The sequence below is a fragment of the Sapajus apella genome, unplaced genomic scaffold (assembly GCF_009761245.1).
Source record: "Sapajus apella isolate SASKATOON/1434 unplaced genomic scaffold, GSC_monkey_1.0 scaffold3, whole genome shotgun sequence".
In the NCBI taxonomy this organism is placed as follows: Eukaryota; Metazoa; Chordata; class Mammalia; order Primates; family Cebidae; genus Sapajus; species Sapajus apella.
The window spans coordinates 25,518,024-25,640,205 of record NW_022436943.1 but is presented as its reverse complement, the minus strand read 5'-3'; the positions used below and the strand labels follow the sequence as shown (position 1 = coordinate 25,640,205).

Genomic DNA, 122,182 nt, shown 5'->3' with positions numbered 1-122,182 from the left:
AAAAAAAAAAAAAAAAAAAAAAAAAGCTGTCTAAAGTACTGCTTCCAGATAATCAGCAAATGTAATCATGGTTAGAATCACCATAGCTCTTGATCAGCTATTGAAAGTTTGCTGCCATTGCCTGTAAATCGAGAGAGCGAGCGAGACCTAGAGAGGGAGAGACAGCAAAGAACTGTAACCGTTCACCAAAGTATTAGCAACTCCATACTATATATTGTTAGCAGTAAGACTAAACCCCTCAGGGAGGCCTGGCCAGCAGTTATTATTATTATCATTATTTAGGCTGTGTCACTCTGTCGCCAGGCCCGAGTGCAGTGGCGCGATCTTGGCTCACTGCAACATCTACCTCCTGGGCTCTAACGATTCTCCCACCTCCCGAGTAGCTGAGACTACAGGCGCGGGCCACCATGCTCCGCTAATTTTTTATTTTATTTGTAGAGACTGGGGTCTCGCTATGTTACTCTGGCTGGTCTGGAAATCCTGGGCTCCAGTGATCCTCGGGCCTTGGGCTCCCAAAGTGCTGAGATTACAGGCGTGAGCCACCGCGCCAGGCCGAGCCAGCAATTTTTTTTTTTTAGACTTTGTCTCGCTCTGTTGCCAGGCTGGAGTGCAGTGGCACAATCCCAGCTCACTGCAACCTCTGCCTCCTGGGTTCAAGCGATTCTCCTGCCTCAGCTTCCCGAGTCGCTAGGATTACAGGCGCGCGCCATCCCGCCCAGCTAATTTTTGTATTTTTTAGTAGAGACGGGGTTTCACCGCGTTGGGCAGGATGGTCTTGATCGCTTAACCTTGTGATCCGCCCGCCTCAGCCTCCCAAAGTGCTGGCATTACATGCGTGAGCCACCGCGCCCGGCCCTAGCCAGCAATTTTTAATGGGGCTCAGGCTTGAATCTTGAGTTCACTAAAACTCCCCAGCTTGGGAAAACACCCGGGGTTCCCGTGAGTGAGGTAAAGGGCCGCTGGTGAGAGAACAAAGGCTGCGCGTCCGCGTTCGGAGCCGCTGGGCAGCCGGCCTCGCTGGGGACCAGGGCTGCGGTGTCCCGGGTGGCGGGGCTCCTGGACTGTGACCCGGCCGCCGCGGCCCCGCGCTCCTCCCCCGAGCCAGCGCCTCAGCCGGTGCCCAGGAGGGCGCCGCGGTGACTGGCGCAACAGCCAGGGAGGCGCGGGAAAAGGGGCGCGGGGCCTGAGGCCCGGCTGCCGCCCAAGTGGGTGAGCGAGCGAGCGGCTTGTGAAACACGCCGCGGCCCGGTCACCAGCCAGGACAGGGATCACGCGGCTCCCGGTGCCAGGTGAAGAAGCCGCCGACAGAGTGCGACAGAGAGGAGGGGCGCCCGGGGACAGAGGGCGACGTTCCCCGAAGTTCACGTCCACCAGGGTCAGCCCTCGCGCTTATGTAATAAGGACGCGCTGCCATTGGCTCGCGCGGCGGGCCAGAGCGCAGGCGTGCAAGCGGGGTGGGGGCGGGGAGGAGGCAGCCGCAAGAAGGCAAGTGGGCGGGGCTACGAGGAGCGGGCGGGGCGGGGGCGCCTGGGACTTCGGCGCGGCGTGCGCGGGCACGAGGCGTAGTGGCCTCCCCTAAGGCTGAGGCGGCGGCGGGTGTGCGAGGCGCGGGCTGTTGTGCTCCCGGCTCTCCTCTTTCCCCACCTCGGCGGGTGGAGGAGGCCCAAGCGGTACTGGGTGCGCTCCCCCTTCCTCTCTCTCCGGCGTTCTCCCCCTGCCCTCTCGCGCTGCGCTGTCTCTCCGACGCAAGACTGTCCCGGCCCGGGTGAGCGGCAGCGGGGGCGGCGCTGACGCCTCGGGACGCCCGGGAAACGGGGCGGGGGCCTACCGGCGGGGGGCAGTGGGGACCGTGGGACTCGCCGCGGGTCGCGAGGGGTCGCGGGGAGCGGCGGGGCCCGGCCCGGCGCGGGCCACTGGAAGGAGGGTGAACTCGGGCGCCTGCCAGGCCCTGCAGGTGGCCGGGTGGCAGCCCAGCCGCGAGAGCGGAGTGGTAACCTTATCCCCGGCAACAGCCGCCGGTCGGCTGCCGGAGGCCGGCGCTCCTGGTGGCCGCAGGGTCCGGGTTTCGGGCAGTCTTAGCCTCCGGGAGGGCAGTCTTGGCCTCAGACCAGGGTCCTTGAGGACTGGCTAGGTGGGGGCTGCCTGGCCTTTGGTGGCAGGGAGGAGGAGGGGGTCTCCGAGGCGGGAGAGGTCGGTTTGGGAAGGAAGGTGCGCCAGGCTGCGGCTGGGGTCGGAGAAGTGTTGGGTGAAGGAGACCTCACTCTGGGTACGTTCCTCCTCTCCTCTCCTTTCCCAAAACGATGGAGTTGAAAGCTAGGGTCAGTCTGTGGAGCGCTGCCTGGGCCTCTTCCTTTCAGATGGTTATGGAGAATGTGCCTACTTCCTGGACCCAAAATCCTTTTCTTCTCTTACTCATTTGTGTTGGTTTTAAAGGAGCTTTGGGGCAGTGCTTACTTGTTGCCTCCTACGAGAGCGCCTCGTTTTAGAACTCGTTCCTTCTACTACTTCCTTCTTTGCAGCCCCTCGGAAAACCACACGAAGAGTTGCATTAAAAACCAGCATGTAGGTGTTTGTAAATGACGTTTTCTCTCCAGTTTGTCGCATTTAATCAAGGAACGGTTGTGGCTGCTTACGATTTTGTAGAAAATGCTGTTGGCTTGAGAGCAAACCTTAAGTTGAGCTGTCCAAAAGCAGGTGGTTGGTTCGTTTCAGTTTCTGCTTTCAGAAAGGAAATCGATGTGGCGTGTTGTCAGAAGTTAGGGGCCTATCTCATGCATTTAACCTATTTGATTCAATTTCCTTTCTGTGGTGTTTTCTGTCTTCAGAATAAGAACAAGCAACTACTGTCTTTATTAAGTCTCTTCGGGCTTTTTTATTGCTGTTTGGTGACAATGGAAAATGGGTTAACTCTATTGTGTAATGTTATATTTTAGTGAAAGTCCTAAGTGCAAAAGTTAAAAATAATTTTGTGTATCTAGTGACATTGCTTTGTACGAGTCACTACATGGAACTATTACAGTAGCTAGTAACTTGTAGAGAGCAAAGAAACTTCTGAAATTAGTGGCTTAATATTTGAAGATTTTTTTTTTAAGCGTAAAACTAGAATTCCCACAAAATCAGTGTATCAGCATACATAAAATACATTGTGTCTAAGAGTTAAGATGAGTGACAGGACTGACTACTTTGTTACAAGGTCCTAATAGTAAGACACTGAGACAGAAAAAGTGTTATAAAACATTGGTATATTATACAAATTATACAAAAGTATCCAAACCTCTTCCATGGGAATAGGTTTGTAAGCTTGCAGTAACATCGGACTTAAACATACATTTAAAAAAAAAAAAATGTGCCATTTGGCTTAGAATTAAAGATTTGTTTGTTTGTTTGTTTTTGAGACGGAGTTTCGCTCTTGTTGCCCAAGCTGGAGTGCAGTAGCTCGATCTCGGCTCACTGCAACCTCCGCCTCCCAGGTTCAAGTGATTCTCCTGCCTCAAGCCTCCCAAGTAGCTGGAATTACAGATGCATGCCACCACCCCTGGCTAATTTTAGTAGAAACGGGGTTTCACCATGTTAGCCAAGCTGGTCTTGAACTCCTCACCTCAGGTGATCCGCCTGCCTTAGCCTCCCATAGTGCTGGGATTATAGGCTCAAGCCACCCCGCCCTTACTTTTGTTTGTTTGTTTAAGCAAAAATGGAAGCTTAGTCTTCAAGGACTGATACAGCTAGCAATATTTACCATTGTTTGGTGGGAATGGGGTTCTCATATTAGGCTAGCATGCTAACATTTTCATTTTTTGTGTTAGGCTAGTATGTAGTATGCTAGCTTAATATAAAAACTCCATGTTTTGTCAGTTGATTCAGCCAACTATCCTGAAAAGCATTGATCCTCTTTTATATTTTAGCTGACTTTCAGTTAGTTTTTTTGCTAGTGGGAATTTCTCCAATCAGTGTATTTTTTCAGTTTCCTTTTTTGGGGAATAGGAGCTCAATAATTTTTATGAAATGCTTTGACTTCATATCTATTAACTAATTACGGTTCCAATCAGAAAAAGCTTCACCCTTCCCTGGTGAAGTTAATATAAATCCATTGTATGTTCCTGTCCTGCAATAATTTACATTTAGTTACAGTGCTAGTCAAAACTATATATATATATATATATATATATATATATATATATATGAATTCTTCTTAGGATCCAATTTTGATATATTTAAAAAGCAATTGAGACTAATGAAAGACTCCTTATGAACAGGTTTAACTTGTGTGGTCTAATAAAAGCCTTTAAATGGAAAAGTAAAAGTAACTTTTTTTTCAGCGACATGATTTTTTTTTAATCCATTTGGGTTCACTTCAGATCATCAGTAATAAAAAGTGGTATCTTTTAGCTTTGTAAAAGAACCCTCTTAACCACGTTCATTTCCTCAACTTGGAACTACTAGAGAGTAAAGAAACTTCTGGAATTAGTAACTTGGTAATAATCTTATTTTATAATTTGTGCAGCAGTCCAGCAAGACCAATGTTTTAAAAAAAATAACAGTAATTTTATGAAAACTAAGTATTTAAGAGAACAGTGTCCACCTGTTTCGGTGGTCTCCTTTAGAAGGATTAGCTGTCAGCTCTTCCTTAAAGTTACAAGAACCACAATTGCAAGTCACCGTGAATACTGGGAAGGGAAATTGCCTTTGTTCAGTGATCAAATAAATGATGGGGGGTGGCTAATCTTTTTAAGTAAATTTTTGAAGATTGCATACAGTAAAGTGCATAAATCTTAAGTGTATAGTTCAATGAATTTTTGCAAGTAAACACACTTGATTCAAGGTAGAGAACATTTTCAGAAGCCCGTAAGTCCTCTTCTTGCACTGCCTTCCCAGTCATTAACCGTAACCCCCAAGGTGACTCCTTTCACTATAGATTCGCTTTGCCTGTTTTGAACTTTAAATAATGTATATTCTCCACAACTGGCTTCTTTCCTTTAACATTGAGATACAACCAAGTTGTTACTTGTAACAATTTTTTAAATGCTGCGTAGTTTTCCCGTTGTATAAATACTATAAACATACGTATACAAGCTGTGCATCCATTTTACTGTTGATAGGCATTCAGATTGTTTCCAGTTTTGGAATAGGCACTCTGAACATTTTGTACATGTCTTGGGTACATAACATTTGCATTTCTATTGGATATATACCAAGAGTGGAATTGCTGGCTCATAGAATAAACAACTACCAACTAGCTTTCCACAGAGTTGTGCCAGTAGATACATTTGTAGTATTTGTATGTAGGAATTTTAATACCTACACATTTTTATTTGCCAGATATTTCTATAAAACTTAAGGCTTCAATTCTAAGAATGTTCTTATGCTTAGATTACTCTGTATTAGAGTAAATAAGCCACTCTAATGCGTTACCTTCTGTTTTTAGATATGGCTCGTGGACAGCAGAAGATTCAGTCTCAGCAGAAAAATGCCAAAAAGCAAGCTGGACAAAAGAAGAAACAAGGACATGACCAAAAGGCTGCTGCCAAAGCTGCCTTAATATATACCTGCACTGTCTGTAGGGTAAGGGGAATTGAAAGATACAGCTCTTCCATGGGCAGTTCTTTCATTATAAATTGGTTTGTGTAGATTAACATTTTGAAACCATGGCAAAATAGATGCTTTACTTGAAATAGTAGGTTCAAAAGCTGATTGTTTTAGGTATCTATCTCATTCATCCTTTCAACAAATATGTTTTGAATGGCTCCTGTGGCCAGACAAAATTAGGTGCTGGGGAAAAGGAGTGAACCAAACAAAATCGCTTTACTCATATAGAATAAAGATGTCTTTATAAGGGCATATGATACACTTCACTAGCATATCATATAGCTCTAAACTACATTCTTAGAGCTATATGATATGCTGGTAAATATACCACTGGTAATATCATTGGCTTTTTTTTTCCTTCTTCACTAAATCCATAATTAGGAGGTCTATAAAACCATATAGAGTATATTCATGTTGAGAGCTTTTCCTAGAATTCATGTGTTTTATTAGATTTGAAAAACAATAATTACAACAACTACTTTTGAGTGTTTACCATATGCCAGACATAGATCCAGGTTTTTACGTTGTATTCACCCATTTAATCCACGTAACAGCCCTATGAAATAAAGTACTTTTATTATTCTCATTTTACAGAAGAGTAAACTGAGTCATGGAAATTAAACAATTTGTGTGGGGTCACCCCACTGGTTAGTAGAAGAGCTGGAATCTAAAGTTAGGCAGTTCAGCTCCGGAGTCCACCCTCTGGACCACTACTGTACTGCCCTTCAAAGAAATACTTCTGAAATTCCAAATCAGAGCCTCTTTCCTGTTTGTTTAAGCTCATTACCCTTGAAGTTAGTGAATGGCAGTGCCAAAGGAAACCATAGTGAGGTTAGTTACCTACATATACACTCAAAATAATGAAATTGAACAGCTTCTGATTGTTTGGAAAGAGGCAGGGTGCACAGTTTAATCAATTAGTAATGAAATACCTTAACCTAAAAGTGCTAGAGTAATTTGCATATTTAAAAACTCAAACCCACAGACTTTTATTTCATATTTTGTTAATTGAATGGGTTAAAAATAAATAATTGAAGGTTCTTGTCAAGAAAAGTCAGTATAGTATAGTATTTGAGAGGTCACATACCTAGTACTAAGTTAAAATAAGGTCTTGGGCAATTTAAACTGGGTTTTAGTTTTCTTATCACATGAAATGAAGATGCTAGAAAGAGCTACAGATTGCTTTGAAGGTTCTGTGGGAATTTAGGTAACATGCTTAACATAATAAGCATTCAGTAAATGTTACCTGTTGTTTGCTGTTAATCAGATAAGCAGAATACATTCTGTGTGACCTACCTTTCTTTATATGTGAAATGTGGGAATGTTAGGAATTTCTTTACCACAAAATCCCTCTTCATATGCCAGCCACTGAGTTGTAGGAATTTAAAGATGTTTTGTGATAATTGTGTATCATGAGAAGGTTCAGGATTCTAAAATGTAACACATTTTTGTTTCATAAATAAAGTCTAGCTCTCTTTTGCACAATTTTTTTGTTAGACGCAAATGCCAGACCCTAAGACCTTCAAGCAGCACTTTGAGAGCAAGCATCCTAAGACTCCACTTCCTCCAGAATTAGCTGATGTTCAGGCATAAGGTTGTTTACAGGTAGGTAACCTCTTTTTTATTGGTTTGTTAATATCAAGGTTGTAAAAAGACCAAAACTGTCTTCTCAGATTGTGAAATTAATTTCTGCCTTCTGAGACTTTATTGCTTTCACCTTTTAATGTGTAACTTAAAAGTCCCTTTTCCTCAGACTATTTCCTTTCAATGCCTTTGAAACATCCAAATTTTTACTACTGTAGCCAAAAATGGGGAGATGAGTACATGCTGGCCAACTCTGGTCCAAGAATGAAAGAAACTTATCAGTTTAAAGGAAATAGTGATTACAAAGATATTTGAGAGTTTTCCTCTCAGAAACAGTGTACACCAATGTTCCTGAGCACCTTTTTACAGTTATTTTACTTACAATAATTAGCAGATGTTCTTCTTTTTTCCCCCCAACCCATCCCCTTAGCAGAGTTTATGAGCATTAAAATATAGGGCAAAATGTAGATATGTGCTATGTAAATTTGTTTATAAATTTGTTGTTTGAAAGTCATCACTTTGCACATTACATTTGGTTGGAATTTTTCTCCCTAAAGAATGGAGTTAGTGGTGGGTGTGTTGTGTGTTTGAGAATTATTTCTGATACTATCTTCATAGTGTTTTTTCTTAGTTATTTGAAATGCAGATTAAGTTGCATTTGTGTAATGGTAACATTCATTGAAAATTTTGCTTATGTTTTATAGGTGAATTCATGACACCTTTGAGTCTTCTACTGTCTCAGACCTTAGGTAACATACCTGCAGCTGCTTTTCTAACAAACTGTTGATCAGCAAAAATAAAGGGGCTACAGAAAACACTCATTTTTATGCTGTTCCCTTTTGGGCTTCATGCAAAGACAATTCTGTGTAAATGTACAGTTGACTCTGATTTGGAAATCTGAAAATCAGTCCATCCTTGTTATAAAAAATTTTTTTACAATTGTAATTATATTGATGTTCATATTGTGTAAAATAACTCATTTAATAAAGTAGTACTTTGATTTACAACATCACAGGATAAATGGTTTTAGAAATTCTGTTCTAACTTTCCACATTATTTGCCTTATAAAAATCTAATGAATTCATCAGCTAGAATTGCAAGTGCAGTTCTTATATCCCTCTCTCAGCTCCGTGACAGGTTCCTTAGTTAAATTAGAGCACTCATTCATTAAACTTATACATACGATTTTATTGGCAGCTGATGACCTAGGTGAAAAATGACTTATCTGCTGCCTTAGTATATTGCAGTTATATATCATTGTCCCCCTCTGATTATTTCCTGTGTTTGAGTTAGAATATATATGTGTGTTTTTTGTTTTGTTGGTTTTTTTTGTTTTTTTTTGTTTTTTTTTTTTTTTTTTTTGAGATGGAGTTTCGCTCTTTCACCAGGCTGGAGTGCAGTGTTGCAATCTCGGCTCGCTGCAACCTCCGCTTCCCAGGTTCAAGTGATTTTCCTGCCTCAGCCTCCCCAGTCACTGGGACTACAGGCATGCGCTACCATGCACAGCTAATTTTTGTATTTTTAGTAGGAATGGGGTTTCACCATGTTGGTCAGGTTGGTCTCGATCTCTTGACTTCATGATCCACCTGCCTCGGCCTCCCAAAGTCCTGGGATTACAGGCATGAGCCACCACACCCAGCCGAGTTGGAATATTTTAAATTGCAGTATGACCTGGCTCTAACTACCAGTCAGGTGTTCCCTGTAGATAACCGATAAATTCCCAAAAGCAGTTGGATTGTCAGTGAGCCCTTCTGAAAGATTAGGTTCTGATGTGTATGCCATAATGAAATAATCATTAAGCCTATTGTTTAATGCAAAATATGGAACAAATGTGAACTGGTAAAGATCTGTTTTGATACTAGATTCTTTGAAAATTCTTGAAGTTCTTTAATTTGAAACTGAAACATAATTTTGGAGGTTTTTTGGAAGTTATTATTTAGCCATTTATACAAACGGATTTTGCATTAACAGGAAGACTGGAATGACTTGTGGCTGGAGGAATTCCTAGAACCCCCTGCCTCCTTTCTTTTCTAAGTGAGTTGATTTTAGGAGTTTGCTTTGTGCTGTTTCCTAAAATCAGGACTGGTGTACAGTATGGCTTCCGTCTGAACTTGAAAAGCATTAAAATGGGTCAATATTCACATTCTTTTAGATCTCAGGATGGGGAAATGGGTTTGTTCAGGTGGATATGGTAAATCCTACCCAATTAAGGAAGGATAATTTTAGAGTTCTTGTAATTTGCTTGTGTCAGCTCTTAACTTATAAAACTACTGTAACTCAGTTTAAATTTTTAAATTAACATGATAGGAAGAACACCAAAATATTTCCCGGTAACTGCGTAGAGCCACATACCTGATCCTGTGGATTAGAGAATGCATTCCCTCTTCTACTGTAACTTGTCATTGCTTTAAATCTGCATATTTTGCCCACCTTGTTTGTCTTCCCTGTAAGTTTAAGATATTTCCAAGGAAAAGCTTCAGTGCTATAGTTAGCAACTCCTATTCTTATGCCCTTACTTTAAAATAGTCCTTTTATTTTGTGTATTTAATTTTCTTTCAAATTTAATATCTGTTGCTTCCTAATATGTTGATTACCAGAACATTAGAATTTTACCTAATTTCTTATGGGTATTGCAGAAGTTCTGGCTAAATCACAACTTAAAACTTTTTTAAAGTGCTTTGAGCATATGTATGTTTATGTTTAGTGACAAATCATATAAAACCATTCACAAGCTTTGATTTAAATTTTTTTTCGTTTGTTTCACTGACTGTAATTCAGGATGAAAATTCTTTTGTTCTTATATTTAACCCTTTTTATAAGCAGCTGAAGACACCATATTTAACACTGTATCTCAGTGATAGGGAAATAGCTGCATTGATTTTACATGAGCATTAATCCTTATACTTCATGAGGGGATTATTAGTACAATCCCCATTTTACTGTGTTTGAGTTAAAACAAACCATCCCTGTAATTTAATTTGAGGATTCTTTAACAGATTACAGCAAAGTTCATTATAAAACTATTATGGTGTCTTCAAAGACTTGATAAAATACACTGACAGAGAATTGGTCCATTTGTATGCTGTATTTCTATTACTTGCCAAAAGGAATGGGGTTAAGATTAAACTTGTTTCCATTCTCTTCATATGGATATACATCCCCATGTTTAACACACTAGGGGCTCAGTTGTGTGCTGTAATGTCATATTAAAGAAGATATTAAAGAAATCTAAACTAGTCTAATTTCTTCTACATTTTTAAGAGTTTTTTATATTCCCACTTTATTTTTTCTTTTTGAACTTAGAGTTGGCTCTTAAGTGTAGCTTGGTAGATCTGAGGGTAGCAAGAGATTTCTTTCATTTCTCATTGTTTTCCCTGCAGTCCTTGCCTTTTCAAGGTTGACTTGGGTGGAAAAAACTTGTCATTTTGAAACCTTACTATATAGAACAAGTGTGAATTGTTGGAAGAGGGGAAATGATTGGCTCTTAATATAAAAATAAAATTATGAAAGATACTTAGGTCAGTTAATTGAATTAGATGGATAAGTTCTTGATGATATTGTAAGATTTGAAGTAATACTTTTAATTTTATGTTAAAGAGTCTATATAGGTAATTAATGACATCATAATTCAAACCTGAGATGTGGCGTAAGATGAAATTTGTCAACATTACTATTTTAACCTAAGAAAAACCATGTTTTTAATTTTCATTAATACATGTGATGTGGCCAGGTGCAGTGGCCCATGTCTGTAATCACAGCACTTTGGGAGGCTGAGGTGGATGGATCACTTGAGGTCAGGAGTTTGAGACCAGCCTGGCCAACATGAGGAGACCACGTCTCTACTAAAAATACAAAAATTAGCTGGTTGTGATAACATACACTTGTAATCCCAGCTACTCAGGAGGCTGAGGCAAGAGAATGGCTTGAACCTGGGAGGCGGAGGTTGCAATGAGCCCAGATCTTACCACTGCTGTACTCCAGCCTGGGCAACAGAGCGGACTCTGCCTTAAAAAAAAAATACACACACACACACACACACACGTAATATACTGTACCTACTTTAAAATGTGGTTAATGGCCTTTTTCTATAACAGTGATCAAATACAGTCCAAACTATAACTAAAATACTATATTTAAACTACTCAGTCTGAATTAATTTATTTGTGCTAGATTTCTGGTTTTTTTGGAAAGTGGTTTAGTTTGGTCAGAGTACTTGTTTGGTCATGTACCTTTTAACAGTATATGGCAATGAAGATCAACACCAGGGAGTTGTGTTTGCTATAACTTTATATTTTGAAATAGTTTAAGCTACCTTAATTTTATTTATTGTAAAAGTTTCAGAAAAATCTTAAGAACTTTCAGTGTGTAGGTTTAATGAAAACATCTGTCTACTTAACAAAATAGACTTTTTAAAATAAAAGTTTATTCTGTCATTTTTAATTATAGATTACCACATTAAATTGAAAATATTTTTTTTAATGTTCTTTTGATAAGTTGTTTTACTGAGTTATCCTTTTTTTTTTTTTTTTTTTTTTTTTTGAATAGCCATTTTTTAGCTTCTATTCTTTTTATACTTTATGGCTCCAAATTTAAAATCCGCATATTCAGAGACAGACTTTGGTCACTTTCTTTATATTCACATATACTATATATGAAGTAATTGTTATTTCTACCATTAACTAATATTATTTGAGGGTTTTTGGGAGGAAGAATATCTTTATCTCAGATCTTTGGGGGATGAACTCTTTGAGAAGTCACTAAGGTATTTATTGAAAATCATATATGTGAAGTTGCATTATAAGCCGTAAAGCATTATATAAAAACAATGTATTATATAAAGAAATATAGCAAGTTCCCTAATCTTTGGAAATTCGGATGCATTCTGGTGATAATACATATTTTTATTTACATAATTTTAGGCTATATGGCTAAGTGCTTGGTGTGTTTTATAGACAATAACTTAGTGAGGTATATGTATATGTGTGCATTTATGTGTATATGAGATGGCTTGTGGGTTAAAGAGGGCAGTCTGTGCCTGGAGTATGAGGAGTCAGCGGAGCCAGGAGTAGGAAGGAATAGGGAAATCAAGGTGTGGGTGGCTGAGTGAGCAAAAGTACATATAACGTTTCTTTGAGAGAAAGTGAGTAGGCCAGCTCGAGCACAAGGCTTGTGAATGAGAATCTTTGATCCCATGGAATAGAGTGGGGAGAATCATTAGAATGGGACGAGACTGTGCAATGCATGCACACTGCAGAAAATTGTTCAAATTACTCCTGACACCGGGGACTCTTTTCAGGGTTTGGATGCAGGAGAGTGATGTGGTGCAAGTATGTCAGGAAAACTTGTATTACATTTATTAATGCAATACCGTGTTGGTACTGGTTTGATAGAGATCTTTTTAGAACCTCTTGTATGTTTTATTTAACAGTTTACTGTCCATAATTTAACTTTTGGTTATTCTAGGTTATTATGAATGTAGATTAATGGGCAAGAATTTTGCTATGCTCTAATGCAATGATACTACTGAGGCCCAAAAAGCTGTATTTAGGGATGTTTGTCCCTGTACTAAATAACCCCAGACCACAGTGTGACTACACATGACATTTTTGTCTTCTACTTCATTATAAAAGTAATATATTTTGAAATATATCTCATATATAAAAATTTGAAGAATATGGTAAAGTTGAATTTTAAAAATGTACCAGTATAAAACATTTTGGAATAGTATCCATGTCTGTCTCTTCCTCCCTCTCCCTCTCTCTCTCATTCTTACCACATAGATTTTTTTTTTAAGTTAATGCACATTTTTGAATTTTTGTAGTCACTTTTTGGATATTATGTTTTTGTATTTTGCTATTTCATTTAACAACAGGTGGGTTTTTCATGTTATAAACTATACAAAGTAGAATTTTTGTGACTACATGATGATCCATTGGGTAGATTTACCCATAGCTTTTTAACCATTTTCCTGTTGTTGGACATTTAGGTTTTCTCTAATTTGTGCAGAAGGCTTTATTTCTGCAGTTAAAATTATACATCATAAAACTCTAAAGCTCTTCTGAAAAGTGTATAATACTTTATTAAAATAGTGAATAAGAGAGAACCAGAGTTGCAGACTGCAAATAGTATGTAGGACCAGACAATACTTGATGAACAATGTTTTGTGTGTTACTGCATTACCTGTGTTTGAATACTAGCCCTTTTTCCTGAATTTGGTAGGTTAACCATTGCATATTTCCTTGATTTCTGGTGGAGCAGGAATATTTTAACTACATTTGTTAGCCAGATATGGTTTCTATTTTGTGAATTATCCATTGCCCATTTATTTGTTGGGATCTTCTGACTATACTTAATCTGCTGTACACAGTAAACCTGGAAGAACCAAAAGTTGCCAGGGAACACAAGATAACAATAGTTATGAAACTAGTAACTTATTTTATGCAGAGAACAAAAGTGTAGGCTCTGTCTGCACCACTTGCTGGAAACTTTAACTGTCAAAGTATAAATCCAGTTTGCATTTAAGGCATATTTTTATTGAAGACTAGTGAAATGTTTTTGGTTTGTTGTTTGTTGTTTTGTTTTGTTTTGTTTTGAGACGGAGTCTCACTCTGTCACCCAGGGTAGAGTATAGAGTCTCACCCAGTCACCCAGGTTAGAGTGCAGTGGCACGATCTCGGCTCACTGCAGCCTCCACCTCCCAGGTTCAAGTGATTCTCCCCCCTCAGCCTCCTGAGTAGCTGGGACTACAGACACATGCCAGCATGCCCGGCTAATTTTTGGGTTTTTTGTTTTGTTTTGTTTTGTTTTGTTTTGTTTTTAACTAGGGACAGGGTTTCACCATGTTGGCTAGGCTGGTCTCGAACTCCTGACATCAGGTGATCCACCTGCCTTGGCCTCCCAAAGTGCTGGGATTACAGACCTGAGTCACTGCACCAGGCCGTGAGATATGTTTTTTATTGTTACCTGACTGCTATTAAGAAACGGTATTTTCATTAGATTGTCAGTTGAGTAAGTTACAGTAACAAAATAACCTTTTATGTTTGGGATCTATATTAGGTGCTATTATTTAATATTTATGTATGTGGATTTTGTTAGTAACAAAATAGATTTTATTTAAACCTTGGTTTGAATAGCCAGGAACATTTCTGATAGCAAGAGAGTTTCTTACTTAGGATGGAAAATAGCCAAACATAAGAATTTAAAGCTGTAGTTGAATGACCCAGTGAGAAAAATGGTAAACACCTAAGTTCAAATCTGACTCTGCTTTTTCCTTGCTCATTTTGGACAGTTTGCCTCGCCTTTCTGAGCTGTAGTATCTTCAGTCACCTTATAAAATGCAGAAACTAATACCTACTTCAAATGACTGTTTTAGGTTAACAAGCAAATGAAATAATAAATATAAGCTCCTGTGCAGTCCTAAGTGCTCAATAACTGTTAGCATTCTTCCCACTGTCTTCCTTTCCCTCCTCCCTCTAATGAAACTAACACAATGTGTCTTTACACATATTCGTCTCACCTTTGCCCATTTCTGCTTGTGCTTTTTCTTAGGACTCAAATGCTTTTTCCTCACCCAACCCCAGTCTTCTGCCATGGAAATGCTACTCATTCTTCAGGGCTTCACTCGAATGCTGATTTTTTTTTTTTTTTTTTTTTTTTTTCATGAACCTCAGCACTTAGAAAAATGTACTAATGTGGGAAAAAGGAATATACAGTAATAAATGTGAAAGAAGACTACAAACTATAAAAAATAGTGTCAGGAGACTAAATTTTAGAAGGGCAAAAAGTTCCTGAAAAGTAGTAAAGGAAATGTATTTACTTGTTTTCATTTAAGCATTAGTAACAAGGAATGAGCGTTAGTACTGCCTAAGCAACTCCTATTTATTTGCCGTGTAATTTGTAAAACTCTCATTGCGAAAATGAACCCAGTATGATGAAATACTAAGAGGACATATGATTTCACTGGGTTTTTACTTGGCTTTGATGAATTACAACTCAGAAGGCTATAGGAATTTGCAGAATTTGACATTAAGTCTGAACCACTTTCAATGTAGGAAAGTGATAAAGACAGGAAGCTGTCCAGAAGACAGAGGATAAGTAATTTGTGTCTTGATTTTCTAAAAAGCACAAAAGAAAATATTGAAGAAAATGCAAAATTGTAAATTTGTTCTTGGTCTCGAGGTAAATAAGTATGTTATCTTTTTACTGTGAACCTCCTTTTTCCTCAGTTAGGCCTTGGACAAATTTCATGTGTAGTTTTATTTCTAGTTTTTTCCCCCATCACATTTGTTTTCTTTGTGACAAGAGAAATTCTTCTAAAACACTTCAAGTCACAACCCCCTCTGAAACACGTAGGTGCTCTCCCTGGCCCACCAGATGAACATATACTCCTGGGTTGTGATTGACAGGTCCTCCACAGTCTGACCCCAGCATGTACTTCCAGCCAGCCCCTTCTGCCATAGTTGTTCCCATGCTCTTGGTGAGTGAAATACTTGCTGTTCCTTGAGTAACTCTCACTGTGCGTTTCTTGCCTCTGCACAATCTTTCTGCATCTTAACTGGGGTGCCCTCCTTTTCCTCTTCCATTCTTATTGTGCCCTCTCTCTACTGCTGTCCAATCTGATAGGATCACTCCTTTTAACCCTCAAAGTCACTGGGCGTGACCTTTCATCTTTTCATCAGTATACAGTTCTTTACTATCCTTGGGAACAAGAGTAGTCTTATTTTTGTGTCTACTTGAAATGTTTATGACAGCATGAAACTATTATCTTTCAATATAGCATTCACTAAATTGCAACACACTATTTTTATTGCTTTATAGATTACTTTTAAATAAACTTTTTTGGATTTACTCTTTTAGATTACTAAAGCTATTAAGAAGAGGGTTCATACAGGTATTGCTGTATATGTAGAAACCTTTATAGTTTAGAAAGTATTTTTTTTGAATTGCATATAAAAATATACTTGAGGAAATCAAGGGACAGCTTGATGATACATCTCAATTTGAGCAAGGCAGAGTAGTTTATGGTAATTTTGATAGCAAGACTGTCTACAGGCAATAGTACATTTGAGTGGACTTAAACTGTGTTTGAATTTCTGCACTCATATCTTGGCTGCTTTAAGAGTGTGTATAATATTTGTGTTACCTGTTTACAGATAACACAACATACGGGGGGAAAGGTAATACAGAATCACAGTTCAGAAAGATTTCAGGCTGAAAGGCTAAGGTAAAACCAAGAAGCAGTTTAAATGCAATAAATGTTAAATCCATTTGGAATTTATAAAAATTACATTTTACAAGTACAAAATATGGGCAACAGTCTATCTTGGCATTTTTTCAGGGTAAGAGCCAATGCATTAGTTTAGTCTTATTATAAGTCAAGTATGACTTCTTCGTTTTAAAATATAGGAATGCAATCTCAGTTTCGGAGAACACATGTTAATCACATATTTTTATTTGTTGAGAGCCAGTTTTCTTGTGAAGTTCATGTTTTATTCTGGATGTCTTTGTCTTTGCTGTTTATAAGTGAAACATTGTCTAGGTTCTACACAATGCTGGGAGGAGGTCAGGGATGGTGAGTTGACTGTAAACCATGTTTACTAGGGAGACATTGAAAAGTTGCTGTGCTGTCTTGTTCTGAGAGCAGATCTGAAGGCAATGGATGGAAGTTATCTCACTGTAAGAAACCTCATTACAACATCTAGATCTCTCCAGTATCATAATGGCTTGTCTTACGGCAGGAGCACCCCTTCCATAAAATTCTTAGTCAAGGGATTATCTGATTATGTCTGGGACAGGGCAGCAGGGTTTTCTAGCATTTGATAGAGATCAGGTAGACAGGCTCTGAGATCCTTCTCATTCAGCAGTCCTCTTGCATTGAGTAATGCAATGCTGGGAGCCCATAAGATAGTTATGTACTATGAGCATGTTTTGTCAAATGGGAAAAGCTACTCTTATATTGACTTATTTGAACATACAAACTGCTTGATCTTTACTTGTCCTTATCTTTCTCAGATGCTTATAAATTTAAATGGAGAGAATATTGAGTCAGAATAGGTGTCAGGTTATCTTCATCACACTTGGATTTGAGATACACTTCTGACTGTAGAGCATGTTTGTATTCAATGTTTTAATAGGCTCCTAGATGTCAACCTTAGTTTAGAAATACTTCTTTTTATCACCTGGCAAGTGGTGTTTCAATATTATTACTGTAGGTCAGGATCATTCTTCATCAGTGGACTCTAAACTTAAATCGTAAAGTTCTATCAGTTAAAAAATCTTGACTATACTGTCAATGTAATTATCCATAAATTATATGCACATACTTCCATTGTAATTATAAGGCATTCACAGAATGAGATGAAAAACATTCTAATACTTTCTTTTTGCATCTCAGTAGATCAACTTACATCACCACCTGGGACACATACCTCACTTTCAGCCATTGCCGTTTGACATAGAACTTGTCACAAAAACCTAGATTTTAAGCTAAAGGGTTTTTAGCAGCTCACAGATACATAGCTCTTTATAAGTCAATGAAAGCAAATGAAATGCAGTAAGGGTCCGTGCTGTGTAAAAAAATGTTCTGCAAAGCATGTGAAAGTGTATCCTTGAAAAAGTACACTGGTAAAGGGCACATGGCAACATTTTTTGAACACTTAGCATATATAGTTTGGAATATGATACCTGAGACTAGAGAAGTCAGGACTGGAGAGATTTGTATAAAGGTGAAGTCTTAGGAACATACCTTTAGGGCTGTATGTAGTGAAAAGAATAAATTAAAGTTAAAATGTTGGAAAGCCCTCACTTTTAGGGGATAAGTAGAGAAGGAGCTAGAAGTAGCAGAAAGCACAGTCAGAAGGGGTAGGAGGAGCATCAGGGTCATATAGGTTCTCAGATATGAGAAGAGTGGGTTTGAGGCTGGGTTGTCAGGATCATAAACTACCATCCGTTCATTGAGTGCCTGCTTTGTACCAGTGTGTGGATTAAATACATTCTCAACAGTGGTAGTCAGCATCCCAAATGCGTCCATGAGGTTAAGGGAATATGGTTTTGGGAAAACAGGAGTGGAAGCTGAGGGGCAAGGAAAGAGCAGATTCAGACCCCTGACTTGAATTAAGTAGTGTCACACAGGGAGTGTCCTCACATATGGGATCAACACTTCCGAGAGGCCTAAAGCACTGCTTACCAATTAAACCTATTGTGTAGCAGACTTGCTCACACCTTAAAATGTACTGTGATGGTATTAATTTTTTTAAGCACAGTAAACTCAATTTATATTTAAAACATTGACATGGATATTTGAAAATGATTATACCACATTTATATATAACAACCTATGATCTTCAGTGTTGTAACCTAAGTAATTATACTTTACACATAAATTTATATATAATCGTACCTTGCTTAACCATGGGATACATTCTGAAAAATCCATTTTTTTTTTTTTTTTTTGAGACAGAGTTTCACTCATTACCCAGACTGGAGTGCAATGGCACGATCTCAGCTCACCGCAACCTCTGCCTCCTGGGTTCAGGCAATTCTCCTGCCTCAGCCTCCTGAGTAGCTGGGATTACAGGCACGTGCCACCATGCCCAGCTAATTTTTTTGTATTTTTAGTAGAGACGGCGGAGTTTCACCATGTTGACCAGGATGGTCTCGATCTCTTGACCTCGTGATCCACCTGCCTCAGCCTCCCAAAGTGCTGGGATTACAGACGTGAGCCACCGCGCCCAGCATTGAAAAATCCATTTTTAGGCAGTTTTGTCATTTTATGGACATCCTAGAATATCTTACACAAACTTAGATGGTATAGCCTACTAGAGACCTAAGCTATATTTCTCTTAAGCCACAAACCTGTATAGAGTGTTATTGTACTGAACGTTGTAGGTAATGGTAACACAATGCTAAGTATTTTTGTATCTAAACCTAAAGATACAGTAAAAATATAGTGTAGGCCAGGTGTGGTGGCTCATGCCTGTAATAACAGCACTTTGGGAGGCCAAGGCAGGCAGATCACTTGAGGTCAGGGGCTCAAGACCTGCCTGGTTAACATGGCGAAACCCTGTCTCTACTAAAAATACAAAAAAAATTAGCCAGGCATGGTGGGGGGTGCCTGTAGACCCAGCTACTCGGGAGGCTGAACCAGGCGAGTCTCTTGAACCCAGGAGTCAGAGGTTGCAGTGAGCCAAGATCACACCACTGCACTCCAGCCTGGGTGGCAGAGTGGGACTCCATCTCAAACAAACAAACAAAAAAAATACAGTGTAAAAAATATAAAATGTTATACCTATATTGGACATTTAACATGAATGAAGCTTGCAGAACTGGGAAGTTGCTGTGGATGAGTCAGTGAGTGGTGAGTGAATGTGAAGGACTGGGACATTCCTGTATACCACTGTAAACTTTATAAACACTGTGCACTTCGTCTACAGATATTTTTCTTTAATAGTAAATTGACCTTAGCTTACTGTAACTGTTTTTTTATTTGTGTAAGTTGTTTTTTTTTGGTTGGTTGGTTGGTTTTTTTTGTTTTGAGACGGAGTCTCACTCTGTTGCTCAGGCTGGAATACAGTGATATGATCTCAACTCACTGTAACCTCCGTCTCCCAGGTTCAAGTGATTCTCCTGCCTCAGCATCTCCAGTAGCTGGGATTGCAGGTGCCCACCACCGTGCCTGGCTAATTTTAGTTTTAGTAGAGATGGGGTTTCACCATGTTAGGCAGGTTGGTCTTCAACTCCTGACTTCAGTGATCAACTGCCTTGGCCTTCCAAAGTGGTGTGAGCTACCACACCCAGTCTTAACTTTTTTACTTAATAAACTTTTTACTTTTTGACCCTTGTAATAAAACACACACATATTGTACAGACAGCTATACAAAAATATTTATTTATATTCTTATTCTGTACGCTTTTTTCTATTCTTCAAGTTTCTTATTTTACTTTTTAAACTTTTTTGTTAAAACTAAGGCACAAGCACACACATCAGCATAGGCCCACACAGAGTCAGGGATCATCAGTATCACTGTCTTCTACCACCACATCGTGTCCCACTGGAGGGACTCCAGGGGCAGTAACACTTGGAGCTGTCATCTATGATCATTGAAGCCTTCTTTTGGAATACATTCTAAAGAACCTCCCTGAGGCTGTTTTGCAGTTAACATTTTTTTAAATAAGGAGATGAGTATACTCTAATGAATAGTATAGTAAGGACATTAACCAGTAACACAATTATTATCAAGTATTACATAGTGTATATAGTTGCGTGTGCTGTGCTTTTATGACTGGCAGCAGAGTAGATTTGTTTATACCAACATCACCACAAACACTAGTAACAGATTGCACTACGTATTACAAAGGCTACAATGTCACTAGATGATGGGAATTTTTCAGCACCATTATAATCTTGTGGGACTACCATTGTATGTATATGTAGTCTATCATTGGCCAAAATATCGTTATGCAGTTTATGACTAATTATATATAAAATCTGATTTTATATATAAATTATATAAAATGCACATAAACATGAAATAATTGTTTAAAAACAATTTATAAAATTATAAAATAAAGTTATAAATTATGTTTATGTAAATGCACTAGACTTTATTGGTAGCATGAAAATAGAACTCAACTTGAGCCATTCATACTCACTGTTGGTTGAATGGAAAATAATACTGACCTTGTGATAACCTTTCTGATCAATAGTTTAAACCCTGAGATCCATATTATTCTTAAATGTGATTGTAGTTATTTTCTTGAGAAAATTCCTAGACATTAAATGTCTGGGCTAAAAGTATGCACAAAAGCTTCTACGCTGGTGTCCTTGATGTAGATTGGAAGACCAGGTGTCCGTGGGAAAGGTTTTTGTATGGAGAAGTGATAGAGGAGTCATTCAGAAGCTCTCCTCAGTTTGTCAGCGAGTGACTAAAGTCTCCAAGGCCTAGGTTTCTTAGCTTTAAAGCAGTATCTTCTCCCATCTCACAGCACTGTGAGGAGGATTTTTTTTTAATTTTGGAAAAGTGCTTTTGTAAAATCCCCTTTATACACACACACACACACACACACACACACACACACACACACACACCACACACACTTTAAGTTCTGAGATACATGTGTAGAATGTGCAGGTTTGTTACATAGGTATCACATGCCATGATGGTTTGCTGCACCCATCAACCCATCATCTACATTAGGTATCTCTACTAATGCTATCCCTCCCTAACCCCCTACCTCCCAACAGGCCCCGGTGTGTGATGTTCCCCTTCCTGTGTCCATGTGTTCTCATTGTTCCACACCTATTTATGAGTGAGAACATGCAGTGTTTGGTTTTCTGTTCTTGTATCAGTTTGCTGAGAATGATGGTTTCCAGCTTCATCCACGTCCCTGCAAAGGACATGAACTCATCCTTTTATATGACTGCATAGTATTCCATGGTGTATATGTGCCACATTTTCTTTTATTATTGTTATTATTTTTAAATTTATTTATTTAACTTTAGGTGCATACTATATCTGGCATTTCTCCCCATGTTATCCCTCCCAACCCTACCCTCCCTCCCTAACCCCCACTGTCTCTCCCCTACCCCCTACAACTGCCCTTAGTGTGTGATGCTCCTCTCCCTGAGTCCATGTGTGCTCATTGTTCAACACCCACCTATGAGGGAGAACATGCAGTATTTGGCTTTCTGTTCTTGTGTCAGTTTGCTGAGAATGATGGTTTCCAGATTCATCCAAGTCCCTACAAAGGACACAAACTTATCATTTTTTATGGCTGCATAGTATTCCATGGTGTATATGTACCACATTTTCTTTGTCTAGTCTATCATTGATGGGCATTTGGGTTGGTTCCAGGTCTTTGCTATTATAAACAGTTTCACTATGAACATACGTGTGCATGTGTCTTTATAATAGAATGGTTTATAGTTCTTTGGGTATATGCCCAGTAATGGGATTGCTGGGTCAAATGAAATTTCTATTTCTAGATCCTTGAGAAATCGCCACACTGTCTTCTACAGTGGTTGAACTAATTTACACTCTCATCAACTGTGTAAGAGTGTTCCTATTTCCCCACATCCTCCCCAGCATCTATTGTCTCCAGATTTTTTAATGATTGCCATTCTAACTGGTGTGAGATGGTATCTCAATGTGGTTTTGATTTGCATTTCTCTAATGACCAATGATGATGAGCATTTTTTCATATGTTTGTTGGCCTCATATATGTCTTCTTTTGAAAAGTGTCTGTTCATATCCTTCGTCCACTTTTGAATGGAGTTGTTTTTTTCTTGTATATCTGTTTTAGTTCTTTGTAGATTCTGGTTATTAGCCCTTTGTCAGATGGGTAGATTGCAAAAATTTTTTCCCATTCTGTTGGTTGCCAATTCGCTCTAATGATGGTTTCTTTTGCTGTACAGAAGCTCTGAATTTTAATTACATCCCATTTGTCTATCTTGGCTTTTATTGCCATGCTTTTGGTGTTTTAGTTATGAAGTCCTTGCCTATGCCTACGTCCTTGATGGTTTTGCCTACGTTTTCTCCTAGTGTTTTTATGGTGTTAGGTTTTATGTTTAAATCTTTAATCCATCTGGAGTTAATTTTAGTGTTAGGTGACAGGTAGGGGTCCAGTTTCTGCTTTCTGCACATTGCTAGCCAGTTTCCCCAACACCATTTATTAAACATGGAGTTCTTTCCCCATTGCTTGTTTTTGCCGGGTTTGTCAAAGATGAGATGGTTGTAGATGTGTGGTGTTTCTTCTGTGGCCTCTGTTCTGTTCCATTGGTCTATGTCTCTGTTTTGGTGCCAGTACCATGCTGTTTTGATTACTGTTGCCTTGTAGTATAGTTTGAAGTCCGGCAGTGTGATGCCTCCGGCTTTGTTCTTTTTGCTGAGGATTGTCTAGGCTATGTGGGCTCTCTTGTGATTCCATCTGAAGTTTAAAGTGGTTTTTTCCAGTTCTGTGAAGAAGGTCATTGGTAGCTTGATGGGGATAGTGTTTAATTTATATGCCACATTTTCTTTATCTAGTCTATCGTTGATTGGCATTTGGGTTGGTTCCAAGTCTTTGCTATTGTGAGCAGTGCTGCAATAAATATATGTGTGCATGTATCTTTATAGTAGGAATGATTTATAATTCTTTGGGTATATACCCAGTAATAGGATGGCAGAGTTAAATGATATTTCTGGTTCTAGATCCTTGAGGAATTGCCACACTGTCTTCCACAATGTTTGAACTAATTTATACTCCCACCAACAGTGTGAAAGCATTCCTATTTTTCCACATCCTCTCTAGCATCTGTTGTTTCCTGACTTTTTAATGATCACCATTCTAGCTGGCGTGAGATGCTATTGCATTGTGGTTTTGATTTGCATTTCTCTAATGACCAGTGATGATGAGCTTTTTCATATGTTTGTTGGCCACATAAATGTCTTCTTTTGAGAAGTGTCTGTTCATATCCCTCACCCACTTTTTGATGGAGTTGTTTTTTTGCTTGTAAATTTGTTTAAGCTCTTTGTAGATTCTGGATATTAGCCCTTTGTCAGATGAATAGATGGCAGAAATTTCTCCCATTCTATATAGGCTGGCTTTTCACTCTGATGATAGTTTCTTTTGCTGTGCAGAAGCTCTTTAGTTGAATTAGATCCCATTTGTCAATTTTGCAATTTTGGCTTTTGTTGCCATTGCTTTCCTTTTTCTTTTCTTTTCTTTTTTTTTTTCTTTTTTAAATACAGTCTTGCTCTTGTCACCAGGCTAGAGTGCAGTGGCATGATCTCAGCTCACTGCAGCCTCCACCTCTCGGGTTCAAGTGATTCTCCTGCTTCAGCCTCCCAAGTAGCTGTGACTACAGGCATGTGCCATAACGCCCAGCTAATTTTTGTATTTTTAGGAGAGACGGGGTTTCACCATGTTGGCCAGGATGTTCTTAATCTCTTGACCTCATGAGCCACCCACCTCGGCCTCCCAAAGTGCTGGGATAACAGGCGTGAGTCACAGCACCCAGCTGCTTTTTTTTTTTTTATGAAATGTAAAATACAATTCTGCTCTGTGATTTATATTTCCACCCTATTTATTTTATTGACTTTTCATTAGTCTCTCAAAGATGATACTCTGTTTTTCTTTATTAAAAGAAATGTTTAGGCCAGGCATAGTGGCTCATGCCTATAATCCCAGCACTTTGGGAGGCTAAGACCAACGGATGGCTTGAGGTTACGAGTTCGAGACCAGTTTGGCCAACCCAGCGAAACCCAGTCTCTACTAAAAAGACAAAAATTAGCCAGGCCTCATGGTGCAGACCTGTAATCCTAGCCATTCAGGAGGCCGAGGCAGGAGAATCTCTTGAACCCGGGAGATGGAGGTTGTAGTGAGCCGAGATTATACCACTGTACTCCAGCCTGGGCAACAAAATGAGACTCCATCACTCTGTCAAAAAAAAAAAAAAAATGGTAGGAGGAATGATTGTGTTCTGTTGTTGGAAAAAAAGCCAAATGGAGTAAGAGTTTAGAGCATGACTTTGAATGAGACCTGTATTTCGGTTTCAGTCCTACCCCTTCCCTGTATGGCCTTAAGGCAAGTCACTCTACCTGTCCAAATTTGTTTCATCATTTGTAAAGTAAGGGTGGTAGTAATAGTTAACTCTCTCTTAAATGTGGTAAAAACATTAAGTGCTTAGAGCAGGGTCCCCTCCCCCCACCTCACTGGTCCTTGGCCTGTTAGGAACCAGGCTGCACAGCAGGAGGTGAGGGTGGGCAGGCGAGCAAGTGAAGATTCATCTGTATTTACAGATACTCCCCCTCACTCGCATCACTGCCTGAGCGCCACCTCCTGTCAGATCAGTGGCGGCATTAGACTCTCATAGGAGCGCGAACCCTATTGTGAACTGTGCATGCGAGGGATCTGGGCTGCACACTCCTTATAAGAATCTAATGCCTAATGATCTGTCATTGTCTCCCATCACCCTCAGGTGGGACTGTCTAGTTGCAGGAAAACAAGCTCAGGGCTCCCACTGATTCTATTAATACATTATGGTGAGTTGTATAATTATTTCATTATATATTACAATGTAATAATATAAGGTGCACAATAAATGTAATGTGCCTGAATCATACTGAAACCACACACCCCCAAACCTGTCCATGGAAAAATTGTTTTCCACAAATCTCATCCCTGTTGCCAAAAAGATTGGGGACCAAAAAGAGTATTCAATTAATGTTAGCCAAACAGTAAGCAAGTGAATTTTCTGACCCTGGCAGATATGCTGCTTGAATATTTGCTGTCTGAATTATTGGAGAGTACCAAGTGACCTTGGAAAAGTCACTTGATCTTTCTGAGTTCCAGTAAAATGAAGATAGTACACACCTCCCAGCGTTGTTTTGAGGCTAAAGTGAGATAATATGAAAGCATCTATATGACAATTTGCTCAACAAATAATTACAGAGTACATTCCGTGGGTTATAACAGTGAACAAAATAGATGATGGTTTTGGTATTCATGGCACTTATGCAGAACAGGAATAAATACTGATTTTCAGTCAGAGAAGCGGGGAAGTACCACATCACACAAGTTACAAAATTAGAATGCAGTTTCCCCTCTGATGAAGAGAGAAGGTTTTATTCTCCACAAAATTAATGACACTTTCTAGTCACCAGCAGCTACAAGATTATGTCACTAGTACCAAGACAACTGGTAGCGGTTGATGACTGGCTATTTATATGCCTGAGTATGAACTTAAAGCTGTCTTTCTGGAGCATGGGCCCAAGAATTGCCAGAATGTGCTGTGTGTCCTTGGTTACCCATTCTGCTGACTCCGGTAGGAACACATGTTAAATGACTTCTGGAATGTATTTCTAGTGATCAGACCCCTGAGTGATAACCTAAAGGCTCTGGGGCACAGGTGGTTTTTTGGTTTGTTTTTTTGTTTTTTCTGTTTAATCCAGTTGAAGGTCATGTCTGGAAGAGGTATGGGAAATGAGCAGATGGTTTTATACATACTATCAAATAAAAGTTAGCTTTTCTGGACCATGTTTTATGGTACTGATATTTCAAGGTTCAGAAGCGCCCCTGGGAAGCTGTTGCCTCAGCTGGATTAGAAGTCTAGTAGATTAGGGGATACTTTGGAAAGATAAAGGCGGAGGCGGCAGGAGTAGTCCAGGACAGGCTTCACACCCTAATGCAGGTCTCGTACCTGTGAGGGGAGAAAGGGAGAAGGAAGGAGGAGCTGGGTAGGAAATGCCTCCGATTGCGGCACAGTTCTGAGAAAGCCAGTGACCAGCCCATGGTGCCCTCAGGCAAAAGTTGCCCAAGAGAAGGATCCCTTGCAGGGCTGGGATGGGCCACTACTATACCCCCAGTGCTAGGTCAGTAGCTGGGGAGAGGGCAGGGCCCTGGACAGGGTGTGGCTCAGCATAAAGACAGTGGTAGGTCTGAAGGGGCCAGCCTCCCACAGCTGGCCGTCACATGGAGAGAGAGCTAAATAGCATACTGAGAGCTGCAGACCCCAATTTGAATATCATTTTTGGGAACTGTGGCATATGAAGGTAGATCCTTAGGAATCCAATGTGCAAAAAACCCATATCTAGATATTCATTCAGTACTGATCACCTAGGTGCCAGGTACTAGGGATGCAACCCTGAACATGATAGAAGGGGTCCTGCCTCGTGCAGTGTATAGTCTGCAAAGGCCGACACAGGGCACCATGGAAAAGCCCAGCAGGTGTATCCTCCTCTACACAGGTGGTTATCACATTCCTCTTATGAGGACAGGTATGCTTAGCTCTGCAGGCTTAGGAAAGCAGGTACAGAGCCCTTGAGGTAGGAAAGAGGGCCCAAGTGCCAGAGTGAAGGGAAAACTCCAGGGGACCAGATGGCATGGGATCAGGTTTAGAGCAGAGCAGGAGCCAAATTCGGCAAGGCTTCGTCAGTTATGGTGAGGATTTTGGACTCTATTTAAATGTGACGGGAAGAGCGGAAAATGTCCTGAGCAAGAGCGCAGCGTGATCAGATTTACGTTCTGTGAAGAGCAGGCTCCCTGCTGTGTGAGGATCATTTGGAAGGTAGCATGTGGTGTGCGTGGTGGTAGGAGACAGATGAGGAGTCATCTGTAATCACAGTAATCCAAGTGGAAGATGTTGAAAACTTGGAGCCTGCTGATGGCTTCTGTGTATGGGATGAAAGAAAAAGAGGAATCAAAGATGCCTCTCAGGTCTCTGTTCTAATCAGCTGGGTAGATAGGCCATATACTGAGATGATAGAGAACATGGGAGAAGGAACAGATCTGAGAGGAATGCGCTAGGAAATTAAGAACTCAGTTTTGGATATAAGTTTGGGATGGCCATTGGCCAAATGGCAGTGTCAGGTACTCGTACTTGAAGCACATATGTCCAGAAGCATATGTGATTCTGGGAGGGAGGTTGGGCTAGGGATAATAAATTCCAGAGTTGTCAACATGTAGAAAGTATTTAAAGTTTTAGGGTTGTGATCACTTGGGAAAGGATTATAGATAGAAAACTGAGGGCTCAATACCAAACCCTGAGGAGCCCCTGCATTGAGAGGTTAAGTAGAGGAATAGGAGGCAAGAAAGGAGAGAAGCAGCAGGGGAAGGGTGTTTCTGGGGGAGCACTCAGTTAAATGACCTTGAGGGGAGGGCAAGCGAGAGTTTTGTTGTGAAAAGCAACTGAGAGATGATTAATCACTAGAGGCAGAAGTGATCGCTGGAAGGGAATCCTACGTTTTCTCTTTTTTTTTTTTTTCTTTTTTGAGATGGAGTTTCTCTGTTGTTGCTCAGGCTGGAGTACAATGACGTGATCTCTGCTCACCGCAACTGACACCTCCTGGGTTCAAGCCATTCTGCCTCAGCCTCCCAAGTAGCTGGGATTACAGGTGTGCTCCACCATGCCTGGCTAATTTTCTATTTCTAATAGAGATGGGGTTCCTCCATGTTGGTCAGGCTGGTCTCAAACTCCTGACCCAGGTGATCTGCCCTCCTCAGCCTCCCAAAGTGCTGGGATTATAGGCAGAGATTTGTTTAAGAAAGAAGTTGTTGTAAAAAGAACATTTGGACTAATAATTTTCATCCTCTTTGCCAGGATTAGACTCAAAAAAAAGGAAGAACAAAAGCTATTCCCAGCCATGGGAATGGAGAAGGCCCAGGTTAGCAGGGCCTCCTTCTCAGTCAGGACGTTGAGTGACTGGGAGACAGGTTTTCTATCAGCATGTGGAAACCCTTGGAGGTTGGACCTGGGTGGTGTCACTTAGACATCTTCTGACCTAGATAGGAGGTAATGAATCCAAAGAATGCTGAATGATAACAGCCTTTGAGGAGTTCAATAAAAAAACCATTACAGTAGGAGGCAGAGGACTTCTGTCCCCTCAGTTAATGATGGCCACAGCTACAGGGAGGACAAGGTCAGCAGTTAGGGCTCAGGGACATTAAGACCAATGCTGAAACAAGTAACAATGTCTGTTTCTGGGTTATAGCCACACCATTTACTGCCAATTAAGGCATCCTGACTGTGGGGCAGAAAGGATAACTGGGTATTAGGAGCACAAAATGTCAGGAGCCAAAAATAAACTATTGTCATTTCTTTTGCAAGGGTTTCCCAAACTCTTGATTGCCTCTTGCAAGCAGATGACCTGGGAGCAAATGTCATGGCAGAATGATGGACTCCTAGCAAGGGCCAAAGCTTGCCCTGTGAAGACTGGAAAGAATATATGCTTGCCAGAGATTCGGTAACCTCACCAAGAAGACCTTAAACTGCAATTTAAGAGGGTGGAAAAAATGCTCAGGTGAAACTGTAAACCCTGTTACTTGTAAGAAAACCTGTGACACAAAGCAATTGGAGAATCTCTTAATTTGCATGCAAAAATAACAGGAGGAAAAAGTAAGGAATGTTATATCTGATTTCAAGTGTGAATATGAAGCAAAGGAACTTGAGATGTTAATACCTGGAAGAAATCAGGATTTCCTAGATACCCCTGAAGCACAGGGCTCAGGACTAGAATGTGGAAGGCCTGAGAGAAAGGATAGCAGAGGAGCAGTGTATGTCCAAAATATTTGAAAGTACACAGAACCAGAAGCCTGCATGAAGAAGCGTGGTGGAGAATATTTGTGTGGAGATGAGAGAGACTCAGGTGATTCTATCATGGGAGCAGTTTAAAACCAGGAACCACAAGCCACTACCATCCGTAGGCCATGTTTCCTAACCCCAGTCTCAAACTAAGACAGGCAAGATGTAGTAAAAATGTTTTTCAGCTCCCTAGGCCTTTATTAGAATGTTCAGTCTGGTCAGAAAGTGCATTTGGCAAATTGTTGACTTGACAATTTCATATCTGAGAAACTGAATGAAAAAAAATGAGAGTCTACTATCTAATTCTCACCAAGAAGGAAAATTGTATCATTGTAGAGTTTACAATTACATGTAAAAGATATATTGTGACTAGTAAAAACGTGGTGTGAAAACTCAGAAAAGAGCCAAAGCTATACCCAGATTCTAGCAGGGAGACCCTGGGTAATCAGGCAACACACTCCAAGGTAGAATGGAGTCAGGCACCGGGGTCCAGGAGACTTAACTTTAGTGAGATAGATTGTGCAAAGTTGAGAAAATTATAGGTATGATTCCATGGCCAGAAACTAGAGGGAATATGGTGTAAGAGGAATGGAGCCGTAAAAAACAGTTCTGTCACACCATCACTTATAATCATTGTGAGAAAGAAGTAGCTCAGGTACCTCGCAAGGCCTGGAATTGCATTGAGCTCTCCGACAGACGAGAGGCACTCACAGGGTACCTGAACAGCACCAGCTGCTAGGAATTGGATGGAAGGCCAACTCCTGAAAAGCTGAGGCTTTCAAATGTGTAATGGTCAATATAAGGAGAAGTTATATTTGGAGATTAAAAATTTTAAAGGGAGTAATGTAAAGACAACAGCTGACAAGAAATGAACAGAACACTGCAGTTGGGAGGGATTGGTAAAGAAAGACCCCAGAAATGCTGGGAACATCAGAAAAGACAGCTTTGTCAGCATCTGTTTTTCTGACCCAGAATAAGATATTCCTTTTAGATCTGCTGGTCAAGATATAGACCTGAACTCTAAGCCAGCCCTGGTCTGTGAGGTTATTGCCCATTCAAGCCCAAGACTGAAAAGCTTTACTTACAGTATTTCAGATCTTGCTCAAGGTGTAGTCCTCCATGCTTTTCAAGGCTGTGTGTCCCATTGGGTAAGGCTGTGGTCTTCAGAGTGAGACAGCAGCATTAGAACTGCTTGGCCCGCCTGCCTGTTACAAATGTAGGTGCTGGTACCTCTCCCATTACCTACATCCCAAGCAATTTAGAACCTTCAGGAGGGCAGGAAGGGAGCTTCAGAAATCAGCATTTTCAATATATTCTTCAAGTGATTCTATCCAAAATTAGAATTTTAGAACCACTGAGCTAAGTCAAATAACACCTCTTGTTGCTCAGAGCTTCCATGAGTATATGGGCTTACAGCCTGAAAATCCCTTTTTATCAAAGCTTTGCTGCAATGTAACTCATGGGACAACAGACAAGATTTCCTATGGAAGTCAGGCCTTTAAAAAAAGAAAGGTTATACTTTTCTAATGGTTAGATTTGCAGTAATTCTCAACCCTGCATGTTAAAATCTCCTGGAGAACTTTTAAAAACACACATGCCCATGCCCCACCCCAGACCAATTAAATCAGGAACTCTGGAGTGGGGATGGGCATGATTGTTTGCTTGTTTGTTTGTTTTTGTCTTGTTGTAAGCTTTCCATGTGGTTCTGATGTGTGGCCCGGGTTGAGAACTACTGCTGTTTAAACTTTAGAAAAATAACACTTTAAAAAAGGCTCTATTCCATGTGATACATCTTATCCTTTCACATCAACAAATAACTCCTACTTTCTATTTCTTCTTCATGAAAGGTGGTGTTCTCATTTCTCAAAATTAGAAAGGATGAAACAAACATGGTTAAAAGAGAACACAAAAATGTGTGTCTAAGCCCTAAAAATTTGCTTTTGGGGCACTGAAAAGATAGGCAGATAAAGTTGCATAGCCATAAGTCCTTAAAACTTATGATAAATGAGAGTGGCCAAAAGACAGGAATCAAGGAAATGTCAACCCAGTTGTCCAAAAGGTGACTCACGGACACTACCAGCTAATAAAATTGAATGTTTCCTGGGAAAAATTACACAATGATTATTTTAAAAGGTAATTTGTGAGATTTAAAAAGGAATCAGGAAAAGTAGACTGTGCCTGTTCGGGTACATTGAGGGGTGCTGGCAATGGAGTTTAACCCTACATGTGACAAAATCACTGCGAATATCCTCACATTATATGATGGATATGATGGAGAAATGTAGACTGCGTGGTTACTCAGTTTAGATGAATATACAGTTGCTTGAGCATCCACATTTAAACCTCATTGATAATGGAATGATGTTTAACCTGGAGAGAGAGATCTCTGGTCCTCTTTCTTGTTCTGATATTTTTTGAGACCTATAGTTGTGAACCTCTTTGTCCTGGAAGTGAATTTTAATCTAAAGAATTTCATCCAAAGTGATGTTATACTCCAGCTTAGGAATGTACATGCACATATACACACACAGGAGACTTCGGAAATAAAACTTGATTTCTCAGTGTAAGCTCCATCAAGTTCAAGGCACTTTTGTGAGCAATGATACTGGCCATCATTTAGTCCATCCCTAAAGAACTGAGGGACCTGGGAATTTAACCGAGTCAATGCTGCCTTTTTGTTTTTTTTGTTTTTTTTTGTTTTTTCATTATTAACTGAGGAAAGAAACAAAAAGAAGTCAGAAGGAGCCAAATCAGGACTGTAAGGAGGATGTCTAACATCAGAACTCTCATAAAATTGCTCTTGTTTGATGAGAGGAATGAACAGGAGCATTGTCATGGTGGAGGAGGATCTCAGGTGAAGGTTTCCTGGGTGTTTTTCTGCTAAATCTTTGGCTAACGTTTTCAAAACACTCTCCTAATAAGCATATGTTAACATTTGTTGGCCCTACAGAAAGTCAACAAGTAAAATGCTTTGATCATCCCCAAAACTGTTGCCATGATCTTTGCTCTTGACTAGTATACTTTTGCTTTGACTAGAGCACTTAATGCCTCTTGGCAGCCATGGCTTTGATTGTGCTTTGTCTTCAGGATTGTACTGGTAAAGCCATATTTCATCTCTTGTTACTTTAAAGAAATGCTTCAGGATCTTGATGTTACTTGTTTCCAGTTTTCATTGAAAACTCTGTTTTTGTCTGCAGATGATCTGGGAGTAATGGTTTTTGCATACATTGAGTAAAAGATTTGCTCAACTTTGATTTTTTCAGTCAGAATTGTGTGAGCTGAATCAATTGAGTTGTCTGTGGTGCTATTGTTTCTGCTGTTAATTGTCAATCCTCTTCAACTAGGGCACGAACAAGATTAATTTTTTCTTCACAAATTGATGTGGATGGTTTGCCACTATGGGCTTCATCTTCAACATCATTTCATTGCTTCTTAAAACAAGTTATCCATTTGTAAACTGCTGATTTCTTTGGGGCATTTTACTCCTAAAGTTTTCATAAGCATCAGTGATTTCACCATTCTTTTACTCAAGTGTCAACATAAATTTGATACATTTGTTTTTGCTTCAATTTTAGCAAAATTCATTTGCTCTCATAGGGGCTCTTTTCAAGCTGATGTGTTATCCTTCTGAGAGCCTCACACTAGATCCTATTCAGACATGTTATAACAAGTTAGTATGAGTTTGTTTGGCAAAAAAAAAAAAATTGAAACACATGCATAGTTTTCTCATGTTTTCCATGTACTTTTGAAAACATCATGAGATATACACACACAAGCCCAACATAGAGTCTTCCACCTTATTCTTTTCTACACCTTCTTTATCTCCCCATAATTCCATAAAATAGTGTATAACAGACTTGGCTTTGGCATATTGGACTCTTAGCCCAACTTAGTTGTTTTTCAGCTTTAACTTTGGTGACTCATTTGTGCTCAGTTCTGATTCAGACAATGGAAAACTATTTTAGCAAGAGCTGAACTGATTTTTATTCCCCTGTTGATGTCCAAAGCTCAGTCCACCATCATGCACTGTGCATTCACATTCTCTTTTGCTGGCCAAATTCACCAACGAACATTGAATTGACTAAACATGTACTAAGTGCATTCTGCAGATGCAACTGAAGACTAAATTTTGGAGATCTTATCTTCCCAAAGAATCCCCTATTAAAAAAAAAAAAAAAAAAGAAAAAAAATTTCTTTTTCTACTAAGTAGCCCAGTTTTCCAATCACATGAATATTCTGGAGTATTTTTGGAGAGAACCAGATTTATTGAAGAGTTGTTGAGTCCTTTAAAATGTGTTTTTTTTTACCCCAGATATAGACAAAGTTAAATTTATTCTCTGAATATAATCATCAGAGTAAGAAGGTAAGAGTCAAGAAGATAACATTTGTTGGACTATGGGTTCAGCTGTGTGCAACAGAGACCTAAAGTATCAACCCCTTAAGCAATATTGAGGTTTATTTCTATTCCATGACAATGTGTGAGTTTGCAGCCAAAGACTAGTATGGTGGGTCCATGGTGTCAAGGACCCAGGTATCTCCCGTCTAGCTTCATTATCTCTAGGGATGGCCATCATCATCAGCATGGTCTAGACAGGAAAGAGGAGGATAGGGATACTCTCTCCCCAGAGGTTGCACCCAGCACTTCCCCTTATATACACATACATACACACACTCCGGCTGCAAAGAAGGCTGAGAAATGTCTTTATTTTGTGCAATCAGTAAAAACCGAGATTCTGTCAAGAGAGAAAGAGGACAGACATTGAAGAAAAACAAATAGACTTTCCAACATATTGCTGAAAATTTTTAAATTTCAGGAGGGACCATAGTGGGCCAGGCAGAGAAGAATCATTATCTCACCCAAAGAATGACATTGGGCTTCAAGCATCTAAGCCACTATCAAAAAGGTTGGTGTTCTTGCAGGTTTTTCTTTAGAGGGCATCTGTCAAGCTGAGAGAACACTTCTCTAGGTGGCCTTGAGCCGGCATTACTGACCCACTCAATCAGAGCTGTCCTGCAGCCTCGTTAGCACATCATAAGAACCCAGAGTGGAATTCTGGGCTGGAAGAGCTGGACAGAAAGTGGAGGGAGAAGGTCCTCCCAGCGGCAAAGCTAATTAAAAGCAGAAACCTGTTTTCCACATGCACCTCCTCAATATGCACACATGCTGCTTTCTTGTCATTACATGCCTCACTTGTCACCAAAGCATTTTCAATCAATTCCTGGGTGTTGTTCTTATATCTTTAGATTTAGCACATTCTTTCTTTAGTGCTCCTCCCTTTTATTCCTCCAGCTGCTTAGCACAATTTTCTTCAGCATTTAAACAAACCCACATACATTCCCCTCCCCCTACTTTTCTTTTTTAAATAAAGCAAATGCTGCTTTCTTTTAACCAAAATAAAAGAGCCATAGACAATTCCATCTTTTAGGTCCACATGGCAGATCTCAAGTCAAGCATTCGTTTTCTACCTGTGTGGAACTTTAATTAGTTTAAGTGGGAGGTCTGTGCCAAGAAACAGGCACCACATCACAGTTGGAATCTGCAGAGCAGATTTTTTCTCTTAATAATGCTCTTTCAAACTGAATCCCGCTTGCAGTTTTGATACCGAAAACATGTGTATTAAACAGCTACGAGTCATTTCCGGGTCGTTCGCATTAACCATGAGCTTTCCTGACAGCCTTGACCCATAACAGCAGACCTCTGTGTTTGAAGTGCCGTATGATTTACAGAGCATTGCACATGCATTGTCTCCTGTCAGCTGCACACTTAGCCTGCTAGGAAATAATATCACCCCCATTTTGGTGATGAAAAAATTGAGGCCTGGAATGGTTAAGTGACAGAGAATGAACTAAAACTGGGTCCAATCTGTCTGTGTTGCTAATGTAAGATGTTAAAGAACTGTCTTCGGTTAAAAGAGAATGAGTATCTATTTTTAACAATGTGCTAAATGTTCTTTTCTTCTTTCCATAGTCCAAGATTGTCCCAAACTTTGATTTGATATAATTATTTTCCATAATCCTCTAAGTCAGGCTTTGAAATTCTTCTCTGCCTCTGGGTCTTGGTTTGCTTTGAGGTAAGGATGGCCAGCATGGATCTTTCTTATATAATCTCTAGGTCTTATATTTTAGTTCCCTACCTGAAAATGTGTGATGCCACTTTGAATCTACGACAGTAAAGGAAAACAATTTCTCATATATGCTATTTAAGAGTTAGATATTTAAGATCAAAGGAACTATATGTAAATATCACTTATCCAGAACTTTTCTGTATATTGCATTTCTCATGGAAATGCTGGATTTTTTTTTTTTTTCTTCTTGAGACAGAGTCTTACTCTGTCTCCAGGCTGGAGTGCCATGGTGAAATCTCTGCTCACTGCAACCAACGCCTCCTGGGTTCAAGCGATTCTCCTGCCTCAGCCCCCTGAGTAGCTCAGGTTGTAGGCACATGCCACCACACCTGGCTAATTTTTGTATTTTTAGTAGAGATGGGGTTTCACCATGTTGGTCAGGATGGTCTTGATCACCTGACCTCATTATCCACCCACCTTGGCCTCCCAAAGTGCTGGGATTACAGGTGTGAGCCACTGCGCCCCGCCAATGCTGGATGTTTTTAAGCGACATTATCTGTTATAAAACAATTTGAGAAAAAGGAAAAAAATTTCACAAAGATAACAAGAACTGTGTGCGTGTGTGTGTGAAGTAGCCAGTTTTCACAAAAAGTGCTGTTAGCAGTTTATAAGACTGCTAGAAAATGTATTTTATATTAAAAATCACTAAGAGCACAGTCATTGTTTTAAAGATGCTTTAGAATGGGAATAAAAGTTCAATCTTTTTAACGTGTCAGCATGTATCGGGTGTGCTCTTTTAAAGAAAAATTTCAAGTATTATAAAATATAAGAAACTTTAAAACTGTGTCATTTATAATGTAAAATTAATTCAGTGGCTGACTCATAGCTCCCACATTCATCTTCAGTTCTCTTTAGCTCATATGGTTTTCTTTAAAAATTAGTGATATCAGCTAAATGGAACTGTTTTCCCCTCCTATCCACAGAGAAAGTGCTTTTGTGAACATGTCAGTCCTGTTCCATCATTACATGCCATCATGCAATGCCACAGAAGCAGGCTGGCCGTGCATACTTGATAACCAGTATTAAGTACAGATTCGAGAGCAAAGTCCAAGGAGATGATACTGTATTTCCATCTATTTGTTTTATGCACATAAGCCACCTTTTTAGAACCAAGGAATTTTCTATCTAGACAAGATCTTGGAAGTCTTCCAATGTAGCCTCTTTATTTTGCACATGTGGAAACTGAGGCACAAAGAGGTTCAGCAACTTGTTCTGTAAAAGCCCGGCAGATGTAGGAAGCTAGCTCTCTGATCTTTCCGGAGATCTTCTCAACTCAATTCTGCAAACAATTGAGGCTTTCCCAGGCTAAGCAGTTACCAAAGAGGTATTTCATCTGTTTGTTCTGAAAATGCAGCTGCTCTCTAGATTTATGTGTGCTCTGATAAGAGATATTTTGTCTAACAATAAAAATCATTCCCTTTGATGAATATTGTTTTTGCTTTGTGTTCTAAGAATGATATTTCATGTCTGTTTCATAGTAGCATTGTCCTCACTAAGCAAATTCTACTACCAGTTTCTGTTCCAGACCAAAGGAGTTGAAGCTTCTAACTCAGCCATTCAGGGCCCTGTCTAAAGAATCAGAGTCATAGGTGGCGGTCTTTGTCAAGCATATCCCTTGGTGGAGGGCAGACAGGGGGAGGCATGACTGGAGGGGCTTTAGTGATGGTGCCCTCACCTACATCCCTTCGTCACACTCCTTAAATGCCTCAATGCTGCATAAAGTCTTTGGCCCTTCCTCTCAGGCCTTGTACATCATAAAATGGTATCACAGTGGGGAAGATGTTGAGGACATCGTGAGAACCAGGAGCAGGCAGAGCCTGAACTGGGGCCCTGAAGGAAGTGGGAGAGTACAGAATACAGCTTTCTGGAAAGAGAGGAGAGGCTGAAGGCACAGCTAGGGAATACGCATGCAGTTCCTGGGCCTTGAGAGGGCCAGACTCGTGCCCATGGAAGCTGTGTGGCAGGCAGCGAAGAACACAGGCTCTGGAGGCAGGTCCCCTAAGTTCACTCTAGCTGTATGACCTTGGCCAAGGTTGTTAGCCTTTCTGTGGCTCAGTTTCCCCATATTCAAAACAAGTGTAAGAATAGTATCTATCTGCAGGCATTATCTGGAGGATAAAGTGAGTGGATATATCTGAGACAGAGGCTGTCAGCAATCCTGCACTACCCTCTTCCTTCTTTTCTGTAATAATAGACTCCCAGTTTTCAGCTGTGCACATGGCTGCCCAGGATAAAGACTTGACTTCCCAGACTCCCTTGCAACTATGTGTGGTTGTATAACTGTGCCTGGCCAATGAATTATAAGCAGATGCTATCTGACAACTACCTGGGAAGGGCAGCTGGCATGTACTTTTTTCTTTTCTTTTTCTTTTTCTTTTTCTTTTCTTTTGTTTTTTTTTTTTTTTTTTTGAGACAGTCTTGCTCTGTCACCCAGTCTGGATTGCAGTGGCACAATCTCAGTTCACTGCAACCTCTGCCTCCTCTGTTCAAGCAATTCTCTTGCCTCAGTCTCCTGAGTAGCTGGGCTTCCATGCATGTGCCACCACAACCTGCTAATTTTTATATTTTCAGTAGAGAGAGTTTTGCCATCTTGGCCAGGCTGGTTTCGAACTCCTGACCTCAAGTCAGTACTCCCAAAGTACTGGGATTACAGGCCAGAGCCACTGCCAGTCTGGCATATACTCTACTCCTTTTTTTTTTTTATACCTTGTAGTCTGCTGCCTGGAATGTGGATGTGATGTCTGATGTTCTAGTTGCTTTTTTGGACTTTAGGGATGAGGACAACATCCTAAGAATGAGGAACTGTGTCCCTTAAGACTTAATGAGCAAAGCCACTATACCAGTCCTTGGCTACTTATTTCCGTACTTTTACATGAAAGAGAGAGAAAATAGCTATCTTATTCAAGCCACTGTTATTTGGGGTCCTTATTACTCATGATTGAACTTAACCTATACAATATGCAGAACACTTAAAGTGATGTCTGACACACAATAAACAATTCTGTAAATGTTGGATAAGTTTTGTTATTCTGTGTCAAATAATGGATAAGGTGAGCCAAGCACAGTGGCTCTCGCCTGTAATCCCAGCACTTTGGGAGGCTGAGGCGGGCAGATCACAAGGTCAGGAGTTCAAGCTCAGCCTGGCCAATATGGTGAAACGCTGTCTCTACTAAAAAATAAAAAAATTAGCCAGGTGTGGTGACATGTGCCTGTAGTCCCAGTTACTCAGGAGGCTGAGGCAGGAGAATCACTTGAACCCGGGAAGTGGAGGTTGCAGTGATTGTGCCACTGCTCTCCAGCCTGGGCAACAGAGTTAGACTCCATCTCAAAAAAAAAAAAAAAAAAAAATGGATGAGGTGAAGCCAAATTATAGAAGGGCTTGCAAATCAAGGAGAAAAGTTTGACCTTGATGCAAGGCAAAGCTTCTGTTACTTCTAAAATATGATTTGAGAAGAAATAAAATGACCCATAATCACTAGAACCATCCCAAAAAGATAAAAGGCAAGAGCTATAGAAAGCAGGGGAAATAATTTTACCAGGCCCTAGGCTAAGAATTGTTATTAAAATTATGCATAAAATATAGCTCTGAATTGCTTGGCTTCTTTGGCTCTAAAAAGATGGAAGCATTTTCAGTCTTTGAAGCAGAAGTTTCCTGTTGTGTAAGGACTTCGTAAGGTAGTTCATGCTACACTTCTGTGTAGGAAAGATTGGATGGGGAAGCAATAAGACTTCATTAAGGAAGCTATTGTAAGAACCCAAGTATGAAGTGATGAAGGGTGATGACAGTGGGATGGAAATCAGGGAACAGACATGGAAGAAATTCACAGGAGCTTCAGAGGACCTGACGAGGAATAGCGATGGGGATAAAGGAAATGCAAATGTAAAAAATGATTACAGTTTCACATCTGAGCAATTATTGTAGTCAGATATCTGCTACTATAATGCTATGTAACAAACAATCACATAATCTCAGTACATTAATAAATATTTATTGCTTATGTGTGTGCAGGTTGGCTGTGACTCTCTTGGGTGGCTGGGACCAGATAGACTTGACTCCAGGCTGCTTGTTGTGTTTAGTTTATTCCAAGTGTAGCCTCATTCTGGGACCAGAGGCTCTTCGGGTAGATTGATCTTGTGGCAGATGGCAGAAGTGCAAGAGGCAAAGCCAAGCCCCAAAAGCACATTAAAGCCTCTACTCACATCACATCCACTAATGTTTCTATGAGCCGAAGTGAGTTACATGGTTTGAGAATATAGGGATGAACAAAATCAGTTGCTCCTGTACTCTTAGTAATCAACACAGAAGACTTCTGTGACCTCTGGTCACCAAGAAAGTATGAGGGGATTTCTCCCCACCAGCAACCAATGACTCAGTTCAATTCAGTTCTGATCCTGTCTACAGGGAGATAGCATCAGACCCCACAGGGTGAGGGCTCAGCCTCACAAGACTGCCCCATGTTTCAGACACCAGTCGAGAGCCATAGGTTGTCTCCTATACTTCTGTCCAATTGGCTATAAATTGGGGCTTCCATGACCCCCTCCTTGCGCTTGATTAATTTGTTAGTATTGCTCACAGAACTTGGGAAAAAAATCTTGTAGTTACTGGTGTAAACCAAAAATAAAATTTGAAGGTGCTCAACCATCTGAATGGGCCTCCTCCTCTAGGCCACAGCACTCCAAATTTAACCTGAAAAACTGGTTCAAGCCATGACTGGAGTAGGGGGTCAGACATGCCTCATTATGACCTCCTCCCTATTGGAATTCAGGGAAAGCCGACCAGCACTGACATCAACACAGACCTTAAATCTGATAAGAAACATTTACAGTCTATTCTTCTCTCCTCAAAGCCTGCTATCTGGTGGCTTCATCTCCATGATAAAACTTTAGTCTCCATGACCTCTCATCTTAACCCAGATATTCCTTTTTATTGATAATAACTCTTTCAGCCAATTGCCAATCAGAAAAATTTTAAATCTGCCTATAACCTCGAACCCCACCTCCTTTGAGTTTTCTCACCTTCCTGGAGCGGACCAATATGTATCTTAAATGTATTTGTCTGATGTTTCATGTCTTCCTGAAATGCATAAAATTAAGCTGCACCCTGACCACTTTGGACACATGGGTTCTCAGGGTCTCCAGAGGGCTGTGTCACAGGCCATTGGTCGCTGATATTTGGCTCAGAATAAATCTATTCAAATATTTCACAGAATTTGACTCTTTTTGTCAACACAGGTTTATTATAAGGATATTACAAAAGACACAGATGAGCAGTCAGATGGAAGTGATACAAAAGCAAGCACGTGGGAAGCAGTATGGAACTTCCGTGCCCTCTCCGGGTATACCACCCTCCACGAACCTCCATGGGTTCAGGTATCTGGAAGCTACCCAGAAACCCTGTCCTGGCCAGGTGTAGTGGCTCACACCTGTAATCTCAGCACTTTGGGAATTCCAGGCGGGCGGATCACCTGAGGTCAGGAGTTTGAGACTAGCCTGGCCAACATGGCGAAACGCTGTCTCTTCTAAAAATACAAAAATTAACTGGGTGTGGTGGCATGAATCTATAATCCCAGCTATTCAGGACCTGTGACAGGAGAATCGCTTGAACCCAGGAGGCAGAGGTTTCAGTAAGCCAAGATTGTGCCACTGCACTCCAGCTTGGGTGATACAGCAAGACTCCATCTCAAAAAAAAAAAAAGAAACCCTGTCCTAGGGGGTTGTTGCAGAGGCTTTATTACATAGGCACGATTCATTGGCTATTGGCGATCAACTTAACCTTCAGCTCCTCTCCCCTCCCAGGATCTGCCTTCCCAAAGTATTGGGATTACAGGCGTGAGCCCCTGTGGCCGGCCAGGAATATATTCTCATACTCTAACATAAGAGCAGTTATTGTCCTTTTAATACTAATTTCTGATACTTTTTTTTCCCTGAATTTTGGGGTGGGAAGGAGATTTTTAATTTGAATACAAAAAGAACAAACACAATTTGTCCTCTTTTTCTTCACTTAGATATTGTTATTGTTTTGCATTTGACCTGTCTAGAAACTAGATCACACATGAAGTAGCACAAGAAATCTACCAGTTTACATACTTCCAAAATTCTCATCAGCCCCCTCCCACCCCCAACACTTAGTCATGATGCATCTGACAGCAGGCAAAATTCCAACCTGGGAAAGAGTACTCTGTGTGGTTGGGGTTATCTTTGCCATTCAAGTACTGATTCACTCAGACCACATGGTAGCAGGTTTTGGATGGAAGCCTTCTGCATCTGGCTAATCCTGGCTGGAGTTACTAACATAAGGCCTCCCTCGACCCAGCCTCCCCCCAGGACTATCTTGTCTCTTTCATCTCTACTTTAAAACTGCCCAGAACCCTTCCCTCTAATTCCTCCCCTCCTGCCTCATGTGCTGGTTGCCACTTCATACAGCCTAGCTTCCGTCTTTCTTTGGTGAAATGGCCCCATGAGTCATCAACAATCTACTTTTCAAGTCCAAAGTTCAGCCTCTACTTTAGCCTCTCAGCTGTGTGTAACATCTTCAAGTATTCATTCCTGAAACTCACTTTCTTGGTTTCTAGGAAATCCTGCTCTCCTGGTTCTCCATGGCCTGTCTGGCCATTTAATTTCCTGTTTCTCCTTTTTTCTTCCCCTCCAGCCTTTACTTGTTCTCCTGGACGCCACCCTCTGTCCACTGCTATTTTCTCTCTTGGTGGTCTGATGCTTTCCTAGTTTCAGTCATGATTCATATGCTGATAACTCCAGCCCAGACCTTTCCTCTCTAATTCGTACTTCCTGGAGCTGCTGGTCATCACATGGATGTCACATGAGCCTGAAACTCATCAGCTCCAGAAATGAACTCTTCATCTGTCCATTAGGAGTCTTTGGTGGCAAGCAACAGGAACTGATCCCAAGTAGCTCATTAATTGGAAGGATTGCAGGGTGGTTCCTAGAATCATGGGGATCACTGAATAACCTGGTGACTGTTGGGTGAGAACCAGGTCACTGTATAGATTTAAGCTCCCAGAGTGAATTTGACAGGCCTGGCGCGGATCATGGCCCCACTTCTCTTGGGGTTCCTTATCAGAGTAAAGTGGAGACAGAAGTGCAAAAGGTCCCAGACAGACAAAAGCAACCACACCTCCCAAATCTGCTTTTTCTTCTACATTCTCCAACTCAGTTGGTGGCTCTGCCATCCATCTATCTATCCATCCATCCATCAGCCCTAGCACCTATACTGGGGTTGGGTGGGGAGTGTTATTCTCTTCCTTTCATATCCCAAAGCCAATCAGTCATTAAGTGCTGAGATTTTACCCCTTAAAATATTTCTTCAAACAGTTGCCTCCTCCCTATCACTTGGACTCGTGACCTTGTTGGGACTTTCATGTCACCTGCCTTGATGACTATTAAGCCTCCCCAAAAGTCGGGAGTCTTGTCTACTTTAAATTTGTCCTTCACATAATAGCTGGAGGGATCCATCTAAAACCCAAATCTGAACATGTCTCTCCCCTGCGTAAACTCATCACTGCAGTCCAAGTTTCTCGATACAAGGACAAATTCTGCCAGGGTCCAGCCCCGACCTGCAACTCACAGTCACACTCCCTCCTCCGCTGGTTGTTTTGCAGCTACGTTCTTTGCGGTGGGATCCCCTCAGCCCAAGAGCCCCCGTGCCTACCATCCTATCCCCAATCTGGCTGTTTCTAACTCACCTTTCAAACTCAGTGGATACCTCACCTCCCCCAGGGAAAAGATGGCTCAGCATCCTGTTTCACTGTGTCTTTCCTCCTGGAACTCTGTGAGAGAATGGGGCCACATCTATATGATTCATTGCCAAATTCTTTGCACTTGGCAGATGCTTAATATATTTTTTGGGATAAAAAAATAACTTCTATGTATGCTTACTTGACCCTACATTTGCACCTTCAATGAACTTAATGAAATTTTTTCTCTTTTTCCCATTATACAAATCACCGACTTCAATTTATTGAATATACATTGTTTCCCTTTTTTTTTTTTTTTGAATATACTTTTTTTCCTTTTTTTTTTTTTTTTTTTTTTTTTTGAGATAGAGTCTCGCTTTGTCGCCAGGCTGGAGTACAGTGGCATCATCTCAGCTCACTGCAACTTCTGCCTCCCGGGTTCAAGCGATTCTCCTGCCTCAGTCTCCCAAGTAGCTGGGACTACAGGCATCTCCCACCACACCCGACTAATTTTTGTATTTTTAGTAGAGACAGGGTTTCGCTACGTTGGCCAGAATGGCCTCAATCTCCTGAGCTCGTGATCTGCCCACCTCAGCCTCCCAAAGTGCTGGGATTACAGGCGTGAGCCACTGCGCCCAGCCCACGTTGTTTCCCTTTGCAAAGCAGCCAAAGCTGGAGAGACAACGGAGGTGGGGCTACTGGACAAACCACTCTGCCAAGCAGAGTATTTGCTGGCCACACTGTAACCCTGCAGAGGGCATTTGCAAATGCACTGGGAAAGGGGGCTAATCCCACTTCCATGTGCTAGTTACATGGAGCACCTGCCTTACACGTATTCACTCCTTTCATTGTCACAATTGTCCTAGGAAGCAGGTCCTTCATCCTACTGTATCAGGCAGGGTCCCAGCAGGTGGCAGATGAGCACACTTCATCTAGGTAATGGAGGAGAGTTTAGTAAGGGGACATTTATGAAAGTATAAGCAAGGTAAGAAACTTTGCAAGGGATAGCATGATGCCCCAGGGCTAGCAACAGCTGGAAGTTTTCACTGAAGGGCAGCCAACCTCAGCCACCCAGGATGAGGGAGCCAGGAGAATAATGCCCTGGCCTCACTTTTCTCCTGGCAAGGCTCCCCATCACCCAAATGCAGCCAGAAAACAAAGGGCAAGGAGGCCCATTGATGTGATCCAGGCAGTGAGCCCACCAGGCCATAAAAGGACAAGAAGAGTTTAGAGTGACTCTGGAAGGGCACATGTGACCAGTACAGTGAGATTAGACAGTTCAAGGGGATGGAACCTGGGTGGCCCAGCGTTTCAAAGGTGCTGACTCTGCTTCTCTGCCTCGACAGTGTTGTCACAAGACTCCGTTTTTCTGGCTTTGCACACTCACTAGCAGTACTTCTGTTCTCACCATCGAAACCAGGCCAGACACAACATTCTTGGCTGAACTAGAGGTTCTCCATGAAGACCCTAAAAGACAGTCATTTTAGCATGGGACCCCGCTATCAGTGACCCCGAAATAAGGAAGCAAGGCAGCCTCCTCTTTACAAACATAAATACACGCACGCACGCACGCACGCGCCATGTTGCTCTATGAGCTCCCGGGAAACCACCTGGTAACTGCCCTCCAACAGCACAGGGAATGTTTCCGATGAAACGGCCCCAGCACAGTGTTCCGGCAGCACGTTAACAGCCGAGACTCGGGAATCAGACTATCCAGGAGCTGGATCCTCATTCCATCACTGGAGTCTCATCTGCAAAATGCAAATCAACAACACCCAGGGAAGTGTTGTGACGATGAACTGAAATACACAATTTTTAGCTATCATTAAATGTTAGCTAAAAATCACATAGCGGTAACTTCTGTAGGTTGGCACTACCATGACTTTTTTACCCAATTACTTATTCGTTCTGACTTTTTGAATTCTTTAGAAATGGATACTTCCACAACTAAAAGAAAGATTATACTTTGTAGTGATTATAATTTTGAAGTACTATCCTTTTTAATTTATATTTTGAAGTACTTTTTCCATATTATCAAATATGATTATCAAAACCTGGTGAGAACGGCTACCCAAAAATCATCCTGCCTATTTTAAAGATGGAGAAACTGACAGCCAAACAGACTAAGTGACTTGTTCAAGGTCACACAGACGGCATATGGCTGAATCAGGAATGGCATTCTCCTAAAAGGCAGCACCTGACTGGCCTGTCTCTGTAAAGGCAGATTGACGGGTGGCTTGGAGGGCCTGCTGTGCGTGCTCAGACATTATCCCACAGCAGTCATTTGTCTGCTGGCTGCTGGATCACTTAACGACGGGTGTTTCGCCAAATTATAATTATGCCCTTCGCTTGCAACAAAGAATATCTGAACCACTTCCTCTAGCACTGCCTGAGAGCAGGAGAGTGGCGGTGCCCACAGTTGGGTGGGCGTTGCACCCCCGCTCACTGCTGTTCAGTCTTCCCAGCGCAGACCACTTCTCTGCGGCTTCTCATGGCAGACAGCAGTATGTGAACCCCAGTGGCTGGTGCTTTCTCTTGTGGTCAGAAAGCAGAACTTGCCACCAGGTTTAAGTTACTAGAGGTGGAGGTTTTTACAATCAAAAAGCCCATCTTTGAAAGCACAGAAAGCACATTAGCATCCTCTCCTTTGGAGAGAGCTATTTTTGTCTTTCATCTTCAGAGACTGTGCTCCGAAATAGGGAGACAAGTAGCAGAAGAAGAACAAAAACATCCACAATGTCTCCAGCTCAGAAGAGAGCAAATCACTGCCATTTTCTCAACAACAACAATTGCCACAGCAGTAAGGAGAACAGACTGAGTTAGAGGCAAGCTGCCCTGGGTAAAACACAACACCGATCTCTTTCCGTGGGGTTTCTCTCCATATACTTCGTGAAACAAGGTTTGTTGCCATGGTTACTAGCAAATCACATGATAGCCTGGCTACCTAAAAGTGTGGGAGAACAGCCCAGATCAGACTGTGATGGGGGTAGGGGATGCCTTCCTTCCCAGCTCGGCTGGTTTTCCCTAGCAGACTTGGATGACCTCAGAGGTCTTCCTCATTTCTGACCGCCCACACTTGGGATTAAGAGCCAGCCATTCTTTGGGCACCAAGAGATTTTTTTCATAATGAGATCAACAGTTTTCTTCAAGGGCCTCTCCCTCTGGTTCCAGGAGCCCCTCTCCCACTTCCCAGCCCCTTCCTTCCCTGGCCTCTCTGCCACACATGGGTGCTGTAATTCAATCGCTGGATTGAGTGGGAGGGGGTGGAGCGTGCAGCCTACACCACTTGAATAAGCTCTTTTCTAAAATCAAGGATGGCATGAGTCAGGGAATTTTGAAGCTGTGATACAATCAGGACACTGGTGCCTCACGGGGGAGAAGGGAGGGAGGATGGACTCGCCCAAATCCTAAAGAGACCAGGCAGGGTCTGGTTTCTCAGGTTCAGCCTGGATGGGGATCGGCAGACCCTTCTCCTCAGAGTGATGGAACTGAGTTCATCCTGACAATCTCTGTCTGAGGTGGTGTGACGGATATGACCTCACGGGCACTGCCTTCCAGGGAAGAAAAAGGTGAGGCCTGGGGAAAGCTTTCAGACAACCCAGCTCTCTGCCTCTTCCCCCTCCCTCACCCCTTCCCTGCAGAGCCCCGAAGAGCTAGCAGAGTCATGTGCCCGGAGAAGTGGGTTTGTGAGTGGGTGCACCTTAGCAGCAGCAGCACAGGCTGGAAGTGCACATCTGTTTTTCTGACAATTACAGATTGCCCACTTCTTTAAATTCAGATTGTATCTTATCTTTTCAATTCCTTCAGAATTTCTTGTCTTCTTCCCAGCAAAAGCAAGGTCTGTATGACAGAAAAAGAGTAAGCAAGAGGCAAGGACTGAGGGTGATTCTGCCCTGGCTGTGCTAGGTGACTCAGAGAACTTCCTTCAGGGCTCCTTCCTCAAAGAGCAAAGTGTATTCAGAGGAGGGGAGATGCACAGCCACAAATGTCACTAGCCCTATTGGGCACCACAGACCATAGGCTGAGGAGACCGAGGTCTCTAAAATGGGCAGGGAGAGGCAGGAATGCAGTCTTGACTCAAGAGATGTGAGACTCTATCCAGTGTGGTACCAAAAATATTAGAACTCCCAAAGTTATCAAACATAACTTTATAGTTATTGTATCTCTTTTTTATATCAATTTTAGTACGTGCATTGTAATCATATCAGATAAGATTAGACTTGGCTGTGATTAAAAGAAAGGAATGTTCAAAACGACAACATTTTAAACAAGAGAGAAGTTCCTTTCTCTCGAATATAAATGAAGTCTGGCAAAGTGTGGTGGTTCACACCTATAATCCCAGCACTTTGGGAGGCCAAGGTGGGTGGATCACCTGAAGTTGGGAGTTCGAGACCAGTCTGACCAACATGGAGGAACCCTATCTCTACTAAAAATACCAAACTAGCCAGGTTTGATGGTATATGCCTGTAATTCCAGCTAGTCGGGAGGCTAAGGCAGGAGAATTGCTTGAACCCAGGAGGCAGAGACTACAGTGAGCTGAGATTGTGCCATTGCACTCCAGCCTGGGCAACAAGAGTGAAACTCTGTCTCAAAAATAATAATAATAAAATAAAATAAATGGAGTCTGGTGGTATGCTGCCCAGAGCTAGCAAAGTGTCTTCTCTGGTTGCATCAAGATGTTCAACATGTGGCTTCCACTTCATTATCGAAGGTTGTTGTTCATGGTCCAGCCATCACATCCACATTCTAGGCAGCAGGAAGGAAAAAAGGAGGGAAGAACTGCATGCTCTCCCATTAAGCACACTTCCTGGAAATGCACCCCCCCCCTTCTGAATTTCATTGGATAAAACTGAGTCACATGACCACACCTAGCTGCAAGGGGTCCTGGGAAATGTAGTCTATTCTAGGATACCATGTGCCCATTAGGGAATGCTATACTAAGGGAGTAGGAAAGGATGGACCTCTGGGCACAACGGTAGTCTGTAGCACACAGATATATTAGTAGAATAGCACATGTGCATACTTACAAAGAAATAAATGTGCTTATTGGAGGCATAGTCAAAACTGGGGAGTTTGAAGACAGCTGCTATGGATCATATGCTCTGGAAGTACATATAATTGATTGAGAGAAGAAATATGAGTTGTGTTTTGTTTTTTTGTTTTTGATTTTGATTTTTAAGGTGGAATTTTGCTCTTGTCGCCCAGGCTGTAGTGCAATGGCATGATTTCGGCTCACTGTATCCTCTGCCTCATGGGTTCAAGCAATTCTTCTGCCTCAGCCTCCCAAGTAGCTGGGATTACAGGCACCTGCCACCATGCCCAGCTAATTTTTGTGTTATTAGTAGAGACAGGGTTTCACCATGTTGGCCAGACTGGTCTCAAGCTCCTGACCACAGATGATCCACCTGCCTTGGCCTCCCAAGTGCTAAGATCACAGGTGTGAGCCACCACGCCTGGCCTTATTGATTTTTTTTTAACTACTTTACAGTCATTCATCCTCCTCCTGGTCAAACAGTACAGAGAATTTTCTGTAGGGACTCATCCCTCCCTCACTCTCAGCTACACAGTTGTGGGGGGCAGGCTGCATGGGAGCTTCTAGTAGTCTTAGTGAACAACTTCTCCTGTCCCACCACTGGGATTGGTGCAGGTCACTGAGAGACAGCACGGGACTTTCATTTGACTCTTAGAGGGGAGATGCTGGACATAAAGCTGAGAGCACATCAAAGAGGAAGCTGCCCAAACCCTCTTACAACCACAGTGGAAGAGCCTGTCTGAGGGTGCAGAGGAGATTCTCATTCAGCTGATGAGGGAGCCACACTGAGAGAGGCCCAGGTCCTGGAGATGGCATTTAAGCATCTGTGTCAAGCTGCATCTGAACACAGCATGAATCATAATGAGGAGTCATCTTGGACCATCAGATGGGTTCAGCTCCCTAGAACAGGCAGAGCAATGAAGTGGACAGAGCCTAGCATTGCATGACTTCCTGGAGCAGAGCCACAGTACCTAGCTGGAGGGCTGCATGAGAGAGAAATCGATTTTCATCGTGGTGAAGTCCTACCTATTTAAGGGTCTTTGTCTTAGCAGCCAGCCTACAACCTAACCAGGACACAAGTAGTAATGATCTCATTAATTACCCAATGCCTGGAGAGTGAGCACAGGACAAGACTGACTCAGGATCCCAGGCTGCTGACCGCCATGTTCAGCATGACTCAGGGGTCCCTGGGTGGAGTTCCTTTCCCACATGCTGGATGGAGTCACAGCCCTTCATTTCGTCTTTGTAGCTAAGCACTTTTGGAACTATACCCCTGTGCACTGCCCAGGTCTGGTCTGGGGCTTTGTTCTCGATACATGTTAACTGAATAAATGAATAATAAATGGTCTTTCTGAGTTTCAGAATATCTAGCAGTCTAGTGGAGGATAAAATGAGATCATGTTTGAGAAGATGCTTTAGAAACTACAATATGTACATTTTGGTTGTAGTTATCCTCATTAAGAAATTCTCTAAATTTAGGGCAAGAATATGAATATGGCTGTGCTATGAATATATCTATATATTCACACACACACACACACACACACACACACACACACACACACACACACATGAATTCTGTCCTCGAGAGTATATCCCTATAGTCTGGTTCTGTGTTTTGGTGCCTTTTTCTATGAGACAGTCCTCCCAATCACACCACTCTTAGAGTTAAAGGACAGTTAGGGGCCATCCAGATACCACGCCCAGTGCCCCCTACCCACACCCCAGACAGAATTCCCCTTCATGATATTCCCACTAAGTGGTCAGTTGGTCAGTGGCCCTCCTAACAACTAGGCACTGAGATCCAAATGTGACTCAACAGTGTAGGATGGTCAGAGTCCCATGCCGCTCATTAGATACACGTGTGTTCTCCTCCCTGTCTCTAAACACAGACTCCTTTCCCAACAGCCCAGAATTCTCCTTCAAGGTCAGGTTCAAAGTCACCAGCTCTGCAGAAGTCCTCCCAGTCTGGCAGGGGCAGCTAGGTGGTCCCTTTTTTTTGTTGCTATGTCACTTTGTATTTAACTCTATTATAAGGTGGGTCAATTTTCTACTTCCAACCACTACCTCGACCTTTCAGAAGTGAGAGTTTCAAGGGCAGAGACTGCATCTTACTTATTAAATTCTCCAGCACCTACTTCAGTGCCTGGCATTTGTTGATAATTTAATGAAGCTTGTTGAATGGATGAGTGAGTATAACACAGGAGCAGAACAGAGGGGTGTTGAGCCTTTGGTCTCTGGCATGAGACAAGCTTGGGCCCAAATCCCATTATTGAATTACATTCATTCATGCATGCACTCATTCATTCATTCAAATATTTTATTGAATTCCTGTTATATTCCAGACACCCTGCTAGACACCAACATAGGACAAACAGGAGGGACAAGGTCCCTGTCCTCACCAAGCTTATGTCTGAATAGTAGAGACTGAAAATAAGCAAGTGAATAAGTAAATAAATACCTTGGCTCATGCCATAATCCCAACACCTTGGGAGGCTAAGGTGGGAAAATTGGAGCTCACGAGTTTGAGACCAGCCTGGGAAATACAGTAAAACCTTGTCTCTATAATTTTTTTCTTTTAAATTAGCAGAGCATGATGGCTTGTACCCGTGGTCCTAGCTACTCGGGATGCTGAGGTGGGAGGACTGCTTCAGCCCCAGAGTTCAAGGCTACAGTGACCTGTGGTCATGCCATTGCATTCCAGCCTGGGCAACAGAGAAAGACCCCATCTCTTTAAAAAAGTTTAAAAAAAAAAAAAAAGATATCTGCAGATTCTAATATGTCCTATGAAGGAAATGGACACGGGTGAGTGTTTTTACCAGGGCCCTGGGGTCAGTAGTGGGTGGCTAGATAGGTGGGCAGGGAAAGCCTCGCCGATGACCTTGAACTGAGTCCTGAAGAATGAGAATGAGCCAGGCTTTTAAGGAACAGAAGGAACAGGGACAAACAGAAATGCAGGTGCTTCTCTTTCCAAGGCTTAGTTTCTTCATCTATAAATAGAAATAATAACAGCACCCACCTCACAGTTTGTTGTGAAGTTTAAATGCTTTGAAACACTTAGCATAGCTCTGGCACATAGAAAGCGCTTCATATATATTAGCTCTTATAATCAATGACAGGGTCATGCTGGAGAAAGGAAATGAGGGCGAAGCCACGGCAGCCCTCTGTAATGACCCCTTCCTTCTCCAAGCTGTCCTAAGCTATCTGTTAAATAATCCACTGGAGAAGGTTCCTAGGCACCAGCCTCAATCTCTCCCATCTAAGGTCTCTAGAATCTTTTCTGAATAAGTGTAAATACCTTGTAAGATTTAGCACATCAAGTCAGGCACGGTGACACACACCTGTAGTTCCAGCTACTCGGCAGCTGAGGCGAGAGGATCGCTTGAGCCCAGGAGGTGAAGGCTGCAGTAAGGTATGATTGCACCACTGTACTCCAACCTGGGTGACAGTGAGACCCTGTTAAGTAAAGAAATATTGAGTAAATCCAATGGGATAATGCGATGGAAAGCCTTATACAACAATAATTGCTACTCTTGTTGTTTCTTCATGGTCTCCGGACACCTCACATGCTGCCCGTTCTAGCCAGCATGCTGCCCAGTTTGCCAAAGACCTTCTTAAAACAAAGCCCCTAAAACTGAAAGTGGAATTTAAGCAGACTCTGGCAGAGCGGGGACTGTGCCTGAGGCCCACTGACCCAACACAGCCTAACAACTGGGTCATAAGTTAGCAACATAAGCAAGAGTAAAATCCAAGCCTGCTGCCTTCCCATCCTGGGCCATACTGGCCAACCAGGTGCATTGACAGCACCTAATGTCAGGCAGTGAGATGAGGTCTGCCTGGTACTCCTGAGCGCAAGGCAGCCTTCAAGGAATTGCAAAGCACTCACAGTCATGTTTTATCTACTGGGCAGATGGGAGGGTCTTGCATTTGTAACAGGAACAAACAAAAAGATTCTAACTGTCTCAGAGGCAAAAGCTTTTCCACAGTTCAAAGTCCTCTGAACCTGTGGTTTCTCTGATAAGGGATATGTGTGTGTCTGTATATGCGCATGTACACATGCACACATGCGTGTATTCAAGACAGGAAAAACAGCACTGCCTTCATCCTCTCTGCCACTGACTCTTGCAGATATGATGATTTTATGCGTTCATGTTAAGTCTGGCCTTAAATGGCAACATAAGCAGAGAAATGCCAAGGGGAGTGGTGGAACACACAAGGGCATAATTACAGTGAGCCTTGTCCAGCTAACACACCAATAATTTGCCTCACAGAATGATTCAGCAATAACCCTGCCAGAGTTCCCAAAGAAACCCCGTATCTGGGATGACGTAATGTCTCTCCACCTCTGATACCGCCTCTCTCCACACCCACCGCCACACGCTCACCATCTCGTCTCGAGAGCCACAATTCCATCTGTGAACCTTCATTTGCCATCTGCATTGTGACAAATATGTATCTTATTATTCAAATTGTATTACAATGTACGATGTTGTTAATCTAGCCCTATACGCTTGATAATTCAATGGAAAAATTAAAACCTGGAAAAAATGTTAACCTCTGGTGGGTTATACAGGAGCAAAAAGCATGAGCTATGTCTGCAGAAAGCCTTTAGTATCTCAAATTGGGTATTTGGTCCCTGCATCCCATGAATATTCATACTTTGAGGAAAGTGATTGATTTCATTTATCACTGGAAGTGGAGGTGACTGTCTAGACTTGCTACGTGAGAAGCATTGCAGAGAAAGGGACCCTGGCCCTCCTGAGATGCACCTTGTGCGTGGCTGAAAGATAATTTTGCTGGCCTATCCCAGATCCAGATCCATCAATTTCCCTTTCTCCCTGACCAGTGGAACCAGAGAGATGCTCATGGAAAATGCTTTTATCTTGATCGAAACTAATTTTGCTTTAGACTAATTGTGATTTGCCACTCCTGCTAGGTATGTAATTCATTTGATTTCACTTTGTTTCAAAGAGCAATATAGAAGATCTGGGGGTAGGGAGAGTTCTAGGAAAGATTTTATTTTGCTGATACATAGAGACCCAAAGATATATAGCTTCCTTTTTCTATGGATGTTGTTATGATGCAAGAAAGTCCTACAGCCCATTTTGCAAACGAGAGGGGAGGTTGCTGGAAAGACGACAGAGATGGCAAAAATCTGGGTCCTTGAGGCTGTTGCTAAATCGTTAATAGGACAAATGAGGTAGATCTAAGAAAAAAAATTGCTAATAAACCAAACATAGAGCTGCCTTATCTATCTCCAGACTTTGCATTATGTAAGATAATATATTCTTTGTTATTTAAGCTGGTTGGATCAAGGCTTTCTGTTATATAAAAGCTGAAAACATCACTACTACTTGAGGCAGTGACTTTCAAGCTTTTTGATCATAAACCAAAGAGGGAACTATGTTTATGTGTAATACATTCTAAAATGTTCTATTCTATTCTATTTCATTTTTTAAAATTCAGGTCACAGCCCACTAACGTGATTTCAAAGCTCACTAATGGGTCATGACCCACATTTCAGGGAACATTAAAGTCGTAAGGTATATAAGCTACCGTGATATAATAGAAAGCATAATGTGGCGTCATCAAAGACACATCAATGAAGTGCTGTCATAGGAAGGAATCATCGCTTTGAGTTGGGGGAAACAGGGAAGGTTTTAAGGAGGTGCTGGACCTTGAAGAGGAGTTCCATTTCCAGCAAGAGGAGTGGGTAGAGAATTGGGGAGTGGGGGGATTTGGTTAGGAAATGACAGGAGCAAAGACAAGGTGGTAAGAAATACAGATATGTTACCCACCAGGGGTGAACCTGGCCAAAGGCAGTATATGGTTTGGAGTGTAGTGAGAAGAAAGGCATGATTTGGGTTAGGTAACGTGCAGCCTTGAATGCTTGGCAAATGGGAGGCCCTACGAAGGCTGTGCAAGGCTCTGTCTGAGAGAATCTAAAGTGGCAGCAGCTGCAAGCTGGGCTGAGCCCACGTCACATCAATAGCTGAAACTGGCAGAGCTTACTTAAGGCCAGAGGCAAATAAGAAAGGCCTGTGCTCTTGAAGGTCCACTTCTGCCATGTCACCTCCTTCTCCCTGCAATCCCTGCAAACCCATTCTCTGCAAGGGTGGGGCTCTTGATCAGTGAACTGCTCTCCTGTGATGAACAAAGAGTAAGCTGGTCTTTCTAAAAATCTTGCCTGGCAGCCCACAATGTAAACTAATGTTGCTGATGTGATTCTTCTAAATGACAGCATCAGAGAGTGGGCAAGATTGGGCGATTTTCCATCTCAGAAGGCCCACAACCCCCAGCTTCTTCTCATTGTTCATCTTCTTGCTCCCACCTGCCTGCCTGCCAATGTGTTCACATTTTGTTAGATACAGCCCCCAAAGGTGGGCTGAGCCTTGCTACTTGACACCTCTAATAAGAAAAATTTAGTGGAGGAGGATTTGAAATTGCTGGTTACATTGGGTGTTTGTGCTATCTGTGGATTTTAATTACCCATGTCATCCCTTCCCTAATCTCTCCCTGAAAAGCAAGAGTTGACTCTCATGATGGAAATTAATCGGAACTAATCTGCAGCTTCTCTTTTACTATAACCCACAGACCTAAGGGGTAGGAAAATCAGAGCAGAATTTTCCTGGGAATCCACATACTGAAGAATAGAACCAGATTTTAATAACTTTAAAATGGCGCCAAGCTTACGCTTGCCATCTCCCTTCAAATACGTGAGTTCGTGACTATTTAAGACTGAATAATCAGATCTCTGGAATACTGTTTCTATCCTGACAGTTGATACTCTTTGTGGTTTGGGCAGAGGCCCCTACATTTCTGGCCCACTGGCTCCATATGGAAAATTACAACTAAGACCTACCCCTTGGGAATGCAAAGTAAGTTGACTGCTTGGGGTGGGTGGGCATATCGATGATGAAAAGCACCAGCTAGCTACATGTGACCCCCAAGCATATGGAATCAAGTGATGAGTTAGGATAATTACTGTTGATTCTTCTTCAAGGGGCTTTATTTGGATTTTTATTTTAGAAACTTTCAGTGTCCCAATATTAGAACCTAAGATTGGAGTTAACAAGCTAAATAAAAATAAGTGAAGGAAAGAGCAGACAGGTAGGTGTTATCCTCTCAACACATCCAAAGACACCATCGCCGTCTCTTGCCAGTGCTGCTTCTGCTCTGACGCTTCCCTTCTGAGTGCATGGTGCCACATTTCCCCAGGCACCTGGAATCTTGGTGCCATCTCCAGTGTTCCTGCTGCGTGTCACCCACATGAAGCCAACTGCCAGATCCTTTAAAATCCCTTGCTCTGTTTCTACTCTTTTTTGTTGTTGATTTTTTTTAAATTTATTATTCTACTTTAAGTTCTGGGGTACATGTGCTGAATGTGCAGATGTGTTACATAGATATACATGTGCCACGGTGGTTTGCTACATCCATCACCCCATCGTCTACATTAGGTATTTCTCCTAATGCTATCCCTTCCCTTATCCCCTCACCCCTGCTAAACCTCCCCTGACCCCCAACCCCTGACAGGCCCCAGTGTGTGATGTTCCCCTCCCTGTGTCCATGTGTTCTCATTGGCACATGGACACCCAAGTGAATTCAACATCCACTTATGAGTGAGAACATGTGGTGTTTGGTTTTCTGTTCTTGTGTCAGTTTGCTGAGAATGCTGGTTTCCAGCTTTATCCATGTCCCTGCAAAGGACATGATCTTGTCCTTTTTTTTTTCTTTTTTTAAGACAGGCTTTCACCATGTTGGTCAGACTGGTCTTGAACTCCCAACCCCAGGTGATCAGCCAACCTTGGCCTCCAAAGTGCTTGGATTACAGGCATGAGCCACAACGCCTGGCCCATGAACTCATCTTTTTTATGGCTGCATAGTATATGTGCCACATTTTCTTTATCCAGTCTGTCATTGATGGGCATTTGGGTTGGTTCCAAGTCTTTGCTATTGTGAACAGTGCTGCAATAAACATACATGTGTCTTTATAACAGAATGATTTATAATTCTTTGGATATATACCCAGTAACGGGATTGCTGGGTCAAATGGAATTTCTATTTCTAGATCCTTGAGAAATTGCCACACTGTCTTCCACAATGGGTGAACTAATTTACACTCCCACCAACAGTGTAAAAGTGTTCCTATTTCTCTACATCCTCTCCAGCATCTGTTATCTCTTGATTTTAATGATCGCCATTTTAACTGGCATGACATGGTATCTCAGTGTGGTTTCGATTTGCATTTCTCTAATGACCAGTAATTGTGAGCTGTTTTTCATATGTTTGTTGGCTGCATAAATGTCTTTTTTGAGAAATTTCTGTTCATATCCTTAGTTCTTAATTCAACTTCTCAGTGCATCTCCACTGGCCTCCTGGGATAGCTTCCTTGACTGGCCCTACTGCTTCTCCCTGTCTTCCCATCTCAGTTCACCCCTTACTTGGCTACAGGAGTAATTTCCTAAATCACAGCTTTCAACAAGTCACTCACCCTTGCGCTAAATTCCTTAGGGGTTCCCCCATCTAAAGGTTCATAGGTTCAAAGTCTAAACATATGAACATGTTATCAAGACCCTTCAATCCTGTCAGCCCTTCAACCTATCATCCCAAGTGTTTTCTCCCTTGACATCTGGTTCATAGCCCAGAGTATAGGGCATGGAGCATGGAACTTGTACTTAATCTGGAGCATGGAATTCCCTGGAGCCTGAAACACCCACTAGACAATAAGTTTCATGAAGATAGGGTGAGGTGTTTACTACTGGTGTCTACCATAGGACCTGGCAAATAATTTGGACTCAATACTAGTTGGAAGGCCGGGCGTGGTGGTTCACACCCATAATCCCAGTACTTTAGGAGGCCAAGCCAGGAAGGTCACTGGACGCCAGGAGTTCAAGAGCCACCTGGTCAATGTAGCGAGACTCTAACTCTACAAAATAAAATAAAATAACTAGCTGGGTGTGGAGGCGTATGCCTGTAGTCTCAGCTACTCAGGAGGCTGAGGTGGGAGGATGGGTTGAGCCCAGGAGTTTTCAAAACTGCAGTGAGCTATGATCATGCCACTGCACCCTAGCCTGGCTGACAGAGTGAGACTTTCAAAACATATATATATTTTATATATATACATATAATATATATATTATATGTAATATATATATTAGTTGGATGAATCAATGAATGAATAAATATATAATAAGTCAGGGATTCTGATTTCAAATTGTATCTTCTTATCAGTTCCTAGTATAATCTTTGTCAACTTTCTACTAAAATACCAATTTAGAGCGTACAAAGAATAAAAGCATGTAACCCCACCAGAAGTTAAAACAATTCAAAAATGCACTGCCCAAATATGGAAGAAATGTAGACAAATTCTAAGTTCTATAAGGAAAACTTCAGAATCAAACACAGAAAGAGTACATGTTCCATCCCCTCAAAAGAAGAGTCCTGTAATGCAGAAGGAGGACATTTTCTTTCTCTCTAGATTTTTTTTTTTTTTTTTTACCTCTGGTTTAGAAGCCCAGGGTCTGGATCAACCAAAAAGAATTTGGAATCCATCCCTCAATTGCTTGTGTTCTGTGTTTCAAAGCAGCACTCCATTCTCCTCTTCTTGACCTTACCAACAATTCCTCTTTTTTTGCATTTATTTAGAAATTGCACATCACCATTTAACAAATAAATTCTAAGAAAACAAAAGTGCAGAAAGTTCAGTACATATGTGCATGGTGGTGGGCGTGGTCAGGCATAGGCTGGCGACAGGGCAATTGTGTGTGTGTGTGTGTGTGTGCATGTGTGTGTGTGTGTGTGTGTGTGTGCATATACATTTTAGTAATTCAGAATGTCAACTAGACAGATATTAGTTGTAGGAGAAGATACTGCCTCAATCCTAGAAAGCTACATAAAAGGAATATGTGCTCTATAGACACTGGAATTTGTACCAACCTCTGTATACGATGCTGTCTTCCAGTTGTGTATCAAAGAATGAGATTCCATAAACGTCTAAATGGAAAGTGAGTGGAGTCAAGAGAAAGCCACACTGTGTCTTTTGGCAACCAGTAGATCTGAACAGATTTCCCTTCTTGCAGGATAAGTTCTGCAGTACTGCAGATTAGAGAAAATAGAATGTCATTCAGAAGTCTAGAGGAAGGTCCTGTTTCTGAAAGTGATGGACTCCAAGAATCAGAAGATAATTCTAAAAAACTGCTTTGCATCTTTGTTAGGACATAAGAAGACATGGCTTTTATGAAGTAGAAGCGAAAAATTATGAAGAAAGAGCAGGTAGCACTGGAAGGAGAGCAGAAAGAAATACAGAACTAGTGTGAGGAATGCAAGCACACATGGGGATGTGGTGAAAACAAGGCCAGCAGTGGTCATAGAACACTTAAAGTTACAGAAGCTGCCAAGAAAACAGCAAAGGTGGCTGGGCGCGGTGGCTCGCGCCTGGAATCCCAGCCCTTTGGGAGGCCAAAGCAGGCAGATCAGAAGGCCAGGAGTTCAAGACCATCCTGGCCAATATGGTAAAACCCCGTCTCTACTAAAAATACAAAAATTAGCCAATCATGGTGGCAAATGCCTGTAATCCCAGCCACTCAGGAGGCTGAGGGAGGAGAATCATTTGAACCTCGAAGGCAAAGGTTGCAGTGAGCCAAGATCATGCCATTGCACCCTAGCCTGGGCAACAGAGCAAGACTTCATCTCAAAAAAAAGAGTAAAGGCAATTGGAACAGATACAAACCAAAGATGTCATTTTTCATCATTTCAAGGCTCAGGTTACCAGGTTCCCATATCCATGAAGCTTCGCCTGAACACTATTTGTTCAGTAACGGAGTGAGAGCCTACTGTGTAACAGACTCTGTGTTGTGGACCAAGATAAAATGGTGATCTCTCTCCTGTGGTCCTTCTACACCCAGTCCCCAACTCTACCATGGCACCTACAACATTCTGCTGTTTGTAACCATTAGCATATCTGCCCTGCAACAGAAATGTGGGGTCCTAGAGGACAGGATGGTAATTTGCCCATCTCTATATTCTTAGAATATAATACAAAAAAAAAGTTTCTTGAATGAATAATGATGCGCATGAATGAAGTGCAGCACCAGATTGACCAACAGCTAGTTCTCCTACGATTTCTTTGACAACAACAGTTTACAATCAATTCTTCTAGGACCATCTGGTGTTGATTCTCTGACCACACCTCCTGAGGCCTCATTAGAGTACAGAGTCCACTGCTCTTGCAGTTGTGTAATTATCCAGTATTTCCTTTTCACGTTTCTATTTCCTTGTGGATATTTATTCAAAAACAATTTCTAATAACTTTCTTTAATAACTTTTTCCTAATTTTAAAAGCAATGCAAGCCCGTTTGTACACAGAAAAGCATAAAGCAAACTCACACTTATAAGAGGTATTTACTGAGGTCCACCCAGTCCTTCAGAGCAGGGCTGTTTTCATCATAGCCAGGCCCATCCAGAGCACTTGGAGCAGCTCAGCATACGGTAGGCGCTCAGTAATGAGTATTGGTCAGATGAATGTTCGTGAGCAGGTACCTGGTCTCCATAGCCTCAGCTGCTTGCTGGGTAAGGGGAGGAGCTTCCCTGGTACCTCCAAGACCCCTGAGCTCCTGGGCATGCCCTGGTGGCCGCCACTGCCCTGGGAATTAGTGCCATCTCTGTCTCCCGGTGCTGCGGGACCCTCTGGGCCCTGTGGCTACCAGGCATTTCTTCCACATTTGGGGTCTCAGGCTCTGGGGCTTATTGGGGCCACAGACTTGTTTCTAAGCTTAAGACGCCTGGTTTTCTGGCATTCTCCATGCAGTGAAGCTGCACCATGCTCCCTTCGGGACTGGACAGGAAATTGCCCCCTGTCTTTTGTAAGAAGAGTGTAAAGCTGGTGGTCTGACCTACTAAAGACCTGGTATTGGTGGAAGTTCTTTACGTCTTTAATATTTTGGTACTTGCTTTAACTGTTCCCCTACTGACGGCTTAGCCTGAAGACTTCATTCCTCTCCATCTTTACGATGCAAAAGAGAAAAGTTGAGGAAGGAGCCTGACATGGTTTGGATGTTTGTCCCCTCCAAATCTCATGTTGGAATGTGAACTCCAGTGTTGGAGGTGGGCCTAGCAGGCGTTAGTGTTAGTGTTAGGGTCATGGGGGTGTAACCCTTAAGAATGTTTTAGTGCTGTGCTCGCGATGATGAGTGAGCACTCACACTGAGTTCACACGAGATCTGGCTATTTAACAAGAGCCTGGCACCTCCTCCCTCTCTTGCTTTCAGTCTCTCCATGTAATACGCTGGCTCCCCTTCACCTTCTGCTATGATTGGAAACTTCCTGAGGCCTCACCGGAAGCAGTGCTGGGCCTATGCTTCATCCACAGTCTGCAGAACCACGAGCCGAATAAGCTGCCTTTCTTTCTAAATTACCTAGTCTCAGTTACTCTTTTAAAGCAGTGTACATGGACTAACACAGGGCCTAACCAGGAAAGCCTGCCCACAGCCCTTGTACCTCTGCAGTGAATAGAGGAGCCCCACCTGGGTGCACCCCCAGGGGTGGGGCTGAGGGGAATCAAGTCTGAGTAGGAAGGAGCTTCTGTGTGGGTGGCTCCCTCTTCCACCCGCAGGGAGGAGCGGGGAGATGGCCGAGGCCAAGATTGCATCCTGTGACTTAGAGAGGACAAAAGCACTCAGAGCCTGTACATCTTCCAGAAGCCCTCACCCACCGCAGGGAGAGGCTCTCAGGGTGCGCGGTAGCTGTCTCCAGGCCTCCCAGGCCAGCCCTCAGGTAGTACAGATCCCCTTTAACTGGCTCGGCACAGTGAGTGTTTGAATGACATTTCATGTTCTTTTCAGAGGTTGCACAGCCAGGAGAAGTTTGAAAGCCCCTATTATCCAGGAAAGCCAACAGTTACCCAGAAAGGGCCTCTTCAGGAGGCAGCACCTGGAGGTAGTCTTTTCCCCTTCAGCTTTGCAAGTCCCAGAATTCCCCTGTGTCAGGATACCCAGAATAGGTCAGTTCTGAGCTACTGACTTAACCAGATCCATAGGGAATAATGCGTTGATCAGAGCACCAGTACATGTGATCACAACTGAGAATGCCCCTTCCGGGGACCTGAACACTAGTGACTAGCATTGGAAGCCACCTGGCTAATTCTTCCTAGTATCAAAGTAGCCAGGGCGCGGTGGCTCACGCCTACAACCCCAGCACTTTGGGAGGCCAAGGTGGGCGGATCACTTGAGGTCAGGAGTTTGAGACCAGCCTGACCAACATGGTGAAACCCCATCTCTACGAAAAATGCAAATAATTAGCTGGGCATGGTGGTGCATGTCTGTAGTCCCAGCTACTCAGGAGGCTGAGGCAGGAGAATCGTTTGAACCCAGGAGACAGGGGTTGCAGTGAGCTGAGATGACACCACTGTTCTCCAGCCTGGGCAACAGAGCAAGACTCTGTCTCAAAAAAAAAAAAAAAATGTGTAGCCAGAATGCCACATTAGTAATCACAAGACTATTTCATGGAGCGGTAATCAAAAGCAAGGAAGTGGCCAGGCACAGTGGCTCACGGCCATCTGTAATCCCAGCACTTTGGCAGGCCAAGGTAGGTGGATCACGAGGTCAAGAGATCAAGACCATCCTGACCAACATGGTGAAACTCCGTCTCTATTAAAAATACAAAAATTAGCTGGGTGTGCTGGCACGCACCTGTAGTCCCAGCTATTCGGGAGGATGAGGCAGGAGAATCACTTGAACCCGGGAGGTGGAGGTTGCAGTGAACCGAGATTGTGCCACTGCACTCCAGTCTGGCAACAGAGCAAGACTCCGTCTCAAAAACAAAAAGAAAAAGGCAACGAAGGTGAATTTAGTCAATGGCCTTTTATCCAGGTCACGGTGGACCTGAGGATTTGTGTCTTTTTCAACAACAAACTCCTCTCTCCTGCCTGGAAACCTGCAGCTACTGAATCCAGGGTCTCTCTTTCCCTCCTGGATGGCGCTGAATGGAACCTCCCTGGAGCAGACAATGTTCTTGCTATCCCCTGGCCAGTTCTCACTTCTTGCTTCCCCAAAGAACACTCCCTGTCCTGGCACTCATCCTCCTCAGCCTACGGATAGGCTTCAGGGAGGTGAGTCCCATGCGAGGCCCCAGGAGATGAATCTTCACTGGTCCAAACAGTGGCTCTCCTCCCTGTTGGATCCAATACCCTCTTTTCATAACAAATATTTTTATCTTTTTTTGCCTCAAACTCTTAGGCTCAAATGATCCTCCCACCTCAGCCTCCTGAGTAATGGGACTATAGGCGAACACCATCAGGCTCAGCTAATTTTTTTTTAATCTTTTGTAAGGATGGGGTTTTCCTATGTTTTCCAGGCTAGTCTTTAAATCCTGGGCTCAAGCAATCTTACCACCTCAGCCTCCCAAAGTGTTGAGATTATAGGCATGAGCCACTGCACCCAGCCCTACAAATATTTTATGATGTCCCTTTTACTACATTGAAATTAAATTTGTATACAACGTAAACTATCTGTACGTATAATTTTTAAAATTAAAAAACTATTATGAAGTAGAGTTAAAAGAGAAACAATGTACAGTAAAATAGCATGTATATAATGGAATACTATGTAGCCATAAAAAAGGATGAACCCATGTCCTTTGCAGGGACATGGATGAAGCTGGAAACCATCATTCTCAGCAAACTAACACAAGAATAGAAAACCAGACACTGCATGTTCTCACTCATAAGTGGGAGTTGAACAATGAGAACACATAGACACAGGAAGGAGACCATCACACAAGGGGGCCTGTCGGGGAGTGAGGGGCTTGGGGAGGGATAACATTAGGAGAAATATCTAATGTAGATGACTGGGTGATGGATGCAGCAAACCACCATGGCATGTGTATACCTATGTAATAAACCTGCACGTTCTACACATGTACCCCAGAACTTAAAGTATGATTTTTTTTAAAAAGCAGATAAAAAGCAAGAAAACCAACAAACAAAAAAACACATGTATTTCAACATGCAAATGCTCAGCAGGACTGCGCTAAAAGAAGCAACAACATTGCAAGTGCTAGGATCCATACCTGGAACGGCAGTGAATGTGGCAGCCGCCAGGGCAGGCTCATCCAGGTGTACAGTACTGGGAGCTCGAATTCCATGAGTGGTGTTGACATTGCTAACACGATTTCCCAAAACAGTGAACAACTCCTGGAAAAATTCTAAAGAAAACAAAGCAAGGTCTTCTCTTCATGTGGACAGCAATTGCTTTCCTAGAAAATACAGTGTGTTTTTAAAATGCTTTGGGTTTATATATGAAAGAGAGTTTGGTCTTGGCTCCTACAATTTTGAAGATTTTTCACTTGTGCAAATGTTCAGTGGGATGTTCAAAAATCATGCAGGTCAGAGTGTGACCATCCTACACATTACAGGTTGTCTGCCATCTCTAGTCTCTGCCCACTACATGGCCATAGCCCTATCCGAATTATTGTGCCAGTCAAAAATGACACCCTCCACATTTCCACAATGCCCCATGGACCCAAGTGAATCCTGGTGCTCCCATTCCCCCTTTCCTGTGATGAAACATGAGGGGAATTCCGCCGGAGGCCTTTTGCAGAAGGTGTTTCTATAACACCTGGTAAGAAGAGACACAGGTGAATAAACAGCACCTTTCTCTGCCTGTGGTTGTTCTATAGGAATGTGATGTCTGGGGTCTGCGGTCCCCTTGCTAGCTGGGAGGATCTAGCCTGAGGAAGAGGCCAGCACACTGAGCAGGGCAGAGCAGAAAGGGGGACGGAAGCTGGAGACCTGAGGCCTTCAAATGAGCCACTGCAACAGCCAGCCCCGGAACTGCCCCACCTCCAGATAGTAAATATGTGCGCAAGTTGGTGGAGTTGGAACTTTCTGTTCTTACAGCCGAAAGCTTCTTCCTTATAAAAAGCATTCATGGCTGGTTGTGTTGGCTCATGCCTATAATCCCAGCGCTTTGGGAGGCCAAGACAAGAGGATCATTTGAGGCCAGGAATTTGAGACGCAGCCTGGATAATGTGGTGAGACCCTATCTTTATAAAAGAGAAAAAAATTTAAATTATTTTTAAAAAGCACTTAGATTATGGCTGTTTGAAGACTTCATTTTGGGGTTTAATGCAGAGGATCTGCCTCCTTACTTAGTTTTACCCTGAGACAGTGAGGTGATCTGGTTAAGGACAATTTCTGGCTCACATTCCAGGTCAGCTTTCATAGGCTGTGTAAATTTTGGCAAGGCACTTAATCTTTTGATGTCTCATTTCCTCACCTGTAAAATGGGGACAATAATGGCTTTCAAATTCTAGGGACCCAGTAAAGATTAAACAAGTTAATACAAGTAAGCACTCCAAACAGTGCCTTCATAACATGAGGCTGAATCAATGTTAGCTATGATTACAGAGTATTTTTAGTTTCTTAGTTAGACTTATTTTGGCCGCAAATAACAAAAATTCAACTTCAACTAAATTAAGCAAAAAAAAAAAAAAAAGGACAGAGAGGGAGAGAGAGAAATTATTGGCAACGGGGATGCCAAGATGGGTTACAGAACAAGGAAGAGCGGCTAGAATTCATGCCCTAGGATCAAATGTAACCTTGTGCTTCAAGACAAGTGGTTTCTATCCTCAGTTGCTTATCAAACTCACCAAGACGGCTTTTAAAGTCCCAAGGCCTAGGCAGCACCAAAAACCAACCAAATGAAAATCTCTGGGACTGGGATCCAGGCACCAGTATTTTTTCAGGCTCCCCCCTTGATTCCAATGTTTAGCCAATGCTGGAAACCACTGCTGTTAAATCTCTCTTCGTCTGCCTCTCCTCTCCGCTTCCCTCTGCTTCCTTTCATTCTACAGAAAGCTCTTCCCACCACAGCCTCAATGTCTATCCTCCCAATATAAAAACCTCTATAGAAGAAACAAACAATTATAAAATTAGCTGCGCGTGGTGGCGCATGCCTGTAATCCCAACTACTCAGGAGGCTGAGGCAAGAGAATCACTTGAACCCGGGAGGCAGAGGATGCAGTGAGCTGAGATCATGCCACTGCCCTCCAGCCTGGGCAACAAGATCAAAACTTCGTCTGAAAAAAGAAAAAGAAAAAACAAACACACACAAAAAAAGCATTTTCCTCCCACCATCCATGTATCAATGGATTTAGCCTATTAGATCTTGTATTCAACATTTTTATTCTGATCACTGTTGCTGGGGCATAGGGAATGAACCCATCCCTGCAGCCAGGAACTTTGATAACTCACTAGAAATACTTGGAATGGACACAGAGCAATTTCCTGTTCAATGAACATGAAAAATCCAGATACGTGATCTAAATAAAGTAAAACTAGTTAGACTTCCTTTTGGTTGATATAATTTATTGTCAGCATAATTAGCTTCAACCATTTTTGTAACAAATAAGATTTGGGCTTGATGGTGTCTTGTCTTCATGTCTTTTAACCACCGAAAGTGACAGAGGCTATTGCTTTGCCAGGATGCTGCGTGTGTCTGTCTCTCGACTATCTTGATGGATTTGCAGGCTCTTGATTCTCTGAAACTGCTTATTCACTAACTCCCTGTCACACCCACGAATGACTGATCTCATACGTTACCCTCTTGATTGATCTCCATTTCACTTGGGGATAAAGTCAACTTTAGGTAGGACTCTACTTAGTATTTCAACTCAAACTGAAATCCGTTTTCTCAAACTTTTGGCCCCTCTCCTCCACTTTACTTGGTGAGCTCCAGGCTGGAGTAGCCCTGTGGAACTGCTTCGGGTTAATTTTTTTTTTTTAATCTAAAAGATGGTTGAAATTATACATGGATTCCTCAATTGTACTTATCCACTTGTTCTGAAGCACACCTAACAGATCTTTTTTTTAAGACAAGATATAATCGAGAGCTTGTCTGGAGGTTCTAGCAGGGAGCGCAGCTGCTCTCTACCCTTGGCCAGTCCTCCTCTATCGGGGATGGTCCTCCTCTTCCACTGAGCATGCAGCTTCAGAAGGGATGCATATGGAGCAGCGAGGGAAGAAGGAGACACCCGTCTAGCCCTCCAGAGCAGCTGAATCAACGCTGGCGATCAATGAGGTGACAGATGTGGCAGCCATATCCAAAACTGGGTATCATCGAGAACAATAAAACATATTCCCAACCCTCCAGAAAGTGGGGACTTTTTTGCTCAGTTGGAGGGAAGTGCATTTGAGGAGAGACGCCACAGTAAATACCTGCACAGGATTAACATAATTCCCAGTGCAACCAAATGACCCCGGGGAGCATACCCGCACCCCCAAGGAGCTTGTTCCCTTCACTCTGTCTCTGTGGTCTTGTCATCGCACGTTTTCTGAATTCATCTTACTGCAGTTTTCACAGACTGTGGTTGCTCACTGAGCAGTTAATATTGATCTCGGGGTTTCCCAACTAGCTAAAGCCACTGCTGCAGTGTGACAGAGAGCCGATGGGCAAGCTGGGGGAGAGGCTGCCGAGAGAGTCACACAGGGCCTTTGCCATTCTGTGCACTACCACCGGCAGCTTGGAGCGGGAAGGAGTCTTGAACTTTTGGTTGGTTCTTACACAGACAACTGACAGGCCTCTTCCTGTTTTGATCACTCTTTGCACAGTTTCAGATGAAGCAAGAAAGGGCCCCCGAAGGAGCTTTGCCTACCGCTAGAGGGAGGAATGCCCCAGGCCCGTGCCGCCTGGAGGACAAGGGCCCACAGCACAGAAAAGATTTACCACACTTCCCCCCAGAGACCCTCCTGCCCCCAGCTGGGCAGGAAGCCACCTGCCACAGCAACGGTCACTGCTGGGGTCACGCTTTTCATGTGCATTACATTTCCAGATCTGATTTCTGCGTGAAGCCGCAGCATCCTCCTTGGTGTTCTTTGAAAGCTCTGTGTTTTTCCAGCTGTCCTACAAACCTTTGTTGGCCCAGGCTGCCTGCCACACAGCTTTCCAAAATTACTGAGGCGATTGACATTCTTTCCACCCGCAGTATCCGCACTGACCCCTCCACCATTTGTGAATGCAAATCCTTATCCCGTTCTACGAGTTTGTCTCACTTCGGGTATCAAAAAAGGCTTGTGCGTCACTCTCGGCCTGAGAGTAGCACTGGAAAGGGGTCACTGGGCACAGCCGGGATTAACTTCCTCTGCTCTGGAATTTCATATAAATAGAATCACACAGTATGCCCTTTTTCTCTGTGGCTATGTTTGGCCAACATATTGTCTATGAAATTCACCCATTTGATAGTATGTAACAGTATTTAAGTCATTCTTAATGTGGTCATTCTTCAATATAGTCAGCAATATTTCACTTAAGACCAGACCACAATCTGTTTATTTCCTTATTGAACACTTGGGTTATTTCCAGTTTTTGGCTACTGTGAATCAGGCTGCTGTGAGCATTCTTGTGCAAGGCATTGTCTAGATGTGTGTACTCATTTATCTTGTGTATATTCCCAGGAGTAGAATTACTTTTCCTGTAAGTGTATGTTTAGCTTTATTAGAAACAACCAGTTTGGGCTGGGCATGGTGGTTCATGTCTGTAATCCCAGTAATCTGGGAGACCAAGGCGGGCAGGTCACTTGAGGTCAGGAGTTCGAGACCAGCCTGGCCAACATGGTGAAACCCCATCTTTACTAAAAATACAAAAATTAGCCAGGTGTGGTGGTGCATGCCTGTAGTCTCAGCTCCTTGGAGGCTGAGGCAGGAAAATCACTTGAACTCAGTAGGTAGAGATTGCAGTGCGCAGAGATTATGCCACTGCACTCCAGCCTGGGCAATACAGCAAGATTCCATCTCAAAAAAGAAAAGAAAAGAAAAAAGAAATAGCCAGTTTTCCAAAGTGGTGTTTTAATCTACATTCAATCTTCACAACAATCTGAAGTGCCCATCAGTCAGCTCACAATTGCTTATTGAGCACCTACTAAGCGCCAAGCACTGTTTTGGATGCTAGGATAGAGGAATGAATAAGACAGATAAGGTCCCTGTCAGTAAAACACAATCTCATGGGGGAAGATGGGCAATTCAACCTAAATGAACACACAATTAGGCCAGGCGCGTTCACTCACGCCTGTAATCCCAGCACTTTGGGAGGTCAAGGCAGGTGGATCACTTGAGCTCAGGAGTTTAAGACCAGGCTGGGAAACATGATGAAACCTTGTCTTTACCAAAAATACAAAGAGTTAGCCAGGCGTGGTGGCACCCATCTGTAGTCCCAGCTACTCAGGAAGCTGAGGTGGGAGCCTGGGCGGCGGGGGTTGCAGTGAGCCGAGATTGCACCACTGCACCCCAGCCTGGATGACAGAGCAAGTGCCTTGTATTATTTCAGGTGCTCATACGTGGTGCTATGGGAAATGGAGTGATAGGCTGGAGTGCCGTGGAGGGGTGCTACTCTCTTTGGTGTTCAGCGATGGTCTCTTTGAGAAGCTGACAACTGAGTTAAGACCTGAGAGACAGGGAAGATGTGGCCCTGCAGAGCTTTGGGAAGAGACTAGAGGCAGAAGGAACAGTAGGTGCAACTGCCCTGGGGAAGGAAAAAAAGTGTGGTGGTGGCCGGGCGCGGTGACTCACGCCTGTAATCCCAGCACTTTGGGAGGCTGAGGCGGGTAGATCACCTGAGGTCAGGAGTTCGAGACCAGACTGGTCAACATGGTGAAACCTCATCTCTACCAAAACTACAAAAAATTAGCCAAGCGTGGTGGTGCACACCTGTAATCCCAGCTACTCTGGGGACTGAGGTAGGAGAATCGCTTGAACCCAGGAGGCGGAGGTTGCAGTGAGCCGAGATCATGCCACTGCACTTGAGCCTGGACAAGAAGACCAAAACACCATCTCAAAAAAAAAGTGTGATTTGGAGGAGAGAAAGAAGGTACCTGAGCCAGGCACACAAGCCATTCATTCACTCCTTCAACAAATGAATATGTAAGGAGCTTCTGCTATGTGTCAGGCACCTTTCTAGGCGATGAGGATCCAGCAATGAACAAAACAAACATCCTGCCACCACAGAACAAGGAGAGAACAGGCAGGAGGGCCTGGAGGAGGAAGAAGAGGCCAGGTGAAGTCAGACCATGCAGACCATATAAAGGAGTTTGGATTTTCCCCTGGAGCAGCAGGAAGCCATGGAGGGGTTTTAAGCAGAGATGTGAAGATGATCTAATTTACAGCAAGGATGGAGGCAGGGAGACAGAGTAAGACTCTTATCTCAAAAAAAAAGTTGCAATGCAAGGTCTCATGGCATTTAGAGGGACAGACCACTCAAGCTTATGTGGTCTATTTTTACTTTATCACTCTCCCAATAGGGTACCTATTGGCTCAGGTGTCTTCTAAAGATCCCCTCAAAGAGAAACCCTCAGCTCATGTGGCCAGAGTGTTTACAGTCAAGGAGACACCACATGGGCAGTGATTTGCTTGGGGAGCTAGAACATCTCTAGACAAGGAGACCAAGGGCTCCAAATTAAAATCACGCGAGACCAGATCAAGCCACCCTTTGGGCTTGAGTCTTTACAATTCTAGACCCAGTGAAGAGGTCCACTTGAATCATGACAGCCTGAAAGATTTAGTGCATTTCTAGACTCTCATGGATTCAAGCCTTCCTGGACAGAATAAATCACTGGGTGGCATTTATTTCATTCACATGTATTTGCATATGTATATGTATATGTGTGTGTGTATATGGTGTGTATATGCATGCATGTATATACATATGCAGTGTATGTATATGCACACACACACACACGCACATGTTCCAGCCTCATACACCTAGAAAAACTGAATTAAATAGATAGTAAAAAAAAAACCAGAATTTCTTAAAACTTCTTTGAAAATCATCTCCTGGCCTTCACCTCATTTTCTGTGACATTTTCTTCTCGAAGCTCTAAATTCTTTTCATAGCCCCTGAGTAGGTGACAGCCATTTGAGAAAAGGCTCGTATTGTCTTGCTTTCCTTTGGAAAGCAAGGTGGGCAGGTGATTTGAGGAGCTGGAAGAAGGGAGGGTACATTTTTCCTGTACCTCAGATCTGGCAGTGCCGGGTTTTAGAAGCTCCAGAAAATGTAGCACTTGATTAGACTGGGAGAGAGGGGACCCAGGAGGCTCAGAACTAGAAGCAAATGTGGGTTTGAAGTGTTATTCTCGTCTCCTCTAGGCCAGTCTCTCCTCATTGTTCTCGCTGCCTGCAACAGCTATTTTCTGAAGCGTAACTCTCTCCTTGCTGAAACAGAGCTTTCGCTTGACTGATGCATTCCTGTAAAGAAATGAGGAAATGGAGAGAGAGGACCAAGTTCCCACGCAGCCGCCTCCCTGCCAGAGCAGGCGGACGCCGTGGGCATGTGTGGGTGGCGGTGCCCCTGTCTTCATCATTGTGCTGGTGACTACAATCAGCCTCTTAGAAGATGCTAATAAGATGCTTGTAGAAAGCTACAAAATCATCGTGGCAGATGGTAGAAGGTTAGGTTCTGATTTTTCTTATTCCACTATTATTTTTCTTGAGAAATGTGCTCATCAGCGGCCTGCTTTTTTGTGCTTTATTTTGACAAAAAAGCCACAAATTAATTATTAATCCTTTTTATCTGACCTTCCTCTAAACATAAATTCAAGGAGCATTATTATCTTTTAGAAACAAAGTAAATAATGATTCAGCCCCTTCCCTCTGCCCCTCCCACGCATTTTTTTTAACACTAAAAAAATTCCTTTAAATTTCTCTGAAACTGGCCGGGCGCGGTGACTCAAGCCTGTAATCCCAGCACTTTGGGAGGCCGAGGCGGGTGGATCACGAGGTCAAGAGATCGAGACCATCCTGGTCAACATGGTGAAACCCCATCTCTACTAAAAATACAAAAAATCATCTGGGCATGGTGGCGCGTGCCTGTAATCCCAGCTACTCAGGAGGCTGAGGCAGGAGAATTGCCTGAACCCAGGAGGCGGAGGTTGCGGTGAGCCGAGATCGCGCCATTACACTCTAGCCTGGGTAACAAGAGCGAAACTCCATCTCAAAAAAAAAAAAAAAAAAAAAAAATTTCTCTGAAACTACAGAGATAATATTTACCATTGCTATGAGTGCCCTGGTGATGTGTGATTTCATTTTCTTATTGGCTGGGGGGTAGGGTTGGGTTATTGCATTCTGGTTATTTTTTACTCCCTCTGAAAACAGACTTAAAAGCAAAAAATATTAAAGACTCTAATAAAAAGGGTAGCTGCCATTCATTAAATACCTTCAATGTGCAAGTACCATGCTACACAATGTACTGACATTAAATTATTAAATCCTCACTTTTCTGTTTGTTTTTTGAGACAGAGTTTTGCTCTTGTTGCCCAGGCTGGAGTGCAATGGTGCAATCTTGGTTCACCGCAACCTCCACCTCCCGGGTTCAAGTGATTCTCCTGCCTCAGCCTCCCGAGCAGCTGGGATTACAGGCATGCCACCATGTCCAGCTAATTTCGTAGTTTTAGTAGAGATGGGGTTTCTCCATGTTGGTCAAGTTGGTCTTGAACTCCTGACCTCAGGTGATCTGCCCACCTCGGCCACCCAAAGTGCTGGGATTACAGGTATGAGCCACATGCCCGGCTGTAAATCCTCACATTAATGCCGTGAGTAGGTACTATTATTACCCTATTTTAGAGATGAGGAAACTGAGACTTGTAGAAAGAAACTTGTTGTGCAAGATCAGACAGCGAGGACGTGGCAGAACCAGAACTCAAAGCCAGGGAGCTCCACTCCAAAGCCTGTGCTTTGAGATGGTACATTCTTCTGTTTTCTCTGTTGAATTCTAGTTGTATTAGTGGTAGTCTCTGAGCTTTAGGGGCGTTTATTCCTAATTTCAAACTCTTTGGGGGCCAGATGTTAAAATGCTCATTTGTGGAAAGAGAGTTGGACATGAGTTATGGAGGCACTGGCCTGACCTTAAAGATACAAGGTAGACCCACCATTTTGCAAATGCAGAAATTAGAGTATGATGTTTCTGTTAACTATTGCCGTGTAGCAAACTGTCCTAAAGTTTGGTGGCTTAAACCACAAAACCATTTTTACTGCTCCCAATTCTGTGAGGCAGGACTTTGGGCAGAGCCCAGCAATGCCATCTGGGGGATGGTTCCATGTGGCATGGGCAGGCTGGCCTGAGTATGACTAGGGCATTGCTCTATGACTAGGGCCCCTCTCATACTTGGGGCCCTGAAGTTGGCTGCAGGCTCTCTGCCCAGCAGGACAACCTGGACTTTATATGGTGACTCAGGGTGGCAAGAGAGGGAAAGTAGAAGCTGCCGAGCCAGTATGTCCAAGCCTAGAATGGAACAGCGCCCCTTCTGTCTCATTCTCTGGGCCAGAGCCAGTCCGAGCAGTGTAGTTTCAAGGGGAGGGGCGCTGACTCCACCCTGTGATGAGAGGAATGCATGTGAATACAGGGTGGCCTGTTCATGGCCATCTCTGCAGACTATCACACATAGTGATTTGCAGTGGCAGATATCCAAGCATTAAGCTAATATTACAGAAAATCCCATTATGGCTGCTTTCCTGGAAGGGAAAAGATTCCCTTTAGACATTATGTTGTGTTTTGACTCTCTCAGCCTAACAATTAAACGTGGGAGGTATTTTAGCAGGGATGGAGGCTGGAGTCACTCATCTTTTCCTGTGGGAGATGACAGTCTTGTGGGCCTATGTGACCTGTCGAGTCCAGTTGGGGGCAGGGGGCACCTTCCCTTAATCTAAGCAGCCTGCACATTTTCTTTGCCAAGAGAGAAGCCCAGGCAAAGAAAAGGAGGCAGAGGGGTGGTCAGTCCACCAAGGACACAGAGGTGATGTGCCCAAGGACGTCACGGAGGCCCACAGTGAGTGGGGAAGAGAAAACCGGCTCCAGCCACCTAAAATGATCAGCCTAATGTACCTCCAGTGAAAAACAGACCAATGGCCTCATCGAGAAGAATTTAGTGATAAAAGAATTTCAGGCCTCAACTAGCAGAGCATTTATAATCATTCTGTAAAGCTTGTCCACCCACCTGAGCCAGAAGCAAACCACAAATTCAAGGTCAAATGTAGAAATGTGTACCTGGGATGGAAAAGCAAGGTGAATTACACCCAGATGAAGAATAATTTAAATGGGGGAATTGTTAGAGTCAGAGGCGGCCTAGGAGATCCAATTTAGCCCAATCCCACGTTCTGCATGAGAAGACTGAGGCCCAGGGAAATGAGGTGCCTGCCAGGTTCCACAGTTGTGTTATTCTTGCATTGGTAATGAGCACTTGGTAAGCACTGACTAGATTAGGTGTCAAGCGTTCTGCTTGATGATGAGAATTCAAGGTGGAATAGGACATAGTCCTTGCCTTCAAAAAGCTGACTGTCTGGGGGCGGAGAGAAGGACATGAAAAGCAATGATTACAGAACAATGAAGGCTGGGTGTGATGGCTCACGCCTATAATCTCAGCACTTTGGGAGGCTGAGGTGGGCAGATCACGAGGTGAGGAGTTCAAGACTAGCCTGACCAACATGGTGAAACCCCATCTCTACTAAAAATACAAAAATTAGCTGGGTGTGGTGGCATGTACCTGTAATCCCAGCTACTTGGGAGGCTGAGCCAGGAGAATCACTTGAACCTGGGAGGCAGAGGTTGTAGTGAGCCAAGATCATGCCACTGCACTCCAGCCTGGGCAACAGAGCAAGATTCCGTCTCAAAAATAAATAAATAAAATAAAACAAACAAACAAACAGAACAATGCAGGGTTATAACACACTGAGTGGACCGTGGGAACCCAGGGTGGTGGCCCTAGGACCAGAGCTCCACTTCTCAGCTCCAAGTCCTCTGCTTCATGTCTGCAGGCTCCAAGTGGAAGAAAGCTTGTTTTTTTTAAACCTAGGAGGTGGAGATTGCAGTGAGCCAAGATTGTGCCACTGCCCTCCAGCCTGGGAGACAGAGTGAGACTCTGTCTCAAAAAAAAAAGAAAAAAAGATGTGTCCAGATCTAATCAGAGCCCAACAGGCACCTTTCCACCTGCATGACAGAGAGGAGAGCACAGACCTGGGTGTTACTTAATTCCTTTGAGCCTTAGGTTGCCCATCTGTGCAATGGGAATAATCATCATCGTCACATCAGCACCTATAGGGGGCTCACTGTGTGTCAGCTGCTGGCTTGTGGGCTTTGCACGATTGCCTTGTTTGGTCCTCACAGCATCCTGTGAGTTACTGGTGGCAATAACTCCATTTTACTGATGGAGAAATTGAGGACTGGAGAGCTTAAGTCTCCTTGGCCAAGGCCACCTGACTAGTGAGCGGGAGGGACAAGATTCAGCCCCAGATGGTGTGCAGGAAATCAGCACACTTAACACTCTGCTACAACATTTCTGAGGAGGAAATAAGACTCCCCACACATAGTCCCCTCTCCCACTTCCACCCCCTTTCCTTGTGTCTCCTGGGGTCCTGACCAGGTGACCTCCTCTTCTCTGGTCTTCCGTGGCTCTTAGCACCTGCCGGGTCCTCCTGTAACCCTCAGTGGCTGCCCCAGGAGACCTGTTCTCTCAGGGACTCAGCCCCCACCCCCAGTCCCACTAACCTCCTCAGGGTCACTCGGGGCTCTTAGCTCCTCATCCCTCAGCTTCCACACCCCAGCAATACCACCTTTCCCTTCCAGTCTCCAGGGAGACAGTGAAGTGTGGTTTTTCAGCCCAGTTTTCCTACGAGAGAGGAGAGGAGGGAGACTGGAAGCTTCCTTCCTCTGCTTGTCATTCCCTGGCCCACTCAGCCAAGAGGGCTGCTAGAGAGCGAAACCATCCAATACAGCTGACCTTCATCGAGGACTCAGGGATCAGGCATCTTCTAGGCATAATCTCCCCTCCCCACCAGAAATTTGCAGTGAGTGTTGCTCCCCTCCCCCACCCCATTTTATACACAAAGAACAGTACCCAGTTCCACCAAACTAGCGAGTGGCAGAGGGGGATTCAAACCCCTGTCCATCTGCTGCGGCGCCCACGCCCTCTCTATTTCCACCCGAGAGGAGAGGTAAAGGGCAGGGGAGCATTGAGCGGCTTCAGATGTAATTCTCAGCCCAGCAGCGGCAGCATCACCCGGGAGCTGGATAGAAATACGGCCTCTGAGGCCCCTCCCTAGACCTACTGAGTAGGAGCCCGCATTTTAACAAAATCCCAGGGGATTTCAAAGCCCATCAAAGTTTGGGAAGTCTGGGTCCATAGTTCGCCACTCTGGCTGAACAGTGGAGTCACCTGGGGGACTTTATAAAATGCAGGTGCCGGGGCTCCACCCCCGTGGCTCTGAGTTCATCGGTCTGGGCATCAGGAGTTTTTACAGCTCCCAGTGATTCTAATGAGCAGCCACCTCTGAGAAGGCAGTGGGGGGAGGTGGGCACCAGCGACTTGCCACCCTCTCCCTAGACAGAGCCAGCGCAGGAGGATGTGACCAGCATCAGGCAGGCGGGGAGACATGGTGCCAGGACGGTGACAGTTTGGATGTCCCTTCCGCTGGTGCGTGCGAGGGGACTGAGGGTCAGTGGCTTCCTCCTTGGGAACTCCGGCTGTCCGGCAGCCAAGGAAGGCCGCGACCTCTGGGGGCCCCCGCCCACGCCCTCATCCAGTGCCCCTTACGGAGCGAACCCGGCTCGGCGAGCGGCGCGTGCAGGCTGAGAGGCGTGAGAGCCGGCTGGGCGGCGGCGCTGCCAGGAGCCGGTGACTCACAGGGCGGGGGCGGGAGGGGGCGGCCGCGGAGCCAACTGCAGCCGCCGCAGGCCCAGCCTGCCCCGCAACAGCCAGTGCGGCTCCGGGAGGGGAAGGAGCGAGGCGGCCCGGCAGGTGCGGCGCGGCCCCGGGAGGGCGCGTGCTAGCGCTCCTTTGTTTGGTGCCAGCACAGCCCCGGGCCCCAGGCCTGAGCGCAGCCTTCCCGAGCTGAGTCACGGCTGCAGAGCCCGCGGGCCGCCACACGGCCCCGCCCGGAAGGATGCGGCCCTTTCCTGAAGCTGGCGCGTCTGATGCGGTGGCAGGGACAAAAGCCAGGGAAAGGTGGCTCCTATTCTACAAAGCCTTTTAAGGGATAGGGGAGTCAGGCCGCCCTCACGCGGTGCAAGTCCATCCCGAATATCACCCCCAGCACTCACGCAGAAAGCCAGCTAGCAACCGTAAGAGCTGAGGACGCCAACCCCAGGGGCTTATTGCTTTAAGTCACCTGCCCAGGGGCTTGAGGCAAAGCTCCAAGACAGACCTGGAGCAGCGTGGCCCAGGAAGTTTCCTCTGCTGCCCCCGTCCTATGCCTGCCTGAGGTTTGGGGATACAGGCTGAGTCGGCCCACCTGGAGTCATCTGGAAGCCTTGCCAGAAACGCAGATTCCGCAGTGCTGTTCCCAGAGGATGAGATTCAGCAGAACTGGGTAAAGCCATGAAACCTACATTGAATAAGTGCCCCAGGGGTTTTTTTCAGCAGGGGGTTGGTACACTTGACTTTGATTTTGTAGAAGATCGCATGAACACAGATGTGTTAACCACATACACAGCTAGCAGTTGGCAGAGGTGGGAGTCAACCCCGGGTCACCAGGCCCTGAAGTCTGTATTTATAAGCACTGGCCAAACCTCCACAGCAGTTCCCTAGGAGCTTCTAAACGCTTCCTTTGCTTTTGTGTTATCCAGTACCACCCGAAATAAGCAGCATCAGCTGACACTCCTCTACCTTTTGTATAGGATGTTGTGATGGTATGTGGATCTGGATATATTGTAACTTAGGCCTATCAGTCACTAATAAACACCCAGAAGAGTCTATAATGTCTAGATGGATGCCAATTCGAATGGATTTTTATATAATCTCTAGTTTAAGGACTGCTTTCTATCAAAAGAGGATAGAGGAAAAAAAATACACTGAAAATTAGAGTTAAGACAGATTTATCCCTTTGCTTGGCAAATGTCACCTTATCCTGTTAACAGCCCGCAATAAAAAAAGTTAACAAAAAATAAATTACATTTTCAACAATTCACTTGAAGTGCAGGCACAGATGTCTCTGGGGGCAGACTGCCTTGGCTCAAATCTCAGCATTTCTACTTCCTGAGCTGTGTGAACTTGGGCAAGTTTGTAACTTCTGTGCCTGTTTTCCTGTCTGAAAAAATGTAAACGTAAGCATTTGTCTTATACTTACTACGTGTTGGCTATTATATGAAGAGATTTGCAAGTGTTATTTTACATAATTCGCACTTTACAAAGGAGGAAACTGCAGTGCAGGGGGCGAGGTACCAAGGTGGCCCATCTCGGTCCAGGCCGGCTCCCTCCAAGCCCACACCCTTGACCACGCCTCCTCTCTTCTGATTGGCTGTCAGGCATGATCCCTGAGAGCCCCCAAGAACACTCACAATGGCTAAAAGTTTTTGAGCAATAACTATGTGTGCCATGAGCTAAATACTTTACTTGAATTATTTCATTTAATGTTTTTGCTATCACCTCATGAGATGGGAATGATTATTTTCATCTCCAGCTCTCAGAGGAGGAAATGGAGTCCGGCTCTTGTCACCCAGGCTGGAGGGCAGTGTCGCGATCTCAGTTTACTGCAACCTCCACTTCCTGGATTCAAGTGATTCTTCTGCTTCAGCCTCCCGAGTAGCTGGGATTACAGGCGCGCCCCACCACACCTGGCTAATTTTTGTATTTTAAGTAGAGATGGGGTTTCACCGTATTGGCCAGTCTGGCCTCAAACTCCTGCTTCGTGATCCACCCGCCTCAGCCACCCGAAGTGCTGGGATAATAGAGATGAGCCACTGCATCCGACCAGAAGCACAGAGATATTGAGAAACTTACCCAAGATCACACTGCGAGGAAGGGACAAAGCCAGAACCTACACGTAGCAATATGGCTCCCAGGCCTGGGTACCTAACTGCTACACTGTGCTGCTGATGTTGTATAATCACATGTATTAATACTACAAAACAAGGGAGGTGGCCTCCCCACTCTCCTGATCCCTCAGAGCAGTGAGGCTGGGATTCTTCCTTCCTGTTAGCACCCTGCCTTTGGGTGCAAAGGCTTTCTTCTATTTATTAATTTTTTTTTTTTTTTTACTTTTTTGAGACAGGGTCTCACTCTGTCACCCATGCTGGAGTGCAGTGTCGCAATCTCAGTGCACTGCCACCTCAGCCTCCCAGGCTCAAGCCATCCTCCCACCTCAGCCTCCCAAGTAGCTGGGACTAGAGACACGCATTACTACGCCCAGTTAATTTAAAAAAAAAAAAAAAAAAATTGTAGAGAAGAGGCTTTGCCTTGTTGCCCAGGCTGGTCTCAAACTCCTGGGTTCAAGGAATCCACTCTCCTTGACCTCCTAAAATGCTGGGATTATAGACATGAGCCACTGCCTCTGGCCCTATTTATTTTTGAGGGAGTTTACGGCTTTCCTAGCCCTTGGAAATCAGTGTTTATATGCGGCAGTTCAGATGGGCTTAGGAAAAGCCTTGGGAGCAAGCAACTTTCTGATCCAGGGGGTACAGGCAGGCAGCCTTGCACAGAGGCACGTTGGAACCCGGGAAGTGCCATGAACTAAGGTAAACACTTTGCTTGAATTTATTTAATGTGGCTCCCCCGCCGGGGACTACGCAGCACCCCCTGGAGGTAGGGAAATGGTTTGCAAGCACTGGCTTCTCCGGGGGGCCTGGGTTTAGCCTCCACACTGGCCTGGTATCTGGCTGGGAGACTGACACTGGCCCACGTGTGTGGCAACTCCTCTCTCACTGACTTCTTCCGTCTTGCCCCATCTCTCTCCTCTCTCCTCCCCCTACACCTTCTACTCAGGTCTGTTGCCTCTAACCTTCTTCAAACCTCCTTCCCACCCCACCCCTCCAGGTGACTCTCCTGTCCTAGGGGCTGGAATATTTGTGGAGGCAGCAGGAGTACTGAGGGGGAGGGGGAGGGGGACGATGAAGTCTCATTCTTGTCTCTTCTCTTTCTACTTTATTGTTAATGAAACTCCATACCATACATCCCACACACCTTCCCTTCTTATTCTTACTGTGGAGTGAATTGTGGTCCCTACTCCCTGCAAATTCGTCTGTTTGAGTCTAACACCGTGTGATGGTGTTTGGAGATGGTGCCTTTGGGAGGTAGTTAGGAGTAGGTGAGGTCATGAGGGTGGGGCCCTCATGATGGGATTAGTGCCTTTATCAGAATAGATCACAGAGCTTGGGTGTGTTCTCTCTCTCTCCCTCCTCTCCTCTCCCCTCATCTCCCCTCTTCCCCCCCTCCTCTCTCCTCTCTCTCTTCTTTCTCTTCTCTCTCTCAGAGAAGGCCTCCCTAACCCTAACCCTCCCTCCCTCCCCTCCCTCCTCTCCTCCCCTCCCCTCCCCTCTCCTCTCCTCTCCTCTCCTCTCCTGTCTTCTCTCTCTCTCTCAGAGAAGGAAGCCATCTGCCACCCAAGGGGAGAGCTCTCGCCAGACACTGACCGTGCTGGCATCTTGATCTTGATTTTGGATTTTCTGGCCTCCAGATCCATGAAAAAATAAATTCCTTTCCTGTTGTTTATGATATTTTGTTATGGCAGATCAAGCTAAGACAATAATCAAAGACCTGTAAAACCCTGAACTTCCTGAGACGATGAGGATGCCTCCAACAGACTTGGGAAGAAGTCCTGTATAAAGAGCTGGGGGACAAAGGGAAGAAAAGCACACAGAATACTCCCTCAAGGCAGGCAACAGACCCTCCAGCACGTACCAGGCTCTGCGCTAAGCTTCACTCTGGAGTAACCCTGCCTCTGGGGGTGAAGCCATTATATCTGGCTGCCTATTGGCCAGCCAACCCTCCAGGCAGCCCTTAATCCTTGCTTCTCAAACTTACTTCCAAGGACAGAGAAAGATGACCACTGCCTCACCCTACTAAAGAAGCCCCAGCACTTAGCAAGCACCTACGACTACGAGCAGACTGTCTCTCCTTCATTTCACTCTCCACACCCAGACTTGGACCAAGCTTGGAAAAGACAAGCCAGTCCTGGAGGCTGCATATTGTGGATAGCAGGACTCCACTCGCATCTCAAAGCTCCTCCCTGCCCATTCCCGTGGTCCCTACACCCCTGAACAATGCTACCCATAAGAAGGAGAAGTGAGCCGAATTTCACTTCCTTTGGAGCAGATGTGAATAAACAGAATTGGCCCCAACGTGGGCAGCAGAGGTGGTGAAAAGAAGAGAGGCAGCCAGTACTTATGAAGCCTCTGATAGGTACCAATTGCTTTACTCAAATGCCACCAGTAAACCCCCTAGACACCCCCATGCAAACAGGCTGGGACTGGTAAGGCAACTTGCCCAAGGTCATCCAGCTAGGAAAGACCACAAGCAGGCGAGAGGGGAGCTCCAGAACCACCCCAGACACACACTGCCTCCCCCACACCACACTGCCTTCAAGAAAGAGAAATCGAAGGACCTGGACAATTTGCAAGCTGACTGCTCAGCTTCTGGACTCATCCCCTGCATCTGTCAGAAGCCCCTGCGGATGCCCAGCCTCTAAGCCAGTGCTCTCCTCTCAGGCTGCACTTGGAACTGGCTGGACAGCTGTAGAAAGTATACTGGTGCCTGGGGCCACCCCTTCTCCCCACCCCCAGTTCCTCATTTAATAGTTTGAGATTCAGCCTAAGCATTGGGCTTTTAAAGCTTCCCAGGTGACTGTGCCCTCCAGGTTCCGTATTCTCTTCATCTGTAAGATGAGGCTAATGATGCCTCCCAAACAGGGTGGTTGTAAGGATGAAGCAGGACTGAGGGGCCTAGGAAGAAAGGCCCTTAAAGAGGGAAGAGGATCGCTCCTCACTGGGCCGAGGCTGCAGCCACCCTCTGCCAGGTGCTATGCTACACTCTGCCAGGAACTATAGGCTCCCTGCTTGGGGCATGATGCCCGACCCTTAGCTCATGTCTGCCCGGATTTTTGTAGCTGATGGAACCCTTTGCTCCAGGAGACGAGGTTGACACACTGTGGCCTTAATAAATGTTTCTTGAGAAAACAAATGAAAATGTCCTTTGATCCTCACAACAGTTTTGAGAAGTAAAATGAGAAAGGATTCTCCCTTGACCCCACAGAAAAGGAAATTAGGAACCATGTCAAGGTGCTGTCCTAGCAGCAGCAAAACTTCTCAAAGTCTCTGTCCCTTCATTTGCAAAGTAGGACTGTCTCATGATTGCTAGGCTATAGGACTACCCCGAAGAGCTGCAGAGACAGCAGATGGGGGAAACGTTTCTATAAATTATTTTTTGATGAGGGAATTGAGGTTTACGGAGGTGAAGTGACTTGCCCACAGTTAATCAGTAAATTGTGAAGCCAGAAAGTAGACTCAGGACCAGAGAGCTCCTGGGCTTCAAACAAACTAACGAACAAACAGCAACAACAAAACCCCAAAACACTCAATAACATGTGGCCGCAGAGAGGGGATGAAGATATTTGAAGAAGAGACCTCGGGCTGTGTCAGACCCTGAGGCACATCTGAGGAGGGGGGTGTTGAGTTGAACTTTGCAGAAGGGAAGGACTAGGACTTTGGTAAAGACTTTTTTTTTTTTTTTTTGAGACAGGGTCTCACTCTGTCACCCAGGCTGGAATGCAGTGGCACCATCACAGTTCACTGCAGCCTCGACCTCCTGGGCTCAGCAGATCCTCCCACCTCAGTCTCCTTAGTAGCTGGGATCACAGGCACATGCCACCACATACCCAACTAATTTTTTTTTTAGTAGAGGTCTCACTGTGTCGCCCAGGCTGGTCTCAAATTCCTGGGCTCAAGCAATCCTCCTGGCTTGGCCTCCCAAAGTGCTGGGATTACAAACGTGAGCCACTGCACCCGCCAGTAAAGATTTTTCTGATAGGAGGACGAGCCTAGAAGAAAATTCAGAGGTGAAAATGCAAAGTATTTTGTTTGTCCATCACAAAGAACCTGAGAGGGAAGTTAAGCAGGAGGAGGCAGCTGTGGGGAGGAGCATTTGCCATTTCCAGAGGACCTTGATGTCGGGAGAGGGGCTCTCTGCAGCCCAGAGAGCTGTGGAGAGAGGGCTGCCCAGCTCACAACACGGGAGGAAGGGAGTCAGAGCTGCTCCATGCTCAGGCTACCCTGGAGGCACACTAGAGAGGGAAGGGACTGGGCACCACTGACCACCTGTCATGTCACCTGTGATCACAGTAGGATCAAGTGAAGGCCCTATACCCCCCAGCGTGACTGTCATTTTTCCACCCCATTGTACAGGTGAGGCTTGGAGACTGAGGTCACTGGCCACTTCCTAGGGTCCATCCAGCCCAAAACACCCTGGCTGCTCCCCTCATGCATGCTGGGACCCCTCCAGCCCCAGAATCCCCACGTCCGCTCTCCCCAGTGAACTCCAGGGTAGCTCCATGCCAGGGACCTGGCAGGCAGGCTGGCATTACCTAATTGCTGGCCGGCTTCTTTTGTCCCTTCATTTTTTCAAGCTGCCTGGCTCTAAAAGTCTCAGACAGACAAATGAGACTCCGGCCTCGTTCTGTTCGAGCTCCAGCAAAAGGAGAAGATCACAGGCTGTCGCCTCAATGGAGCGACAGCCGGATCCAAAGACACAAAGCACGGGGGGCAGCGGGTGTCTTTAGCAAACGACAAAGCCCACGCCAGTGCCCTACTTATGGCTGTGACTTTTCTTCTTGGGCTCTGCTTTCTGCTGTGAGGTGCCTGGGGTCAGCATTGCAAGTGCCAGGACTCCATCATCAGCCAGCCTCCCTGGGGAGAGGAGCCCTTGTTAGGGCCAACCCCTGGCATCCTAAAAGCCTCTCCTACCTCCACCAGGCAGGTGTTTCTGGGTCCAGGGGAGAAGAATCTAGTCAGAGAAATGCATACTGCTACATGGCCTCAAACAGGCCTTCAGGCTTGGGGACTAGAGCCAGCTCCCCAGGGCAGAACTGGTACAGGCTGCTCAGCTGTAAAAGCAGCGCTCTGCCACTCTTGGCTCCAGCTCCAAGGCTGTAGCATCTGCCTGGGAAAGAAAAGTCTTGGAGAGGCCGAGCATATCTGGCCTTATCCTGGCTGGTCGGTGGGGTGGATAGAGCATCCCTGACTCCCTCTTTGAACTGTGAGCATCTCAAGGGCAGGAACTGTGCCCCATTGGACTTGCTAGCATGTGCTGGGGCCAAGCACATGTTAGCATTTACTGGGGCCAAGCACTGTTCTGAGCATTTTAAGTATACTAATCCACTTAACCCTCACCTCAACTCTAGGAGGTATTATTCCCATTTTTTTTTTTTTTTTTTTGAGACGGAGTTTCGCTCTTGTTACCCAGGCTGGAGTGCAATGGCGCGATCTCGGCTCACCGCAACCTCCGCCTCCTGGGTTCAGGCAATTCTCCTGCCTCAGCCTCCTGAGTAGCTGGGATTACAGGCACGCACCACCATGCCCAGCTAATTTTTTGTATTTTTTTAGTAGAGACGGGGTTTCACCATGCTGACCAGGATGGTCTCGATCTCTTGACCTCGTGATCCACCCGCCTCGGCCTCCCAAAGTGCTGGGATTACAGGCTTGAGCCACCACGCCCGGCCTTATTATTCCCATTTTTCAGACAGGGAAGCTGACACACAGAAAGATTAGGTTCATAACACTCATCAATGGGGAATTGAATTCAGGCAGCCTGGCTCCAGAGCCCAAATTATTAGCCATTATACTGTACTGAATAAGTAAATAATACATGACTATGGAGAAAGGAATGAATGGCTTGTAGAGAGAATGACATGAAGTCCTCTGTTCAATTTCCTCCATTAACAGTTTCAGGGCCTGTGAATGTGCTACTGAAATGCACATTCAGTTTTAACGGATGTGCTCTTCTCCTCAAAAATGCTCCTAAGAAATTGGGGTGATGACAATTATTGGCCATGCCCTGTGGTCCTGGGAATGTCGGGGGGAGGCCCAAGCTTTGGGAAGAACTTCAGCTAATACATGAGGAGAGAGAAACAAGGAGTTGTGTTTCTGCAGATAACCCTGCTAGTTACATTAACAATGTGGCACAAGGACAGGAGCACAGGCTGTGAAGCCTCGGAGCTGGGTGTGCTTCTCACTGGCTTTGGGGCCTGGGGTAAGTCACGTGGCCTCCCCGAGCTCCAGCGGCCCCGTCTGCCAGGGAAATACTGGTCCCTGCCTGGTGACTTATGATTAAATAAGCTATTGTAGGTAATGCATCTGGCACAGGATAGATGGTCAATAAATGGTAGCTGCTATTGTTATTACACAAATTATAGGCAAAAAACACAAGTCAGTAATGATCACCAGTCTGAGCTCCCTTCTTAAAGTGATGCTGGCACTGGTGACCCTATCTCTGGTCTCCTGGGCACCCCAGTCATGATTCTCCAAGGGCAACAGCTTCTTCCAGTGTCTTTCCTGGTTGTCTCCATCGCTTCTGCTGCCACTGCCTTGGCCTGGGTTCCCACTGTCTGTCACTGGGACTCAGTCAAGTCTGAGAGATTGAGAGCATCGATGGCAACCAGCTGGAAGGAGTCCTGCTAACCAGCCACGTCTGCTAACCAGCCACCTCTAACCAGCCACCTCTAACCAGCCACCTCTGCTAGCCAGCCACCTCTAACCAGCCACCTCTGCTAACCAGCCACCTCTAACCAGCCACCTCTGCTAACCAGCCGCCTCTGCTAACTAGCCACCTCTGCTAAGCAGTCACCTCTGCTAACCAACCACTTTAGGAAAGGACCTCTGACCCTTCCTGGTTCCCTCCTCCTCATGTGTGGTCCTTTGTGTCCATCTCTCCAGAACCCAGGGAAAGCTGTCCAGCCAGCACCCCTGCTCTAATGCTCTGGCGGCTCACCAGGTAGAGACACCCAGGGAAAAGATGCAGACACCTAGGAAAGAGATGCAGCCTCAGGCAGGGATTCACTCTGGGTTTCCGCGGCTGCTCCCATCACCCCTGCATGCCCACACCTGGAGCCTCCGTGCACCCTGTTTCCAGGTATCTCTTGGAACCCAGGCTCCTCAGCCCCATTCCTTCCTTAGCGGGGGCAGGTGTCTGGAAGGGTGCTGGTGGGCACAGCTTCACAGCCACAGGACAGTTTCAGCCTCCGGGCTGGGACAGGAGGCAGGTAGCCGAGGCACTGCACTCTTCTCTGGAAAGAAAGGAGAACTGCTCTTTTAAGCCCAATGACTGCATGGGCAAAGAGTGATTGTACAGCGTATTCACATGCGGCTGAGATTTACGTCTCATAAGGCAAGAGCCGGTGCCCAACTTGCCTGCCTTTCTGGCTTGTCCAACCTGGTTGTGCCCAGAGACATGTCTCAGTTTGTCACTCAGGCTGAGAAGTAGCTGAGGAATGTTCATGAAGGCCGAGGCCAGTGTTCAGTGAGATAACTCCTAGAGCACGCTTTGGAAACAGTATATGACGGGACAAAATTGCTGTCACCACTTTTACCCACTAGGGACAAAAAGGCCTGCCTGTGAGGACTGGATAAAGGGGAGAGAAAAGAAATCTCCAGGGTGGCACTATCTGCATGGTAATTTGCAGAATCCATTAGAGAAGTGTCTTGCATGGTCCTAGGCTTTCTCCACTAGGCAGGAAATAAGATCGCTGTCTTCAAGAGATAATAATTATTAATAATAGCAATTAACAGTAATTATTTGTCAAGTACTATGCTAGCCACTTCACATGTCTGTGATGGATAATTTATGTGTCAACTTCACTGAGCCACAGGACACCCAGACATTTGGCCAAATATTATTCTGGGTGTGTCTGGGAGGGTGTTTCTGGTTGAGATTCACATTTGAATTGGTAGGCTGAGCACAGCAGATGGTGTTCTCTAATATGTGTTGGCCTCATCCAATCAGGTGAAGGCCTAAATAGAACAAAAGCATTTGGTCTCCCTTGAGGAGGAAGGAACTCTTCCTCCTTGACTGCTTTGAGCTGTAGCATCATCTTTTCTGGCCTTTAGCTGGGAGCTTACACCATCAAGACCTTCCTGGGTGGTAGGTCGTCAGACTGGAGCCAGAATTTAAACATCGGCTTTCCTGGTTTCCAGCTTCCAACTGCAGATCTTGGGACTTGTCAGTTTTCATAATGGCATGAGCCAATTCCTTATAATTTGTTTCTCCCCACTCCTCCTCTATGTCATATATACATGCTATTGGTTCTGTTTCTCTGGAGAACCTTAATACAATGCCTCATCTCACTTAGTTCTTTTGTTTTTTGTTGTTGTTTTTGTTTTGAGACACAGTTTCATTCTGTCACCCAGGCTAGAGTGCAGTGGCTTAATCTCGGTTCACTGCAACCTTCATGTCCAGGGTTCAAGCAATTCTCCTGCCTCGGCCTTCCAAGTAGCTGGGATTACAGGCGCCTGCCACCACGCCCTGTTAATTTTTGTGATTTTAGTAGAGATGGGATTTTACCATGCTGGCCAGACGTGGTATCAAACTCCTGACCTCAGGTGATCTGCCTTCCTTGGCCTCCCAGAGGGCTGGGATTACAGGTGTGAGCCACTGCTCCCGGCCTCATTTAGTTCTGATTATAGTGCTGTCAGAGAGGGACTGTTATCTTCTCCATTTCATAGATAAAGAAACTAAGATTAAACATGCCGGATGACCTGCCCAAGGTCACACACAGCCTGGAGCGACAAAGCCAGGAGCACACCCGAGCCACCTGAGTGCAGGTGTCCCACGTGCAGAGTGCCGCGGCCAAGGAACACTTTACATGAAGGGGTTAACTCAACAACTGAGTCCCCTTAGGCCACAACATCTCAACCCTGGTGGCACATACATCACAATCGTGTAAGAATCTTTTAAAAATACCGACAGCTGGGTTGCATCCCAGGCCAAGGGACTCAGAATTCTAGTTGGAGGTAGGTCTGGACAGCAGCATGTTCTAAAAATGTCTCAGGTGGCTCCAGGACAGCCAGGGGTGGTCAGGAAGGGCCCCCAAGGCTGCATGGGGGAGAGGCTGCCCATGCTGAGCCCTCCCTCCCTCCACCCTTCCCCCTCAGGATGCTGGCTTGCATCCTGACCTTGGCAGAGCGTGGCCTTCCGCAGCTGCTCAGAGGGCCCCCTGCACACTCTCTGGTTAACACATTCCACCTGCAGCCGGGCAAACTAGCACAGCCTCCAGGCCCAAGAGAACACAGACTAAAAGCCTCCTTTTTTTTTAATTGGGTCAAGAGAAAAACAGAATTATAAAAACTGCAAGTCATGGTTAGAACTCCTGCTGTGTTCAGGACGCTGCTCTGCGTCCCTACATGTAACAGCCAGTAGTACAGTGAGGGGGTGGCACAACAATGACAGCAGCATCAGCCATGGCCACTCAGCCACCCAGGATGGCATCTCGTGCCAGGCACCGTGCTGGCTGCAGCCCTGCATCATCTCAGCCTGGCTCCTGGATGACCCATGATTCGTTATTATTAGGGCCCTTTTACAAATGAAGAGGCTGGCATTAGATAACTGGCAGGATGGACCACGAGGAAGTGAGCCAGCTTTGCCCGGGGCACAGCCGTGCACAGCCTCAGAGGGGTTGTGCTTGGCCATATCTTCTGGGTGATCTTGTCTCTTCTCACGAGTTGCCCTCAAGTGACCCAAGACCCCCAGAACTGGGAGCCAACCAATGCTGGCCACACACAGAGCTCCGCTCGCCAAAGGCCCCCTCCACCGCTGGGTTGCTCTGCAGTTTAGAGAAATCAGGAGAGGACATTCAACCTGTCGTGTCTTCACATGGTGGATGTGGCAGACCCTCCAGGACCTGAGATGGAGGGGGATTGGTGAATACCCTGGGGGTCTGCAATGTACCAGGCCCGGCAGGACCTCAGCTTCTCTACCTGGTGAGCTTTAGGAAGGACTGACCCCCTGTCCTGTCTGTTTTCTGAGCTGTTCCCCCACATGCCTTCCCACATCCACTCCCACCTGCAGATGCAAATCCAGCAGGGTGGGCAAGGGAGGCCAGAGCAGGGCAGGGGGGACCCACTTCCAGTGTCATATGCTATGCCGTAGACGTCAAGTTTCCCCCTGCATTAAACAATATTCGCTCTTTTATTTGCCTCACATTCTTGAGCCCTTGGGCTGAGTTGGGGGCTGGGGCTGCCATAACACACAGCCAGCAAGCTGGTGCATCTTGAGGTAAGTGGGGTAAGTGAACAGTTACAAGTTGTCATGCAATATGGCCCCGGCAATATCAGAAGTGTATTCAAACTCCAGCGGTAGCCTAGAGAGGGTATGGCTAATTTTGCAATAGTGTGGGGTGCTGAGCCAGGGGACTCCAGAAAAATCATTTTAAGTAGGACCTAGCCTCCGAGCACCATGGCCAAGTTTAGCCTCCTCCCTGGAATTTGATCAGGCCATTCCCACCATCCCAGGTCTCTCCTACTCGGATGCAAACAGCACATAGTCCTGCAAGTCACAGCTGCACTCTTAATTCTGCAGACAGTTCTGTCTTGCTTCGCTCACCAATGTTCGTTTGGTTGTTGCTGTTTTGTTTTGCCCATGGCTTCCTCTCTTAACTGGATTTTAAGTTCCCTGAAGGCAGGGACTATTTCCGGTATTTTGCTGTCTCTAGGAGCTGAGTCAGTGTTGAGCATCTTGGAATGCAGAGTTAGCATCTGAAAGGTGATTGAAGGGTTGGGACCTCTGCATTTGTCAGCTGGTACCAGGCAGGGTGTGGAAACTCAATGAGGACAAAGGTGGAGAGAGGGGAACGGTGTTGCTGCAAGTGATGCTTTCCGTCTGAGAACGCTTAAAGCAAACCTTTAACCTGGAGGAGGCTCAGTGGAAAAGGTGACAGTGTTTCAATTTGTCACCATCTGGCTTTTCACAATATAATTTACGACTTACATGCAGTCAAATATAACTGTAAAATTAATTTCAAAGTCAAATATTGGGTTGAGGATTATGTGCTATTTGGGGCTATTAAAACTACAGTAAAGGAGAAGAGGGAAGAGTCAGTCTCTGTTCAGAGAGCAAAAAGGCCCAAAGAGGTGATGCATTTCCTCTCTAGGTTCTAGTTTTATCTGGGGGAAAAGGCAAGTAAATAAGCTACTATTAATATTACCTTTTGATATTAATTTTGTTTTCTTTTTCTTTCTTTTCTTTTCTTTTTTCTTTTTTCTGTTGCTCAGCAATGCGATCTCAGCTCACTGAAGCCTCAACCTCCTGGGCTCAAGCAGTCCTCCCACCTCAGCCTCCCAAGCAGCTGGGACTACAGGCAGGAGCCACCATGTCTGGCTAATTATTTTATTTTTTGTAGAGATGGTGTCTCACTTGGTTGTCTAGGCTGGTCTCAAACTTCTGGACTCAAGTGGTCCTCACCTCAGCCTCTCAAAGTGCTGGGATTACAGACTTGAGCCATTGCACCTGGCCTAATATTAATTTTGATCAGGGTAATATGTACATCTTGTTTAAGCATCAGTAGGTACCACAAGGTTTATCATGAAAAGGAGAGATTCCTTACAAGCACTTTCAACTCTTTTTAGACACTTTTCTGATATTTTCCTCCATAGGTTTGTGTGTGTGTGTGTGTGTGTGTGTGTGTGTGTGTAAAGACAGTATCTTGCTCTGTCTGACACCCAGGCTAGACTGCAGTGGCATGATCACAGCTCACTAAAGCCTTGAACTCCTGGGCTCAAATGATTCTCCTGCTTCAGCCTCCTGAGTAGCTGGGACCATAGGTGCATGCCCCCCTACACAGCTAATTTTTAAATTTTTTGTAGAGACAGGGTCTCACTATATTGCCCAGGCTGGTCTGGAACTCTCGGCCTCAAGTGATCCCCCCAGCTCGACCTCCCGAAGTGCTGGAATTATAGGCATAAGCTACTGTGCCCAGCCTTTCTCCATAGTTTTAAGTAATATATTTCTTTATTCCTTTCATCCTACACACATATTAACTTCCTACTATGGAAGAGGAGAGTTTTGCTTTTACATGATACACACACATGCACATTCATAATCATTCTTCAATATAGTATTTCACCTTTTTTGGATAAATTGATACTCAGAATTTATGTGGATATGCTTCCATAAATAGAAGTATTGTTTATAGAGAAGCCTCAGAGTTGACTATAATGACATTTCCTTTCTTGTACACTGTTTTGTTTCTGCTGGAGTGAATAATCACTGTGTTTATGTTTGCTCAAATTTTTAGGCGCCTTTTGTGAATTCTTCCAACCTCTTCTAAAACTCTTCTTAATATAGGCAAACACATGAAATAAGCAATCAGATCTTCTGTCCTTGCTATGCTTGAATCCAGATGTCTAGCATCCTTCATCCTGCTGCTTCACTCGGAACTGACAGGTGTCTAGACTAGGGACCCCCAACCTCCAGGCCATGAAGTGGTATTGATTCATGGCCTGTTAAGAACCAGGCCCACAGCGGGAGGTGAGCGTGGACAATTGAGCATTACCACCTGAGCTCTGCCTCCTGTCAGATCAGCGGTGCCATTAGATTCTCATGGGCCACTAACCCTACTGTGAACTATGCATGCAAGAGATCTAGGTTGCATGCCCTTTATGAGAATCTAATGCCTGATGATCTGAAGTAGACCAGTTTCATCCCAAAACCATCCCCCAACCCTGTCCAACCCCATCTCAGTCCATGGAAAAATTGTCTTCCATGAAACCAGTCCCTGGTGCCAAAATGATGGTGCAAATTTTATGATATTATTTCTTCAATAATTTTCTAGTCTCCATTTTTGTTCTCCTTTCTTTCTGAAACTCTTATTCATTTGAGGCCGGACTTCTTGAATTGATTGTCTCTTTTGTTTCGTTCATCTTTTACCTCCTTATTGCTCATCTTTTTATCCTCTTCTTCTATTTTTTCAGCTCTGCTACTCAACTCTTCTATTCAAGCATTCATTTCTCTTATGGACTCCTTAATGTATACAAGCACTTTCTCATTCTATAAATGCTCCTGTTTTAAACCTGTTCTTGTTTCATATATGAAATATCTTCCAGTTCCTTAAGGATATTGATTCTAGTTTATTTGGAGGTTTCTTCTGCTTTCTGCATTATTTCAGTTTTGGGGTTTTCTGAGTTGCTTTTCTGTTTGGTTAGGTGGATCCCTGGTATTTGTGTGAGAGGCTTTCCTTAAGCCTAACCTATGTCTGAAGATGCCTGGCTGTCCCTTCATCCTCTTCATATTTAAGAATGGCACCCTTTAAAAAAAATTTGGGTGCTCTGAGTTTGTAGTTACTACAATTCCTATAGCTTGGGCTCTGGACAACTAGTCCTACCTTCATCTTCTGTTTGTCTTGTAGCTCTGTGACCTTGCACTAGAGAGCCAACTTTTGTAAGCCTCATTTCCTTATATGTTAAAATGGTGATGGAGATAACAGTAAGGACCAGAGCTGGGACCACAGTCTGACACTCTCAGATGCTGATGCTGCACTTGTGTGACCCTGAAGATGAATATCTCCCCAAATTTTGTGCCTTGAATGCCTTGCTTTCTCCCATCCCCTCCCCGTTCCCTGCCCCCCGCCCCCCGCCAGCATCCTTACACCGTAGCTAGGAGTATTCAGCAGGAAAATGCATTGTAGGTGTTTGGCACCGAGCTGGCATGTGCTATATGTTCAATAGACATAAGCTGTTCATTACAGCACATGTGATGTAAAGATTATTCATGTAAAATGTTTATTTGATACATACATATTTTCAATTTGTTAAACAGGAATTTAGTACCTTAAAACTAATAATATTAACATATGTAATATTGGCTCTGACCATGAAGTGAAGAGGATTAGAAAAGAGAGGGAAAATGGAGGGAGGAACCCAAAAAACGGTGTGAAGAAAGGATTTAATGATTTAAAAAAATGGAAAAATAATCCAAATCTACTGAAGAAAGGCTCACCTGGGACACAGCAATGTCAAGGAAACAGGCTGGAGCCCCGGCTTGAGCAATTTTATTGATGAAGAGAAACACTGTTGTCGTAATGAGGAATGAGTTATTAAGAAAAGGCTGGAGTCCTTTTCTCTTAGGAAAAGCGGGAGTGATTGATTGCCTGAGGCTTCCTGAAGGAACAGAAACAGCCTGAAGCCTGAAAGAAGATGCTCTTCTATAACCTGTTTCCTGGTTTCAGTGTGCTCCGGCCATTGCTGCCACTTCCCCTGCTTTAGCTGATCGTTGGTATTCTGGGCTTGTGGCTCAAGGTGAGTTAAATCAGGAGCAGGGCAAGTTTACAGGGATGAGAAACAAACCAACAAGCACTGGAAATGCCTTTCATTCTTAAGATTATGGGAAATAAAACCATTATGAAGAAAGAGAAAATCCCCCCATATCACAATGAAGTAAAAAATCAAGACGAGTTTAGAAAAATTGAAAAGGGTCCAAGGAAACAGTTTTGTTCTTCAAACTTATTGCCCTTTGCAATGTAAGAGCTCTGGGTTGCTGGGCTGAGTTTAATGTATGCACAGAAATGGATACGGGTGCCTTGACGCTCTGCTCCCCTTTGGGCCTAAAGGCTATAGGGTGGCCTTCCTGAACAGGGGAGTGGACCTCTGGGAGAAGAGACATCTGGGAGAGAGTGGGGGATATCCCCTCCCCCAGGCCTGCCCCACAGAGAATCCAAGAAGCCACCAGCCGCAGGAGCACGTTGTTCAACAAACCATTGGAACTTCCTGGAATTCCATGATATCTTTGTGTTCTGGTGGCATTTAGGGAATTGACTGAAAAATCAAAGCTGTTTAAAAATGAAATAAAGCACTACTTCAGGGGCATTGATCTGTCACTCAAACCTTTACTGAGGGGTTTAGGGATCCTGGGAGGAGTGGAAGCTGCTAACCCTGTGTGCTGGGGGAGGGGCAGGCATTCTGGACGGGTGGACAGGAGGCAGGTTCTTACATGAGGGCAGAAACAGTGGAATAAAATTATTACATCATTTGAGCTGGAGCATCTGACTGGCCCAGCTTCTTGGAGTTATGGCAAGAACTAGGAGTGTTGGCACAACCGCTCTTGTGTTCAGGGGTGGAGGGGAGGCTATTTCTGGTTTCAATGGAAGGACGCTTCCATCTGCTTTAGAACATGAGTTCTGGACTCAGCAGAGATGGGGCGGGTCCTCTGCCGTTTAAACTCCCAGGGACCTCCTCTGAAAAATAGGCATCCGGTGCCACCCACAGTTGCTGGTAGGAAGAAAAGCAAGACAACACAGCATGGCATTGGGCTCAGGGACACACACAGAGTAAGTGTTTATTATGCAGCAACTGTTATGAAGAACCTGATTAAAGTGGGCTGCACAGCTCGGCCTCTTTGCTTTTGGAGTTTGCCTTCTACAAGTTCATTGCTGGTGTTTGATGGTCTCCTAAGGGCTCAGCTAAGTACCCAGTACTAAAGACTGGGAGACTGGCACTGCTGTCAGCCATTCCTTCTTTCAGCAATTATTTACTGAACATTTACATGTGCCAGACATAGTCTGGTTGCTGGGCATCTAGCAGCAAAACATCCCTGTCCTCATGTAGCTTATGTTCATTAGAGAAAACAAACAAGAAAATACATGGTATGTCAGGGAGTGATGCGTGCGACAGGAAAAATAACAGGGTAGGGAGGAAAGGGAGCATAGGGTTGGGGTGGGAGGTGACTGGCGTTTTATTTTTTATTTTTTGAGACAGGGTCTCACTTTGTTACCGAGGCTGGAGTACAGTGGTGTGATCTCAGCTCACTGCAGCTTCTGGCTCCCGGGTTCAAGCGATTCTAACGCCACAGCCTCCTGAGTAGCTGGGATTACAGGCATGCACCACCACTCCTGGCTAATTTTTGTATTTTTAGTAAGGATGGGGTTTTACTATGTTAGCCAGGCTGGTCTCAAACTCCTGGCCTCAAGTGATCCACCTGCCTCTGCCTCCCAAAGTGCTGGGATTACAGGCGTGAGCCACCGCACCTGGCCAATGGATGTTTAATATGGGATAGTCAAGGGTGGTCTTGATGTGAAGGTGACATTTAAGTTGACCTGAAGGAAGCAAGGAAGATCTATTAATAATTAGAGGAAGGGCCAATTGTGATGGCTCATACCTGTAATACTAGCATTTTGGGAGGCTGAGGCGGGAGGATCACTTAAGGCCAGGAGTTTCAGACTAGCCTGGGCAACATAGTGAGACCTTGTCTCTACAAACAATAAAAAAAAAATTAGCCAGGATGCTTGCGGCTACTCAGGAGGCTGAGGCAGGAGGATCACTTGAGCCCAGGAAGTCGAGGCTGCAGTGAGATGTGATCGTACCACTGCTCTCCAACTTGGGCAAACAGAGGGAGCATCTCAAAAATAATAATCATAATCATAATTAGAGAAATAATATTTAAGACAGAGGAGTGTGGCAGACTGAGTAATGGCTACCAGAGATGTCTATGTCCTAATCCCAGAACCTGTGACTATGTTAGTTTACTTTGCAGACATGACTAGATTAAGGTTCTTGAGATGCTGGGATTATCCTGGATTATCTAGGTGGTCTCAATGTAAACTCAAGAGTCCTTATAAGAGGGAGGTATGAGGGGCTGGGTGCGGTGGCTCATGTCTGTAGTCCCAGCTACTCGAGAGGCTAAGATATGAGAATCGCTTGAACCCGTGAGGCAGAGATTGCAGTGAGCTGAGATCACACCACTGCACTCCCAGCCTGAGCAACAGAGAGACTCCATCTCAAAAAAAAAAAAAAAAAGGACAGAGGGAGGCAAGACAGAAAAAGTGAAGTGCTGATGGAATGAGACTGATTGGAAAAGCCTACATGGCTGGCTTTGATGATGGAGGAAGCAGCCATGAACCACGGAAAGCCGCCTCTAATAAGCTGGAAACAGCAAAGAAACAGGCTGTCCCCCAGAGCCTCCAGAGAAAACACAGCCCTTCTGACACCTTGCCTTTAGGACCTCTGCTCTCCAGAACTGTAAGATAGTAGATTCTGGATGGTTTAAGCCATTGAGTTTGTGATAATTTGTTACCATAGCCACAGGAGGCTAAGAGGGGGACAGCACATTGAGCAGGCCCGAGGTGGAGGTGTACAGAGCGCGGCTGGCCCTGGGTCAGCAAGGGGCCAGGGTAGTGGAGTGAAGCCAGCTGGGCAGACAGAGTGGCAGGGGGTGAAGTCAGAGGAGGAGAGGGGGCCTCTGCCAGGTGGGGCCCTGTCAGGCCTAAAAAGGATTCTAGCCTTTACTCAGATGGAAAATCCATGGATAATCCATGGAAATAACCAGATGTGTGATGTAGTCTGACCTTCACTTTGTGCAGGTGAAAGATAAAGGCGACTGGAAAGGTAGTGGAAGTGAGAGAAGACATGAGAATGTCAAACACGGAACGTTTTCAAGGAGGAGTCAAGCATTTTGCTGATGAGGTAAATCTGCGGAAAGCGAAGGGTTCCGCACTTCCAGGTGTTTCTCCTGAGAAATTAAAGTGACGTTGGGACATGAGCTGAGCTGGGAGAGCCTGAGGGAGGAAAGGCGTGGACTGAGTTCTGTTTTAGAGAGGCAAGTGCGACACACAGATTTGACTCGCGCAGGGCTGGATGTCCAAGCCTGGAGTTAGATGTTCTGGCTGGAGACATAAAGTTGGAAATCAGGAGCCTAAGGATGGCATTTCCAGACTTAGGACTGAATGGAAGCACTGAGGACAGTTAAAGAAGGGGGGTCGGAGGATACAGCCTGGGGCACCCCAACATTTAGAGATCCAAGAAATGGGAGACCACCCAGAGGAGACAAAAAAGGAGCCAGGGAGGAAAGAGAACGAAGTGAGTGTGATGGCCCAGACACCGTGGAGCAAGGGCTGCAAGACGTGAAGACATCAGGTCAAATGCTGTGATGGGTCCATTAAGAAGACAAGTCAGGCCAGGCGCAGTGACTTACGCCTGTTATCCTAGCACTTTGGGAGGCCAAGGTAGGAGGATACTTGAGCTCAGGAGTTGAGACCAGCTGGGGAACATAGCAAGACACCATCCCTACAAAAAATAGAAAAATTAGCCAAGGCTGGTGGCACGCAGCCACGGTCCCAGCTACTTGAGAGGTTGAGGTGGGAGGCTTGCTTGAGCTGGGGAGGTTGAGGCTACAGTGAGCTGTGATTGTACCACTGCACTCCAGCCTGAGCAACAGAGTGAGACCCTATTTCAAAAAATAAATAAAAATAAAAAAAGACAACGTCGAATGGATCATTAGATGTAGTAACTGCAGGTCATCCATGACCTTGGCAAGGGCAATTTCAATGGAGCAGGAGTGGGAGGTAAAAAGGCTGATTGGTGAGGGTTTAACAGAGACTGAGGGGACAGACAGACTTCAGAAGTTTGCTGCAATAAGTAGCAGAGAAATTGACTCGTAGCTAGAGCAGAGTGTACAGTCAAGAGAGGTTCCGCGCTTAATTTTTTTGAATTAAAGAAATCAATATATTTATGTGTTAATCGGATATCCAAAGGAGGGAAAATGTGATGATGCCGGAGAAAGGGCAGAATTGCTGGCAGGAGTGCAAGAGGAGCCGGTGACTTTAACGATGTAATATTTCCTATTGCTGCCGTAACAGATTAGCACACATTTAGTAAGTTAAAACAAACACAATTTATTATTTTACAGTTCTGGTGGTCAGAAATTAAGTTATCCAGAGGGCTGCGTTTCCTCTGGAAGCTCTAGGAGAGAATCTATTTCTTTGCTTTTTCTCTAGAAGACACCTGCATTCCTTGGTTCCTGGCCAGTTTTGAATCTCTTTCTTTGTTTCTACCTGCACAAAGCCTTTTCTGACTGCGACCTCCCTCTTAATGGTGACCTTTGTGGTTACAATGAGCCCTCCCAGAAAATCTAGGATAATCCTGCCATGTCAAGACCCTTACCTTAAATCACATCTGCAAGATCCTTTTCCTCGTGTCGGCTAACATATTCACAGGCTCTGTGAATTCTACCACAAGCAGGGAGCATGGAGGTCATGCATGGTCGCAGAAGGGAAGGAGAATGTGTGGGTTTGGTTGCCACTAGGTGAATAGATATGATACATGGAATGATTGAAATTCCCTTTTATTTGCCTATTTCCTAAGTGAAATTAGAAGCAATGTCAACAATGGAAAGTGAGGATTGAGATGAAGATGCTGGAGGTTGGAAGACAGAGTGAAAAGCAGTCATCTAGGAATGTAAGAAAATGAATGAATGGGCTGGGCATGGTGGCTCACGCCTGTAATCCCAGCACTTTGGGAGGCTGAGGTGGGTGGATCATGAGTTCGAGACCAGCCTGGTCAATATGGTGCAACCCCGTCTCTAGTAAAAATATGAAATATTAGCCGGGTGTGGTGGCAGACGCCTGTAGTCCCAGCTACTCAGGAGGCTAAGGCAGGAGAATTGCTTGAACCTGGGAGGCAGAGGTTGCAGTGAGCCGAAATTGCACCACTGCACTTGAGCCTGGGCCACAGAGCGAGACTCTGTCTCAAAAAAAAGAAAGGAAGAAAAAAAGAAAATGAATGGATGAGGGAGCATGGTTGGATTTTCAGTAATCACCAAGCACTCACTTGAATTTAAAATAAAACCAATCCGCATGCTTGTAATATCTTTCTCTGTCCATGTTCAACTGTGGGGATGGATTGTTGAGATGGGGGGTGGTGGTCAGACGGCTATGGAATAAACAGAGGTTGGATTCAACCAGGGCTGCAATTTTGTGAGCACCACAAGGGGGGAGAGGGTCGAGGAGTTAATGTGCCTGTGAGGTACAGATTTGACATGCGGTTACATTACACTTACTATTCCTATGACTCGTGTAATGTGAGTCATTGTAATGGTGGTTGACTATGGAATTTATGTCGGGTAAGCGGGAAATGGAGAACATGAGAGTGATGAGAGACACTTAAAATGTGATAGGATTGGTGATTTTAGGTCATGGTTCTGGAAGGAGTGAGTAGAGCTGAGAAGTTGGGGAGTGAAGAAGTTATGAAGGTTTTACAGTTCTTAGTAACAGGACGGTCCAGAGTCTAGAGAGGAGAGAGAGCCAGGAGAGGACAGGGTGTTAACAGACCATCTCCCATGGAAGTTGAAATCACCGTGGATGCTGAAAAACTGCAGTTGGTGCAGTTGAGAGAGTAACAGATAGCAGGTGCTCAGTCTTGTAGAGACAAAGGGGGGCGATGCTGGGGTCAGTGGATGGCTCCACCTTGATGTGGTCTGAGGATGTGAGCTTCTACTCTGGGGGCTGAAGGTCAGTAAGTCTCATTGGTGACCCTGATAAATACAGCCCAGGGGTCAGAAAGCCTACTGCTAACAGGCCAGAGTCACGCAACTGCCCCCACAGACCTCTGGAGCCCCAGATATGCACACACTCATTGCTCATCCTGCCTTTTCTGAGTTACTCCTTCACCTGCACCTCCTGAGTGCCCAGGGTGAGCCCCAGATGATGCAGGGCACTCCACGTCAGAAATGAAGACAGAGCCTTTGTCCTGGAGGAGACGAAGTGTCCCATGCCCAGCCCACGCCACTCAGCTCCTCCCAGCCTGTGCCACTGTCACCTGCAAGGTGAGCTGCCACCCATCTCAGAGGGTGGAGGGAGGAAGAGCAAAAGCAGCTTTTCTCTCTCTCTCTCTCTCTCTCTCTCTCTCTCTCTCTCTCTCTCTCTCGTAAAATGCATTCACACAGTCTAATAGCCAAAATCTATTTAGATTTCGTGCCTCAAATTATTCTGGCTTTCAGGAATATACAATTGCTCATACAATAAAAACTGACTGCTCCCCTCCGCACACACATACGGCAGGGCTTTGATTATGTGAATGTACTGTGATTTTCACTCAGCCATCCAACAAAAGCAGCATTTGACCAAAAAACAAAAACAAGTTACAACCATGAGTCAAACAGAGGAGGAGGCAGACTTACTCCCTTTCCCTCACCTTCCGGCGGCTTTACTGGGATCCTGAGAAACAATATAGGCTGCCGGCCAAGCCTCCAGATGCAGCCAGTCCTGAGGAGCAGCAGTACGCTGAGTGTGAGAAGCCGGACCACAGCCGATGGACATCTTTTCTGCACATTTTCTGCCCATCCAGAGACCTTGGCTGGGAGCCTGCCATTCTGCCATGTTCCACTGCCACACACACACACACACACACACACACACACACACACACACACATGCACACACGCACTCATACAAGCTCACACCCTCTACTTTGTAATCAAGGGGTCAGTGGACCCAGACAGGGTGAACAGGAAGGGGAAAGACTCCCCTCTCAACTTCCCAGTTCTCCAAAATGCAACCTCCATTCCAGAGACAGTAGAAATATTCAGCTTTACATGGCCAAAGACATATTTACAACATCTATAGTGGGCAATGTATAGTGGCTGAAAAACAGCCTTGGATATTGAGACTATAGAATTTTTGTGCTTTTTTTCTTTTTTTAGCTAGAAGGTATCTGAAGCATCACTGGGCCAAACCCCTGCCATTTGACAGCTCATGAACGGGGCACTTACCAAAGTGAAATGGCTTTCCCATCCTTGTACATGTCGTAAGAGGGCTGGCTAGGACCTGAACCCACATTGCACTGAACTTGCAAACCCATGTGCTATACCTCCCCACCCCTGAAAGATCACCACCCACTCCCACCCGACCACACAAACGTAGACGCTCTCCCACTTTCTCTCTCTCTACCCCTCCCCCACACACTCCTCTGACTTCTCTCAGCTGGCCTTAACATTAAGTATCTTGGCCAGTTTGGGTGCAAATCTCACACTCTCCCCAAATGCAAAGCAGGGAGCTAGGCTACAGTTTGGCTCTGTGACCCACAGAGGGTGGCAGGTCCCCCAGAGCCAAGAAGGCTCACTGCATCACACATTGTATGCTCTGTGGTCAGGCCCTCTCTGGGGTGGGCAGCCATGTGGACATGGGCAGCCATTTATCAAAGGTTTTTCCTGGTTCCAAAACATCAGAGGAATTTCCCCTGAGTTCTGACCTCGGATTTGGCCAGCATGATCTATGAGAAGAGACAGTACTTGGCATCATGCTAGCAGGAGGAAACTCCTGTTGTTGGTTCTAGAGTCGACATGCAGCTCACAGCAGCAGCTCCTCATGCTCTGCTATGGGATAACGCCCTGCTAAGACCTTAGAGAAAGGCAGAGCATGGCCAGCAGCAGGTCCCAGAGATTCTGGCCAGCTCCTGTCACTGTTGTTCCCAACCAGGAAAATAAAATTATTTTTCCAAGATGAGTTTTGAAACAAAACAAGGCACTAAAAATCCAAGTGTTTTGTTTTGTTTTGTTTTGTTTAAAAGACAGAGTCTCACTCTGTTGCCCAGGCTGGAGTGCAGTGGCGCGATTTCAGTTCACTATAACCTCCGCCTCCTGGGTTCAAGCTATTCTTCTGCCTCAGCCTCCCAAGTAGCTGGGACTACAGGCACGTGCCACCACAACTGGCTAATTTTTGAATTTTTAGTAAAGACTGGGTTTCACCATATTGGCCAGGCTGCTCTCGAACTCCCAACCTGGTGATCCACCCACCTCGGCCTCCCAAAGTGCTGGAATTATAGGCATGAGTCACCGCGCCCGGCCAGAAGTGATTTTTGAGACTTTTCTTACATAAATATGTTGATTGTGGAGAAAAAAGTTGTAAATAATTTGTTTATTCATTCATTTCACGATATTGAAGGCCTGCTAGCTGCCCAAATGGGTTTAGTGACTGGGGATATATCAGAGAACAAAGTAGAGCGTCTGCCTTTCTGGCGTTACATCCTAATAAATAAAAGACAGACAGCAAAGGAAATATAAAGTGTGCCAGATCATGCATTCTTAGAGAAAACTACTGCAGAGAATAGGGGTTAGAAAGTGCAAAGGGTGGGGGCAGAGTTCCCATTTCATAAACAGTGGTAAAGGAAGGCTTTGCCCACATGGTGGCATTTGAGCAGAGAAGTGCAGAAAGTGAGGCTCCTGGCCACATGGACATCAGGGGAAGGGTGAGCTGGCAGCAAAAAGGACATGCAGAGACCCTGAGGGAGGTCTCAGGGGCAGCAGGAGGTAGGGAGGCTGGAGCTGAGGGAAAGAGGGGAATGGGCAGAGAAGAGGCCAGAGAAGGAGCAGAGGGTCTGGGTGGGAGGCCAGATTACTTAGGGCCAGGTGCCCAGCTTACGGGCTTCAGGTTTTCCTCTAGTGTTGGAGTGTGGGAGAGGCGTGGTCTGTGTCCTGTTCGAGAAGAGTCACTGTGGATGTCCTGAGAAAAGTAGGCTTTAGTGAACAATGCCCCTGTAAATATGGGGAGACCCTCCAAAGACAATCCAAATGCCCAGTATATGGCCCCTACCTCAGCTTGCCAGCCCTGGCTCAAAACCTCCCTCTCTCCTTCCTCCTTCCCTCTGGATTCTCAATCTCTCAGACCCTCCTGCTCCCCTCGCCCTTCCTCACTGTTGGAAATAGATGTTGGAAATAGATGCTCGGTGCCACAAAGAAAAATTAGCACTGAGACAAAGGATCTTTCAGCAATGCAATTTTTACTTCCTGGATTGCAGGAAGGGTGCCCTCACTAGTCATCTTGCTGCAAGAATAAAATGAACAAAGGAGAACACGCAAATTTATCCCTTACATATTTGGGGTCATCCTTACTGCTGTGTCTGATCTCTGTTGGGTGGAGCCAGACCTCACGATCTAAACTAAAAACCGATTGGCTAACAACTTAAAACTTTTCTAAACAGGTAAAGGCAGTGGAGAGCTGGGACATGCCTGTGAGCATGTCCAGCACAGATATCTTGGTTAAAGTACAAGGACATAGAAGGTACTACGTGCCTGTAAACATGGCATGTTCAGCAGCTACATAGGATAGGGTTGAACGAATTCTTTAACAAGAAAGGAAACTTTAAAAAGGAACTTTTCTACTTCCCACACCCACTTCCCAGCTCTGAGGCCTGCGTCTTCCCTTCGACTTCCACCCTGGGTTACTGGTTGCTCTTCTCTGGAGGGAGTTGGCAATTTCTTTAGACAGGCAGGCTGGGGAGAGGCAGAAGAGGAAGGGGGCCCTCAAGGCCCCACCTCACAGTCAGGCACTGCAAAGCAATCCAAACTTTCATGCTGCCCAGGATGCCCCCTTGGCATAACTCCTGTGAGTAATTGCGCTCCGAGTCTCAGTCTCCTTCCTCCACCTCGATGTGCACTTCCTGGCTTGCATCTTTGCCTTCACCTTGTAAGTGCCCAGCCTCCAAATGCACCATGCTCTGGAAAGGGTAAGGAGGTCCCCGACTGCTGCACTCATAGGCCCGAGACTCAACTAGGACATTGGAATAAAGTTCTGCTTCAAGCCAGAGGAGGCAAAGATGGAGACATTGGGAGAAAATGGAAGGGAGGCTGGAGGGACTAGAGTGAGGGTCAGAGCTGATGCTCGGTAGATAGCTACGTGTTCAACTAGTGTTTAGCAACCAGCGCCCTGTGCCAGGCACTGGGTGGTAGGCAGAGAGACGGGAAGGATCTGGGGAGAAATGTGGCTGTTGACTGCCACAGTCATCCAGCTTCTGGTACAGACTGGAAGGTGGGTAATTTGTCTTGAACCTTGCCCTCTTCCCTTTTTGAGCTCTTTGTTTAACCTTCTCACCCGCTGGCAGCACCAGTGTCTGGGCTTCCTCCCCCGTCTCAAAACATTTCACTCTTAAAAATCTGTTCCTGGTCTGGTGCGGTGGCTCACACCTGTAATTCCAGCACTTTGGGAGGTCGAGGTGGGTAGATCACGAGGTCAGGAGATCGAGACCATCTTGGCCAACATGGTGAAACCCCGTCTCTACTAAAAATACAAAAATTAGCTGGGCATGGTGGCACAAGCCTGTAATCCCAGCTACTCAGGAGGCTGAGATGGGAGAATCACTTGAACTCAGGAAGCAGAGGTTGCAGGATCCTCCATCAGGCCTGCCCGCACACCACCACAGCTGCTCAGAATGAACTGCTGGCCGTGTGGATTGGGGAGCAGCAGAGCTAGGTCATGGGCTGTGGTGGGCAGTCTTTCTTGTCTATCAAGACAAGCATCGAGGGAGGATGGGTTGGGAGGGAAGAACACAGAGCCGTGGCCTGGGGACGGTGGAGGCAGATGGCCACCATCTCCCTGCCACCTGGCTTCTCTGTGAAGGATGCCCTAGACACGAGTCTTGGTATCCACCTCCAAGAGCCAAGTGGGGAAGGCAGTGAAGAGCCCAGGGCCCCACGTCAGGAAGTGTGGCTTCTGCAGCAGACTCCAGGTCTTGGTGTGCCCAAGAAGGCTTTGTGGAGGACTGCTTTAGGGAGGAGGGTTGGGGGAGGAAGGACTTTGGCTGGGCCTGGAAAGAAGATAAATATATTAATAGGTGAGAAGAAGGGGGAGCTCAGAACGTGAGGACCACGAAGCTTAACTCTCAGGCAGCAAAAGCCACTGGATTTTGACAAGAGGGGAGAAGGCAGTGACGTGCCTTTGGCAGAATGTAAGGATGAGAATTGGCTTCTGTGTCAAGGACAGATAGGGGCACTGAAGGCGGGACAGGTCCAGAGGACATTGCAGGGGTGAGTACAGCAGGACAGGAGGGTGGCAGAAGCGAGATGTGTGACGGCAGCATGTTTAAGGTGATGGGGCTGATGTGGGGGCCAGGAGGAGAAGGGTCGCCGACCCTGGTGGAATGAGGATCTCCTGACATTCCTGGCACAAGACTACCATGTGAAGTGGCGACAGCCAGTGTGAGAAATGGATTCTCACCACACCAGGCCTGTCCCTGGGAAGAGTCAGGTTTACACTACCTAAGTGTGGGATGCAGAAAAGTTCCTTTTTTTATTTTTTAATTTTTAATTAATTTATTTTACTTTAGGTGCATACTATATCTGGCATTTCTCCCCATGTTATCCCTCCCCACCCCCCGCTTTTTAACGTTTCCTTTCTTGTTAAAGAATAGGTGTGCTAATAACTTTGTTAAGCCCCATCCTATGTAGCTGTTAAACATGCCATGCTTATAGGCATGTAGTACCTTCTGTGTTCTCGTACTTTAACCAAGATATCTGTGCTCACAGGCATGTCCCAGCTCTCCATTGCTTTTACCTCTTTAGAAAAGTTTTAAGTTGTTGGCCAATTGGGTTTTAGTTTAGATTGTGAGGTGTGGCTCCACCCAACAGAGATCAGACACAGCAGTAAGGACAACCCCAAATGTGTAAGGGATAAATTTGCATGTTTTCCTTTGTTCATTGTACTTTCATGGCATGATGGCTAGCAAGGGTACCCTTCCTGTAGTCCAGGAAGTAAAAAGTGCCTTGCTGAAAGATCCTTTGTCTCAGTGCTGATTTTTCTTTGCAGCACCGAGCATCTATTTCCAACACTAAGGATTGGCTTCCTTCTTCCTCCTCCCACACAGCCTGCCCTTCCTCCTCCATTTGCTTCTGGGACTTGGCCCCATTGCCCACTCAGAAACTTGGGCCAGAAAGCTGGGGCTGGCTGTAGCCTTCCCACCCCTCCCCATCCCACATCTCAGCCACATCCAAGCCATACCCTTGTCTCCACCGACACGGGCCCTGCGCTGCTTCTGCTCCCATCCTCCTCCTCTGCTTCCTTCTGGCCTCCCTCTCCTCTGTCTGTCCTGTTGCCACCAGAGAGATCTTTCTACGATGCAAACCATATCTTGCCATTCTCAGGCTTGAGTCCCCTTGGGTTGGCACGGGAATCAACCACGATCTGCCATCAGGCCTTCTTCCTCCCGTCTCCTCTCCCAGGAGTGTGTCTGCCTCCTCTCCCACCTGGAAATGGCCAGTTATCCTCTACAGATATTGGCAGTATTTTGAAGGGAAAGGATCAACAGGAAATCTAAACTTCACACTCACAGATCACACTCCCCGTGCAGCCTCGCAACTCAGGTGACTCCCAGGCGCTTCCGACGTAACATGCCCAAGCCACGCCCCTCACTCCTTCCTCCTGCACCCTGTCGAGCCTGCTCCTCCTTTCAGTAAATGGCACCCCCACCCAGAAATTAAAACGAGAACCCTGATTCCACCCGTTCTCTCTTCACGCCCCTAGATCCAGGCCATACTCCCATCTCACGTTTCCCATTTCTCTGTACTCGCATGGTCGCCGCCATGCCTCAGCCACCACCATCTCCAGCCTGGACGCTGAGGCAGCTTATTGACTTCCACACGCACTTACTGTCCACACTACAGACTTGCTTATTCTTTTGCATCTTGAAACTTATTTCCTTTTTGAGGCGGTGACAAATTTCCATAGAATAAAAACCAAATGGTGAGAAGGGCCTAGTATGAAGATTATATAGAGAACTCTGACAACTCAGCAACAAAAAGACAAGCAAGCCAACTAAAAAGTGGGCAAAGGAGCTGAATAGACACTTCTCCAAAGAAGACATACAAATGTACAATAGGCATAGGAAAAGATGCTTAAGGCCACTCATCATAAGGGAAATGCAACTCAGAACCATGAGATACCCTCTCCTACCCATTAGGATGTCTGCTATCCAAAAACCGAACAACAAATAGCAAGTGTTGGTGAGGATGTGGAAAAGTCAGACGCTTGATGGGAATGCAGAACAATGCAGCCACTTTGGAAAACAGTTTGGCATTTCCTCCAAAAGTTAAGCATAAAATTACCATGCAATCCAGCAATTCTGCTTCTAGGTATATGACCAAAATCATTGAAAGTGAGTATTCAAACAAATATACCATCATCCACATTCCTGGCAGCATTAATCCAAAGAGCCATACAGTAGAAATAACCTAGATGTCCATCAATGAATTAATGGATGCACAAATTGCAGTGTATTCATGCAGTGGAATATTACTCAGCCATAAAAAGAAATAAAGTACCAGTACATGCTACAACATGGATGAACCTTGAAAGCACTCTGCTAAGTGAAAGAGGTCAGAGGAAACAGGTCAGATATTGTATGATTCCATTTATATGAAATACCCAGAATAGGCAAATCCACAGAGATGGAAAGCAGATTGGTAGTTGCCAGCATTTGAGGGAAGGAGGGAGAACAGGGAATGGGGAGTCATTGCTTAAGGGGTATAGGGTTTCGTTTGGGGTGATGAAATGTTTTGGCACTGACAGAGGTGGTGGTTGCATGACATTGTGAACGCACTGAATGCCACTCAACTAAATGTTGACAAAAAATTCAAATAGTGGGAAAGAGGACATGGCGAAAAGTCTACTTCCCACTTCTGTGGTCTGGCCACCCAGTTCCTCTGTTCCGGGGTGGCCGGTGTGCAGTGTTGTACCTTACATCCTTCCTGAGATGCTCTGTGCATGGAAGTCTGTGGCAGCCATGGAGTGGCGGCACAGACCTGTCTTCAAGAGAGAAGCTACAGTGAGGAATGTCAGCTGACAACCTCTGGCTGCTGCACTTTGGAACCCACCACGGTGGTCACACTGAGGCCACATTCTCCCCGGGTTCCTCCCAGCCAATGACAGAGCCCAGCAGAAGGACTTGAGCAGGGCCAGTTCTGCCTGACACAAGGCTCCCTGAATGGGACTCTTGGCTCTACGGCAGAGATCTTCTCAAGAGCTGCACTGCAGTCTGGGCCTTTTCCTACCCCATCGTCCTTCCTTCTCCCAGTCCTTTTCCAGACTTCAAACCAGCCTTGGGATCTGACAGCTCTTCCTGCCCTACTCCTTGCTCTCTCTCCCGTTTCCTGCAGTCATTTCCCCAATAAACCTTTTGCATTTCTAATTCCAACGTGGTGTCTGCTTCCTCGAGGGTCCAGTGGATACACAAGCAAACACACACACACACACACACACACACACACACTATACTTATACAAGTGATATATACACTATACACATGGTTTTAAAAACTGACTATATGCATATCTCAGAGACTGACTAGCATCAGTACATAAAGAACTCATTCAGTCCCCACAGCAGCACATTGTGTGAATAAACAATGTATGCTTACCCAAATCCTCTTTCCTTGATGTTACATTTAATCCTTCATTGATATTTAGGTCTTTTTTCTGCCAATCTTTTGTAGTTATACACAATGTTGCAATGAGTAACCTTCCATAATATATCACATGCAGGATACATTCAGGAAAGAAAAGTTGCTGGGTGGAAGGGAATGTGCATTTCTTATTCTAATAAAGACTGCCACATTTCTCCCCTTAGGGTCTGTATCAGTTTATACTTTCACCAGCAATAGATGAGTCTGTCTGTTTCCCACATCTTTGTGTGTTTCAGACTTTAACCCTTGCCTTCCTGAAGGTGGGGAGACATTGTTTCCAAAACTGAAGTCAAATCACATCACTCTCTTGCTTGAAATTCCTTAGAGGCTTTTCATCTACCCTGTAACATCCTATTCCCCTGTCCTCACTCTCCAACTCACCCTTTGTCTCCTCCACTGAACATTATTTGTTTTTTTTCCTTAAACACCCCAAGTTCATCCCCCAGCTCAGGGCCTGCTGCACACAAGCTGCCCTGCCACCTGGCATGCATCTCTAAACCCTTCAGGTCTCAGCTTCAAAGATGCCTCATTACAGAGGGCTCCTGGACCACGTTTTAAAGTCAATACCCATATCGTGCCTTATTATCATAGACTGTCAATTGCCTTTGCATCATTTGTCACAATTAGAAATCACATGTGTGGTTATTTTTCTTCCCCATAAGATTTCAGTGTCTGGCTCATCTTGAGTGCTCACTAAGAATATGCTCAACAAATGTATGAATAAATAAATGGCTGAAGGCCGGGCGCGGTGGCTCACGCCTGTAATCTCAGCACTTTGGGAGACCGAGGCAGGCAGATCACGAAGTCAAGAAATCGAGACCATCCTGGCCAACATGGTGAAACTCCGTCTCTACTAAAAATACAAAAATTAGCTGGGCGTGGTGGCATGTGCCTGTAGTCCCAGCTACTCAGAAGGCTGAGACAGGAGAATTGCTTGAACCCGGGAGGCGGAGGTTGCAGTGAATCGAGATTGTGCCACTGCACTCCAGCCTGGTGCCTGGAGACAGAGTGAGACTCAATAAATAAATAAATAAATAACTGACTGACTGAATACATCTCCCTGGACTTGCAATGACATCAAGCTTTTCCCATATTCTCTGGAATCCCATTACCTGTCCACAGATACCTTGTGCTTCTAAAGCTGTAAGGCGCATCATCCCCCCAGGAGGCTGCATTTTTCAGGAGTTTTCAGCCAGCTAATACACTTTGGGATCCTTCTTAAAGCAAAATATGACTCACGGGTAGGTCACAGCTGGCGCAAGTGTGTGCACTGAGAAGGTTACAGGCCTGCCAAAGATTTTCTATAGTTGCCAAAGCAGATCTCAGGCTGCAACATGCTGTCTCAGGAAAAGAGACAGATTCCTGGTCTCGCCTGGGCTAATAAAATTTTTCAGGTACATCCACAGCTTTATACAGAGTTTTAAGCCAAGAGTCAAAACAAGATACAAATGGAAGATCTTCGAGGTTACACTTCCCATGGGGAACATATTAGCCCCTGAGTTTATCACATCAGCATTGTGAGTTGAACTGTGTATTCCCCCGCCCCCGCCAAATGTGTATGTTGAAGTTCTAACCCCAAGTCCTTCAGAACACGGCTTTATTTAAAGAAAATAGCCAGTGCAGTGGCTCATACCTGTAATCCCAATACTTTGCGAGGCTGAGGCTGGAGGATCACTTGAGCCCAGAAGTTCAAGCCCAGCCTAGGCAACATAGGGAGACCTCAACTCTACAAAAATAGAAAATAAAAGAATTAGCTGGATGTTATGATATGTGCCTGTAGTCCCAGCTGCTCGGGAAGGCGAGGCAGGAGGATTGCTTGAGCCCAGGAGGCTGCAGCGAGTCATCACCATACCACTGAACTTCAGCCTGGTGACTGAGTGAGACCCTGAAAAAAAGGAAGGAAGGAAGGAAAGGAAGGGAGGAAGGGAGGGAGGGAGGGAGCGGGGGAGGGAAAATAGTCCTTGCAGATGCGATTAGTTTAGTTAAAACAAAGAGGAAGTCATAGTGAGGGAGTGTAGGCCCTAATCCAATAGGAATGTTATCTTTATAAAAAGAGGACATTTGGACACAGATGAACACAGGGAGGACACCATGTGAAGATAAAGGCAGAGATCCACTAGCCAAGAAATGCTGAAAATTGCCAGTGAGCCACCAGAAGCTCGGAGAAAGCATGGTTCTTTCTCACAGTCCTCAGAAAGAACCAACCCTCCCGACACCTTGATCATGAACTCCTAGCCTCCAAACCTGAGAGACAATAAATCTCTGTTGTTGAAGCCAGTCAGTGTGTGGTACATTGTTACGGCAGCCCTGGCAAACTCACACAACCAGCAGTCATGCTAGGCCAACGTGGACAACTGCATCCTGCATGCCAAAGGTAAATGTGTCCATTTTCACCTAAATAACCTCAGTCACAGTGGTGGAAAGAATGCCAGACCTGGATTGGGTGGTCCTGGCACATCCCCTCTCTGGCTCAGTGAAGGGAGAGGGTTAGACTAGACAATCTCCCAGATCCCTCCCACATCAACACACTTTCCCCCCATGGGCATAGTTACAACAGTTTCCATGAGGCTTAGAGGGAGGAGAGCCAAAGAGGTTTCAACCAGCAATTTAGATCTCAGAGGGAGGGCAGAGGAGATGCCTTGAAGTTGAACTTTGGTAACTATACCCTACATGCTTTTTTTCCCTTCCTTCCTTCCTTCCTCCCTCCCTCTCTCTCTCTCTCTTTCCTCCCTCCCTTCCTTCCTTCCTTCCTCCCTCCCTCCCTCTCTCTCTCTTCCCTCCCTCCCTTCCTTCCTCCCTCCCTCTCTCTCTCTTCCCTCCCTTCCTTCCTTCCTCCCTCCCTCTCTCTCTCTCTTCCCTCCCTCCCTCCCTCCCTCCCTTCCTTCCTCCCTCTCTCTCTTCCCTCCCTCCCTCCCTCTCTCTCTCTTCCCTCCCTCCCTTCCTTCCTTCCTCCCTCCCTCTCTTTCTCTCTTCCCTCCCTCCCTCCTTCCCTTCCTTCCTTCCTTCCTTCCTCCCTCCCTCTCTCTTCCCTCCCTCCCTTCCTTCCTTCCTTCCTTCCTTCCTCCCTCCCTCCCTCTCTCTCTTCCCTTCCTTCCTTCCTTCCTTCCTTTTTTTTTTTTTTTGACAGAGACTTGCTCTGTCACCAGGCTGGAGTTCAGTGGCGCAATCTCAACTCACTGCAACCTCCGACTCCCTGGTTCAAGCAATTCTCCTGCCTTAGCCTCCCGAGTAACTGGGATTACAGGCATGTGCCACCATGCCCAGCTAAATTTTGTATTTTTTAGTAGAGAGCCCATGCCTGGCCCATGCTTTTCCTTTCTATCCTTCCCTGCTAACAGAAATTCTTTGTTGGCCAGGCTCCATGGTTCATGCCTGTAATCACAGGACATTGGGAGGTCAAGATGGGAGGATCGCTTGAGCCCAGGGGTTTGAGATTAGGCTGAGCAACATGGTGAAACCTCATCTCTACAAAAAATACAGAAAAAAAATAGCCAGTTGAGGTAGTGCATGCCTGTGGTCCTAGCTACTAGGGAGGCTGAGGTGGGAGGATCACTTGAGCCTGGGAGGCAGAGGCTGCAGTGAGCTGTAATTGTGCCACTGCACTCCAGCCTGGGTGACAGAGTGAGATCTTGTTTTCAAAAAACAAACAAACAACAACAAAATCCTCTGTCTTTTCCATCTGGAGGTTTTGAATTCAGTTTTAAACCATCTCAAGGTGGTTTTGTCTACTTAGAGACTTCCCCTGGGGATGTTATCATTAGGAGTCATTGGAAAAACCTGAGGGCATTTTTAGTTATCACAATGGTACGGGGGATCAGGTGTTGTATTTGTGGGCAAGGAATGCCAGGAGTCCTACGGGGTACAGAGAAGTTCTGCACAATAAAACTGTCCCATACGTATCTGCTTGTAGGATGATGATCAGGAAAGAATATGGACCTTGGTGTCAGATGATGCTGTAGTTATCTGTTGCTGCGTAACAAATCCCGCAAAACACAGTGACTTGAAACAATCTTCCTATTATCTCACTGTGCCGTGGGCGGGCAGCTCAACCGGGAGGCTCCACTTGGGGTCTGGCATGTAGTTCAGTCAGTGACTGAGGCTGGAGTGAGCCGAAGGCTCAACTGGGGTGGGTGTCCAAGATGGCCGCTTTCTTATGCGGTTGGCAGTGGACGCTGGCCAGCAGAAATGTAGATTGGAGTGCCCATGTGGCCTCCACACGTGACTTAGGCTTCTCCCAGGATAGCAGCTCATTTCCAAAAGACAGTGTTTTGGGGAAACATTCCACAAGAGCAAAGCAAACACTGCAAGCCTTCTGATAATTTGCCTTAAAAGTCCCCAGCATCACTGCCACTCGATTGTATTGGTCAATGCTCTCATGAGATCTTTCTGGATTCCAGGGGGTGGAGACATAGACTCCACTTTTCGATGAAGGGGTAGAAGAGCCTAAGGGATGGGTCTATCTTTGAAAAGATAATCTGCCACAGAGGACCTGACATTGGATCCTGCCTCTACCACTTCCTACATCAGAGATGTCTATCAAATCCTGAATCTCTACGTCTTGGTGTTTGTCTTTGAAAGCAGGGAGTAGCGTGGTGTCTAACTTGCTGCAGTGCCTTGAAAACCTGTGGCAGCCATTGCTAGTTGTTGCTGTTGGCATCTTCCCATGGGGGAATGGTAATCCCTGTTCCAGAAACTCTCCTAATATTATGCACGTGTCTGTCACTTTGTATTCGCTGACTTGATGACTGAGGAATTTGAAAATTGCCCCAGAGTTGTATTGGGGAGGTAAAGCCATCATTTGACCAACACAGGTCCAGCCTTCTTGCCTTTACTGGCTGTTTAATTTTTATTTATATTCTATCAAAATACCAGCAGGGTGTGGTGGCTCATGCTGTAATCCCAGCATTTTGAAAGACTGAGGCAGGCAGACCACTTGAGGTCAGGAATTCAAGACCAGCTTGGCCAACATGGCAAAAGAAACCCCTTCTCTACTAAAAATACAAAAATGAGCCAGGCGTGGTAGTGCACACCTGTAATCTCAGCTACTAGGGAGGCTGAGTGAGGCAGAAGAATTGCTTGCACCCAGGGGACAGAGGTTGGAGTGAGCCAAGATTGCGCCACTACACTCCAGCCTAGGTGACAGAGTGAGACTCTGTCTCAAAAAAACAAACAAAAAAACACCAAAATACATGTAAAAGTTCCTTGATGTGCTTCCCACTCTACCTTCCTTTTGTTCCCCGGAAGCAACATTCATAGATTTATATATACACATATATTTACATTTATATTTTTAGATAGCAGGCAAATACTTCTCTCTTGATTCACTTATTTCCCACTATAGTAAGTGAATGTTTTAGATCACTCACTTCTCCCCTTCCTGTACTTTCTATCCTCCCAATTGTTTATCATATTTTTTGTTAAATCCACATGTAGCATTTTCATTATTATGATAATGTAAACATTGTGCACTATTGAGCCAAGTAGTGAAATGAGAATACATTTCTTTTTCTCGACATTTTCTTCTTCCTTCATATTTTGCTTTTGCTTTGTTTTCTCTAAACACCTGAGTCTTTCCATATTTCTGAGAAGTCTGAAAATCAACACTTCATACAATTTTTGACATCTCAAACCTGGCTACAGTCAGTCCATTGTTTCCCTGGAGAAATTCTTCCCAGAGCCCTGCAATGCTCTGCTCTGACCTGGACCAGCTGGTCCGGACCCAAGGCCTGCCCATAGCTTCATCCTGGAACCTCCCTGCGCCTCTCCCCTTTGTTAGATTAGAAGCCTTCTGGCTGGGCTCGGTGGCTCAGGCCTGTAATCCCTGCAATTTGGGAGGCCAGGGTGGGTGGATCACATGAAGTCAGGAGTTCGAGACCAGGCTGGCCAACATGGTGAAACCCTGTCTTTACTAAAAATACAAAAAATTAGCCCAGTGTGGAGGCAGGCACCTGTAGTCCCAGCTACTCAGGAGGCTGAGGCAGAAGAATCCCTTGAACCAGAGAGGTAGGGGTTGCAGTGAGCCAAGATCCTGCCATTATACTCTAGCCTGCTCAACAGAGCTAGCCTTTGTCCCCAAAAAAAAAAAAAAAAAAAGATTAGAAGCCTTCTTTTTTTGTGGTAGAGCATCTTTCAGTAGCTGGTACCCAAGAAAGGATACACTGGACATATTTTGTATTTTGCATGTAATTTTTTTTTTATATTTTGCAAATGTCTTCATGGATTGGTAGTGACTGATACTATCAATCACATTTGATTGATAGTGTGGCTAGAAATAGAATTTTAGGCCAAAAATAAACATCCCTGGGGATATTGCAGGCATTTTTCTGATGTATTCCAGCTTCCCATGTTGCTGTTGGGAAGTCCAGTGTCATTCCAATTCTTGATCCTTTCTATGTAAGCTTTTTAGTTCTCTTTTTGAAAACTCTTATGGTCATTTTTTCATCTCTAGGAGTTCTACAATATCCCAACAGTGTATCTTGGTAGAGGGCTTTCGTCAGCAATTATCTTGGCCATTTGGAGCATTTTAGTTGAAGATTTGTGTTCTTCTATGGCTCTTTTTTTTTTTTTTTTTTCTTTCTAAATAGTTTTTTTACTACCATGTTCTCTGTTCTTTTTCTAAAACTACCATTGGATATTGAATCTCCTGACTGCTCTTGTGATTTTTTTACCTTTTTTTTCCTCCTATTGCCCTTCTTTGCTTTACTTTCAGGGAAACGTCCTTAACTTTATCTTCCAACACTGCCATAGAATTTTTGAAATTTTAGCTCTCATATTTTTAACTTCCTGGAACTGTTTCTCGCCCTACTTGTTCCTTTTTCATCACATCCTGTGGATGTAACGTCTTCCCTTCCACCTCTAAAGATATTAATTATGATTTCTCTTCAGCTTCTCCTGCTTCTTCATTGTTTCTGCTGCCTTCATTAGATGCTTTTGTTTTCCTTTTTGATTATTTTATTCTCTTTGATGCTGGACACTTTCTTCAGTGATGATCCCTGGCTGTACCTCAGATTTAAGGAGGCCCTGAAGAACTGAGAGCTGATTGGAAGTTCTGTGTACATGGGTAGGATTTTATTCCAGGGTGATCAGATAGATAATAGGATTTTTCACTAGGAGCCTCCAGTGTCTATGTATACATATACACCTACTGTATACCCACAATAAAACATTTTTAAAATGTCAATATATATAGGTTCTTTTTTTTTTTTTTTTTGAGTGGGTCCATTTTTTGCAGAAAAGAAATCCTTTCCTTCAATCTCCTGCCCCTGCTGTTCTGAGGTTACATCAGGGAAGCGCTCACTCATTGTGCAAACACACCCCATCCCAGCCTCCCTCTGAACCTGGTATTATTAGCACAAACTCTTTCTGGTCCAATCTCTCTAGAAAATAAACCTCCTGTCCTGCAGGAATGGGTACGGTTTGAGACCTGCAAGTCCATCTGCCTTTTGTAAATACTTCTAAATAATCCCTCTGTGAGGCCAGCCTGGTGGCTCATGCCTGTAATCCCAGCACTTTGGGAGGCTGAAGACGATGGATCATTTGAGGTCAGGGGTTTTGTGACCAGCCTGGCCAACATGGTGAAACTCCTTCTCTACTAAAAATACAAAAATTTGCCAGATATGGTGGTGGATGCCTGTAGTTCCAGCTACCTGGGAGGCTGAGGCAGGAGAATTGCTTGAGCTCAAGAGATAGAGGTTGCAGTGAGCTGAGATCGTGCCACTGCACTCCAGCCTGGCCTACAGAGCACGACTCTGTCTAAAAACAAAAAATAATGATGATAATAATCTGTGTTCAGCTTACTCCCTTCCACAGCTAATGCCCCAGTTCTTGAGACCTAACAAGTTTCTGTGGGCCATAGCAACTGGCTGCTCTGATGTAAGCCACCCCTGTTCCTAGGCACTCGGTTTGGACCTCCCTCTTCTCTGCTCACGCCTTCACCTTCCAACATCTTCCTCTACTGTGGTTCCAGGTCACATAGTCTCCCAGCAGAGATGAGATTTGACAAGAGGGTGGAAACTGCTGTACCACACCATCTTGAAATTCACAGTCCAAGCAGTCTTTTCCATCAGTGTTGGGGAAAACTGCCTTCGTGCCACCCTCAAACCAGCAAACACTTGTAGATCATCTCAAAGGGCTCTAAACTCTGTAATAACAACAGCAATAAGCATTTAGCAGCACCTGCTATGTGTCAAATACTTTGCATACATTTTCTTTAATCCTCATCCCAATCTGCCAAGGGGGGATTATCCCCATTTTACAGATGAGGAGACTGAGGCCCAGCGAGGTAAAATCATTTGTTCCAGTTTATCCCTTTGATAAGAGCCAGGATTTGATGCCAGATCTCTCTGGCCCTAAGTTGCCTATGATAGCCAAAGCCTTCCAAGTCTACCTCCAGTCACTCAGTGGGTGGCCTTCCTCAAATCTTGGTTCATCTGTCATGTCCAGCACACCGTTATGCATTTGTACTTAAAAAGGGAAGCCAGGCAAGATAAGCTTCCTTGGTATGCCTGTGGCCCTGTTTCCTGGTTCCCATCCTGCCCTCATTCCAGGGGAGCCTTCCAGGTAAGGGGCCGGGCCTGGGATCTGCAGCATGCAGCCTGGAGCTGATTTTCCAAGAACCCGGTGCAGCAGGAAGACCTAGGAGACAGCAGCCTCCCGGGCTCCACTCCTGCAGACTGTGGAGCGGAGCGGGAGCCGCGTAGCCATGGTGACGGTGGCAGTCGGCTGACAGCCCGGGAGGGGGTCGGGGAGAGGAGGAGAGGGAGCGGGAGCCAGGAGGAGCCTCCTGCAGGGGATGGGCGAACGGGTTTCTGGAAGCCGCTCCTGGGGGAGGGGCGCGTGGGGCGGGGGCGCTCCCCTCCCGGCGAAGCCGGGCGCCCTGCCGCGCCGCCCACCTGCCTTCCCGGCCTCCTCCCCTGACTCACCACGCAGGTGGGTGACTCACAGCACCTGCAGTGTCAGCGGGGCCGGGGCGAGCAGGGAAGCCTCCAGCTGGGGCACTTGGCCTCCGGAGTGGGAGGGGGGAGAAAGTGACGCTGAGGGCGACTCTCCTGCCTTCCGTCCCTGTCCCTGCCCCCAGCTCCACCATCTCCTCGCCCACGTCCCCCCCGGGACGCCCTTATCCGTGGACACTGCTTGACAAGGAGGGCAGAGGGCCCCAGCCCATCACTGACACTGTACTGGGCACCCCAAGAGCGTCCAGTGTGCCCCGAAGGCCACTCCCGCTCCAGTCTCTCACCTTCTGCCCCAGGCTCCCAGCATAAACACGAACTTGACCGTGGCTGTGGCGGCCAGGTCCTCTGCACTAGTCTCCCCTCCAATGCCTGGTCCCCTGACCTCTCTGCACTGGGCCAAACTGGTGGCCTTCCCATTTCCTGGGCTCTCCCTCACAGCCATTGCCTGAGGTCTCTCCTCCACCTGGGATGCCCTCGCTTCCATCCCCCGTTTGCCCCTTCAGGTATCAGCCCAAACATCATTCTTCAAGGACAGCCCACCCTGCCCCCACCCCACCCAGGCAGGTCACTTTAGTCACTGCTGTCACTCCGCCCAGGAATTCTTTGTGGCATTCCTCACAGCTGCCTGTCTTGGCAGGGTGCCTCTCCTCCCCACTGGACTGGAAGGGCCAGGAGGGCAGAGACAGGCCTCCTCCCTGCACCTTGAACTCCCCGTATTTTGCACAACGTCTGGCAGAAGACCCCCACTCAAAAAATGTAGGAAGGGAGGACAGAAAAGAGGGAAGAAGGGAGGAGGGAGGGATAGAAGGAAAGGGAGAGGGAGAGAGGAGACCTCATTTTGTCTTGCCTAGGCAAGGAGCTGATGGAGTGCACTGCTTTGCACCTGCCCCAGCTGGGAGGTAGAAACCAAAGTGATGCTTTCCCTCCCGTGCTGCTCTTCCGTCTGACCAGGGCCCAGGATGATGGTGAAAATACTATGAGAATTAAGGGCAGTGGGCTTCTCGAATGAAACGATCATTTGTTCTGCTCTCAAAAGTATTTCACGAAGGTGGGAGTAGCCAGTACTGCTAGCATGAAAGGAAGTATTGAGCCCCCTGCCTTGCGTGGAGGACCTGCCATCTGGCTCACGTTCAGAGGTTTGCTTTCTTTCCTGCAAGCACCGGCCTGATTCTTACGTCCCACCAGCTGTCTGGTTTCCTCAAAGGCATGTGCCCCTAAAGGCCATAGGAAAAGGGACCCACTACTAGGGCCAAATCCTCCAAAAGCAGGAGGCTGGCTTTCTTGCTGCAGGGCATGGGGCAGAGTGGAGTTGAGAAGGCCCTTCCCAGAAGCGGGTGGAAAAGGCAATTCCTGCTCAGCCCTGCCATCCCAGCCCAGTCCTCACAAGGGGCTCCGGGGAGCGAGTGTAACCTGATACAGCCGGCCAGGGTAAGATAGAAGGAGGGCTGTTTACACACCGGCCCTTCAGAACCAGGCGGGGCTGCTGTTTTGGAGGCCAAAGAACATCCATTGGAATAGGACAAGTCCTGTTAGAAACCAGAGGAAGGCAGAGTAACCCAGCTGTCATTTTCTGGAATTTAGTTTATTATCTTTATTTTTGATTTTTCAAAATGGGTCTTGCTCTGTTGCCCAGGCTGGAATGTAGTGGTGCAATCAAGGCTCACTGCAGCCTAGACCTCCCAGACTCATGTGATCTTCCTGCCTCAGCCCCCTAGGTAGCTGGGACCACGGTGTGTGCCACAACACCCAGCTCATTTTACTGTTATTTTTTTGTAGAGACAGGGATCTCACTATATTGTCCAGGCTAGTCTCAAACTCCTGGGCTCGAGCTAGCTTCCTTACTTTGCCTCCCAAAGTGCTAGGATTATAGGCATGAGCCACCACACCTGGCCTTGAATTTATTTTAAATGGGCGCTGTGTCAATCCTACCAGAGAAAGGTGTCTAAATGTATAATGCAAGCCAAATGCATTCTTTACCTATGTGACTTAGTGAAGCATTTTACTTCTCTGCTTCATAAACAACCCTGCAGCCAACTCAGATGATCCACTGAGACTCCTTTAATAAATATGGGTAGAATGAATTAATGAAATAATATCTTCACTCATGAACTTGGGGATCAAAAAGCTGAGTTTTGAGTCTTGATTCTAGCATTTTCTGACTTCCCATCTCTGTAAAATGGAGTCTACACATCGGATTGTCCTGCAAGTCCCCAGCGTGGCGCCTGATTCCTAGGAGGAGGGAGCTGGCTAAAGGTCAGTCACTGTGCCGCCCCTTTCTCCACCTCCTATTGGGCGTTAGGAGGGCTGCTGCAGGTGTTTGGAGGCTGCTAAATTGTGTGTGCCTCTGGATGAAAACTCCTGGTTTGTTGAGAATGATCCCGGAAGCCGGAAGACATTGCTCCCTTACCCAAGACTTTGTTGCTGGGCCTTGAGTGTTTCAGCCTCTAACTCACAGAGCACTTCTATGTGAAACGCTGGCTCAGATAAAGCAACACTGCTTCTAGAAGAGGCAGGGGACTGGGGAACCTGTGAGCAGAGGATAGGATCACAGAGCAGAAAGGGTAGTACCCTGCTCATCGGCCAGCCCTAGAAACAGTTATTAATACAAAGTCCCGCAAAACCGCAGAGTCAAGATTAGAAGGACCTTGGTGGTGACTTGCTCCAGCCTCCTGGTTTAACACAAAAGGAAGCAGGTTCAGGGAGTGAGGTGAACCTCCCAGGATCATCCAGACAGCAGGCGGTGGAGCTGGGACAAGTGCCCAGTTCTCCCGCCACCAGGGAAAGTTTGCCTTGGGACCTTGATCTGCCCATTGTAAGCTCATCCTGTGCCATAGGGCACTGCTCTTTCCCGCCAAAGGTTAACAGAGAACAGAGTTGGAAGGATCAGTTCTAACTCTCCAGTTCGGTTTAATTAGTATGGTTTTTTTTTTGTTTGTTTGTAATATTGGCCAGAGATAATCATTCATTTATAGACCTCTTGAGACTCAGCCAATGTGCCAAAGATCTTGGTAACATTGCCAGTAGATACTGTGATCTGAAGGAATGCCACAGTCTCCCAGAATTGAGCATGTGGCATCCCACACATCTCTACCCCTGCCTCCCTGCAAAGGCCTGAGGAGGGGCTCTCTCACATGACTGAGGGGCAGAGGCAAGCTTAAGTCTCCTGGGAATACCCTGAAACAAACCAGTGTCCAGTTAAACTGTGGAGGAAGCAGAGTAAGTCTGGGTAGACCAGGGAGGGACCCACAGGGTTAGAGTTCTCTGTTCCCTAGAGTGGGAGCAGGACCCTCTGGGTTACCCCAGTCCCATGATATGAATCAATGGAAAAGTTGTATTTTGGGGTTCTGAAAGAGATGATATGGCCTCCAAGGAAGCAACCTCTAGCCCAGGGTCAGAGAAAGGGTACCGTTACCTCACCTGAGGATCACACCACTATCCCGGGCTTCTAAGACCCCAGAAAGTGCCAAGAGCAAGGGGTGGCAAGGAGGCAAGGACAAGAAGCTAGGTTTTTAGGGGCCAGGCCACAGCTGTCCACAGAGGGATGGAGCCGGATTTAGATGGCACAGCCTGGCCTAGGCAACTGAGTGTGGAGAGTGAGACTCTGCTCAAAACACTTAAGAGGAATGCCCACGGCTCCTTTCAGGCTCTGCTGAGACATGAGGGCTGGGTGGCTGGCAGACTTCAGGGAAGGTGGGGCAGGGCAATGCAGGGAGCAGCAGGAGTGGACCAAACTGTAACCACAGGCACCACTTGTAGAATGTAGAATGTCTGTGTTGAAGGCATATACCCAGGATAAGACTACCTGGGTTCAAATCACAGATCCTTCACTTACTGGATATGTAACAGGAATTAGGCAGATGCCTAAACCTTAGTTTTCTCAATTGAAAAAAAAAAGGATAATAATACCACCTAATAGTGTTGATTAAATGTCAGCTCTATGAAGAACTCATCACAGTGTCTGGCACATTATAGTAAGTGCTTATGTTAGTTATCTATTGCTGCAAACAAGTCACCTCCAAACTTAGTGACTTAAAACAACAAGCAGTTATCATCTCACATTATTTCTATGGGTCAGGAATCTGGACACAGCTTAGCTTCTGGTTCAAAATCTCTCATGAGACTGTAGTCAAGCAGTGGGTCAGGTAGTCCCATTTGAAGGCTTGGCTGCAACTGGAAAGGGGGTGCATCTAAACTCACCACATGGATGTTGGCAGGGCTCCATCCTTATCATGTGGTCTGCCACACAGGGCTTCCTCACAACATGGCAGCCGGCTTTGTTCAGAGCACACAGTTCAAGAGAAAGCAAGCGAAAATGCCAGGAAGGAAGCCAGTCTTTTTTATAATCTATTCTCAGAAGGAATATCCCATTACTACTGATATATTCTGTACATTAAAAGTGAGTCAGTAAATCCAGACTATACTCAAGGAGAGGAGTTACATAAGAGCATGAAGAACAGGAGGCAGAGATCACCAGGGACCATCTAACAGAATGACTCCCACAATGTTTAATTAATGGTAATTTTATTATTCCATTTGTCTAACCTGTTTCCCAAATTATTCTCCATTAATGCTGCTACAAATTCCCACTTCTGTGTTTGGCTGCTGCTGTTCCTTCTGCCAGAAATGCCTTCCTCTAAATTTAATCTACGATTCCTAATCCTATCCATCCTTCAAGGCCACACTCAAATGCCACTTCCATGAAGCGTGCAAACTGCCCCTTTGCAGGAAGCACTTTCCTTCTCTAATGTCCCAAAGGGAAGAGTGTATAAGAGGATAAAGGAAAGTGACAAACAGGCTATTGGATTTAGGCCTCCTGGTTCCGTGAAGGCACCAACTGTTAGATCATTGCAGAAACTGCTGTCATGGCTCTGCTTGTTCTGAGCACCTACACATTTGCTAATCCTTAGGACTAGGCTTCTCTAATCAAAGTGATATGAATCCAAAAATTAGAGCTTTTCTGAAGGCTGGATTCCAAAAGCTCCAATAACATATGCAGACAAAGAGCCATCTGCCCCACGTGGAGGTAAAGCACTTGAGAGGGAAATCTCTGTGGGTGGTGTGCTCTTCTGCAAATTCTCTTGTGGGTTTGAGAACTTCATCTTTCAAAAAGGCTCCATGGGGCCTGAAAAAGGCCTTATTCCACCCCAAAATGCCCTTCTCTAATGAGTCTGGTTGTCCCAAAAGGATAAACTACCTTAGGGTGTCCATTGGGATGACGGGCAGCTAGGGATCAGACAAAGCCAGGAGTACTGGATCCACATTGAGCCAGTTCAGCCACAGTCTCCAGCAGGAGGGCACCAAGTCAACTTAGGAGGAGCAGAGGAAGAAATCCCAGCATATTATCCACCCACAATGTTTCAGACACCATACTGGGCACTGAACATGACGTCATTAAATCCTCAGAAAAGCCTGGTAAGGAAGGTGATATTTCTCACAGGGTACAGGTGAGGAAACTAAGGCTCAGTGAGGTGAAATGGCCTGCCCCAGGTCACCCGCCAGTGGAACACAGACTGCTCGACTCAACGCCTGTATTCATTCCATGAACCTCTCTTACAAATGACTGTGGGAGAACAAAGGGAAAGGGCAGGGAGGGTTCGGAGCCAAGCTAACTAAAGTAACTCCAAAAATAGCTTTTACAGACCAAGCATAAACTTACAGTTAGTTCTCCAAGATCCAAAGCAAATTTTAGGAAGGCTTCCCTTATTGTTTCTGAGTTGCATAATAGGCAAATCCTCCATACAGATGACTTGGGGGAGAAGGTGAGAAAAGATGCTTAATATGATTAATAGCAAGACTTCCACAGTCCCCTGCCCCCCGCCCCCATTACCAACCCCACCTTTATCAGAAGAGACCTATTAACAAGGATGACACACACACCCAGAAAGTTAACAGGATGGCAAATTTAAACACCAGCTTCCATTCTCACATGACTTGTCCCCTGCACACCTCACTCTTTCTGTCCCGGCCTTCTGTTCTTTTAAGATCAGGTCTGCTTTCCTGTCTCGAAGGTATTTCCCAAAAGGAAGCAGAAGGCTCAAGCCAGGAGAAGATGAGAACCTGGTTCAAGGCTAAGATGAGCTAAAATTGTTGAATCCAATCCCTTTCTGCTCATCTCTCCTTGACATCATGGACTAGGTTTAATTGCCACAGAGGCAGACGTGGTGGCTCATGTCTATAATCTCAGCACTTAGGGAGCCTGAGGCAGGAAGATTGCTTGACGCCATGAGTTTGAGACCAGCCTGGGCAACGTAGCAAGACCCCATCTCTCAAAAAATTTTTTAAATTAGCTGGGTGTGGTGGCACACACCTGTGGTCCCAGCACTTTGGGAGGCTGAGGTGGGAGGATTGTTTGAGCTCAGGAGTTCACAGTTGCAGTGAGCTATGATCATGTCACTACGTTACAGCCTAGGTGACAGAGTGAGACCCTGTCTCTAAGAAAAAAAA

The 122,182-nt window shown here is 45.0% G+C and overlaps 1 protein-coding gene and 1 long non-coding RNA gene across 4 annotated transcripts; one reads left to right on the top strand and one right to left on the bottom strand.

The window, feature by feature from the left end:
• Positions 1-1,513: 1,513 nt before the first annotated feature.
• ZNF706 (zinc finger protein 706) lies at positions 1,514-31,785 on the top strand. 3 transcript variants are annotated; one of them, XM_032251287.1, is made up of 5 exons: positions 1,554-1,765; positions 2,434-2,562; positions 5,423-5,559; positions 7,081-7,188; positions 7,872-8,179. In XM_032251287.1, exons 3-4 carry the CDS (start codon positions 5,425-5,427, stop codon positions 7,174-7,176), a joined length of 231 nt encoding a protein of 76 aa, XP_032107178.1. In that variant the 5' UTR covers positions 1,554-1,765; positions 2,434-2,562; positions 5,423-5,424; the 3' UTR covers positions 7,177-7,188; positions 7,872-8,179. The 3 variants fall into 3 exon arrangements, with proteins under 3 accessions (XP_032107182.1, XP_032107170.1, XP_032107178.1); XM_032251291.1 differs by lacking the exons at positions 2,434-2,562; positions 7,872-8,179 and adding an exon at positions 28,751-31,785 and having other exon boundaries at positions 1,514-1,765; XM_032251279.1 differs by lacking the exon at positions 2,434-2,562 and having other exon boundaries at positions 1,514-1,765; positions 7,872-8,181.
• Positions 31,786-33,140: 1,355 nt separating this feature from the next.
• Positions 33,141-51,451, bottom strand: LOC116532162. The gene is made up of 2 exons (XR_004260735.1): positions 51,414-51,451; positions 33,141-33,382 (listed from the first exon to the last, which is right to left on the bottom strand). It is a non-coding gene; the product is annotated as an uncharacterized LOC116532162 (long non-coding RNA).
• Positions 51,452-122,182: the final 70,731 nt, after the last annotated feature.

Coding starts and splice junctions, on each gene's coding strand:
- ZNF706 (XM_032251291.1), top strand. CDS start 5,425: ATGGCTCGTGGACAGCAGAAGATTCAGTCTCAGCAGAAAAATGCCAAA. Junction 5,560..7,080: donor ATACCTGCACTGTCTGTAGG/GTAAGGGGAATT, acceptor TTTTTTTGTTAG/ACGCAAATGCCAGACCCTAA.